Below are 139341 nucleotides of genomic sequence, written 5' to 3'. Positions count from 1 at the left end.
GGGAATCTCCATGTGCGCCTCGGAGCCCCGGATGGAGTGGCTGGCAGATGCCCACACTTAGCTTGGTGAAACTCCAGCTGGCTCCTGGTCCCTGCCCCAAACTGGGTTCTCCACAAGTGACACAATGCCAGCCCCGCCTTTGGGCAGCAGCCAGAAACTTGGTGGGTTTCTGGACCCTTCTCTCTGCTGCAGGTCGGAAGGCAGTGGGGTGGGGGAGCCGGGTGGGAGGATGGGGGTGGGAGGAGGGGGCTTGGCCCCCAGGGGGATGAGCAGCAGGGCCGAGCGCGCTTGCTCACAGGCCGGCCTGCAGAGATGTTCCGGAAATGATGACTCCCCGTCCCCCCAGGCCCTGCTGTCCCACAGCCAATGACACCCATGTGGGACAACATCCCGGCCCAGAGCCCAGGGCAGCCGTCCTGCTCCTGGGGCCAACAGGCCCAGATGAGCCAGGCAGGGGCTCCTCCCTTCGCCAGCTGGATTCCAAAGGCCCGAAGGACCAAGGTCCTGTGCTTGTCAGGCTGGCGTCACTCTGTTAGCAGGGGCTGGGCCACTGGCGCCATCGCTGCATTGTGAAACGCGGAAGGCTGGGATGTTTTCCAAGCCACGCGTTGTTCCCAGGAGAGATGATGCGTTTGTCCCGCGCTGTGGCCCTCTGGGATCTGGAGCCACACAGGAGAATTCAAGGTCAAGCTCTCCCAGCTCGGGGAAACCACTTGAGGTTTTTATAAACGGGTCCCGTCTCTTTGCACAGGAGCTGTGGAGGACAAGGCTCCTGTGCTAAGTGTCTGTGACGCTCCGTGCTAATGAGATCGAGGGCTTCGATTTTCCCTCCGAAGGCACCGTCTCTTCTGACAACCAACTCACCTGCAGGCACCACCAGCTTCGCCCACCTTGATTCCCACACGCACGCAGAGTGTGGGCGCAGGCAGCCCCCGTCACAGCCGACACTCCCCGGCGTGCCCGTGTGCCCTCCCACATCTGCAGCCTGGGGCTCTGGCGTCTGGAGGCCTCAGCCCTTCGCTCCCTCCCGGCCCCCGTCTGGGAGCACCCTTCAACCCTGCTTGAAGGGATGAAGCTTCGCCGGCCGGCGGCACAACCCGGTCTCCACTCAACGTCCCCCGCATCACTGGGCTGGCAGGTTAGGGGCGGCTCAGTCTGCAAACCTGGAAACTCACGTTGCTGCTCCCGGCCACCATGAGCGCCATGAAAACCTTGCGAGGCAGCACAGAGCGTGCACGGAGCTCCCCAAAATGCAGTCGGCCACACAACAGCTCCCCGATCCTCCCCAGAGCCAGCTGTGGCTCCTGACGCTCCCCAGGGAAGGAGACCCTAGAGGCGGCCACGCTATTATCCAACTCTCCATGGGAATTGTCCCGGCCACTGCCAGGCCACCTCCCCGCACACACACACGCACCGAGGGCAGGCATGGACATCGCTGGCGCTGCAGAGAGCTCAGCCAGGGTCCCGTGCCCGGAGTAACTGTAGCACTGGCTCGGAGCTGCGTCTGGCAGGCATTTAAGGCGCATCGACAGGGGCGCTTAGGCAGGAAGGTTTGCAGTAAGTCAGGGCACTGACTAGACGCAGGAGCAGAAGGAATTCTGCAGCTTCCTGTCATTAGACCGCTCGCTCCAGCTTCATCTCCCCGTCTTCAGAGCAAGGCAGGACATGCCGAGGGTGGAAGGCAGCGTGATTAGAGAGGAGAGAGTGCCAAGGAAGGAGGCTGGGAAGGCTGAGAGGGCCGAGGACAGCGGGCTGGGGGCAGCGCCCGCAGGTGAGAGCCGCAGGTGTCCGAGCAGGACCCAAGCCTTCGGCCACGGCGGGCGCCGGAGGACGCGGCTTCAGAGGGCAGGGCTGTGACCCGGAGCGGCCAGGGCCCGCCCGGCTGCAGTGAAGACCTGGAGCCCTCAGAAGGGATGTGTGTGAGAGCATGCGGGGCTCTGAGGGTCCCCCTCATCCGGGGCCCCAGGCAGCCGTTTCCTGCTCGGACCCGGCCCTCTCAGTGTCTCCCCGCCCCTCCTCCATGGCGTGGGCCAGCGGGCTAGCGGAGGTGGTTAACACAGACAGGAGCTGGCCCCGGCCTCATCTTGGCCAAGTCCACAGCCTTTTCCACCCACTTTATCTCATTCACATCCCCCAGGGACACCTGAGTACATTCTGCGGGCGAGAAAACGGAGGCTGGAGAGGGCCTTAAGCTTCCCAAGTGGCAGGGCTAGCAGCCTTTGTTCTGCAGTCCTATCGGGGTATTTCCAACGTCACCAGCGGGCCGTACGCAATTGCCAGCTTACAAAGTAGCCTGCATGGATTTGCTGAATTCTGAGTCCCACTGGCAGCTGCCTCGGCAGGGCCAGACTCCCCCCACCCCTGCCAGGAGCCTGCCATGGGCACGGAGCTGACTTCAATGCCAGCACCAGGTCCGCGTGCACATCCCCACACACCGAGAAAACAAAGCCAGGACTGAAGAGAGAAAATTTGAGGCGACTTAGAGAAAACCGGCCCACACGACAAGTGGCTTTGGAACAACACAGAAGCGAAGACCGGCTGTTTCTCAGGGTGCACTGCCCCCAGGTCCCCTCCGTGTGAGGGGTTTGTCTTCTTGTTTCGTTGTTACCCAGAAATACCATGCCCGATCACCCTTTCTCCAGGACAGCTGCAATTTCCAATTACTGTGCTCTTTCCAATAAAAATGACTGTAAATCTGCGTTCCTTGCCTACTTTTCAAACCTCTTCATGTTCATCAATATTAAAAATCAAAATTAAAAATTTTTCATCAAAATTAAAAATCGGGCTGTGGCATAGCGGTAAAGCCACAGCCTGTGGTGCCGGCAGCCCATATGGGTGCTGGTGTGAGTCCCGGCCGCTCCACTTCCGATCCAGCTCTCTGCTGAGGCCTGGGAAAGTGGTGGAGGATGGCCCAGGTCCTTGGGTCCCTGCACCCCTGTGGGAGACCCAGAAGAAGCTCCTGGCTCCTGGCTTTGGATGGGCACAGCTCCGGCCGTTGCAGCCATCTGGGGAGTGAACCAGCAGATGGAAGACCTCTCTCTCTCTCTCTCTGTAACTCTGACTTTCAAGTAAAAATAAATAAATCTTTTAAAAAATCAGAAGTGGCTGATGATTTGGAGAACACAGAAGCCTTTACGGGAGGGGTGGAATGCGTCTGAACACCCAGTTCAGGCTTCACCCTGCCAAGCGCCCTGTGCCCCTCCCTGGTCCCTGCACACAGCCCCAGCCTCGATGTCCTCCTCCGAAAGCACAGACACTGGGAGCCTGGGGAGAGACGCCTGGAAGGCACCAGTGGTCGGAGCCTCCCTGCACAAGGCACAGGCGTCCAGGAAGAGCCATCGCTGTATCCCTATGGAGGAAGGGCATGAGGCCGAGGGGGTCCAACTCACAGGAGGAGGGCAGCTGAGAGCTGGGGGCTGCGGGGACCCTTGCCTTCCGCCACGCACAGCACCCGCCTGGTGCTCAGTCAATGGCCTTTACAATGAGTCAACGAGCCACAGTCGACACCTGGCCCCGGAGGAACTACAGGCTTGGCCCAGCTGTTGACCTCTGCTGCTCAAGGCCAGGGGCCGTGGTAACCCTTGCATCTCCCCTGCTTGCTACACACGGGAGGCTCTCTGCATGCACCCCTCCGTGCAGAGCCCACCCGAGCCCTCCACTCTCACGCAGACAGGCAGAGCTCATCACAAGCACCTGTGGATACGCACCTGGCTCTGCCCCCAAGGCCCTGGCCCCAGGTATTGGCCATCTGCATGTGACTGGCTTCGGAGAGTCTCCCTGCAGCATTCCAGAACTGAGCACAGCCCATGCCAACACAGGTGTGAACAGGCTTCACCGGTGATAACGAAACCGCAAACTCCAACAGCTGCGTTTTTCCCCAGCTTCATTAATAGTCAAAAAGAGAACCAACGAAGAACTCCCAGCACTAGCGGGAAGTGAGCGTGTTCCGTGCCCTCTGGTGAGGAGGAATGCAGTCTTCCTCGGGCAGACTCACGGGCACTGTCAATCCGGAAAGCTCCTGGCGCTGGCTGCAGCACGGGGGAGAGCCCAGCATCCACGGACGGCAGCCTGCAGCCACCCGCTCTCTGCAGCAAGGAAGACCCCAGCAAACCTGCCAGCCAGGACCAGCGGCCACAGAGTGGACACGGGGGCCAGCTCAGCCCTTCTGGGAATAGAGTCTGCTGGGGGGGGGGGGACCTGGGAAGTGGGCCCCTCACCGGGTCTGTCTACCGCCTCCGAGGAACATCAGCACCTGCGTCTGCACCCAAGCCCTCGCGGCAGCCTGAGCTACGCGGCAGCTCCGTGTCAGGGGATGGGGAACAGAGCGAGCTCCACCAGCGGCAGCGGTGACACCTGCTGCTTTCTAAAGCTCCACGAATAAAGGCTTCAGCCTGGTCTGGCCCCAGCCATTGTGGCCATTTGGGAAATGAACCAGTAGATGGAAGATCTCCTTCTCCCTCTCTCCCTCCCTCTCTTTCTGTAACTCTGCCTTTCAAATAAATAAGTACATTTTTAAAAATTCCCCAGGGGCTGGCGCTGTGGCTCAGTAGATCAATCCTCCACCTGCGGTGCCGGCATTCCATATGGGCGCCAGTTCTAGTCCCGGCTGCTCTGCTTCCAGTCCAGCTCTCTGCTGTGACCTGGGAAAGCAGGGAAGATGGCCCAAATTCTTGGGCCCCTGCCGCCACGGGGGAGACTTGGAAGAAGCTCCTGGCTCCTGGCTTCAGATCGGCTCAGCTCCAGCTGTTGCGACCATTTCGGGAGTGAACCAGTGGATGGAATACCTCTCTCTCTGTCTCTCCCTCCCTCTCACTGTCTGTAATTCTCTCAAATAAATAAATAAAATCTTTTTTAAAAAAATCCCCATCGATGTATCTAGGGATGTGTTTGGTCTACTATGCACATAATTGAAACAAAACGTAGAAATCAGTGAGGCAGACATTGTCCCCATGAGTAGAGTCACTGCCCAAGTCCATCAGCAAGAAACAATCTCATTGTCTCGTTGAAAAATTGAATACTGATACACACAGTGCTTGTTTATTGTGTCACATTAAAGTATCATTTTGCGAGGACGTGAGTAGTTAAAGAAAGCTCAGCCTTACGCTCAACAGTGTTAAGAGGCAGTGAGTGACTGGCAGGAGTTCTCTGGAGGGGAGGGAGAGGTGTGTGCCGAGTGTGCCACTGGCAGGCAGACACAAGGCAGAGACGCATCGGCAATGACACCACCGCCGCACTGGGTAACCACAGACCGCAGTGTCTCCATGGTAAACAAAAACATTGGTTTCCATTTTGGTTCCATGAGAACTGACTTCCTCCCTGCCCCGAGCTGGCTGTGCTGCCAGCCCTGAGCTGGGAGCCCCTCGAGCAGGGCCCAGCCCCAGGGTCAGCGCACCAGGGACCTGCTGGAGCCCACAGCGCACTTGGTGACCATCTGGAGGACACAGCCAGCAAAGCCCCTGCGGCCACTGCTCCCCTGCCCATGTTTTCATTAATATTTTCATGTCAAAGAACCCACCCAGCGGCCGCGTGGGGTTCCCCGGGACCCTCAGCCCTGCAGGAAGCCGGCACAGGGCTTCCACACAGACCACAGCCCCCTCTGCCCAGCCTTGGCCTGGCACCAGACCTTGGTTTTAAGTTACTTCCGCAGGTTCTTCCTTCCCACCAAAGCATACAAGCACAGGGAAGCGCTTCACATACAGGATCAGGGAGAGCCTCCACGACCCTCAGTATCACAGGGAGAACTGCCAGTGGTGATGGCCGAGGGGTGGGATGGCCGGGACAGGGGACAACAGACGAGCAGTCAGGGCTGGTGGGGACCCCGCTCCCTCTGCTCCCCAATGCGTTACCTCTCAGGTGCATAGACAGAAACTCATCCCAAAGAACCTGAGGAGGAAGGTCCCCTGTGTCTGGATTAGATGGGGGCTGGGAGTGAGAAGAGAAGTCGTATGGAACTTGTCAAGCAGTGGTTTTTTAAGATTTCATTCTGGCTGTCTTCTGTAATGGGTAAACCACCAACACAATTTCCTTATCATCTCCTACCGCCTTTCTCAATTTCCCGTCATGTCACTTCTGAAGAGGGGTGACCAGTTGACAGAGTAGTCACAGGGCCCAGATATGGGTGGAATGAGGTCCCTTTAAGGAGCAGGCTGCACACGTATCTTCCCCCGTGGGTGCTGGTACCGGTACCATCTGTGTCCTGTGGCTCTCAGCCACTGCCACGCCAAAGCATGCCTGGGTGCCTGGGAGTCAGTCCTCACCAGGCCCCAGGAAGGCTGCTCTGTGCACCTGCCTGTGGGCACTCCACGTTCAGCCAAACACCACCACCCAGAACTCCCTGCTCAGGGGCAACAGGTTCTGCAATGGGTGGCAAAGGTGGACTCCACAGTGAAAACTCGAGGCTGCCGTTCCACACTCTCCACGCAAGTCACCTTCCCTCAAGACGCAGATTTCTGCTTCTTGATGCTTTTTATTCCAAAAGAAAAGAAACTCCTTTGCCAGCCAGGCAGGCTATCGCCTGAACACAAACTAGCAAAACCACCTCCTGTCCCCAAACACATGCCCACACCCACCTGCCTACATGCACACTCACAGCCTTGCAAAACACACACACGTGCATTCTCAGACGCACGCTCCCACGCACCTGCTCTTGCGTGTGCACACTCACGTGACACCCATGCAAGACCCGTGCATGGCTCACAGTGGAACACACACTCTGTCGCTCATGGACGAGCAGACACCCCTGAGCTCACTCCCTGTGTGCACACACCATTGTAAACGTAACTGTTTCTAGGTAAGAGCAGCCAGACCTCTTCGCCCAGGGAGGCCAGACAAGGACTCACAGAGTAACCGCCTCGGGGCTGTGCCTGCTGGGAGCCCGCCAAGAGCACACTGGCTCCGCTTTACTGGGGGCCGAGGCTAGGACAGAGCAAGGGAGGTGCACACGTCACAGCAAGTCCTACCACACGGCCCAGGCACTGGGTGAGCTCACACTTCAGAGACGGCAGCGAGATCTGAGACAGCCGTCCCCACGGTGAAATGTCTCATGTGAGATTGAGACAGGCATCCCCACGGTGAAATGTCTCATGTGAGGTGTGAGACAGACAGTCATCCCCATGGTAAAATGTCTCATGTAAGATCTGAGACAGCCGTCCCACGGTGAAATGTCTCATGTGAGGTCCGAGACAGTCGTCCCACAGTGAAATGTCTCATCTGAAGAACAGCCGCAGACAAAATGCCCCGGCGGTCAGGCCGGGAAGTGACTACTTGTCCGCCTCCTGCAGCTCCTTCAGCGTGGCCTGGAGGAGCCGGCGAAGCTTCCAGAACACGCTGGGGGCTGCTCTCCCGGAGCTCCGCGTGGGGCCTGCGCATTCCCGCACTGCCTCCCGTAGCTGCAGCTGGCGCTGGAGTGGCACAGCAGAGTCCCTGAGCGTTGTGGAGAACCAATGGCGAAATATCTTGTCACAGATCACCTGAGGGGCAGAGAGCGTGCCGTGAACTCAGGGTGGAGCCGGTTCCTACAAGCTTCCCAGCCCGCACTGGGCTCCTAAACTCATCTCCGCTTTCCAGGGGTCACCTGATTCTGCAGAGTGGAACGTGGGCCACTCAGTACCTCCAACAAAGCACACCCGAGGTGGGGAGAGCGCCCTCCGTGTACGGAGAGGGTCCACTTCCAGCCCCATGGCAGCCGGGGAAGGTTCCTGGGATGCTCGGGGGAGCAGGAGTCACAGGCACAAGCCCTGCACCCCACAGGCCTGAGGCCACCCCAAGATGGGCTCTGCCTCCAGGAGTGGGTCCCGGAAGCAGGGAGAACGTGGCGGGTGGCCCTGAGGTCTCAGGGCTCTTCGGCGAAGAGCAGCCTGCAAATGCGGTTGTGGCACTCACAGCTCCTGGAAATCAGGGTCTGTGTGAGGGGAAAGACTGCAGCACAGGCGCAGTGGGGAAAATTCAGCCACAATCCCCCAGCCTCTCATTCAAATAGGACTCAGAATCCACAGGTGGGCCCGGCGCTGCGGGTAAAGCCGCTGCCTGCAGTGCCGGCCTCCCATATGGGCACTGGTTCAAGTCCCGGCTGCTCCACTTCTGATTCAGCTCTCTGCTATGGCCTGGGAAAGTAGATGATGGCCCAAGTCCTTGGGCCCCTGCACCTGCGTGGGAGACCTGGAGGAAGCTCCTGGCTCCTGGTTTTAGAACAGAACAGCTCCGGTCGTTGTGGCCATCCGGGAGTGAACCAGCGGATGGAAGACCTCTCTGCCTCTCCTTCTCTCTCGTGTAACTCTGCCTTTCAAGTAAATAAATGTTTTTTAGAAATCCACAGGTGCTGCAGATCTCCTGAATCCTCCACTTAGACAAGGTCTCGTTCCCCACGTGTCACTAGACACAGGGGCCCAGCAGCCATCTGCTGCATCAGACGCCACACGGGGCGCCCTGCCCAGGGGCACGTGCAGGGTCCCTTCCCCACTCTGCAGAGGCAATGGCTGCTCTCACAAATGCCGAACACAGAATCCATGTCCACACACAGAGGACGCATGGTGTGCTCAGTCTCTGCCCCTCCCCCTCCAGGAGGCGGCAGCTTTCCCAGCGTCCCACACCACCTCTACGTGTGCTTCCTTTGTCTTTGGTTTTACGCCTTATTTCCAAACGGCAGTTCATGATGTGCACTGCTCTACAGCTGGCCTGGCGGTCAAGACACCTGTGTCCCACGTGCATTCGCCTGGGTTTGATTCCCAGCTCCACTCCCAATCCAGCTTCTCGCTAGTGAGCGCCCTGGGAGGCAGCAGGTGACGTCCCTGCAGCTGGGTCCCTGCCACGCACGTGGGAGACCCAGATTGAGTTCCGAGCTCCTGGTTTCAGCCTGGCCCAGCCCCAACCGTGGCAGGCATTTGGGGAGTGAACCAGCAGATGGATGCTCTCTCACTGTTTGTCAGTCTCTGTCCCTCGGTCTCTGCCTCTCAAACGAATTGAAAACAAAATTAAATAAATCCTCAGGGCTGGCACTACAGGTGCCGGTTTGTGTCCCGGCTGCTCCTCTTCCAATCCTGCTCTCCACTTATGGCCTGGGAAAGCAAGCGCTTGGGCCCCTGCACCCAAGTAGGAGACCCGGAAGAAGCTCCTGGCTTCAGATCGGCCCAGCTCTGGCCTTAGCAGCCATTTGGAGAGTGAACCAGCAGATGGAAGACCTTTCTGTCTGTCTCTTCCTCTCTGTCTGTAACTCCACCTCTCAAATAACTAAAAATCTTTTAAAAGAATAAATAAATCTTCCATCCCACTAACTGCATTATCAGGAGGTCCCGGCAAATCGATTCCTTTAAGGATGTTCCATTTACTTTACTGACTGCATCACCAACGTGTGGATGTGTCATAAATTATTTAACCAGCTCAATTAATGGGAATTGAAGTTGTTTACCAGCTCTTGCTTGTATGAACAGTGCTTCAACAAACATCTTGCATATGTATGATTTTTTTCCACTGGGGCATGAGATTAAATTCCTATAAATGGAATTTCTGGGTCAAACACTATGCATTTTTCATTTTGATAGAGATTCTTAAATTGATCCCATAAAAGCTATAGCCAATTGCACCTGCTTAGCAATGTCCCCAAGGGTGCTTGTTCCCCCATGGCCTCACCAACAAGTGTGCCACAAACCCCGGCATTTTGCCAACAGATTGGTGAAATGGCTGCATTTCTAACTCACTGGAGAGCTAGCTATTTGTGCTTCTTTTCAGTGACTAGCCAAGATCATGTCCTGTGTTGGCCTCTTTGTATTAACTTGGAAATGTTCTTTATGTTGGCTCCCTGGAAGGTGGGCTCAGCGGGAGATTCACACACAAGGGTCTGTTGAGGGCGGTTCTCAGGACTCCATCTGCACCGGATGGCAGAGTTGTACCTCATCAAGGCAAAGGGGCTGGGCTTTGTACCCATCCCTACCCTCCCTGCCCCGAGCCAGCACGAGATGCTGCCCCTGGGACGTGGGAGTAAACTCTGATGGACCCCAGGGAGTCCTAAGAGACACAGGTGGGCCCCAGCAGCTGGGGACAATACCCCTCACACCCCTCAGCCTCCCACCATGAAAGGGGAATTCCAAGTATTATGCAAGTTTTCTCACTTAACTTTAAAATGTTCTCCTATTTTTGTAATTTTATTTTGTTTTTTGCCAATATGAATTTTTTTTTAATGACAGTTAAATGTGTCAGTTGTTCTTCCCATGGCTTCTGAGCTCTGTTCTGTGTTTCCAAAACCCATCCCTATACAGCCTTTTACATGAAGAATGTATTGAAAATTCTCCCAGTCCCTTTCTGGCTCATTTGGGATTCCATTTTTTACATACACGCACACGAGAGACCTCCAGAAAGTTCATGAGCGTCATTATGAAAAAATTATTAATTGAAAATTTTTGTACCAAAATAAATATCTTGGAATTCCATTTCTTCATGCACTTTTATTTTAAATTTTTTTTTAATTTCATTTTTAATTTGAAAGGCAGACGGACACACACACACAGACACAGAAAAAGAGAGAAATCTTCCATTTGTTGGTTCATCCCCTAAATGCCCACAACAGCCAGAGCTGGGTCAGGCTATAGCCAGGAGCCAGGAACTCAATCTACATCTCCCACACGGGTGGCAGGGACCCGAGTACTAGAGCTACCTGCTACCTCCCAGGGTGAACATTAGCAGGAAGCTGGATCAGAAACAAAGAGCTGAGATGTGAACCAGGCACTCTTACGTGGGATGCAGGTGCCCCCAGCAACGTCTTAACCACTGTGCCAAACGCCCACCCTGTCCATGAACTTTCCAAAGTACCCTCATATAATCCAGCTTCCCTCACTGATTTGAAATGCCTCCTTTATCACAATCCAAACATTCATATGTCATTAGGTCATTTCTGAATTCTTTAAAAAATTCTTTCCCATTGATTTGTCAACTAATTTATGCAAGGCAGGAGTTTTCTGTTGTTTAAGGGTTTTGTTTGTTTGTTTGTTTTTTTACAGTAAAATTTTAAGTTAGAATAGTAGCAGCTTGGGGCTGGCACTGTGGCGTAGAAGGTTAAGCCTCAGCCTGCAGTGTCAGCATCCCATATGGGCACTGGTTCAAGTCCTGGCTGCTCCACTTCCAATCCAGCTCTCTGCTACTGCACCTGGGAAAGCAGCAGAAGACAGCCTAAGTGTTTAGGCCCCAGTGCCCATGTGGGAGACCCAGAAGAAGCTCCTGGCTCCTGGCTTCAGCCTGGCTCAGTCCTGGCTGTTGCTGCCATCTGGGGAATGAACCAGTGGATGGAAGATCTCGCCTCCCTCTCTCTTTCTCTCTCTCTCTCACTCTCTCTCTCTCTCTCTCCTCTCTGCATGCCAACCTTTCAAATAAGTAAATAAATCTTTAAAAAAAAAAAAAAAGTAGGGGCCGGCGCTGTAGTGTAGTGGGTAAAGCTGCCGCCTGCAGTGCCAGCATCCCTATGGGCGCCAGTTCGAGTCCCAGCTGCTCCACTGCTGATCCAGCTCTCTGCTATGGCCTGGGAAGGCAGTAGAAGATTGTCCAAGTCCTTGGGCCCCTGCATCCTCGTGGAAGATCCAGAGGAAGCTCCTGGCTCCTGGCTTTGGATCGGCCCAGCTCTGGCCATTGCAGCCAACTGGGGAGTGAACCAGAGGATGGAAGACCTCTCTCTCTCTCTCTCTCTCTCTCTCTCTGCCTCACCTTCTCTCTCTGTGTAACTCTGACTTTCAAATAAATAAATAAATCATTTTTTAGAAAAGTAGAAGCTTTACAAAATGTAAAAAAGACAGAGAAAATAAAAACTATCTCAATCATCATCCAAATACAACCGCTTTGGACATTTTGGTATCTATCATAAACTGCTTAACAGTAGTGTGATCACATTGAAAACACTGACTTAAAACCTGTATCTTATTTCACTTAAGTTTTTGTATTTTCTCACATCCTAAAGCCTAGTTTAACTTCTAGGACTCTGTTCAAAGAGGGTCATGAGAAGAGTGTACAACTGGAACCCCTAGGCTAGGGAGGAGACTGCCAGACAGCCACAGCCCTCCAGGGAGACATCACTTATGACCACATGCCCCACACAGACCCTTACCTGGTTCCCCAAAGCCTCACTGAGAATGAGCAGCATCTTAACATTGATTCCCCATTGGTGACTGAAATTCACAGTCATCAGATTTTAATTTGCCCATGTGCAGTAAGATTAAATAACTCCCCAAGTTCTTTGGCCATTTGGATTTTGTTATTTATGTATTTGGAACCTGGTTTTTCTGTTTTCTTGCTAGTTTTGTGTTGCTCTTGCCTCTTTTTAAAAATTAACCAATTTGATTTATTTGAAAGGCAGAGAGACAGAAAGAGATCTCCCATTCATGGGTTCACTCCCCAAATGCCCACAAGGGCCAGGGCTGGGCTATGCCAACGCCAGGAACCATCAGCTGCTGCCTCTCGGGGTGTGCATTAGCTGAAGCGGGGCCAGCAGTGGAGCAGACGGGACTGGAACCGGGCACTTTGATAGGGACAGGGGCCTCGCAAGGAGCAGTGTAACCAGGGAGCTGAATGCCTGCCCCTCTTCCAGCCTCGTAACGAATGCGTAGCAGCCCTGCCCACAGTGAGGACGGAAGCCTTAGGCCCTCGCCGTGCTGCACAGGGCAGGCGTCCGTGTTCTCATTTGGTGGAGGGGAGCACGAGGCGGTGGGTGCTCAGGTGGAAATCACCTGCTCCACAGCGCCAGGAGAACGACTCCCTGAGACCCCGCCAAGGCCACACCACCACCGCTCCCTCACCAGAACACTGTGGTTCTGGTCCTCGGCCCGGAGGTTTGTGTGTGCTCTCGGGTGGTAGAACCAGGCCTTCCGTTCAGCCTGGCGAGGACCACCAGGCAAACAACACTGTCTGGTCCCCAAAATCAGCCTCCACCGTGGGACGCCGCAGCACCCAGCTGTTCTCCCCCGGCTGAGTCTGATCCGATTTCACTGCAGGCCTGCACTGGGCCGCATGGGCCTCCCTGCATTGAGCACTCAGGCAAGGCGGGCTGCAGGGAGTGGGGGCTGGAGAGAATTTACAGGGAGGGAAGTGAGAGGCAACAGCACGCGGCAGGTGAAGTGAACCCGCACTCTGCCTGTGTCCCTGGGGCAGCCTCAGACGCCTTCCTGGTCACAACCAGCATTGTGGGCCCTGGTCCACCCTCAGCCACCTGAGAGCCTCAGGGGAGGTCGGAGCTGCGTTCTGCCAGAGGAGGAGAGCTCCTTCCCTACTGATGGGACATTCAGCCCTGGGTTTGGGGTCCCCCACCTCTAGACCCCATTTGAGTGCCTGAACCCAGCACGGATTGTGCCTATTGCTGCTCTCTTGGACTGCACTTGCTTCTCTAAGAACCACCCAGCCCCGCCCGGCTGCACTGAGGACTCCGTCCAGCCTCTCTGGTGTGGTCAGTTGTTCAGCGATGCTTTGAATGCCTTTTAGTCCTGTCCTTGACAGGTGGTCTCTGGGTTCTCAGTGTGTGTGTGTGTGTGTGTGTACAGAGAGAGAGGGGAGGAGAAAGAGATTCTGTAGATGCAGACACTACTCCAGAGAAAACAACTGTCCACACCCCCCACAGAAGTCCAGCACCAGGGCTTTTCTGGGGCTCCACCCACTAGACCCTTGGGTCACCTGATCAACACCCCTGGGCAAGGCGACAAAGAGAACCCGCCAGTCCCGACACCTACGGTGCCCTTACTGCACACACCCAGCCCAGCCCAGAGGGCTTGCAGAGGGGACTTCAGTCCTGCTAAGGGGTCTACAGGACTGAGGACAGAGGCCCCCAGAGGAGAGATCCACAGCCACCCCCCCAGAGGGAGAGATCCACAGTCACCCCCCCCAGAGGGAGAGATCCACAGCCATCCCTGCCCCAGAGGGAGAGATCCACAGCACCCCCCCAGAGGAGAGATCCACAGCCACCCCCCCACAGAGGGAGAGATCCACAGCCACCCCCCCCAGAGGGAGAGATCCACAGCCACCCCCCCCCGAGGGAGAGATCCACAGCCACCCCCCCAGAGGGAGAGATCCACAGCCACCCCCCCAGAGGAGAGATCCACAGCCACCCCCCCAGAGGAGAGATCCACAGCCACCCCCCCCAGAGGGAGAGATCCACAGCCACCCCCCTCAGAGGGAGAGATCCACAGTCACCCCCCCCAGAGGGAGAGATCCACAGCCAACCCCCCCCCAGAGGGAGAGATCCACAGCCACCCCCCCAGGAGGGAGAGATCCACAGCCACCCCCCCCAGAGGGAGAGATCCACGGCACCCCCCCAGAGGAGAGATCCACAGCCACCCCCCCCAGAGGGAGAGATCCACAGCCACCCCCCCCCGAGGGAGAGATCCACAGCCACCCCCCCAGAGGAGAGATCCACAGCCACCCCCCCAGAGGAGAGATCCACAGCCACCCCCCCCAGAGGGAGAGATCCACAGCCACCCCCCCAGAGGAGAGATCCACAGCCACCCCCCCCAGAGGGAGAGATCCACAGCCACCCCCCCAGAGGAGAGATCCACAGCCACCCCCCCAGAGGGAGAGATCCACAGCCAACCCCCCCCCAGAGGGAGAGATCCACAGCCACCCCCCCCAGAGGGAGAGATCCACAGCCACCCCCCCCAGAGGAGAGATCCACAGCCACCCCCCCCAGAGGGAGAGATCCACAGCCACCCCCCCCAGAGGAGAGATCCACAGCCACCCCTCCCAGAGGGAGAGATCCACAGCCACCCCCCCAGAGGAGAGATCCACAGCCACCCCCCCAGAGGAGAGATCCACAGACACCCCCCCCCAGAGGGAGAGATCCACAGTCACCCCCCCCAGAGGGAGAGATCCACAGACACCCCCCCAGAGGGAGAGATCCACAGCCACTCCCCCCCACAGAGGGAGAGATCCACAGCCACCCCCCCAGAGGAGAGATCCACAGACACCCCCCCCCAGAGGGAGAGATCCACAGTCACCCCCCCCAGAGGGAGAGATCCACAGACACCCCCCAAGAGGGAGAGATCCACAGCCACTCCCCCCCACAGAGGGAGAGATCCACAGCCACCCCCCCCCAGAGGAGAGATCCACAGCCACCCCCCCAGGAGGGAGAGATCCACAGCCACCCCCCCCAGAGGGAGAGATCCACAGCCACCCCCCCAGAGGGAGAGATCCACAGCCACCCCCCCACCGAGGGAGAGATCCACAGCCACCCCCCCAGGAGGGAGAGATCCACAGCCACCCCCCCAGAGGGAGAGATCCACAGCCAACCCCCCCCAGAGGGAGAGATCCACAGCCAACCCCCCCCAGAGGGAGAGATCCACAGCCACCCCCCCCAGGAGGGAGAGATCCACAGCCACCCCCCAGAGGGAGAGATCCACAGCCACCCCCCGGAGGGAGAGATCCACAGCCACCCCCCCACACAGGGAGAGATCCACAGCCACCCCCCCAGGAGGGAGAGATCCACAGCCACCCCCCCAGAGGGAGAGATCCACAGCCACCCCCCCAGGAGGGAGAGATCCACAGCCACCCCCCCAGAGGGAGAGATCCACAGCCACCCCCCCCCAGAGGGAGAGATCCACAGCCACCCCCCCAGAGGGAGAGATCCACAGCCACCCCCCCAGGAGGGAGAGATCCACACCCCCCCACACCCCCCCAGGAGGGAGAGATCCACAGCCACCCCCCCACACAGGGAGAGATCCACAGCCACCCCCCCCAGAGGGAGAGATCCCACAGCCACCCCCCCAGAGGGAGAGATCCACAGCCACCCCCCCAGAGGGAGAGATCCACAGCCACCCCCCCCAGAGGGAGAGATCCACAGACACCCCCCCCAGGAGGGAGAGATCCACAGCCACCCCCCCACAGAGGAGAGATCCACAGCCACCCCCCCCAGAGGGAGAGATCCACAGCCACCCCCCCCAGAGGAGAGATCCACAGCCACCCCCCCCAGAGGGAGAGATCCACAGCCACCCCCCCAGAGGAGAGATCCACAGCCACCCCCCCAGAGGAGAGATCCACAGACACCCCCCCCCAGAGGGAGAGATCCACAGTCACCCCCCCCAGAGGGAGAGATCCACAGACACCCCCCCAGAGGGAGAGATCCACAGCCACTCCCCCCCACAGAGGGAGAGATCCACAGCCACCCCCCCAGAGGAGAGATCCACAGACACCCCCCCCCAGAGGGAGAGATCCACAGTCACCCCCCCCAGAGGGAGAGATCCACAGACACCCCCCAAGAGGGAGAGATCCACAGCCACTCCCCCCCACAGAGGGAGAGATCCACAGCCACCCCCCCCAGAGGAGAGATCCACAGCCACCCCCCCAGGAGGGAGAGATCCACAGCCACCCCCCCCCAGAGGGAGAGATCCACAGCCACCCCCCCCAGAGGGAGAGATCCACAGCCACCCCCCCAGGAGGGAGAGATCCACAGACACCCCCCCACAGAGGAGAGATCCACAGCCACCCCCCCCCAGAGGGAGAGATCCACAGCCACCCCCCCAGAGGGAGAGATCCACAGCCACCCCCCCCCAGGAGGGAGAGATCCACACCCCCCACACACCCCCCCCAGGAGGGAGAGATCCACAGCCACCCCCCCACCGAGGGAGAGATCCACAGCCACCCCCCCAGGAGGGAGAGATCCACAGCCACCCCCCCCCAGGAGGGAGAGATCCACAGCCACCCCCCCAGAGGAGAGATCCACAGCCACCCCCCCAGAGGAGAGATCCACACCCCCCTCCCAGGAGGGAGAGATCCACAGCCACCCCCGGTCCCAAGCCCGGCTGCCACTTACTTGTAGGTTGCTATTGACCCGGTGTGCTCCACACTTGTTCACTTGCAGATCACACTTTGAAAAACAGTCAAAGAAATTACAGTCTTCATCGCCAGTGCAATTTTGTTCAAGGATTTCCTTCATTTTAGGTTCAAAAAAGGCCATGTCCACATCTATAGCCACCACCTGTAATCAAAGCCGCACACAGCCGTCAAAACGACACCTGCGGGCTAGGCACGGGGAGCCTGCTGGGCGGCTCCTGTTCCCACGGCTGAGGGTGCTTCTGTCCACACCCGGTGGCCCCAGAGCCCGGCAGATGGAGCAGGAGAGCCCAGGCCAGGCCCGGGGGACCTGCTTCAGGGGTCCTCTCTCTTACACAGACACAACACGTTGTGTGTCACTGATCACGTCACAAGACTTTAAATGCAAAAGGAACCCCTCCATCACTACACAAAGCCCAGGATCTGGAACTCTAACCACCATTATCACTTTTCACCCTGTCTCATTTTGTCAGCTTTAGAAGACTCCCTGGAGCGTCCTAAAGACACATTTCCCCTGGGTCGCTGTGTCCCTTTGGTCCCTGACCCCCAAGGGTCGGTTCTGTGAAGCCGTGAGATGAAGAACACGTGTCCCCGAGGGTGTGAGGACTAAACGGAAGTGAATTGAGCAGAGCTCTGCTGGGGTTATGGCGGCCGTAAGCTGGCGCTCTGGGCATGGCCCGTCTGTGGCCGAGGCTGCCGGCTCAGACAAGAGGTGGGCAATGGCAGGGCCACTTCTCAGATCAGGATGGACATGGAGGGTCCCTGACGCTGCAGGACCAACAGCTAGCCCCACCGGCAGCAGGAGCACCTGGTGACCCCTGGAGCTTCAGGCGGATCTTCCTGGCTTCAAACCAAAGAGACTTTGAAATCAGAAAAAAGAATGACTTCAAAATGACGTGCATTTCCCTCCGCCACCTGGATCCGACAAAAAAAAGATGAGCTCAAACCTGAGCCAGAAACCTGGAGCCCACCCAAACAGAGCGTGTGATAGCTTGGAGGTAGGAAACAGCTGCCTGCAGGCCTGCTGGGGCTGACGGAGCTGGGGCATTGCACAAGCCCTCACAGGCCAGCGTCCAAACAGCAGCTCTCCCATGCCCTTCGGGAGTGTCTCAAGCCAGTGTCCGTCTGCTCACCAATTCCAGGCCCCGGCTTGGGTTTTGGTTCCTGTTTTTCATTCAGGATTGATGCTGGAGGCCATAAAATTTCTCAGGGATTATTTAGTAAAACAGAGAAGGGAGGGGGATAATTTACTCTAAAATATGTGCAGAGTAATGAATATGAAGAACATAAAACCTTTATTTATGGGACTCTGTCCAATTACTGATCCAAGCACAGCAAACAGATTTATCAATCTTTCCTATCTCATTATTCAGCCAAAATAAATAGCCAATTTCATTACTGACCCTGGTTAATACACTAAAATTGAACAAGGGTAACAATGCTATTGTCTTCCTAACTTACTGCAACTACAAGGCCTATCTTTCTACAGTTCATGCCAAACTCCCCAGCCTTCCCTGGGCTCCAAGCCAGGATTTCAGCCCCTTGCAATTTCTCTCTTCCATCTCTGATAGTTTCCCTCTCATTGCCTGGGGAGAACCAGGTTTGTGTTTTAATTTTTAGTATGTGGCCTAACATGAACTGTGGCTCTTGCAGGCCTAACCATCCAACTCCAGTAAGGGCAGTGACACAACAAACGGTAGGACCTGCAAGAATCGTAAACGTCTTCCTGCAAGGAATGACCTCGCTCACGTCATCTCATCGCCCCCCACCAGCGTCAGAGCAGGACGACCAACGAGCACTGTTCCGTTCTCCCTGGGACGGCTCCACTCCCCGTGCCGTCCTCCCACTGCGCGCTCTAGCACCGGAGATCAGCAGGCGTGCCAGGGGAGCACTTGCTGCTGTCACCAGGTAGCCTCCCGCTGTCGTGGTTCCCCAGATGTCCACCTGCCACCCCTGGAGAACTCAGACCCAGTGGCAGATACGGGACGCAGGAGGGACATAGCCTCACTGCCCGCGCTGGCCCAGGTCCGCTTGCTCTTCAATTACCCCCCAGAGGCCACACAGCTTCTTAGAAGGAAGCAGAACAGCCCTCGGAGGAGAGTCCTGGCGTGCCGGGCCTCGGCCTCCTGCCACAGGCTCCTCTCAGCCCAGCGCCCCCCCCCCCCACCCCGGGAGACGTGAGATGCTTCTGCTCCTTGCGTTCCTTCCTGACCCCCAGCGAGGAAGAGGCTGGCAGAGAGGAGGGAGCTGGGGCCACAGGCACAGGACTTTGCTTTCTGATGCCGGGTCCCTGAGAGCCAGCCCTACCCTGGCCCCAGACCCAGACTCTGTCCTCCACCCTACAAATCCACCGCCTGGGGCCACCTACCGTGAGGTCCCTCCTGATGGCAAAGTTCTCGGGCTTGATGTCGCAGAGGTGCAGGCGGTGGGAGAAGTCGTGGTCGAAATGGCCCACCATGTCCAGGAAGCTGAGTGCGATGCGGCTGACCGCTTGGGCCCGGGCCCGGGCCTGCTTCTGCTCCAGAGGGAAGAGCGCCTGGTGCCGGGGGCTGCCTGCAGCCAGGTGCTCCACGGCGTAGAAGTGGCCGCAGGAGCCCAGCACGGGCGGCACGTGGCGGCTCAGGCCCTGCAGCAGGCTCAGGTACACGTACTCCTCCTGCTGTAGCAGGGCCCACGCGCTGGCCACCTGCCGCCGCCAGCCCACACCCCGCCAGCCTGGCCACAGTGGCCCCAGGCTGCCGCTGGGCAGCTCCAGGCCCAGGGCGTGCCTGACCTCGCCAGCCACCATCAGAAGGAGCTCGGCCTCGCCCGGGCGGCCCTGGGGCCCCTCCTCCAGCAGGCTGAGGGGCGGGAAGCTGGTGAACGCCTCCCTCTCGGACTTGAGGACCACGGGCCGGCCACGCCACTCGGCCTGCAGCACCTTCTTGCCGCGCTCGTAGTACAGGCAGCGCTGGTACCGCAGCGTCCCCACCTCACACAGGTCCTGGCACAGGTCTCCCGCCAGCCAGCCGCCCCGGTAGTCCTGGCACTGGGACAAAAGGAACGCACGGTCACAACATGGAAAAGGCAGAGGCCGTTCTAGTCCCCGAGAAATTCTGTGACAGTCCTAGGAGGCCTGGCGAGGCCCCAGATCCGGGTCAGGACACCCGGAGCGGAGCTGGTGGTCCCCGGAAAACCTGGGTCAGAGGAAAGAGCGGCAGCCCCAGCTCTGGCTGCACCTGAGCACGGCCCGGGGGGGGGCTGCTCACCCCCTGCAGGAACTGTCGAGTCGGCTGGGCCTGGGATCCTCACCTGCCCCCGGTGCCCGCAGCAGTAATGACCCCTCCTGTAAGACATGGCCTGCTGTGGGACGGCCCACGCGGCCAGCAGGCTCCGGGGCCATCTTCCCAGGAGCAGGCAAGACTCAGAAGAGGCCTCGTGGCTGTTGGACTAGTAGGGGATGCTGGAACATTCTGGAAGGGGAGGTGGGTCGGTGCTGGGCAGTGGCGAGGAGGGCCACTGAGGAGCCCCAGATGGGGACAGGTTGGAGGGGTGTTTCTCCTGGGCTCCCATGACCACCACTTCCCTATTGCAGACCTCATCCTGCAGAGTGAGGTGAGACGGAGGGTTCCACGTCTGGGTTCTGTTGCTATTTTTTTTTTTAACTTTTCCAGGAAATAGAAACCTCCAGACCCATTTTTCCTGGAGACTGAGCGTATTTTCTAATTCCACCCGTTTCCCCTACATGCTCAGCCTTCCTCCCACATGGGCAAGCGCAGGCTCGTCTCCCTCCCAGAGCTCCCGGTTTCTTATCGAATCACAAGACAAAAACAACACACGTGCTTCCACCCTGCTCCGTTTGTGAAGTGCGCTGCGTGGCCAGCCGTCCTGCTGTGCAGCACGGGACCAAGCACCAGAAAGCCTGAATTCCGCCCCGGCGAGGCTACAGAATCCCGATGTCACCCAACCGCTCTGGGCCTCGAATTCCTTCCCTGTGTCACCTCTGCCCTGCCCGTTGCGTGGGGATTGTCTCAACCACACGCAAACATCCTCAAAGCGTACAAATCGTAGATGAGCGCCAGGTTAGACTCGCCCAGTCCCACGCCCTGCCTCACGTTTGAGCAGCTTTATTAGTCCACGCAGGTCACAGGCAGCTCCGGAACGTGGAGAAATAGTCCCCCAGTGCCCAGACATAAACAACTCGGAAATGACAAAAACTCTGCACCACAGGTTTTTGGCCTCGCTGGTGATAAGCCCCGACTTCGCAGTCTGTGTGTTCGTGACTTGGTCTTTGAGTACCGCTAGGGCCCACATGCAGCTGTGACACATAAGTGCCATAAAATTGTTACATCCAAATAGCTTCTTCTAAGAACACATCCCGCCCCCAGAAGCGAGATAAGGGACTGTGGGTCCAACACTGCAGGCCAACCGTTCCGGGTACTTATGAAGAAGACGTTCCCAGTGCTCCAGGGAAGCACTGGATTTTCAGAGCGGTTTCAGGCAGGAGCTTACAGCAGCCTGGAAGTTCAAAGCCTCGCTCCAGCGGGGACCCCTCTGACTTCCTCCGGGGAGGGATGACGGGGTGGTCTCCTGCCAGCCACGCATTTTGAATCTCTGGATGCCATACTGGAGGGGCTGATTTGAAAGGAGCCAAGCACGATCATGAAGCGGAGAGGCAGGAGCCTGATCCTGGAGCTAGCGGGCACACCCTCTGCAGGGGCTGGCTTTTGTCCTTGGAAGAGCCATGCCCACAGGAAGCTGTGTTAGGACACACACAACTGTGTCAACACAGTTGACTTGTACGTGCTGTATCCTCCCTGGAATTCAGTCTGTGATTTTAATGCAGTGGCATTCTTCAGCTTTAACTCCAGCACCGCTCTGCGGCCTGGCGTCATGAGCGAGTATGAGAAGTACCGGGACCGCTCATGTCAATCACTCCTCGCTGTGAGTGCTTCCATATCACTGCTTGTAGGAAAACAGCGGATTGCCCCCCAACCCCAGGCCTGCCCAGACAGTCTTTGAGGGGAGGGAGCATGATGGACAGATAGCAAGGAGATGACTGGGGACTGAGAGATGTGAATGAGAGAGACAGGGCGGGCCTTTCATTATAGTTGTGTGGTCTGTCTCCCCTACTTTACTTGGTATTTACAGAGTTTACATCTCTATGATAGACCTAGTAAGAAAAAATGCAACACATTTTTTCTTGATTTCCTTTTAAATAAAAACAATCCTGTGCGCTCTCTAAAATGGCTTGACTGAATTCCACAAATGCTGTTCTAGCGTTACCGCATTCGTAACGCAGTCCAAAGTGCTTCTGCGTGAAGTGCAGGAGAGAGTTGAAGAAGCAAAGAAAGTGGGTATCAGAGCCCAGCACAGCGGGGAGCGACCCCTGACCCAGGGAGCCTGGATGCTGCAGTGCTGAGGAGAACCGGCGGGGGCACCCAGTGCTGGCCACAGGTGAGAGAGGAGCCCCAGGGAGAAGACACTGCAGGCGGGCCGCAGCTCCAGGGCCCAACCGGGACTCAGCACTGGTTCCTTTTCCCCGTGATCTGGGCGATGAAGCAGCTATCAGCTAAGACTGCACAGACCCTCGCTCTCCCAACTGAACTGTGGCCTCATTGCCATAAGCCACGAGAGGCACCCAAGAGCCAGGAAGCCAGCTTCACCCACCAGGATCGAACGACCAGTGTCCTGCGTCAGCCCTTCTTGCTGCCCACAGATGAACAGCGCCAGCTCTTCAAGGCTCACCCAGTCACATGCAAGCAGTAAAGGCCACATCCCCGACTGCCCCGGGCTCAGTCCGCAGAGCACAGGTGACTGCAGAGCTTGGCAGAGCTCCGGGGCAGACAGGGCTAGCCTCTGGGCTCTGCCCCTCACCATCTGTGCCCCTTGTTTCCACGTCCATAAAATGAGGACAGTGGCTTTGTGTCACAGGGACTTGGGAAGTCCAACAAGGTCCCAGATGCACAGTGCCCAGCCCAGCGCCTGGCCAAAGCTGGTTCCCTCCCACGCTGGTTATGCGCCTGGAGCAGGCGCATCTGAGCCCAACATCAGCAGATGAAATGGGGACTCAGCCCACCAGCCAACCACAGAGGGTGACCTGTGCAAAGGCCCGGTTTTGAAGGAGCACTGAGTCAGAGAATCGGAGAGTGTTCTCTGAAAAGTGAAAGTACACACAAGAGTAGCAATCAAGCAAGCAAGCAAGAGTAGCTTGCCATTTCAAGTAGGCCACATGGTGCAGCGGTTAAGACACACACTTTAGATGCCCACATCCGTACCAGAGTGCCAAGTTCAAGTCCCGGCTACTCTGCTTAGCATACAGCCTCCTGCACGTGCACACCCTGGAGGGCAGCAGGGGAAGGCTCAAAATCCAGATTGAGTTCTGGGCTTATGGCTTCAGCCCGGCCCAGCCCTGCTTGTATCAGGCATTTGGGGAGTGAACCAGCAGAGGGAAGATCTTGCTCCATCTGTCTCTCTGCCTGTCAAATAAAATAAACACAAATTTTAAAAACCAACACCATTTCCCCATGCCCGCCTCTGGAGGACAGGCTTCCTACGCTGTGGGGGTCCGATCGGCCAAGCAGGCATTCTCATCCCCACCCCCAGCTCCCACCACCTGGTGGCCGGGAGAGCCCGTGGGCTCTGCCAAAACTGCCGAGCACCAACAAACACAGTCGCATCTGTGCGATTCGCCCTTATGGATTTGGAAGGCAATTGCAGGCAGGGGGTGGGAGACAGCTGAACAATGGGATAATTGTCGAGTTTGGCATCCAGCCTAGGAGTTTTTGAGGAAACACTGATTTGGGCCGTTTTCCTGAAGATCAGCACATTGTCTGAGAAGTGTGTCAGGCACAGCTCACTGCTTCCTGACACGCCAGAATCAGAAAGGCAAGGAGTAGGGGGCGGTGGTCAAGACCCCAATCCAGCCTTACCAACACCCATAGGTGAGCCCTTAGGTTGAAAACCTGACTCTTCAGGACCCCAGCTCCCTTGCTTGCCCTGGGAGATAAGCGACCTGGATGCCAAGGACACACTGAAAGGCAGGCACTGTGCAGGTACAGTCAGGACAGCACCGGGCTCGGTCAACATCCTTTATGATGCAGTGTTGGGGCATCTCAGCCCCTGCTCCTCTTATGTAGGCTGTGAAATTTACCCACTGGGGCTGCTTACCACTGCTAGAGAAAGTTTACATGTCTGTGCCTGCTAAGTACAGAGGGAGGCTTAATCCAGCCATTTAAAAAGTGAATTGAATGTACAAATTGCAAGTTTAAAAGCTAATTTGAAACTTTCATCATGTCAGAGATGTGGAGTTATTTTATTAGCAGCATGTCCTGTTGAGGAGCTTTTTTTTTAACATAGTAAGAGTGGTTTACTTCCGCTCACTGTTTAGATCAGTACAATTCTGTCCCAAAATGTGCGTGCAAATGAAATCGATGGGTATTCGACTTAAGACTAAGCTGGAAAAAGAGTAAAAACTTCACTGCAGTTAACTCTGGTGTATTTTTAATTTTTTTGAAGTTTTATTTACTTTTTATGTGAAGGCAGGGAGAGCGAGTGCGTGAGCTTCTTCCATCCATTGGTTCACTCCCCAGATGCCCCAAAGCTCCATCTGGGTCTTCCAATGAGCCATCACCTGCTGCCTCCCAGGATGCGCATTAGCGGGAGGCTGGATCAGAAGCAGAGTCTGGACTCCAACCCAGGCGCTCCTATGTGGGACACAGGCATCCCCGCTGGTGTCTGAATCCCTGTGCCAAGTGCCCCTCCATGTTATTAAATTCACGGTCAAGTCTATGCTTCTCGTGGATGTGTGACTATAGGAACAATGGCACATTCCCATCACACCCTTCCCAGCTCCACAGCGGCTTGGCTTCGGCTTCGAGTGCTGCTTAGCGTCCCTCCAGTTTGATCACGGTTTTCAAGCAAAAACAAAACCTGCCGACTCCAGCAGGGAAAACCGTGGAAAGCATCCCAGGGGGCCATGCCACAGGGCTGGTTTCCTTCTGTGTGTTCCCTTGTGTATTTAAGGACGTTGACTCCCACAGTGTTTCGCAACACTGTATCTCACGATGGAATTCCTTTTCAAGACAGCCACACTATGCACTGCAGAATCTCAGCTCAACAGCTGCTCCACTGTGCAACCCCCCTCAACATCACCAAGGTGGCTGAAGCACCCTGGGAAAGAGCCGTGCCCTGCTCGGAAATCTTCCTGGGAGTAGACTCTGGAAGCTGTGTCCCTTTGGGGCCATGACAAAGAAAAACCAGCCTGCCCTACTAAAAGCAAATCCCTAATATAGGCAACCATATCAAACGCCATGAAGACCTAACTGGCCAGAAGGCAGTGACGCCTTCTGGTAAGACAGGCAGTGGGAAAACGGGATGCTGTGCAAGACGCAAGCGCACCGCGTGGTTACTCAGGGTTCTCACCGCTGGAGAAGCCACTTACGGTCATGTGGCCTCTACCATCAAACTGCACAGGGTCCCATGCTGGCTCCTCAACATCTTAACCATGCAAATTGCTTTCCCTCCCTGGGACTCGGTATTGCCATCTGCAAAATGGGGCTACTAAAAGCCAATACCTCATAGGAGCTGTTGGAAATCATACCCGACCAACCCAAGAGGGCATCCAAATGATGGGAATTCCCAAGCTGCTTCCCAGCCTGGCTGAGCCTCCCGGCAGCTCACAGGGAAGCCATGCTGCCACGCCCACCAGAGGGCACTTATTTCTCTGTCCCAGTGGGTGCTGAAGGGCACTGGCAAAGGGGAGTGGAGCCAGCGACTAGAAATTCCTGAAGCCCAAGATCCGGGCTCCCTTCTTGCAGAAGCACTCCTGCTGGCTCTTGCAGGGGCTGCCGTCCAAGGAGCGTGCTTGGCTGTCTCAGGAGGTGGGGTGGGGGCTTGCGGTCCAGCCCCTAAGTGTTGTCATCTGGCTGCTTTGTCCTACAGGTGGGTCTCAAGCCGGCAATGCCGCCTGCTGTGGGGGGCCTGGGAGCCCCCGCAGGCATGCGGTGGTGAGGAACTCGCCACAATGGCTCCCGCTCTGCCAAAGGAGCCTCGCTCTGGCTGGGCTGGCAGGGCTGCCACTTCTGCGCGCCGGCATTCGGAGTGAAAGCTAATGAGCGTCTGGAGGCCACTCAGAAAAATAACGACCCACTTTACTACCCAGGATAAAAGCCAGGCAGAATGAAAAGTGCCGGGGAGCCAAGAGACAGAGGCTCGATTCAGCTCAAGTCTGCGGAAGCCACAGTGCCAGCCCTGCTTGGCAGCCTGGCGGGGCAGCCCGGGCCGCCGAGGCTGGGGCTGGATTTAAAGACTGTCCTGGATAAAAGCTGACCCTCACAGCAAACTCAGAAAGAAGCCAGGGGGAGGGACGGGGCAGGCATACGGGGAGAGAGCCGCAGGGCCCCCGTGAGGATTAGCAAACTCAAACAGGACAGATCCCTCGCCTGAGCTCCCAGACTCCTGGGAGACGAACAGGCACCTGCACTGTTCCTCGGACAGGAAAGGGTGAGGGCCCCCAGAGGCCGAGCCAGTCTCTCCAGCGCTGGCTCTCGCTAGCGATTCCCCGGCACTGCCACCGAAGATGCATGGCGGAAGCCTCTAAACAGAATTGGTTTTAATTTATGACCTGGACTGCCGGGAAAGTTATGACGAGCAATTACTTGAATTATCTCAGGCTATTTAATTTCCATTAGGTCCTTCCCCACTAAACCAAAGAAAAATAAAAGAAAAATGGCATTCGGTTCTTATTTTCACCTCCAAGATGACCAGAGCAGGTTTGTACATAGGTACTGCATTCAATCAGACTATCCGCTTTTGCTTACCGTAATTTGTCAACCAGCCGCGAACACACTGCAAATCCAAATGCAAAAAAATCAAAGCGCAAGGGATTGATGGGAGAAGCAAGGGGCTCTTGCCAGTTACAACGGATGGAGCTGCGGTGTCACAGTGGGGTGGGGGTGGCGCGGGGGAGGAACTTCCCGCCCACACAGGGGCAATTCAGCCGCACCTGTCGGATTCACCGGCGGGACACACCTTGTCCAGCTTGTGCGTTTGGCTACCATTTCTTCCTCACTATCATTAAGTTTTCCAGTCTCACTTTTCAACGGTCATTGCCTTTGAATATCTTTCTGCTCCGCTGACTTGAAAATCCGCAGTGCCAAGAAGCCCGCGGATGCGCGGGATTCCTGGAGACGCGTAGCAAACAGATCCCTTTCAGGCCACAGGCCTGGCTGGTCCGTTTCAGGACATCTTCCACCAGGACCTTTGCCCTTCTTGGATTTCCCCCTAGGAATTCCGGCCGGCCTGTGCTCAGGCCTCCCACGCACCGAGCCGCATGGCCACGGAGCAGACTGGGGAGAAGGGGCCGCGGACCGCAGAGCCCCGCGTCTCTCTCACCACTTCTACCTGCCCGGCCCAGCCTGGGAGCTGCTCCCACGAGCTCCTGGCCTCCAGGTTGTCGGGGACCCGGGCCGGGGCTCGCAGGGCTCCGCCGACCGCGCGCGCTCCACCTCGGTTCCCACAGATCGCGGAGTCTCGGCTTTGGGGCGCAGAAGGGCGGGGGGCTTGTAGCGTCTGCCTCGGGCTGGGCGGGATGGGGTGACCCGGCGGCCCCCGGGGTGCAGTCGCTGGACAGCGGCCGGGCGAAAGCGCGCGGGTCGGCTGGAGAGACAGGGGCGTGGTCCCCGCTGGCCGCCAAGCACTGGACGCCGGCGCCCGAGACCCCGATCCGACCTCAAACTTTTGCAGGAGCGCAAGCTCCGGGGTGGCGGGGGACGGTCGGGCAGGAAGACCGCCTTGGGACAAAGGACTGGTTTGGGCAACAAGGGGAGAGAAGCCCGTCGCGCGCGCACAGAGGACTCCCCCGCCGACACCCGTTAGGGAGATCTGGCCGTGCGCCTCCTGCACTCCACGCGCGCGTCGAGACCCCTCCCCCGGTGGCTACCCTCGCCGCCTGGGTCCTGGGTGCGTTCCGGGGACCCAGGGAGCGCGCGCGACCCCTCCCGGGGGCGCAGCGCGGGGCTGAGTGGCGCCGGGACCTACCAGCGCGGCCAAGATGCGCCGGCTCTTCTCGTCCGTGCAGCGCTCGGAAAGGACGCCCGGGTGCGCGCGGAGCAGCAGCGCGGCCGCCAGCACCCAGCCCGCGGTCCACGCGGCGAAGGCGAGGAGCGCGCCCGGCCCGCACCGCCCGCACCGCCCGGCCCGGCCCCGCGCGCCCGCCGCCAGCGCCATGGCCAGCCCGGCCCGCACCCCGCGCCCCGCGCTGGTTTGCGGCTCCGCTGCTCGGCCCCGCGCGGCGGGGAGGGGGCGCCTGGGAGGGGCACCGTGAGCGGAGGGCGAGGCTCTGCGGCTGGTCCCCGGAGCGCGGCCGGCTCCCGGGGGGGACGTCCGGCGGCGACGCCCCGCGCACCCCATCGCCCCGGCCACCCTTTCCACTTTTTTTTTTTTTTTTTTTTTTTTTGCGCTTTTCCTGCGAGAAGATCCCCTGCCCACTTGCGCGGAACCCGAGTGGATGCAGCCCCTGCGCTCGCCTGGACTCTGGCTCCTCTGCGTGCCTCATCCGTCGCCGGACGAGAGCCCCTGGCTCTCTGCTGTACTGGACGCCCCCTCCCCATATCCCGTTAGACCCCTGTTGGCGGCTCTCCGGGCCGCTTCTGTGCCTATCCGCTGGACCCCGCCCTCCTGAGTCTGCCCGCGGGCACCCCTGGTTCCTCGCGGTGTCGCTCTCCGCGTAGCCAGGGCCGCACCGGGCCGAGGTCCATCCGAGCGGAAGGCAGGAGGGAGCCCTTCCCCGGGACCGGGAAGCTCGCGGGGGCAGCTGAGCCCTGACTGAGCCCGGCCCCTCCACCCTGGGGAGTCGGCGGGGCTGCGGTGCGCGGCGGCTCCCGCGTTCTCTCCACCAAAGCCTGTTCGGCCCCATTCATCTCGCCCGGACCGCCCTCCCGCCTGCCCTGTGCCATAATTTCCCAGGATCCACTCCCTGGCTGGGGGGTCACAGGGGTTACCCTGGCCTGGACCACGCGTTCTGCGGTTGTCTGGCAGGAGCTGGCTTCACTCAGCCTGGGCCGTCTGCAGCCCGTGGGTGTCTTTGTCTTAGCGCCCAGGGCCACTGAGGAGGATGGGCGCACAAGAGCTCAGCCCAAGGTGCACTCTGGGTCCCCCACGAACATTTGCATATTCTCGAGAACCTCAAACCCTAGGGTCCCGGGATCGCCTGCTGCTGTCCAGGGACCTGTGAGCACAGGAGGACCCTGCTGAAGTTTTCATTTTCCCAAGATTTACTTGGGATGGGGTGGGTTGGGGGGGCTAGTCCTTCAACTAGGAAAGGGGGTGCGCTAAAAACGTGTGACAGCTTAGTCTTTATTACCTAGGAATAAAAATCACAGGAAGGAAAAGCAGAACTAGAAATCAAGATGAGCAATAGTAAGATTTGCACATTGTTTTATTTTTGTGAGTTTTAAAAATGCATCATTAAGCGCACTTCTTTGGTCATTTTATAAAGGAAAGGATACAGAAGAAAAGTCAATTATGATCCCACATAAGCTATGGATGCAGAAGTTATGCTGTCCTGTTGAGTGGTCTGTGCTAAGCCAAATGGGGCTCAAGTTCACCAGACCTCAGTTCACCAAACCCTTTTCTGGGGATACCGTCTGACCAGAAGGGACAGCTTTAGTAGTTGCCTGTCCAAAGACGACTTTATTATAAAGTATTCACATGAAGGTGCCTTGTAGACTAAATGTAGCTCGATCCTAAAGCTATTTCCCCTTATAGCAGCAACATTAATTAATTAGTAATAAAATTTGAAACTTTGACTTAAGTCGCAAGGAAAAGTCAGTTTGATGTCTCTCCCGGGAGTCCTGCTTGTTACACGTTGTTACCAACGGCAGAATATGAAGATTTTGCATATAGGCAAAAAGAAAAAGACTGGAAGAAAAAGATTCTGTAGTTTTCTGAGTAATGGAGACAAATAGATTTACAAGCGCCGATCCTATGCCTTTCTGTGTGCTCATAGAAATACGGGTCTTTCTAAAAGAACCAGAGAACACTGGCACCTTACGACGGCAGAGCACCTGGCACATCTACACACGCCAGCTCAGGCAGCCCCACCAGCACCGCAGCGGGGCAAGTCGAGCACAGCAGCGAGAAGGAAAGCTGACCTAAACACCTCCCTTTTCAGTTCCTTGCCTGAGAGCAGATCCCAAGCCCCCGCTCCACGGGAACTTCCCAACCCCCTGCAATCGTCCTCGGCCGGCTCAGCCTCACCTCAGCTGTACCCGCACAAACCAGCTCAGCCCGCCTAACTCCTGCCCACTCAACAACCCTCCGCTGCCTTACCTATGCAAGCCCCAGTCTATAAGAGACCCGGGCTCACCACTGTGCGCTCTCTCTCCCTGCCAGGCCCCTGGCTGTTGAGTTTGTGGCTGTGTCTCCTCTTTGTCCCATTTCCTATCCCCTAGCAGGTGCTGCAGAGCCCCAGGACAGATTCCAGAAACCGTTCCCCTCACCCATTGTCGCCCCTCGGCTCCTACGGCTTGTAGGCAATCGTGGGAGAACCTGCTCCCAAAAGACCTTGCTACTCTCCCTCCACCTGCTCCGGGCTTTTTACCGACCTGCCTGATGCCAAGGGCTCTGGCACCTTCTGGGTGGAGACTGTGGCTCCTCCCCTGGCCCTTGTCTTTCCTCCCTCTCTCCAGCAACCTGGGGGTGAGGACAGCGAGTAAGCTGTGACCCTCTGGCTCTCAGAGGTGCCCTTAGTCCCTGGGGCAGACCCCCAGCCACACTCCCCCAGTCTCTCCCCCTCTGTTCCCTCTTTTTAATTCTCCCTCTTCTTCTCCAACCAACCTCATTAAATGCACCCGTGCCTTCTCATCTTTCTGCTCTCATATGGACTTCAGCCAGAGACCTCCTGCTGGCTCTCTCACGTGCCACACCAGACTTGATTTCTAAACCCACGGAGTGGTAAGAAGTCGGCCTCCATCTCTCCAAGGCGCCCTCCCCTTGGAGGGTCTGGAGTAGCGGCTGTTCCCTCGCCTTTTCATCCCTTGGACGGATGAAAAGAAGGTCTTGCAGGAACTTGTCCCACATCCTGGGCTAGGGACCCCTGTCCTGAACGTTGGGCTTCTCTCTGCTCTGGGAGCAGATTCTGGGTGCGGTTGACTGCCCCCCAGGGATACCCTGGAGCAAGGTGAGGGCCCAACCTTGACCTTATTTTTTCTTTTCCTTTCTTTCTTTTTTTGTAAGATTTATTTATTTTGAAAGAATTACAGAGAAAAAGAGGAACAGAGAGGGAGAGAGATCTTCCATCCACTGGTTCACTCCCGAAATGGCCACAATGGCCAGGGCTAGGCCAGATTGAAACCAGGAGCTTCCTTTGGGTCTCTCACATGGGTGCAGGGGCCCAAGCACTTGGGCCATCATTTGCTGCTTTCTCAGGCCACTACAGGGAAGTGGATCCCAAGAGGAGCAGCTGGGACTTGAGTTAGTACCTATATGGGATGCCGGTGCCACAGGCAGTGGCCTAACCCACTACGTCACAGCACTGGCTCCAACCCTGGCCTTATTCTGCGTACTCCACGGGTTCTGAAATTTCTCCATTTCTTCCCAACCTACCCCTGGGCTATCTCCTAAAAAACCTGTGGGCCTTGGGCCTGAAAGGGGAGGTAAGACCAAAACACTTTCTTTTCTTCTGCACTACATCTTGGCCTCAGTATAAATTGGATAATGATTCCCAGTGGCCAGAACCTGGGACTTTCACTTTGCACATTGTCCATGACCCTCACAACTTTACACAGAGAAACGGCCAATGGGCAGAGGTCCCTTGTGCCAGGCCTTTCTCCTCCAGACTCTCCCTTCCCTTTGTAGTCAAGTCCTCCTTGTGGAGGGAGGGGGCCTGAAACCCTCGGCCCCATTGTCGTGGGGAGCAACTCGGACTAGACTAAGTTACTGGAATTAAGACTTATTCTATGCATCTGCTCTCCCACAATATGGCGCTGGGGAGGAGTAAACAGCTTCTATGCAGCTGCCTCTCGCCAACTTGAGTGATGACCTGCAGGAGCTGATCCTGCTCCTAGTTGGAGGAGAGCAGCGTACTCGGCGTGTGGGTAGCAGAGTTGGGATTGGCGGAGGAGGACTATAAAGGAGGAGAGAGACGGCATGCACCAGGAACATCTAAAGGGAACACCTGAGCAGCCCCCGAGAGAGCCGGCCGGCGGTGTGCCGCTCCCCCGCGGAAGTGGGGAAAGTGGCAGGGGGAACCGCCCTTCCACGGAGGTGGAAGGGACGGTAGCCAACCCGGGAAGGACCAGTAGCCAACCCGGGAAGGGCCAAGCAGACAAAAGAGCGCAGGGTCCTGTGTCGTTCCTCCACGAAGAGGGGGAGCGACAATTGTCTCCTTTCTCTGTGATCCTGACCTGGCTGTTCCCATGGAGAAAGACCCTTGCCTTGCTCACCACATCCCCTCTGCCAGCAGGATGAACCTCCACCATATCAACTTCCAGGCCCTCTGGAGCCTCCATGTGGGGCTCCCCTGGCTCCCTCCCCTCCTCTGAATCGCTCCCGAGGCCAACAGCCCCAGCCAGCCCCCCTTTCATGGGAGGCAGCTGGAGTAGGTTTCATTGCCTGCGGGCCTCTATCCTGCTCTGTCCTCCACGCTAACTCTGGGGGAGCGGGAGCGCCTTTGGCACGCTGTCCAGCAGCACGTAGATGGGTGGCACCCGGGGCTACCCCTGCCTGGATCGGACCTACCAACCTGAGACCACATGATTCCCTGCTTGTCGCTGGCTATGGATAAAAATCGCCATCAGCAGGCCAACTACGAGGAGCTTCATGAAATCACGGGAGAAAACTCTGCACTTGTTATGTCCCATCTCACAGAGGTAGTGGAGAAACATGCCAACAGGGACCCCAGCTCCTGAGACGTTGTTCTTACGTCTCCAGCGCATATCCAGACTGGCCTCAGACATCTGGCATAAACGAAACCTGGCGGACAGTCCACAAACCCCCAGAAGGACCTCAGGAATGCAGCTTTTCGTGTCTTGAATGATAAGGACCAGGACCTAAAGCTTGAATTAAAATTAAAGTATGGGAAGCTTGCCTCTGTAATGCACCAGACCCCAGCCCTTGGAGCCTGTTTGCCATGCGGCGGTATTGGGCATTGGGCCAAGGCTTGCCTCAGCTGGAGGCCTCCCACCCAACCGTGTCCCAGCTGCAGACATCAGGTCACTGTCAGATGCCCTGCCCCGCCCCGAGACAGCCCTCTGTTCCGCCAGCTCTGAAACAGGACATCTCATCTCTGTTAAACGTAACAGAATGAGGAGGCCCAGGTTCCACAGCCCCCGTTGTGGACGGGTCCACGGACCCAAGGCTGACAGAGACAGTGTCTGGCCAGCGCATCTCTTTCTGGGTGGATGCTGGAGCTAGCATATCTGTTTTTTGCTTTTGTTTGTTTTTGACAGGCAGAGTTAGACAGTGAGAGAGAGAGAGACAGGGAAAAAGTCTTACTTTTCCGTTGGTTCACCCCCATAAGTGGCTGCTGGGCCAGCGCGTTGCAGCCGGCGCGCTGCACCGATCCGAAGCCAAGAGCCAGGTGCTTCCTCCTGTCTCCCATGCGGGTGCAGGGCCCAAGCACTTGGGCCACCCTCCACTGCACTCCCGGGCCACAGCAGAGAGCTGGACTGGAAGAGGAGCAACCGGGACAGAATCCAGAGCCCCAACCAGGACTAGAACCCAGGGTGCCAGCGCCGCAGGTGGAGGATTAGCCTAGTGAGCCGGGGTGTTGGCGCGTATCTGTTTTAAGTGAATATTGTGGCCCACGCCTTCCTTTCTCTGTCTCAGCTGTTGGCATGCAGGACCTCACAGAGACAGCAAACTTCCCCCACCAAAACGCTACCTGCCTGTCATCAGGGTTTCTCCTTGTCTGTTCATCGAAGGTCACCCAACACCTCTTCATGTTGGATCTGTGCACATTCCTCCCTGGAGGGCTGGCAAGTCTTTCCCACCCCCAAGCACCACAAGGGAGCAGCAGGAGTTGGGACAGAAGTAGCCAGAATGGCAATCTTGGCAGACAAAGCAAACATAAATGAAGACATATCTTGCTCGCTCAAAGAAAGCGCGCGTGGGCGGGCACCACCACTGTCTCACTGCAGGACCAGGGAGATTCCTTGGCGGCAGTGGTCCTTCAAAGCCGCTGAGGTTAGACCTCCTCCCCGCGAAAAAGGAGGACTCTGCCTGTTTCCAGAGGAAGAGTGCTGCTTTCACACCAACAAGTCAGCGCAGTAAGAGGAGGGATGGAACACACAAAAATGCGCTAAGGAAATCCATTCCATCATTTTGGCCGTGGCCGTCTTGTCCGCTGCGGTTGATGTCTCTCCTGCTCCTTGCATCCTCATAATCACAGTACTTCTATTCCTACTAAGTGAGTGCTGGATCCCGAGCCACCACATCACAGGACTGCTCCTCTCCAATCGACCTGACCCGAGCCACCACATCACAGGACTGCTCCTCTCCAATCAACCTGACCCAAGGAGCAGAGCCACCAGCCCTCCTCAGCAGGAAGTAGCTTGGGAAAATACACGGCGCCCCTTCCTCCCGTCTCTACTCGGAGTCAGGACTGAAGGAGCGAGAATGACCCAGAGCTTCCTCATCCCTTCTCAGCTCCTTGCCTGCGTGACGGAGAGCGGATCCCCGCCCCCGCTCCACTTCCCATCCCCCTGCAGTCTTCCCCAAGCAGCTCAGCTTTGCCTCTGCAGTAGCCTGCGCCCACCAAAGAAGCCCACGCAGACAAGCTCAGCCCACGCACGAGCCTCAGCTGCCTTGACCATGCAAGCCCCCAGTCTGTAAGAGACCTGGGCTCTCCGCCTCCTGCTCTCTGCCCTCGCCGGTGGTGGGCCCCTCTCAGGTTTATCCCTAATAAACCTCTCCTGGCTGCTGGGTTTGTGATCTGTCTCCTCTATCCTCTTTCCTATACCCCAGCAAATACTGTTAGCTAACGTTTGGCAGGGAAGGACGAGGCGTCTTTTATGTGATCTGGCAGTGGGCATGACCGGGTTAGAGGCCCATTCCGCTGCTTGTCGGCTCCGTGTTCTAACCTCTGCACGTGTGCTAAGCTGCGCACTCCGGAAGTGAGCTGTAAGAGGTCCTGCATTGCCACGGCTGCACTGACCGGCTTCACCACTCATCTGCAGGAGCTATGCTGGAACACGCTTGGGTGTGCCGCGACCTCGTTCACCCCCCAGCAACAGAGAAGACCACATACACATGCAGTGGGAACGTAAGTGCCACGGTGTGGAGGGAGAGGCTGCCCCACATCCTGCACTTCAGCAAAGGGACAGCGTGGGCATGTAGGTTGACTTTCCCAGCACTTGACTTGCTTTCTGCTTAAGGGAGAGCAACCCTGCTTTTCAGATGAGATCCTGTTTGGGGAGGAAGGAGGTGGTATTTTACAGTCTGGGCCAAGCCTGGGTGGGGCAGTCTCAGCTGTAGAGCCCTTGGGAGTCCTTGCAAGCACAGGGGAGACCCAAGAAGGGAGGGGAAGGAGCTCAGGGTGGCAGCAAGGGAAGCTGGGGCCTAGCCCCGTCTACTTCCTCCTCTCACTAGCCCTATGCAGTAGCTAAGGGCAACGAGGACTTCAAGGAACGGGCAAGGCTTCGGGTCTTCAGTTTAACACAGCAGCCGCCCTGGGAGCAACCGAAACCTGTGCAGTAAGGATTGGTTATTCGTCCTCGTCAATGGGAAGATGGTGCAGGCATCAAACCCCGACGTGAACCGTGTGTTGACGGGGAAGGACACCACACAGCCCGCCCTTTCTCCTGCCCACCCCCACCCCCGACACACGCACCCAGGTTTCCTCTCACACAGGTGCCCCTGTGGTTTGTCCCCACCTGCAGCACCCGGGGTGGGCTGGGGAGACTGCCTGCTGTGGACGGCTTCGAGGGCAGGCCAGCAGAGCCAGGGAGGCTGGAAGCTCCGGCTTCAGCGGAGCTGTTGGGAAAGAACAAGAAGCCTGGTTGGGCGGAGGCTGCCAGGCTCTGAGGAAGCCGTCGCCAGGGCAGAGTGTGCGGGAGCAGGCCCCACCCCGAGGCAGGGGGAGCAGACAGGTGGGAGTCCCCGGGCGGGGGCCTGAATTTCCTTGGCCCCTTTGTAAGTTCCCTTTGTGTTTAAGCCACAGAGGGCTGGGTTTCTGTCAGTTACAATGGAAAGAGTGGAGCAGTGCACAGATGTTCCCGACCTCACTTAGTGCAGAGCAGCTTCCAGAGTGCTCCGTGATTCAGCTTACCTGGGTTCCTAAGCGAGCCGTGTGGGTGTGCACGCGAGAACTTCATCCCCGAGTGGGAGGATTGCGAGCATGGCTGTTTGGTTTCTCTTTGCTGGTGTCGGTTTTCTATTGTCATTTAAGACACCCATGCAAACCCAGCGCTGTCACTGAAGGAGATTGAAAGAGGACCCTCAGACCCCGGCTGGGGCCTGGGGCAGCCAGCCTGCAGTCCCGCCGTGGGAGCCGGGCGCAGAGGGGCCGGCCCACCTCCGCCCACCACTCTCGCCCACCGAGGGTTATACTGCCTCCTCTGCTGGGCCCCCAGCCTTGTTCATTTTTCCTGTTCATGGTGCCTGCCCTGGGAGGAGTGCACGCATGCGCGCGTCATTCGTCCAGGAGCGCTGCTCTTGCTGTGAACGTGTAGGAAAGGTGAGGGAAGCAGGCCTCGGCCCTGCCTGGCAAGGAGACCATGGGGACGGATCTGCTGCCGCCGGGGACCCCACGCGCAAGGGCCCGGGCCCTCTGCTCCCTTCTGCCACCCAGGCCCCCGGGGTGCTGTCCCAGGCAGCTCCGGCCCACTGCTGCTGCATAGCACATGCTGGCCCGAGGCCTTGCACCCCAGGTGCACCACGGATGCCGAAAGGCTGGTTGGCACCACGGCGGTGGGTGGAGCGAGCGGAGGCCCGGGATTACGTGAGCTTTCTTCTCTGCTGACGCCTTCTGTTCTTGTCATCTTCCAGAGGCCAGAGAAAGTCCCTCAGCCGCTGGCCCAGGTGCCAGGGACGACGGCTCTGGCTTGCCAAGCCCTGCCTATGAAATGAGGGAACACAATTCCCCCAGCCTTGGGCCTCTTTTCCAAGGGCAGGAGGACCCCCTGGAGCCTAGAGCCCTGACACCTTGGCTTTTTGGAACACTGGGTTGTAGCCATCATTAGTCTTAACTTGATTGGGTTATAATTTCTATCCCATAAAGTTTCCTGCTCTAGGTACCCAATTCAGCGAGTCTCCGTAAACTCACAGAGTGGGGGAACCATCACGATTACCAGGGTTTGGGACGTTTCCATCACTCCAGGAAAATGCCTCTTGCCTTGTGCTCCGCCTCTCTGCTCCCTCGCCCGGCTCCAGGCAGCCACAACCTGCCAGCACGTGTTTGGTTCTGTCCTGGACACGTCACATAGACAGAATCAGATAGCACCAGGTGTCTTCTGCAGCTGGCTTCTTCCCTCACTTGAATGTTTAGAAGGCTCATCCGTGTTGTGACATGGGTCACTACTCCACATTCAGATTACAACAGCATCCGTTGTACGCTTGTATCTTGTATATTCATCAGTCAGTTGAAGGAGACTGCATTGCTTCTACTTCCTGACTATTGTACATCGTGCCACTATGAACATTTAGTGTGTACATGTCTTTACAGGGACGTGTGTTTTTATTTGTTGTGAATTCCTAGGAGTAGGATTGCTTAGTCTTGTGGAAAATCCATGTTTAACTTTTTCAGAAACTGCCAGACTGTTTTCCAGAGTGGTGGCACCATTTTACATTGCCACGAACAATGTCTAAAGATTCCAGCTTCTCCATAGCCTCCCCGACACCCACGATGCTGACTGTTGCCATTGCAGCGGGCCTAAGGCGCGACTTCATTTTAAACTGGTTTTACATTTCATTTCCCTGTGAATAGTGAACATTTTTCTTCTCCACGGCCAGCAGCGGCCCTACAATTACATGACCCTTCTTTCATTGTCCTGCTTCAATCATGGAACCACGTTTTAGGGATGCCAGCCCAGGCTCTCTCTGCTTTGTGGCTCTGCCTCGCTTGACGGGGTGGCGGGAGCCTGTAAGGAAGTCTCCACGTGGTCAAGAAGCCGTCAGTGGAGTGGCCTTTCTCGATGCTCCCTGCGACACCCACAAGCCCGGGGGTCTCAGAGGGCCTGCAGCACTGTCAGCGTCCCAGGAGTTGAAAACCGGCACTTGGCGTTACTTCCTGTGCCGCCGAGAAACAGCACATCCAGAACCACTGGCTGGAGTCCGTGCTGATCTTTTTTGCTGACGCCTCTGTTCTCACTGAGGTTGACCAGAAATCTTTGCACACAATGAGTCACTTGTTCCTTGTGGGACTCGGCCGGGTGTGCAAGGCTCTGGGGTTTCCTAACCATCCACAGTTGCACTGCATCTGGGGGGACTGAATGTTTGGAAACTTACGACCATTCCTCTGCCTCTCACATTTCCATTTTCACTGAGGACACCGTCGCTCGCTGGGGTTTCCCACCAGCGCTCGGCGAGTCGGAGCAGCCACACGGACGCCTCGGCGCTCACAGACAAGGCCCCGACTTCACGTGAGCACATGTGAGAGTCCTGGCGAGCCCGTTCTGCTCATGCGAAAGCACCGCATGGGAAAAACTGTTTCACTCTCTCGGGCCCTGAACCTCTTCCACGAGCGTCCTTAGGAAAAAGTGGCATTTGTCTCTTGGCAGACGCCACGCAGCTCTTGACAGAGAGCAGTGCTCCGCTACAAAACGTGCCTGGAAGAGTCCGTGGCCTCAGCTGCTCACCCGACGGGAAACTGGGACCAGCAGAAGGGAGAGGGCCCCAGGGTGTCCAAACCCAAAAGCCTAAATGCTGTGCTGTGGCTGCCTTACCAAACCCATCATAGAGACACTGACAGCTCTGCAAGTAGGCTCTCTGTAGCTAAGGGCTAGGTGGTTGTGGAACGCCAGCGGATGAGACGCCAGAGTCAGATGGCCGCCATGTCCCTCACCCCTAGTAATCTTGGCTGTCCGAGCATTGTGGAAAGATGGTGATGACTCTGTTGGTACAAACAGTGTTTCATGGAAGAGTTTGTGCCACTGGCCTCTGCTCTCCATAAGAGGTCTCATGGCCTTTGTACCCTCAAACAGACCCCTCCTGGGAGCCCACAAATCTACCAGTGATGATTTGTAAACCATACACCGCAGGCAAGCCTTGGGCCTCCCCCTCTCTTTCATACCCAAACTGGAATTTTTTTAATAGATTTTTTTGAGTACTTTTGGCTTCACAGCAAAACTGAGAGGAAGGTAGCGAGATTTTCCACCCTCTCCCTGCCGCCTCACAGGCACACCTCCCTCCCGCACCAGAGTGTGCAGTGGTTACACTTGATGAGCCCGTGTTGACAACTCACAGCTGAATCCACAGTGCATATGGGGTTCACTCTGGGTGTCACGCACGCTCTGGGTTTGGGCTGGTGTGCATGACACGCAGCCACCATGGCAGAGTCAGGCAGAGAGGAGTTCGCTGCCCTCAAAATCCCAGGTCTCCAACCATTCACCCCTCGCCCCCATAACTGTGGGGAGCAACCCGGACTGGACTGAGTTACTGGAATTAAGACTTATTCTATGCATCTGCTCTCCCACAATATGGCGCTGGGAGAGGAGGCAACAGCTTCTACCCAGCTGCCTCTCACCAACTTGACAAGCTGCAGGACCTGCTCCTGATTGGAGGAGAGCAGCGTACTCGGCGTGTGGGTAGCAGAGTTAGGATTGGCGGAGGAGGACTATAAAGGAGGAGAGATGGCATGCACCAGGAACATCTAAGAGGAACATCTGAGGGAACACCTGTGCAGCCCCCGAGAGAGCCGGCCGGCGGTGTGCCGCTCCCCCGCGGAAGTGGGGAATGTGGCAGGGGGAACCGCCCTTCCACGGAGGTGAAGGGACAGTAGCCAACCCGGGAAGAACCAGCAGTAAACCCGGGGAGGGCCGAGCAGACAGAAGAACAGCGCAGGGTCCTGTGTCGTTCCTCCATGAAGAGGGGGAGTGACATAATGGTGCCGTGACTCGGATATGAAGCCTAGGCAGGGTTTAGTGTCGTTCCTCCGTGAAGAGGGGGAGCGACACATAACAATACTCACGGAAGGTTCCGTGTGTCTTTTAATGGCTCCCCAGCTCATGTCTTTCCTCACTGGCTAACGTTCCATCGTCTCGATAGCTGCTAGCTTCTTTATCCATTCAAGGACATCTTGGTTGCTTCAGAACGTTGGCAGTTTGTTTGCAGCGTTCTGTGTGGACCTAAGTTTGCAGCTCATGCGGGAGCACCATTGCTGGGTTGCATGTGAGATTCCCTGTAGGTCTGCAAGGAAAGGCCACGCTCTCTTCCAAAGTGGCTGTGGCGTTTGGCATTCCCAGCAGCAGTGAATGAGAGCTCCATGGCTGCACACTCTCACCAGCACTTGTGGTTGTCAGTGTCCTGGACTTTGGCCGTGCTAACAGGTGTGGGACGCTGCCTCACTGTTTCTAACTTGCAGTTCCCAGACGACACATGAGCTCGAGTGGATTTTCTCTGGGCATTGCTGGCACACAGTGAGGGCACAGGACAGAAGAACGCGCATCGTGCTTGCTGTTAATACCTAAGATAACTTGGTTCTGGATACTTTGTGAAAGATGACACATAGTCAACCTGGGAGAACTAAGTTGTTACACTTCCTGCGTTGCTTTATAGCTAGAATGACCTCAGTGCTGACCTAGCTATGGAGAACACCGTCACCACTCCGGGCCATGCAGGGTTTTCCCTGGCCCTCTTGGGCCTCCCCTCTACTACCAAGTCCTGTCCAGGCCACCATGATGATGTTTCTTCCTATCCCCAAAGCTGCCACCTGTCAACTCCTGTGGAGTTGCTGCATACCCAGCCACCACGCCCAGGCTGGCTCTGCTGGCCTCGCCTCTGGCAAGCTGTGAGTTCCTTTCACTGCCCTGTGAACCACTCCCAGCCAGGGCCATTCCCGCCCTCTGCTCTCCCAGTACCAACGCCCCCTGCTACCGTCTGCCCTTCCTTCACACCCATCTCCAAGACCCCTCCTTGAGGTCTCACAACTCCTCTCCTCTCTCTGCCCAGCTGTTTTTAACACCTCTATGTGGTGCTTCCCTGGGAGTGTGTGAGACAGGTCTGCATCTCCCACGAGGCTGGTGACTTCTGAAGGGCAAGCGCGGGTCTCACTCGTCTTGCACCTGTCAGCCGCCTGCCTGCTGCTCGGCACGGATCCTCAGACATCACGGGGAAGCTGTTCTTACTCCCCAACCTCGAGATCTGGGTCCGGGAAGGGCATTCAGAAGAAGGCTTTACCCTACAGACAGTAAACTTGTGGAAGACGGCACCCCAACACAGACGACAGACGGACACAGAGCAGCTTCGATCAAACTGGTAAAGGAATTTGCAATCTCAGTGGTTCTCTGTTACTTTTGCTGCGAACATAACACACACCCAGGGCTGGCGCTGTGGCATAGCGGGTAAAGCCAACACCTGCAGTGCTGGCATCCCATATGGGCGCTGATTCGAGTCCCAGATGCTCCATTTCCAATCCAGCTCTCTGCTGTGGCCTGGGAAAGCAGTAGAAGATGGCCCAAGTCCTTGGACCCCTCCACCGGCGTGGGAGACCCAAAGGAAGCTCCTGGCTCCTGGCTTCAGATCGGCGCAGCTGCAGCCGTTGCAGCCATCTGGGGAGTGAACCAGCGGATGGATGACCTCTCTCTCTCTCTCTCTCTCTCTTTGTAAGTCTGCCTTTCAAGTGAATAAATAAATCTTAAAAAAACACACACACACACACACACACACACAACATGGACAGAGAAACCTCTGCATTCCTCTAACGGCCTCCTGTTCATATCCTGCCACCCGTTACAATTCCTAACCACACAGTCTCTTTTTTTATTTTTTTATTTTTTTTAATTTATTTATTTGACAGATAGAGTTAGACAGTGAGAGAGAGAGAGAGAGAGAGAGAGAGAGAGAGAGACAGAGACAGAGAGAAAGGTCTTTCTTCTGTTGGTTCACTCCCCAAATGGCCGCAACGGCCGGAGCTACGCCGATCCGAAGCCAGGGGCCAGGTGCTTCCTCCTGGTCTCCCATGCGGGTGCAGGGCCCAAGCACTTGGGCCATCCTCCACTGCCTTCCCAGGCCACAGCAGAGAGCTGGACTGGAAGAGGAGCAACCGGGACTAGAACCCGGCGCCCATATGGGATGCTGGTGCCGCAGGCAGAAGGTTAGCCAAGTGAGCCACGGCACCAGCCCCAACACAGTCTCTTATAAAAGGCAGGAGAGATGACATCTTCTAGATAATTCTGGCACTGAGCAAAGGAGAAAAAGCACCAGTAAAGGATAAATTGTGAAAGAGGCTCATAAATAGATTAATGATACGCTGCATTGTCTTTTTCATTATTAATTTTAATAACACAATTGCCTGAAAAATATTGTAATTCCCCATTATAAAACATGGTTTTCCTTATTGTGGTAAAACAGACATAACATACAATTTACCATTTTATCATTTTGAAGGGAGCATTCACGCTCTGTGCAGCCATCGCCACCATCCACCTCCAGAAAGCCCACATCGCCTCAAACTGCAGCTCTGCCCACTAAACACCACCTCACCCCTTCCCCTCCCTTACCCCGGGAGCCCCTTTCTACTCCATCGCTGTGGACTTGACTTCTCCAGGAGCTGCCTGCAATTGATAGCATGTGTCCTTGTGCAATGGTTTGTCTCACTTAGCCAGTGTGCTAAAGGTTCGTCTCTGTGTCATAATTCCCACCCATTTTTAAGGCTGAATACTATTCCACCAAGTGTACCTACCACATCTGCTTCTCCACTCCTCGGCTAGTGCACGTCTTGGCTGCTCCCCCTGTTTGCCTCTTGTGAGCAGTGCCACAGTGGGCACTGATGTCCAAATATCTGCTTTTGATTCTCTGCTGGGAAAAGTGCTTTGACTCAAGGAGAATATCAATGACGAGAGAGCTTTCAAAGTGCGGTCACCTTTGGGAAATCAGAAAACTGATTCGCTGTAAAGCATGGGTGTGGTTGTTTGGATTGCAACTAATGTGTAATGGTTTTGTTGCCAAACAACTCCCCAGACTAGTTGGAGGCAGAACCCCCAAACCAGTGTCCACTCACTCTGCAGAAAGCAACTCACGTACCTGGGGGTGGAAGGCAGTCGGTGTTATTGCAAAGCACAGAGCACAGAGCCAGGCAGCTATGGCTCGGGGTCCCCGAGGAGTTAAGGGTGAAGGCTCTGGGGCTGAGACGTGCGATCAGCTCATGTCCAGGGGTGCTCCTGACCTCCCACTGATCGGTCAGTGATGCCACACCCTGTAGGGAACTTATGATGGCCAGGTGGGCTTCAGTTGGTCAAGGTCAGGGGAGAGAAGGGAGTCAAGTAAGTGGGTGTTACCTTTGGTCCCAGACCTGGAAGTCTCCTAAACAAAGCCCTCCGGACAACACTGGCTTCCAAGGTTCTTATCTATTGGAGAAGCAAGTGACTCCTTGAGTCCGGTGATGAGCACCCTGTCGGGCCAGCTGCATCATTCCCCCAAGTCAGTGAATTCCTTTTGATACAGGACAGGCAAGGACACCTTGGGCTAAGGGAGACAGACAAGAGGCCAGGTCCTGCCTTTACGTTGTAGGAGTTCGGTCTCAGTCATGGCTTTTGACAAAGACACAAAGCTGCATTCTACATGCTTGCCAAGGTACCTGGTTACTCAGGAAGAAAACCCTACACAATTCCAGTCGACGCAGCAGTGGGGCAGCTCTGGCCAAGTGAAGTTGCCTTGCCCCTGCACAGACCAATGAACACGCTGCTATCTAGCTCCCTCCCCGCGTCCGGGGTCTCCCTTTGCAGCCTCACTCTTCCTTCTATCCTGCCACGGTTCCCCTCTTTCACTCCTCCTGCCAAACGCATTATCCTTGTTCCTTTGCAGGTCCCAGTCTTAGTGGGACTCCTGCTAGGCTGCCCACAAGCCTTGCGTGCCCCTTCACGTCAGTGCATTGTAAATTCCAGAGGTGTCGGCTCTGTTTGCTTGGGCTGGGAGGCTGCCTGCATTTCCTGCTGCTCAGCCACTGTGCTGGTGTGGATGTGAGGAACAGGGCGGGGCAGGCAGTTCCCCGCCTCCAGCGGCTCTTTGTATCAGAGGGTGAGCCTCTCCCTGACATGTTGAAATGGCTTGTCTCATCATGATACAATCAGAAGCAGATTTTTTTTTTTAATAACATCTAGTATTTTCCATACTCCTAGCTCCTGACATTTTTGGCAATTTCACAGCTTAGTTGCAAGTTCACAGCTTAGTGCTAAACAGCAGCCTCTTTCCTAGGGAGTTTAACATTAGAATGTTAGTGTCCACTCACAGTCTCTCCTCTCTGACACAAGCCAGCCTCAGACCAGAACATCCGCACCGAGGGAGGCGGGAATTGTGATCTATCGCCTACTTGTCAATCTCCCGCCTGCCTATTTCCTCCTCCCAACCCTGCGTCTTTAACTGTTTTGGGACCTCCAGGACAGAGTTGTTTAGAAGGAACCGCAGTAGTGGTAGGCATCCTTGTCTTGTTCCTGCTTCCTGTAACTAAATCCAGTATTTCATTTTTACAGTTGAAGCACAGGTACAACAGATATTGGGAGATTTGAAGACCCCGTCATGAGGGTCTTGCCTACTCTTTTATTCCAAAGTGCTTGATAATCATCAACTGTACAATTTCTAACCGATCTTAGCTTCTGTGTGCTTTTTAAGATGTTTATTTGAAAGGCAGAAAGACACAGACACACAGAGAGAGCTCCCACCCTCTGGTTCACTTCCCAAATGCCCACAGCCAACAGCCAGGAATTCACCAGGTCTTTCTTGTGAGTGGCAGGGGGCCAAGCCCCTGAGTGATGCCAGGAGCCGGAGCCAGGAATCAAACCTAGGACTCTGATACGGAATGAGGGCAACCTAATCAGTGTCTTCAGTGCCAGGCACAGTGCCCTCCCCATAGTTTTCTTTTAAAATCAGCAAACATAGGACTGACTTGTGTGTGTGTGCTATGAACTAGGACACCAGTATTAATCTGTATAACCCCATCATAATCAGCATGTAGAATAGTTCTGCCACTCGAATACCTCCTTGTGCTACTGTTGACCACAGTCTTGACCCAGCCCTACACCTGCTGCATCCCTAAGTTTTGGCATGTTGTGCATTTGCTGTAGTGCATCTCAGAGTATTTTCTAATTATTGTGCCCATTGATTATCAGACGCTTATTAATTATCCTGGAGACAGCAAGCAGGTCAGGAGTGCAGGCCGGAGCTGGGGATACAGATGTCGGGAGTCATCGTCACAAAGGAGCCATTTACAGCCACGAGCGTGGATGCAGTGGGGGGAGTGAGAGTAAGCAGAAACAGCAGTCCCAGGCCTGTGCTGTGGCCACGCACACAGAGCCCGAGGGCTGGAGGATAAACCGGTGAGTGGGATGAGCAGGTCGGGCGAGTCCTGGGAGGCAAAGAGGAAAGAGCTGGTTCAGGAGGGAAGGAGCCATACGGCTGTTGAGTGTCGGTGTTACAGCACCTGCAGCTGTAACTCTGGGAGGAGCGGCGTGGGCGAGCAGTGGAGGAGGACAGGCAGAAACGGGCGGTATGGACAGCGTCGGCCGTGAGGGATGATTCTCGTAAGTAGTGCAAGAGAAATTGGGCCGCAGATGGAGGCCGGGAGCTTGGGTGAGAGACATGCTTGCCTTCGGATGGGCCCGCTCCAGGGCGGAGGGGACCTGATGACGAAGCTGCTGGAACAGAGAAGCAGCGGCAGAGCAAGGCCCCTCACCACCCCCTGCTCTGTAAGCACCGTGGGAAACGGATGAGACAGCAGCCTCTCGGCCGACCTTGTCGGAACCTGGCGCTTAACACGGGCTCGCAGCAGTCCTGGGAGCACCGACAGCTGAGCGTCAGTCAGTACGGACCCCGACCTGTTCTCCACTCCCCAGCCCTGACACCTGGGCTTGGCAGCCGAGGAGGGAACCGAGAGGGTTTGGAGCGTCACAGAAAATTCCAGCCCCGGAGCAAGCTCACCTTTGACCTGGAGCTCCGTGGAAACGCACCATTTTGTCTTTATTTGATCCAGCTTTGTCTGACCCGGCGCACAGCTGTGTGAGTAGCTCTACTCCCCCCTCCCCAGAATGGTTTTTCTAAAATAATTAACAGCGATTGCTTAATATTGCATCCGCCAGATGCAGCGATGACAGTTGACACTAACAAGATGCCAAACAAAGAAGTTTAAAGGAAAAAACAATAGTGAGTGGGGTGCCTGAAAGGGGCTTTGAAGGCCCCACGGCATGTGTGAGGCTGAGTGCAGGCTGGGCTGTCAGCTCGGGCTGATGCCGAGGCCCTGTCGAGCTGCAGGTAAAGGGAAACTCAGGGTCGGGGGCACCCTGCAAAGCTGTGCCCTAACAGACCACCCATGATCAAGAATGAGCCCAAGAAATCCATTAAATAAAGAGCAACAAAACTAAACAGATAAAACAATAGAACTTGGAGTGGGAAGAGGAATTGCATTTCCAGATTTGCCGTGTTACAGTATTTAAAATGTTCATCTTTCGGGAAAAAAAATAAAAAGACAAGACAGGTAAAGAAACAGAAAGCGTGGTCCATGCACAGGGAGACAACAGCAATCCTAGAATTGTCTGAGGAAGTCCAGGTGTTGAACTTATTGGACAAAGACTTTAACTTTGCTGCTCTAAATATGTTAAAAATTAAAAAAAAAACTTAAGGAAACTATTTGTAATGAATTAAAGTGGAGCCATTGTCGTGGTGCAGCAGGTTAAGCCACTGCATGCAATGCGAGTACTGGTTCGAGTCCTAGCTGCTCTGCTTTCAACCCAGCTCCCCACTCATGTGCCTGGGAAAGCAGCAGAGGACGGCCCCAGTGCCTGGGCCCCTGCACCCACATGGCAGACCTGGATGGAATTCCAGCTCCTAGCTTCTGCCTGGCCCAGCTCAGGCCATTGTGGCCATTTGAGGAGTGAACCAACCTCTTTCTGGCTCTTCCTTTTTATCACTCTGCCTTTCAAATAAATAAATACAGAGAGGCACCAAGGAAATTAAAATGACATACCGAAACACGCATTTAACACAACAGAAGGCAGCAATGAAGATGTAAGGGAAAGAAACGCCCTAACATACGTAGAAAATAAGTGGCAAATGGCAGATGTAAACCCTAACTAACTTAATGGCAATTACATTAAATGTGAATGTGCCAACCACTTCAACAAAAAGCAGAGATTGGCAGAATGAGTAAGTAAATATGACCCAACTATACACACTATCTACAAGAGATATATTTTAGATTTAAAGGTTAAAAAAAATAAAAGGATAGAAAAAAGTATCCCATGCAAATAGTACACAAAAGAAAGATAGAAAGGCAAAACTATATGAGACGAAATACATTTTATAATTAGGTTGTTCATAGAGACAAAGAAAAATATAATGTCAAGATATAAATCTGCTGAAAGACGTAACAACTGTAAAACATATGCACCTAACAACACAGCCCTGAAACGCCTGGAGCAAAAATGGACAGAACTGGAGGGGAGAGACAAGGTGGTAACCGTGGAGGCCTCAGTTCTCCACTTTCCATGAAGGTCTGATATTGCCTAATTCCCTCTGCATTCCTACCCGACTCACTGAACGACAAGCGACACCCAGGCTCAAGTCCTTGGTGTCACCCTTTGCTGCCGGCGCTCACTCCCCGCCCTCACCAGATCCCATTGGCATGCATTCACCACGCGGACCGGTCACCACACCATCACCACCCAGTCTGCCCACGGCTCCACCCGTAGTGCCAAACCATGCCCCAGCCCTGGCCCTTTCTGCAGTTCCTCCAAAGGCCAGGCGCCCTCCTGCTCAAAATGCTCCCGCACCCTCCACCCAACGTGCTGCAAAGCTGGAGCCCTGGCGGCCCCCGACGTGATCTGCCCTTGGGAGTGTCTCTGACCCATCTTCTCATTGTTCGCTGGGTTTGCCTGGTGCAGGCACGTGGCTGCCCCTTGCCCAGAATGCCTGTTCCCCAGGCATCTTCGGGCACCACTGCCTCACCTCCTCCAGTCTTTCCTGAAAGTCTCCTTACTCTCTGTCCCCAGTTGATTTTTGTTCTCTCTAGAATCTGTCTGTATCTCGTGTTGTCGGACAGCACCCCCTCCCCAGACTGCAGCTCCATGAGTGCAGGTCCACTCCCATTGTTCACGCCCTACTCTGCCGGAGCTAATCCAGGTAGAGCCCTCTCCGGGTGATCCAGTCTGGTTCCCCTCCCTGGGCTCCACGTCAGGCCCACAGGAGCCCTGGACACAGCTCATGGCCCTCCTGATCTCTTCCTCTCTGTTCCCCAGGGCCTCCAGCGTCCACAGCCAGGGAGCTGCAGGCCTCTCACGTATGTCAGACTCATGTCGGGAGACAGCCGCCATGCTCAAGTAGCTCAAGGGTCTCCAGGCACCTCCTCTCCGCCCGAGATGAGAGCAGAGCGAGCAGCCAGCAGCCCGACAACGTTCTCCCAAGGGCTTCACCCCTGCTGTGCTCACGCTGTGTCCCCCCGGAGTCACGAGGCAGAACCTGGAGCCACGACCCGGCCGGGAGGGCAGAGCCCTTGCAGGTTGGGTCAGTGCCCTCACAAGGGCGGCCCAAGGGGCTTGTTAACCTCCCACTGCGTGCACAGCTTCCAGTCCACACTCGCAGACGACCCAAGAGTCCCTCGCAGTGACCTGTCACCGTACAAAACCAGACAGCGCCGAACAGAGGAAGGAAAGGAGGGAGCAATGGGAAAGAAAGGCTGACCACTTTCTGGTAATGTAGGCCAAGCAGAAGCAAAACCCATTTGCAAGCAAAACCCCACTGTGTGGGAACAAGAGGCCCCAAGTGGTCATAGCGGGTACTGCAGGGTGGGCCTTGGACGGCGACGTGCTGGTCTCCCAGGAGGCTTTCCAATACCGTGTCCACATAGTGGAAGGCTGGACAATGGCCCCCAGCCCTAAAAACTGTCCATGCCCTAACCTCCAGACTGGCAGAGGTGATTAACAGGATCTGGAGGTGGGGTGTTACCCTGGATTTTCAGGGAAGGCCCACTGTCATCACATGGGTCCTTGCAAGAGGGAGGGGAAGGAGCGAAGTCAGAAAAGAAAGGAAAAAAAAAAAAAAAAAAGACGTGATGGAGCCAGAGGCTGGTGGTGCTCTCTGAAGATGGCAAAGGAGCCAGCAGGTCAGGGAACTTGGGCAGCCGGAAGAAGCCGGAAGAAGCAAGGAAGTAGAAGCTTCCGGAAGCCTCCATGGGAATCTGCCTGGCTGCCATCTTGCTTTTGGACTTCTGACCCCCAGGCCTGCAGGAGAGTGAGGTGTGCTCTTTGAAGGCACTCAGTTGGTGCGGATTTGTCACAGTAGCCACAGGAAGCCGCACACAGGTCTTTCACTTGCCTCCAGGCCCCCCCCCCCGAGTAGACGGGTGTACAGTTAAGATGCTCCCTCAGGCAGGTGCAAAATGCGCGTGGATTTTCTGTTGTCCCCTACGAATCCCAGCAGACTTAGAGGGAAGCTACAGTCTTCCAACTGAGCTGAAGTCCTGTCGTGGGCCAATTCAGGATGCGTTCCTCCCATCCATGAAACCAAGTGCCGCCTCCTTTCTCTCCCTTTTAGAGCCATGCGCAGGCTAATGATTGAGTTGGGGGTGGAGAACTGTTTACAGTTTCAAAACCTGCACAGTAAACCACGGCCACACGACCTCTCTGCATTCGGTTCTTGATGTTCACCAGGCCAGAAACAAAACTCTGCTCAGTGTTCCCAGCAGTATTCCACAACCACACCCCGTCTTCTCAGTAAGATCTGTAGGGGCCAGTGTTGTGCTGCAGATAAAGCCACCACATGACACCAGCATCCCCTATGGGTGCTGGTTCGAGTCTCGTAGTTCCACTTCTGATCCAGCTCCCTGCTAATGGCCTGGGAAAGCAGCAGAAGATGGCCCAAGTGCCTGGGCCCCTGCACCCATGTGGGTGACCTGGAAGCAATTCCAGGCTCCTGGCTTTGGCCTGGCCCAGGCCTGACCATTACATCCATTTAGGGAGTGAACCAGTAGATGGACGATCTGTCTTCCCCTCTCTCTCTGTAAGTCTGCCTTTCAAAAAAGCACATCTTCTGTTGTACTAAGAGAATGATTTTTATTAAGATTTATTTATTTATTTATTTATTTGAAAGGGAGAGAGAGAGACAGAGAGAGAGAGAGAGAGAGAGGTCTTCCATTCACTGGTTCAGTCCCCAAATGGCTGCAATGGCCAGAGCTGAGCTGAGCTGAAGCCAGGAACCAGGAGCTTCTTCTAGGTCTCCCACATGGGTGTAGGGGCCCAAGGACTTGGGCCATCTTCTACTGCTTTCCCAGGCCATAGCAGGGAGCTGGATAGGAAGTGGAGCAGCCGGGTCTCAAACCAGCAGCCATATGGGGTGCAGGCACTGCAGGCAGTGGCTTTACCTCCTACACCACAGTGTGACCCCTAAGGGAATAATTTAATCTACTAAGCTGAAACAGGTCACATGGTCTTCACAACCAGCTTCTGTCTCTCAATTCCGGAGGCTTTCAGCCCAGGAGCAGGGTGCCACGAGGAGCAGGGTGCCATGGGGGCAGGGTGCCATGAGGGGCGGTGCCACGAGGAGCAGGTGCCACGAGGAGCAGGTACCACGAGGAGCAGGGCCACGAGGAGCAGGGCCACGAAGAGCAGGTACCACGAGGAGCAAGTACCATGAGGAGCAGGGCCATGAGGAGCAGGGCCATGAGGAGCAGGTACCACGAGGAGCAGGGCCACGAGGAGCAGGTACCACGAGGAGCAGGGCCACGAGCATGGCTCTGGTGCAGCCTCCCCTCCTGGCCCACAGAAGGCTGCCTCCTCCTTCTCCTCACAAGGTGGAGAGAGAGCTCCAGGTTCGTCATCCTCCTAGGACCTCATCACCTCTCCAACTTGCTAATCCCATCCCCTTAGGGTTAGGATTCTGGCTTGATTTAAAGCTGATCTGGCTCCACACTCAGGCAAATCTGTCAACCCCAACACCGGGACTCAGCACCCTGCAGCTGTCTCTGGGACATGGCTGAGCCATGGAAACCACGTTTGCTCTCCCGAGAGTAGGGGCCCTTAGGAAGGGCGTCTGCAAAGAAGCTGGGGCTTTCTGTCCACTGGGGAAAGAGTGACGGAGGGGCACTGGGCTCCTGGCGCAGCGAGACACTCCTGGCAGTGAGACCGGCACGCCTCTCCTCCACCACACCTTCGCTGGGGTCTGCTTGGAAGATCTGTGGGGGAGATCTGCCTTCTTCCGGAACAGGGGTCAGGGAGCACTTGGAGGTGGGGTGGGCAGGAGCAGGTGCAGCACAGGGCAGAGGCGGAGGCGGCTGAGCGAGGGCCACACCCAGCAGACCCAGCCCAGTGCAAAGCGTGGCTCTGCTGCCTCCGTGTGGCCCTGGGCAGGGGCAGCGGCAGCCCTCCTGCCTGGGCCCAGGTCAGTGGCGCCCCGGCAGCCGGGGCTAGTGAGTTTTGGGAGCTCCCAGCCCACTGGGGAGGTTGGTGTTCCTGGGGGCAGGAGCTGGGGGAGGTTCCTGAGTCACCCACTGGAGATGCTGAGGAGTAGCGGGATCCGCGCCACGAGAAGGGGTGCGCAGAGAGGAAAATCTAGCTCAGTCGTCACGGTCGGCTGAGGCCAGGAATGGGACAGTCTGGAAGTCTGTGTCCTCCTCGTGCTGAAATCGGTAGGCGTCAGCTTTTCATTCCAGTAATGAAGAACCCGAGGCAACCCGCTATATAAGGAAACGGCCTCTATTATCTCACGTTTGGGAGGTTCGAGTCCAACAGCGGGGATGGCCGTGGAGGCAGAGGAAGGGGCACACGGCGAGCCAGGGAGCAGCGCGGGACCGGGCCACCCAGGCTGTCCCAGCAACGCTCCCCCGGGGCAGCCCCTAGGGACCTGGGCATCTCCTGTGAGACCCTCTCCTAACAGCAGCCCCAGGAAGCAAACTCACGTACACAGATGGCGTTGCAAAAACAGGCCTCACTTACCTGCTGAGGCCGGAATTTTCCACACGGCCTCTCCCCAGTTAAAGGGAAGACCTAACGGCGGACAAGGCTGGGGGAGGTCTTCAACTGACGTCGCTTAGGCTAACCACGAATTACGCCGAGCCACGTACCGTGGGAAAACCCGATGCGGACCCTGGGGTGCCCCATGTGTGACGGCACACAGGAAGCTCAGACACAGAACGGTTCCCTGTGCCTGTGGGGACTTTGCCATGCATGAAGAAACCCAGGTTCTCGGCCCACGCTGGCTTGAGGGGCACACGTGCACGGCCCAGGTCTCGGGCGAGTGCCTGGCCTTCTCCGGGCTTCGGGTAGATTGCAACCTCGCAAACCACACAGGACTTTGAGTGTCTGCAGGAGATGAGACGGCTTTGGTTTCCCGCTGCCTATCAGGGGTCCTGAAGCTATTTATATCCTGAAACAGGGGAGGGCATTCCTTGCCTCTCACATGAAAAACAAACTGTGGAAACAGCTTCAAACCACCCAGAAAAAAGCTCACAAATGATGCATTTTTAAAAACCCCCAAATATACTTCTCTCTTCTCAAATAAGAAAATGAAAGGTACTGGGAAGTCAGTCAATGAAAAAAGGAAATCGAAGCCCTCATCTCCTAACTGTCCCTACTCACAGGGGAGCGAACCGCTCTGGCTCAGAACCAGTGGAGACGTGGAGACGGCAGAACACGAAGTACAACTTGGCAGGGTTGCTTCGGCGGAAACCCACTGAAAGTTGCCGGCTAAGCGGTGTAATTTTTGGTGAGCACACATAATTCTATTATGTTTTTATTCCCTGATTCCAAATCTTCTGGAAGCCGCAAGAAACAGTGTGTTTGCAATTAAACACCATATGTTTCCTTTTGACGTAATCGATGCAGTATGAGAGCGGGGAAGCAGGCTTCAACATAAAAAGGTTTCTTTCTTGGTTAATTAATGAACATAATTCTTGAGTATTTGGATAATTTTATTAATTTATTTTTAAATATTTATTTTTATTTGAAAGGCAGAGTTACAGAGAGGCAGAAAGAGAGAGGTCTTTCATCTGCTGGTTCACTCCCCTAGATGGCCACACCAGTTGGAACTGGGCCGATCAGCAGCCAGGAGCCAGGAGCTTCTTCTGGGTCTCTGGAGTGGTCACGGGGGCCCAAGGACTTGGGCCATCCTCCGAAGCTTTCTTGGGCACATTAGCAGGGAGCTGGATTGGAAGTGGAGCAGCTGGGACTCGAACTGGAGCCCACATGGGATGCCGGTACTGCAGGTGGCGGCTTTACCTGCTATGCCACAGTGCCAGCCCCTGGATAGCTTTAAATATAAGTGAGAAATAAATGATGGCGCCAGTGCCGCGGCTCACTAGGCGAATCCTTCGCCTTGCGGCACCAGCACACCGGGTTCTAGTCCTGGTCAGGGCGCCAGATTCTGTCCCGGTTGCCTCTCTTCCAGGCCAGCCCTCTGCTGTGGCCAGGGAAGGCAGTGGAGGATGGCCCAAGTCCTTGGGCCCTGCACCCCATGGGAGACCAGGAGAAGCACCTGGCTCCTGCCATTGGATCAGCGCGGTGCGCCAGCCACAGCGCACCAGCTGCGGTGGCCATTGGAGGGTGAACCAACGGCAAAAGGAAGACCTTTCTCTCTGTCTTTCTCTCTCTCACTGTCCACTCTGCCTGTCAAAAAAATTAAAAAAAATAAAATAAAAAAAATAGAAATAAATGATGGCACTCTCTGGTTTTTCTTCCCAGATTTATTTATTTATTTATTTGAAAGGCAGAGTTACAGAGAGAGAGAGGGAGAGACAGAGATCTTCCATCAGCGGGTCACATCCCCAGATGGCCTTAACACCCAGGGCTGCGCCAGGCTAAAGCAGGCTGGGAACTCCATCCAGGTCTCCCACGTGCGTGGCAGGGGCCCAAGTGCTTAGCCATCTCCCCAGGTGCATTAGCAAGGCACTGGATCGGAAGTGAAGCAGCCAGGCCTTGAAATGGCACTCACATGAGATGCAAAAAAATGTTTTAAAGATTATTTTATTTACTTTGAGAGTCAGGGTTAGAGAGGGAGAAGCAGAGATCTTCCATCTGCTGGCTCACTCCCCAGATGGCTACAACTGCCAGCACCAGGGCAGGCCAAATCCAGGAGCCAGAAGCATCGTCTGGGTCTCCCACAGGGGTGGCAGGGACCATCTGCTGCTGCTTTTTCCAGGCCACTGGTGGGGAGCTGGACTGGAAGTGGAGCAGCCGGGACTCCCACATCCCAGATGGGATGCCAGCGTCACCATCCGCAGTTTTACCCAACCCACCACAACACCGGCCCCACAAGGATGGTGTTCTTGCGGCACCAAGAGGTGCTATGAACCCAGAAGGCCCACCCCCAAGCTCACAGATGAGTCTTCCTATCTAGCATTGCTGGGAGTGAACTTCCAAGCTCCGTTCGCAAATCTCACAGTAGCACGGAAAACCACAATAGACATGACTGATGGCAGTGCGGAGCCCGTCCCCGTTACTCAGGCTGTTGCTACAAAAGGCCTAACTAAATAGGAAGCCAAGGGAGCCCAGAGAGGAAAGCCGACGCCCAGGCCCTCCTCCCTGATCCCTGGCCCACCCCGCCGCTGGCTGTGCCTGTGGGGTCTCCGGGGAGCTCTAGAATTTCCTTCTAGGTGACGGCCCCTGGCGGCTGGAGTTCTCTCCTCACACGTTCACACCCCTCCCGGAGCGACGAGTGAAAAAATATAAGTGAACAATTTTCCCTTTTAAATACAGAGAATGACAGACTGAAGAGCTGTGCCTAGAAATGCAGACGGGAATTAAAGTGCATTTTGGAAATTCTGCCAAAACTAACCTTTATGTGTGTTAAGAGCCATACTTAAAAAAAAAAAAAAAAAAAAAAAAAAAAAAAAAAAGGATAAAAATCCGCGAGTCCAGTTGTCTGTCTGCATTTTGGTAAACTTCCAGGCGATAGGCGATACTCTCGCGGCTACAGACCTCTCTCGCCCACCCCTACCCCAGCCTCAGCCCAGTGCTGTGTCTGGGCTGAACAGACATACATAGAAAGGTAGCAAGATGGAGACAGGACAATGCATACAGCGTCGACAGTTCCGGGAGGATGGATGAAGCCGCAAACCCGTCTGAGAACCGTTAAACACGACCGGCTTGGAACCGGTGCTTGTAGACTCTCTGCAGTTTCCCCGCGTCAGTTAATGCGCGAAACCTGCGGGTGGGCGTGGTGGTGCAGCAGGGTAAGTGGCTGCTGGGGCCGCCGCGTATCATCGGAGCGCCTGGCCTGAGTCCTGGCTACTCCTTGCGTCTGGCCCAGCTCCCTGCTAATGGGCATCCTGGGAACGTGACAGATGATGACTCCAGCACTTGGGTTCCTGCCACCCCCGGGGAGACCCAGCTGGAGTTCCAGGCTCCTGGGCGTGGCCTGGTTTAGCCCTGTCTGCTGTGGGCATTTAGGGAGGGAGCAAGTACATGGAAGGTCTCTCTTTCTCTCGGTCACTCTGACTTTTAAATGATTAAAAAATTAAAAAAAAAAAAAAACTTCTTAAAAATACAAAAACCCTGAAGGGAAGTTGCTACAACTTGGACAAAAATCTAAAGTTTTAATTCAAGGATGCCTGAAAACATGAAACATTTTGGAGGCGACTGACAGAGCTGTCACACACCCAGCTGGCTGGGCACCACACTGCCAAACCCGTGAGAAATTTGGTCTTTGACCCGAGGACTCTGCAGCATATGGGTAACACGAATTTGGGTCTCAAGCCTTTACTGCCTATATACGCATGTGCAGACACACAGAGCTTTTTATATGCACTTTCTGTATGCATGTATATACCTGGTATATACGTACAGTTTTACTTGCAAGTACAAGAAGGGTCAGGGAAGGAAGCATTTTAACTCCTCGTCCAGTCACTGCAGCCGTCCACCTGCTAGAGGGCATCTGAAGCAAGACAGGAGGGAGCCACTGTGCACCCATTCGCTTGTTCATTCACTGTCCACCTTCTGTTGTTTGCTTGCTTGTTAGAAAGGCAGAGCGACAGAAAGACGGAGAGAGATCTTCTGTCTCCTGGTTCACTCCCCCAGACACCTGCAATAGCTGAGCCTGGGCCAGGCCAAAGCCAGGAGTCAGGAGCTCCATCCAGGTCTGCCATGTGGCAGCAGGAACCCAAGTACTTGAGCCATCACCTGCTGCCTCCCAGGGTGTGCATCAGCAGGAAGCTGGATTGGAAGCAGAGGCAGGACAGGATCCAGGAACTCCACTGTGAGAAGAGGGTTCCCCAAGCGGCAGCCGCACCCCCTGCAGCCCAGCGCTGGCCCCATGTCCACGTTCTTACAAGCCAGGCACCAAGCTAGTTCAGTACTTGGACAGAAGCCTGATGTTAGAGCTGCGTTACCTTGCCACAGCCACAATTTCCAGAACATTCTTCCAAGAGTGTCATACTGTGAAGGTCTGTGTGCTCCTCTAAGACATTAGCAATATGTGTCTCTAAAAAGCCAAATGTGAAAAGAGAAAATATGGTGTTAAACTGATAATAAGGCGCCAATTCAGACATATGGCAGCCAAACTAGCTCCAGTAAAAAAAAAATACACAGCTAAAAATAACTGTGGTAAGACAGAGAACACACTGTCCCGGAAACTCAGGCATGACAACACAAGACAAAAGGCCAGGGCTATGTAAACCGTAGCACAATGGTATTTGCTGTAACTCCACAGTGCTTCTTATTGACCTTTGTAAGAAGTCTGTGAAGAGTGAAGACAGCGATTTCTTACATCTCGACGCCCTTTCAAGCTCTTTGAACTTGAAAATCAAGTTCTTTGGACTTCAAAATAGTCAAGGTAGATATCACAGAACTAGAGGAACTTACAGAAGATTTCATGAGGTCATTAAATTGACTTTTTAAAAGATTTATTTATTTATTACAAAGGCAGAGTTAGAGGCAGGGAGAGAGACAGAGAGACTATCTTCCATCTGCTGGTTCACTCCTCAAACGGCCTAATAGCCAGGGCTGGGCCAGTCCAAAGCCAGGAGCCAGGAGCCTCTTCCAGGTCTCCCACATGGGTGCAGGGACCCAAGCGCTTGGGCCAACTTCTACTGCTTTCCCAGAGGCATTAGCAGGGATTGGAAGTGGGGCAGCCGGGACTAGAACTGGCGCCCACAGGGGATGTCAGCAATGCAGGTGGCAGCTTTTCCCGCTACACCATAGCACTGACCTCTAAACTGACCTTCTTTCATGTACTTAGAGTTAAGCCATCATATTAATTGCCCCAAACCAAAAAGTAAGACATGCCTATGAAAAAAGTTAAACTGGGATTGTTGTTGCTACTGCCACTGTTGATATTTAGATGGGAGAGGGGAAGCAGATGGTAGAATAATTGGAGTCTTCTTCACGTTAGTCTTCTTGGGGATTTTTGGTGTGGGTTTTTTTTTTTTTTTCCATTTTATTTGAAAGGCAGAGAGACCAAAAAAAGATCTCCGTCCACTGTTCACTTCCCATATGCTCACAATGGCAGGGGCTGGGCCAGGCCAAAGTCAACAGCCTGGACCCCGTCTAGGTCTTCTACACGTGTGGCAGGGACTCAAGTAGTTGAGCCCTCACTGGCCGCTTCCCAAGATCAGAAGTGGAGTCGCCAGGACGCCAACCAAGCTTTCTCTCATGGGATGCCGGTGTCCCTGGTCGTCACTCAACCATCGAGTCAAACACTTACCCAACATAATACATTTTGAAAGAAGTGCTGTTTCATATTATTAATGAAATCAAACCTCTCTCTCTCTCTCTCTCCCGCCCTCTCTCCCTCATTCTCTGTTACAGCAGCGCATTTGTCCTGTGTGCAGTGACAGTACCTGCCACTCCTGAGGACAGGGCTCAGGTTGGGAAGGTGAGCAGTTACACACCTTTCGTGACAGGTGCGTCCAAAGTTTAAATTGTCTACAAAGTATATCACGTCCGAGGAGTTATAGACTATAGGGTACTTAGGTTGGTTGTTTTAAAAGCAGGGCCTGTTCTTCATAAAAATAAATGTTGGTTTGTAACTGGTCTATTTCTGGCTTCTGTACCTGTTTGCTTGATAACGGCCAAGGCCACCAGACTATGGCTCCTCCTGCCTTCTCCCGGCTGCAGCCACAGGCTAACACAGGTGCGCCAAGGTCAGCGGTGCCATGCCTGACCCCGACAGGGAACAATTGAGTAGCTACATTTTTCAAAGAAAAAAAAAGTTAAAAAAAAAAAAAAACTGGCTGATTGACTAACCACTTCTCACTTCTGTATGCCTGCTTTCTGCTTGCACAAGCCCACACCCGTGATTAAATGACTGATCAAAAGAGGTTTTGCCTTTAAAAATACCCCGTCACTGGGGCTGGCACCATGGCTCACTTGGTTGGTCCTCTGCCTTCGGCGTCGGCATCCCATATGGGTGCTGGGTTCTAGTCCTGGTTGCTCCTCTTCCAGCCCAGCTCTCTGCTGTGGCCTGGGAAGGCAATGGAGGATGTCCCAGGTGCTTGGGCCCCTGCACCCGTGTGGGAGATCAGGAGGAAGCACTGGCTTCAGATCAGCGCAGTGCACTGGCCGTGGCAGCCATTTGGGGAGTGAACCAACGGAAGGAAGACCTTTCTCTCTGTCTCTCTCTCTCTCTCACTGTCTAACTCTACCTGTCAAAAAAAAAATTTTTTTTAAATACCCCCATCACTGCACCTTGGGCTGTCTTCTCTGACCTTGCTCTGTGAGAGGGCAGTCACCAGCTGCTAGGACTCCTGTGTTTTTGATCTGTGTGCCCACAACACTTCAAGGGCATAACTGCCACACAGGACACGAGCGATGCAGCAGCCCAGTGAATCAGTTCATGAATCGTAGCTCAGAGACCAGATCTGTCAGACAACCAGAGACACCAAAGCAAACAAAAAGCACACATGGCCTTAGAGTGTGTGTGCACTCACGTTAGGCTTCCGGGTGAGTATCTACTTTCCTGATCATCTCAGTGCCATGACTCTTGGCCTGAGAGCCATGCTGAAGATTACAGGGCAGAGAATTCAAGCTTCGGAAGTCGACATTTGAAAAATCCTTGACCCAGTGTATTCAAGGCGAGACAGGTTTATCCCTAGAATCTTAGTAAGTTTGGCCCCATGGGTGTATCTTCAGGAGAAAGGCTATTTGAAATGCGAAGTAAACTAACGTTGACTGACGATTCTCTTGGCACTCAGTAATTCCTGATATTCAAACTACCATTTGGACACAAAACGCAGCCTCGCATACAGGATAAGCGAACTCCGCTAGGAAAGCACTTCTTTTCCCGCTCCCGGAAGTCTCCCCAGCTCCGTGTGAGGGTGAGGGTGAGGGTGGAGGTGGGTCTGGAGCAGGGACCCCACCGAAGGGCCAGGAGCCTGCACTTCACCCCGGAGCACCACCATCGTGGAGGAGCCACAGTCCATGGGCAGACAGAGGCCCAAGCCTCAGCATGGCTGTGAGAACAAAGGGCTGGGGGAGACCACCCCAGCAGTGACCCCCGCCAGGCTCATACCAGCATTCTGTTGTTACAGAACAAACCGCCGGCAGCTGAAAGCAACAGTCGCTCCACCTCCTGCTCTCTGCAGCGTTGGCCACGCGTCCGCTCAGGGCCTCACAGGTATCTGAGGGACCTGCAGCAGGGTGTGTCCTCATCTGCAGGCTTGGCTCGGGAGGACCTGCTTCCAAGCCTATCCACGTGCTTGGCATGACTCACGTGATGGAGGCCCTCGGCCTGCAGATGCCATGAGCCTGCGCCTGCCACGTGGCCTCTCCACAATACGGCAGAACAGCCGCTGCGGCCGCATGCCTCTCTGATGTCCCCCACGTCTGACCTCTAGACCCTTCCAAAGAACTCCCCTGAGTAGGTCGGCCCCTCACCACTCACACGCTCAAGGGCGGGTGCAGAAATCAGGATTCTGTCCACCATGGGAGCAACAGGAGTGAGCAAAGCCGTGAGTGTGGCTTTGGACATACTGGTGCCAGTGAGGTCCTGCAGGTCACAAAACACAGGCATGTGGGGCTGCAGACTCAGATCAGCCAACGCACCAGGGATGAACCCAGGGCCGGGGATACCCAACCGACTACTGTGGACTGGCACAGAATGGACCTGCGGCTCCAGCTCCTCCACGGCCCCTCCTGCTCGGCCTCCTTCCTCATGCCACCCTGCTGGGCGCTGATTCCCTGCAGAAGTTACCACATTCTCCCCCGTACCTGGGCTCTGAGACACAGTGTGCTCTCCCGAGCGGCCTCTGTGCCAGGGCCCTCTGCCCTTAAGAGTGCTGGGTGCTCCCACTGTGTGTGTGTGAAGCGTGGTTTAATGGAATTCACTGATCCTGCAGGCTCTGTCTCAAGCTGCAGCAACTGGAAACACGATCTAACATCCTGTGGGCAGATGTACAATCAACAGTAACTTCTACAGTCCTCAAGTTCTCAGAATAAGGTCACAGCATTTTTTTCTCATTTTAGTCAGCTTTTTGTTACCACAATGAAATACCTGAGCCGATGGACTTTACGAGGAGAGCAGGTTTATTTTGGCTTATGGTTCTGGAGGTTCATAGTCCAAGACTGGGCCAGACTCAATTGGTGTGGCCTCCGGTAATGGTGTTCTTACTGGTGCCAAGCATCACGGGAATGTGCCCGTGTCTGTGTCTGTCTGTGTCCGTGTCTGTAACTGTGCTGTGTCTGTCTGTGCTGTGTCTGTCCGTGTGTCTCATCGCAAAGCCATCAGGATTTCATCACAAACCAACTGATCCAATCTAATCACTCTCATCTCACTGGCTCAGGTCTTCACCCTCAGCAACGTTAACGTCTGAAGGAGTCCGGAGGCCAGGCCACTGCGTTTCCCGGGTTCCCAGCCCCTGCTCACCTATGCATTTACCTGTTTCCCGGGTTCCCAGCCCCTGCTCACCTATGCATTTACCTGTTCTTCTCAACGCCCGTGCTCCGCAGCTCCCGCAGAGAAGCAGAGACACCCAGCTCCCGATGCTGAAGGCGTGTCCGCAGAGGAGAGGTGGGTGTGCAGGGCCACCTGCTGGAGGTTCAGGGCTGCACACACTGGGGCTCGAATGCTAGCTCACTTACTTAACCAAGGCACTGCTGAGGCCGGGGTCTTCAGCTTGAAAAACGACTTTCTAAAGGGCGCCCAGAGAGCCACCAGGACATGGATTCCCAACGGCCAGATCCACAGGAGCCCTGCCCTAGAGCGGCCAGGCCTGGGCGCGGCAGAGCGGGGAGCCGGCCTGTGTTCCCACCAGGCCTCTCTGCTTACGAATCCTGCCCACTGTGACCAGCAGGTAACTGCACCTTCTCTGGGCCAGGCGCTGTTCTAAGCTGTGTATGGTGAGCAGCCCTTTCAAGGCCTAGCCTGTTACAAAGGGACAACCCCAAGTGCCACACTGTATTCTTGGATGACACCCCCCGCCCCAGTCAAGGACACAGGGCACATTTTGCATTTCCAGAACCAGGCTCTAGAATGTTCTACCTTCCACCAACATTTTTCAAGTAAAAGGGTTCTACCTTAAGGGTGAATTTATTATTTTCTTAATATTTACTCAGATTCACAGGAGAAGCCTCTTCACTAATTCTTGCAAACCACGATGAAATATTGTTAACGCATTCGTCTCACTTGGGCCCAAGCCTCCTCCCGGCTCTTGTCAACACAACCCTTGCTCGTTTCATCCCCACCACGTACCCATCGCATTTTGATAAACTGTAGCGGGCTATGGATTCTACGCTACATCACTTCCTTCTGCTGTGGTTCTCACCGAACCCTGTCTCACTCCAGCAAGCCTTTCACATATGGATACCTGAACCACTTTGTTCAAAGCCCAGTTGATAGCATGGAAGGTTGTATCGCCAATAAACTTTGCCTCCTAACATCTAAGAGTTCTTTACCCGAATGTGTAATACACTCAAATGCAAAGAACGACCGCTTGGAGAGGCAGAGACGAGCAGAGCGAGGTCACTCCGCAACGCCCACCTCCTCCGGGCTGGGCTCACAAGCACCAGCGAGAAACCCTGAGCCCCCCGGGGAATCCGACGGCCTCGGACCCAGGCCCTGGAGGGGGCTGGGCAGCTCCCCGGCGCCACCTTGACCCTCAGGCCTGGGATCGCACCGGCTTGGAACCAGCAAACTTGTATTAAAAAACAAGTCATCACGCGGGGCAGCGCCACGTCAGCGGGCCGCGGAGCGACAGCGACCGCCCCCAGGGTGGGCCCAGGATCGCACACCCCACGCCACGAGCCGGACCTCGCCGGACCTCGCCGGACCTCGCCGGACCTCGCCGGACCTCGCCGGACCTCGCCGGACCTCGCCGGACCTCGCCGGACCTCGCCGGACGGGTACACCCGCGGCCACACGCCTCCTCACGCACGCACGCACGCACGCACGTCCCTCCCTGTGCCTCTCGACGCGGAGGGGCGGGGCGACGTCGGTCCTCACGGCGAAACCGGGGATTGGTGGACGGGAGGGTGACGTCGGCCCTCCAGGCGAGGCGGGGCGTCGGTGGGCGGGGCGGGCCCAGGGGCGTGGCCGGGGACACGTGGTACGGAAGCCGCGCCGCGCCTGCCGCCGGTAAGCGGACCTTCTTCGCGGAGCCTTCCCGCTGCCTCTTTGTCCCGGTGGGCGGCCCGAGTCGGGGAGCGGGCCGGGCTGCGAGGGCCCCGGCCAGGCGACGGGCTCGCGCCTCGTTCCTGTGCGGCCGGCCTGCTGTCGGCCTCGGCAGGCCGGAACTGTGGAGGCCGCGCTGTTCCTGGGGCAGGGGGCCGCCCCGGAAGTCCCTGGGGCGAGGCGGCCCCTCGGCAGGGACCCCTACCTCCGTCTCGGTCCCCCGGGTCGTCGCGATGACCTGGACAGCCCCGGGTTCAGGCCTGCGCGACTCCTGGGGGCGGGGTCTGGAGCGGGGCGCCCCGAGGCGAGGTGGGGTTGCGGGGAGCCTGCAGGGCGGGCCTGCCGACAACTCCAGGCTCCCTGCACCCAGGAGTGCCCCCTGCACCAGCGTGTAGGCCCGGAGGCTGGAGCCCCTGAGGGGAGACCCGGATCCCTGGCCGGCTTGCTGATGCGGGCAGGTCTCGCATTGCATCGGCCTCAGTCTCTGTATCTGTGAAATGGGCGACGGCACTCGGTCCGCCTGCGCTGTCGTCCTGGAGTCCCTGGGCCTCGCAGCCAGGGCCCCCAGCCTGCGCTCGCTGCCCAGGTTGGTTTCTGGAGAGCCGTCCTGGTGCACGGGACCTGCCTGGGGCCTGTGTGGGAGGAGGGGAGAGGACAGATCGGTTCACAGTATGTTTGGGGTGGATTTCTAGGAAGACAGGTGGGAAGCCCCACCCGCGTTCTGGTGGCTTTTACATAGACTGAAGCCGTGATTCGTTATCTACTGTATACCTTGAGCTGATGAGGAACAGCATTGGGATTCCCAGCGCTGAGAGAACCCGGGAGCTTTAAAGAGGGAGGCGTGGGCTAAGATTTGCTTCTTTGCAGCCCAGCATTTTGCTGTCAGCTCCACCAGGGAAGAGGACAGTGGGTCCATCTGACTTTGGTGCTGGGGTCGGGGGTGAAACACGGAGAGCGGGCTGCCTGACCCCGGGCCCAGTGGCTGGAGTCAGCGTTGGGAGGACCCGGGCCCAGTGGCTGGAGTCAGCGTTGGGAGGAGCGGCTGCCTCTTCCCCCGCCCGCCCGGCGGCTGCCTGGGTAGCGGAACAGGCCGGCCTTTGTTCTGTCTCCTGCGGTAGAAAGCGCACTTGCACTTTGGATCATTGTATCGTTGAGTGCCTTCAGCTGCAAGGCCGTGGGTTAATTTGACTACAGAGAACTTACTGGTAGTAAGAATGTGTCTCATGGATGTGGGATTTGTGGTACTTTACAAACCCAAGTGAGAAGCCCCAACAGCAGCGTTTCATCCTGCAAACAGGTCGCTTGCATGTGTGCGTTTCATGCAAACAGGTAGCGTGTGTGTGTGTGTGTGCGTGTGTGTGTGCGTACATTTTTGCTGACTGATGGATGAGAGTGTGACGTGTTGGCAGCTGTAAGATGTCTGCAACATCAGCAGTGGACTCTGCTTTTTCCAGCGCCTCCACTGAGTCACGTGAGTGGGCGGGGAGGTGTGCAGGCATGTCCTGCCCTGCTGCTGGCGTTCGAAGGGGGGCAAGAGGGCACTAGGAGCTTAGTCGTCGGAGCTCCTGCCCACACAGAATTCACACGACTTCATGACTGTGCGCGCAGCTGGGGAAGCTTCCTGGGCCTGCCAGGCGGCTGCCAGGCTTGGGGAAAATCACCTGTCCATTTAGAGCTCTCTCTGGGGTCCCACACAAAGAACAGAAAGCTCTTTAGCGGCGGTGTGTCCGTGCGTGGCATTCACCCGGCACCCACGCGGGCGGCCCTGCAGCTGTGGCTGCGATGCACCCGGGGTCCCAGCCGCGCTGCTGCGTCACTAGCCCAGACCTGCCACCACCGTGAGTCTCACCCCTAACGGGACTCCAGACCGTCAGCCGAAGAAAGGGACTGAGCCGGCTTTGAACGTCTCAGCCCCAGAATTACGTTTTCGCTTCGAATTCCTTTCGATTCTTAAGAACATGGCTTCTTCTCCCCCGTACTGTCAGGTGCTGCAGAAGCTGCTAGGTGTCCGGCATGGAAAACCAGTGTAGGAGGTGTGTCCCGCAGGCTGCGGGTCAGCGGCCGCTCCCGTCTTGTGTTCCTGCAGGACAGCATAGGCAGCATCCAGCCCTCGGGCACACCTGGTCCGGCCCTGCCGAGGCAGCCCCCGGCGGGCTGGAAACGCAGCAGACCCGTAGCGGCCGGTTTTTGAGTCGATAATGTTGTGTGGCCTGTGAACGATGTTGTGAATATCCAAATGGCCCCTTGGCAAAAAGAAGAGTCCCCTACCCCCTTGCCCCCCCCCCCCCGGCCGCACATTTGGCACGCTGCCCTCAGCCTGTGCTGTTGGAGGACCAAGAGCACCCACTTCAGAGCTCGTAGCCTTCCATGGGCTGTGTTGGCTGTGTTGCGGGCTTGTGGCTGAAGACACGAGGTGTGCCGAGGTGACTGTCTTCTCTGGGGCAGTAGGAAGTGGAAGGTTCCCTGTGAATAAATCGGCGCTACTGGGCACTTCCTCCTGGGCTTTGCAGCCGGCTCGCCCGCCTCCCCCACCCCCCTGCCGCTGCCTGCCTGCCTCTGCCTGCAGTTTTGTGGAGTTTCCTTCGGGGGGAAGCGGGGTAGTTCCATCCAAGCCTAGCTTTGTCGCTGAAGCCCCAGTCACTTCCCGGAATGTCCTGTGATGAGGGCGTAGCCATGCGGGCTGGAGGGCGGAGCCCTGCTGCACTGCTCCCAGCCCCGGAGCGCCTGCCAGGCCAGTTGCCACCAGTCTTTACCTGAAGGCAGGACTGACCGGTTGCTCTTCCTTCCAGGAATCTCCGAGGTGTGCCGTGCGGCTGAAGGATGTCGGCCCTCAAGACCCTGTTCCAGTACATTGATGACAACCAGGAGCGCTACATCCAGGTAAAAGGAGCTGTAAGACTGGGCTCAGAGGAATCACACTGTTCAAGTCCAGGGTTTGAGAACGCCACCCAGGAATCCCTTCTTATTACACTGACTTTCACGTTTGATTTTCGCCAGGAAGTGTGAGTATATGCTTCCAGTACAGCAAAACTAATGTGAGAGTCTTGTTTAATCTCCACTCTGTTTAGCATATCGTGAGGCGGTCACGTTTTATATTACTCTGCTTTGTGACATTAACTTAAAAAATCATGTTATGGAGTTATTCTTGGTGCACACATTTCAGATGCGATTTTTAGAATTCTTACTCTAAAAATTATAGTTTGGGAAACTTGAACATTGTCAAGATGATAAATAGGCTAACTTGGGCTGTGTAACAATGTTGAGAATTTTCTGTGCCTTCAGTCGTAACTTTGTTAGATTCAGATTCTAGCTTGTCTTTTAACAGTTTACTTTACTGCATTCTTAATGGTTAAAAAAACATAGTCTGGTGCCGGCGCCGCAGCTCACTAGGCTAATCCTCCACCTGCAGCGCCAGCACCCCGGGTTCTAGTCCCGGTTGGGGCACCGGATTCTGTCCCGGTTGCTCCTCTTCCAGTCCAGCTCTCTGCTGTGGCCAGGGAGTGCAGTGGAGGATGGCCCGGGTCCTTGGGCCCTGCACCTGCGTGGGAGACCAGGGGAAGCACCTGGCTCCTGGCTTCGGATCGACACAACGTGCCGGCCGTAGTGGTCACTTGGGGAGTGAACCAACGGAAAAAGGAAGACCTTTCTCTCTGTCTCTCTCTCTCTCTCTCACTGTCTAACTCAAAAAAAAAAAAAAAATACAGTCTGCTGTTTTTCTGTTAGGCTCTAGTTCTGAATACAGAATCAGTGCAGTTTTAAAATCTTAAGCAAAAAGCCAAGGAGAAGGGTCTGTTTCTCCAAAATGTTCAACACGGGCAGGTCAGCGTGGCGTGCCTGGAACACGGCAGAATTACTATGCGTACCTTTCTCCCCTAAGGAGCACCGCTTCAAAAACCCCCTTGTGCTTGCTGTCCACAACAGAAACTCGCAAAATGGGTGGCCATCCAGAGCGTGTCGGCGTGGCCGGAGAAGCGAGGGGAGATCAGCAGGATGATGGAAGTGGCCGCGGCCGACATCCAGCAGCTGGGCGGCTCAGTGGAGCTGGTGAACATCGGAAAGCAAAAGGTGAGGCGTCAGCATCTCGGCTCAGAAACGGGGAAGGGCCTGATTCAGCCGTGGCGGCTTGTGAGGACGGGGCAAAGGTTCTGTGATACTCAGCGTTTTCCTGCAGTGAGAACTGAGTTAATGGAAAAGCCATTCTCAGCGAGGAGTGGAGATCCTCTTGCAGAAATCAGGGAGTGCAAATGAGGAAGTTGCACTTTACCCACACGGATGTAACCATCCCATGAGCCGCCAGCCAGCCAGCCAGCCAGCCAGCACTGTGCCCCAGGCTTCGCGGTGGGGTGGGAGAGCTGTACGCAAGGGAGCTGGGCGCGGCTGCATTGTAACGCAGGCCTCTGATGGATGAGAATGGCTTGTCCTCTTTGTCTTCTCAGTGAGCATTCTCTGGTCACTACTCCAGGAATTTAATTTCGGATGATTTCAGCCCCGTGTTAATCGTATGTTTCATGCTGTTTATTTTCAGAGTTTACAGTCCCCTTAAGGGCAGAGTGTGGCAAGTCTAGGTTGACCTTGGTTCTTCTGCTTGGTGATTAGGGGTCAGACTGAAGTCTCAGGCCTGGAAGTTGGTTGTGAATGTTCATTCAGTCTGATCCCCAGCCTGGTGGGCTGGTGTCCTGTGGGAGCCTCAGTGGCTCATGGGAAAGCCAGCATTGCAAGCCAGTGCACCTGACTCCTCATCCAGTATTTTTGGTTGAGAGTTTCTAACGGGGACCGGAAGACCTCACCCCGGCTCGGAAAGTGCCGTGGAGGTTTTGGCGGTGAGGTGCGACGTGGTCTGTCTTCCCGTACGTGTGTCTAAGGACGGCTCCATTGCTCGGGAAGGGAGGCTGACGTGAGGCAGGAGTGGAGGCGGGGTGGGAGCTGCCCGCGGTGCGTGCAGAGGCCTGGCGGGACTCCTAACGCAGTGCACCTTAGGGCAGATTTCCCTGTGGCCCCAGCAGCCACAGGGAAATGCGGGAGTATTTCAGAGGAGCCTGTCGGGTGCACATCTCAATAGAGAAGCCCCCGTCATTTAGAATCCTCTCCCTGCTCAGCTTGGGACGCAGAGGCCGTGTGTCCTGTGTGACCAGGGAGTTCTGAGGGGTGAGTCTGTGCCCCTGGTGGCCACAGGCTGCCTTTCTGAGGACCAGTGCGCCGGCCCAGCCCATGTGCAGTTGCCGTGGGTGAGCCGTGTGGCCTGCAGGTGCTGCCCGCTGCGAGCTGTGGGGTTGGAAGAGTTACTTGGGGTTTACTCAGAAGACAGATCCTGCGTTCTTCCAGCTTCCAGCCGCTGCCCAGCCGCTCGGCGTGCTTGTGCGTGGGCGGTCCCAGCTGCTGTCCAGGTCACCTGATGCTCATTTTACCTCCTGTGTGTAACTGGCCAGTGTGGCTGTCCTGCCACTTTGGTTTGTGTGTTATGTTACTTCCATAGGCAGTGTTTTCTAGTAGCTAGACGTGTGTGTGTGTGGTGTGTGTGTCTGTGTGTGTGGTGTGTGTGTATGTCTGTGGTGTGTGAGTGTGTGTGTGTGTGTGTGTGGTGTCTAGTTGGAACAAGCCCTTCCTCCTTTGGCTAAAACAGAAGTCCGAAGCCTTTGCCTGCCTCTGCCGCCTGCGGTGACGCTTCCTAATGGTCAGCAAACGTTTGCCTTTTGGAAGAGGACTGGGGGAGGAGGTACTCGGACGTGGGGTTTGTGCACAGCCTGAGTGGCCAGGGTTTCAGCAGAGGTGGAGGCTCAGAGCTGATGTGGAACTGGGAGAAGGCCTAGGAGGCATTTGCCTTCACATCCCGAGACTCAGGGAAGCGCCGTGGCGGGTCGTTTCCGTTTTCTGCAGGGGCAGGAAGACTGACAGGAAGACAGGCCTTGGGCGCAGGGCTCGGGGCGGGGGGGGGGGGGGGTGCCAGCCAGCACCACTTGAGTCATGTGCTTAAGTGAAAGATGCTTCCTTCTGTCCTGCTGTGCAGCCCTTTCTGTAGTCTGCACACAAAATGTAAAAAAATGCATCTCCTGGCTTAAGATTGGCTAGCTGCCAACCCTCGTTTTAAAAAATCACAAATCCGGCCGGCGCCGCAGCTCACTAGGCTAATCCTCCACCTTGCGGTGCCGGCACACCGGGTTCTAGTCCCGGTCGGGGCGCCGGAGTCTGTCCCGGTTGCCCCTCTTCCAGGCCAGCTCTCTGCTGTGGCCCGGGAGTGCAGTGGAGGATGGCCCAAGTGCTTGGGCCCTGCACCCCATGGGAGACCAGGAGAAGCACCTGGCTCCTGCCATTGGATCAGCGCAGTGCGCCGGCCACGGCGGCCATTGGAGGATAAACCAACGGCAAAGGAAGACCTTTCTCTCTGTCTCTCTCTCTCACTGTCCACTCTGCCTGTCAAAAAAAAAAAAAAAATCACAAATCCAGTTGCATCCTAAACTCAGCCTGGATAATGTTTTGTTTTGTGAAAGAAAAAAATCAGCCCTTGCAAATGTACCAGCTGCCAGAAGTTGGTGGGCGTGGTTCGTGATGAGGACGGCCGAGGAGGCTCGGGGCTGTAGGAACGGTGCCGGGTGCCGGGTGCCGGGTGCCCCGATCCTGACAAGCTGCTCTGATTGCCACCCCCCCCCCCCCCGCACTCAGCTCCCTGACGGCTCCGAGATACCGCTGCCGCCCATCCTCCTTGGCAAGCTGGGCTCGGACCCCCAGAAGAAGACGGTGTGTATCTACGGGCACCTGGACGTGCAGCCCGCGGCGCTGGAGGACGGCTGGGACAGCGAGCCCTTCACCCTGGTGGAGCGGGACGGTGAGGCCTCCGCGTGCCCCTTCTGCTTTGGGCGTCGCTGGCAGTCTCTTGGGTTCCCCGTGCAGGACAGGTGACCTGTAACACAGTTCAGCAGCTGGCTTCTGGACGTTTCGTGGGCCTCGGTTGCTGACACTTGGGGAAGCCCTCCCTTCCTCGTGCCGGTGAGTCCGTTGTGGCCTTGACTCTGCGGGGCCGCTGGCCTGAATGGAGGCTGTCCAGCCCCTCAGCCCCAGTGCTGCCCCACCCTGGCCGTGGGGGCGCCTTGGTCACTTCACCGGCAGCTTGGGCTGTCCTCTCTGCACATCCCGTCTCGGCACAGAGGCCTCTGCTTTCATGTCTGTGAACAGCTTGCCCGGGTGCAGGCGCCCGCCCCTGCGCCTGGCCCTCTGGGCGGGGTCTCAGACTCCTTCCCTGGACCTCCTTCGCGTGAACCCCTGCCGGGGTCTTCAGGGCCTTCCTGGCTTCCCGGGAGTTGTGATCCTTCCTGGGCAAAACTGAACGCTGTTTCCTCTCCAACAGTGGCCTGTGTGAGACGCACTCCCCACCCTGGCCCTCCTCCCAGTGAACTCGCCGGCCTGTAGTTAACATACAGTTGGCTTCCGGGTACACCCGGGCTCTCCCCGGGCTCTCCCCTGCCACATCCGCTCCATCTGTCTGGAACTGGGTGCCTGCTCTTCACACACGGTGGGCAACAGCACCACCCGCCCCCAGCCTGGTCTCCCTGCCCCTGCCCGGGCCCTCTCTCCCATGGCTCTCCCCCACTGAAGCCCTTCCCGTCCTTTTGAGTGGCTGTGCCCTGCCACTCCGCCTCCTGCCGCGGTCCTCACGCATCAGCACCCCACGCCGATCCTGCACCAGCTCTGCAGAACCCTCTGGGCAGACTCAGGACAGCCCGAGGCCCCTGCCCACTTGCTCCGCCTTCCCCTCCTTGCTTTCCCACCCGAGCCCAACCACTTAGACCCTGGGCAGCCCCAGGAGTCCACGCTACTCCATGCCACAGCTGAGGACCTGAGCCGCCGGGAGCACCTGCGGTTACGTGAGCAGTGGTCACCATGGCCGTGTCTTCCATGGCCTCCCTCTGAGACCCGCTCTGGCCAGTCCTCCCTCCTCCCTCTGCAGACTCTGGTCAGTGAAGCTAGAATGGGGCCTCCCTGCGGACATCCCACCCACGCTGCCCTGGAGCGGGAGCTCAGCGTGCTTCTCCCTGCCTCTCATGCCCCTCTGAGCCCTCACAGTGCCGGCTTCTGGTTCTCCAGCGGTTGTCACGGAGCAAGGACTGTGTCTTAGGAGAGCTTCTGTGGACAGCTGGGTTTAGCTTGCACAAGGACGTTCCCACGGTAGTGATGACTGTAAGCCTCACACTACCTTGGGGCAGGGAAACTCAGGCCGAAACTGCCAGGCCTTCAGGACAGTCCAGGGCAAGCAAGTCAGAGGGCTGGCTGGGACAGACCCAGGGCGGCTGGAGCGTGGCCGAGCCCTGAGCCCCCGCGGCCTGGGCTCCTCACGGGCTGCATTGAGCCGCTCTGCCCTCTCCCTGGTCTGCGAGACCGTGCCCTGGTGGTGTGGCAGGCGGAGCACGGGCCTCAGCTGTTGACGGTGGTCCATCTGGAGCAGGTGTAGGGGGACGAATACTGGGACAGATGACAGGGATTAGAAATGGTACCACAACTCAAGAAAGAGAAACCAAGAACTCAAGAGTGACAGTGCAAGTTCTGTTCTTTATCAAGTTAGACATAAGAACTGGGGTGTTGTGCAGTTTGTGTCCCTGAGTGTGGCGGGCTCCGGCCTTCCTGCTTCCAGCTGCTGTGGTAGACTAATGAACCAGCCACCTGGCCTGACTTCCTGGGATTGAGTTCTGAGTTCCCCAGTGAGGCCGGCAGCGTTCACAGGACCCAGCGTTCCGGTGAGCACAGTGACTGCTCCGGAGGTTCTCAGGGCAGCGCCGCATAGAGAGTCGGGCTGCTGCAAGAGAAAGCCTCACCCAGGAGCCCTGGGGTCCTGCTCATGGCATCAGATGGCCGTCTGAGATAAGCGCCTTCTGGTTGTGGGATAGTCCCAACTTGATGAATTTGTCGGTTGCTCTTGCAGGCAAGTTGTATGGGAGAGGCTCCACGGACGACAAGGGACCTGTGGCCGGCTGGATGAATGCCCTGGAGGCCTATCAGAAGACAAATCAGGTAGGCCCCGCGGGCGCTCCGCCCATCTGCGCAGTACTGAGACAGGCTGTCCGTTCACTCGGGGGGGGGGGGGGGGGGGGGGGGGGGGGGAGCAGCGCCCGCTTATCAGCACCACTGACTCAGGTTGAAGAGAAACCGTAAAAGTGTGATTGCTTTACACATGCTCAAAGGTTGTAGTATCGATGTTCAGCAAGATTCTTGCCAACAGGCGAGACGAGAACTTCAGCCGCTGACTGCACCCGCAGGCACTCTGTGTGTCTTCCCTCCTACACATGGGTTCTATTTTTTAAAATGTGTTTTCTTAACTAAGAAATACCTGTTTAGTGTTCAAAGTTAGTAAAAATACAGAAAAGTAGGGAGGAAAAAATACCCTAATGCATTGTTGTTGACTGAGATTTTGATGTTTTTTAACCTAATTGTGATCATGCTGTGTAGTGAGTTTTCAAATCTTGCTTTTATATTGTATCGTGATAAAAAGAAAGTAAACGTTGGACAAAGCATGGAATGTGAGATCTGAAGAGCCTCAGAGCCTCTGTCCACGTGGTCCTCTTGCACAAGAAGGAAGTGACTCCCAGAACCCATGGCCACGGCCTGACCACTGCTGGCCCTGCGTGCTGGGTGCTAGAGCTAGGAAGCCCCGCCCCTTCAGGGCCCTGTGGAGCCCTCAGCGCAGGGCAAGGGGTGCTGGGGGACAGGGCAGACTCTCAGAGCGCGCCACAGCCTGACGCCTGTTCCACGGGGCGGGTCCCGGGGCAGGAGAGGACAGGGAGTGCACGTAGTGATGAGCAGTGCTGTCTGGACAGCTGCAAGCCAGGACTCGTGGGACTCGAGTCCCACTTGGCTCTGCCGTCCTCTCGGGTGGCCTCTGGTCTGGGGGTCCCCCAGCTTGCTGTGCAACTCACTTTCTCATCGTGATGGGGCGACCTGCCTCACCCCACAGAGCTGGGGAGCCCATGGGAACCACACAGTGACCATATCTCAGGGGTGCGTTACCCTTGGGCCTCTGGCCAGGGCTGTGGTGGCTGTCGTAGGCAGTGCTGCTGGTGCCATGGGGCCTGCTCGGAGGAGGAAGGAGCTCACTCGCTCTTCCTCCAGTCAGCAGAGGCCGGGGCTCTTCCTTGTGGCCTTGATTTTAGAGGGAGCAGCTGGACGCTCGGACGCTGTTTGTCTGGGAGCTGGTAGAGACCCCTGAGTGGGGCATCGCAGGCATGCTGCCGAGAGCCATGCCTCCCAGCCTGGCCTGCGTGGCCCGGGCATCCGCGGTCCAGTGCTCGTGAGCGCGGTCCCCGTGGGTACAAGCAGCAGCCTGGGGCTGGGCTGGAGGAGGCTGGGTGTGTAGAACCTTCCCTTTCAAGGCGCTGGGCTGTCCTGCCTGTTGCTTCTGACGGACCGCACAGAAGACTGACTGCCTCCTCTTCGTGCCCCCGTCTCCTAGGATATCCCTGTCAACGTCCGCTTCTGCCTCGAAGGCATGGAGGAGTCTGGCTCCGAAGGCCTGGACGAGCTGATTTTTGCCCAGAAGGACAAGTTTTTTAGAGACGTGGACTACGTCTGCATCTCTGACAACTACTGGCTGGGCAAGAAGAAGCCGTGCATCACCTACGGGCTCCGGGGCATCTGCTACTTCTTCATCGAGGTACAGCGCGGGGCTGCCCAGCCCCGTTTCCCGGCCGCCGACTCCCGCGTCTCCCTGATCCGTACCCTGCCATGGGCAGGTGCCAGGACGCCCGTCACGTGAAGGGGGAGCTCGGAGTGGGCTCAGGGCCCTGACGCTAGGCGTGGCGTGGGAGGCCTAGGGCAGTGCCACCTCCTGCCGTCGGGAGTCACTTTCATGGCAGCACCGCCGGCGCTGTGGCACTGTTACTTGTTCTGCTGCCTTGGGGCAGCGGAGTGGAGGTTATGTGCTGGTCCCTCTTAGAAGACTGAGACGTGTACAAAATGTTCTAGAGGTACTTGTAAAAATCTAGACGTGCCAGCTTTAGCACGTCAGCTAAAGGGAACGAGACGCACCACTCGATGAAGGGAAGCGCAGAGGACCAGCGTGGGAAGGGCCACCCGTGGCAGCAGTCCCCGTCCACCCGTGGGCAGCAGTCCCCGTCCACCCATGGCAGCAGTCCCCGTCCACCCGTGGGCAGCAGTCCCTGTCCACCCGTGGGCAGCGAGTCCCTGTCCACCCGTGGGCAGCAGTCCCTGTCCACCTGTGGGCAGCGAGTCCCTGTCCACCCGTGGGCAGCAATCCCCGTCCACCTGCGGCAGCAGTCCCTGTCCACCCGTGGGCAGCGAGTCCCCATCCACCCGTGGGCAGCAGTCCCCGTCCACCCATGGCAGCAGTCCCCGTCCACCCATGGCAGCAGTCCCCGTCCGCCCGTGGGCAGCAGTCCCCGTCCACCCGTGGCAGCAGTCCCCGTCCACCGTGGGCAGCAGTCCCCGTCCACCCGTGGCAGCAGTCCCCGTCCACCCCGTGGGCAGCAGTCCCCGTCCACCCGTGGGCAGCAGTCCCCGTCCACCCGTGGCAGCAGTTCCCGTCCACCCGTGGGCAGCAGTCCCTGTCCACCCCGTGGGCAGCAGTCCCTGTCCACCCGTGGGCAGCATAGCCAGGAGTATTTTGTGCTGCCTGAGTTGTAATTTGGAAAGTGCCCGAATTTGCTCCTTCAGGGAGCAGATTTTGACTTGGAAAACTGTCACAGCTTGTGCGTGTGCCTTGAGCTGTCTTGTGGTGGAGACGAGCTCCCACTAAGGCCCGCCCCAGCTTACGTGGCCTTTGTTCCGTGCAGGTGGAGTGCAGTGACAGAGACCTGCATTCTGGGGTGTACGGCGGCTCGGTGCACGAGGCCATGACGGATCTCATCGCACTGATGGGTGAGCGCGGGGCTGGCGGTCAGGCCTGTGTCACTCGGGGCAGAGTGCACTGGGCAGTTTCCAGGCTGTGTTATCAGTGTGTGGGCTCGTCAGGAACCTTCAGGAACCAACTTCCATCTGTTTCTTAACCGGCCCACCCCCCTCCTCCCACCCCTGTCCCCTTAAAGAGACCCCGTGCCTCACTTCTGCTCTGCTGGCCTCTGCTCTGTGCGGAGCACTGCTGTGCCTTGTCACCACCCGCTGAACCCTGCCTTGCCTCCAGCACCCACTCGGACACGCCCGGGTCCTGTCCTTCCCGTGGACGCCACCTTTAGCTCTTGGCATGCGCTGCCTGGTCTGACCGTGTTACACTGGCCACGTGGAGGGCCCTGTTTGGACAGCTCTTTCAGAGCAAGAGCCACGTCTCTGTCTTCCGGGCACCCTCCTGGCGTGAGGCGGTCGGAGCTGCCGATTCCCTGCACGATTCTGTGGGCTGCCGGGTGCCCTCCCAGCGACGGCTGTGCAGGCGAGGGCTGGTGTCTCCGGGCTCTGTCTTCTCTGGCCACTCCGTTCCCCTCTCAGCCTGCGGAGCAGCTCATCTCCCGTGGAATGTGCACTCGGAAAGAAACGCGGGGGGAGGTGGGTGAGAGCCAGCGGCCCGGTCTGGGCCTGGTCTGGGCCTGGTCTGGGCCTGGTCTGGGCCTGGTCTGGGCCTGAGGACGGGTCGCTCTCCCGCCTGGCCCTCGCCTGCACCTGCGGAGCGGGAACACTGCCGCTCCGCTCTCCCCTTGGGCCCTCTGGTCGTCGCTTGACTTGCTCACTGCGCCTGAGGGGGCCGGCGGCCTTCCGCGGGACCCTGCCCACTGCTCGTGCCCTCCTGCTTCGGCGCGGCCAGGAGGCGCAGGCCGCAGGGCTCTGCTGAGACAGCCGGCGTCGGTGCTGCTGCACACCGACTGTTCCGCCCGCTGTCGTCTTCACAGGCTCCCTCGTAGACAAGAGGGGGAAAATCCTCATCCCTGGCATCAACGAGGCCGTGGCCCCGGTGACCAGCGAGGAGCAGCAGCTGTATGACCACATTGACTTCGACCTGGACGAGTTCGCCAGGGACGTGGGCGCAGAGACGCTCCTGCACGGCTGCAAGGTGCTGGCCGGGTCTGCCCCCCCGTCAGGCTCGTCGCGTGTCCTGTGCCCAGAGGCCCCTCGTGGGAGACAGCTGGGCTACCCAGTACACCGTACCAGGCGGCACTGACTTCCAGAGAGCAGGACGGGAGGGGTCAGGCTCTGTGAAGTGTCCACAGCTGACTCCAGGAGACCCAGCTCTCCTGCTGGCGGGTGCCGTCCTCCTGGGGCCAGGGGTTGTTTAACTCATACGTGACAGAGCCACGTGCGGAGTGGGAACTGCACAGGATGTCTGCTTAACCATCAGGGGACCTCATGTGGTGCCTTACATGGTTCAGCGCTGGGCTTGTGAGGCTGTGGGTGCAGGTCCAGCAGCACCGCTGTAGCCAGCATTTTTGAGTCTAGCGCCAGGCCTTGCACTGTGCAGGCCCTGGGGATACACAAGGAATAAGGCCTACTGGACTCTTGGGTTCTGTCTCCCAGAGACAGACTTCAGGAGGGCACACGGGGCTGGTGCTGAGGGCCGTGGGCCTGCTGCGGGGCTGGTGGCAGGGCCTGGAGAGAGTTGTCGGGGAGCTGAGGCCAGGGTGAGCTGTTGGACACTCACAGGTGCATCTGGCTGTTTGGGGACTGAAGGCAGGGCCGGGGGAGGGGAGGAGGCTGGCACCGAGCCTGACGTGCTGAGTGGCCTGCTGGGAGCTCGTGTGTCATCCGAGCCAACAGTGGGCCCAGCCACTGCAGCATTCCCCACCACACGGCTCTCACGACTCTCACATCCGGGCGGCCAGTGAGGCTGCGGCAGGTGTGGCCCTGACTGGAGGGGGCGGGACCGGGTCAGGGCAGACAGACAGGACAAAGGGGCCAGAACTCAGGGGTGGGAAGACACAGCCGGTCAGCTGATGCTGAGGACCGGGGGACCAGGCACACAGGAGGAAGGGGTGCCAGGGTCATGTTTGCTGCCGGGCAGGGTACTGTAGGGCCTTGACTGGTCCTGCAGAGGTCACGGAGCTCTTAGCTTGACAGACAAGACGTCTGCAGAAGGCCAGGGCGTGTTGAAAGCATGGGACGCTCAATCTGCTTCCTGTCTGTCCCCTTGATCAGGGAGGGTGGTGTCTGTCTGCGGTCCCGGGGCCACGCCAGGATGCAGTGGTCACCCTGGCTCTCCTCTCCCAGGAAAGATGAGCCCCACATTCCGGGCCGAGGGCCCGGGGAGCATACACAGATGGTTTGTGTGTGTCCCCTCTTCCTCCTGCCCACGTCGCCCCAGATGTTGTAGGCATTCATGACTAGCCCCGGGGCTTTCCCAGTTCCGTCTGTCAAATCTGAGCTGTCCAGGCCATAGCGAGGGGCGCCGAAGGGCCACACTGGGCTGTGGAAACCCTCAGAGTCGCCTCTGGGCTGGGCTCTGTGGTGGGTGCTGAGCAGCCCTGCCTGGGCGGGGTCGGGACCCCAGGCCCGGCCCTGTCTGGGGCGGCTGACTGCCAGACTGCAGCCTGGTCGCCCTGACCCTCGCCTGTCTCACAGAAAGACATCCTCATGCACCGCTGGCGGTACCCGTCCCTCTCCCTGCACGGCATCGAGGGCGCCTTCTCCGGCTCCGGGGCCAAGACCGTGATCCCCAGGAAGGTGATCGGCAAGTTCTCCATCAGACTCGTGCCGGACATGACTCCCGAGGCTGTCAGCGAGCAGGCATGTGGGGCGCAGGGCGGGGCCGGGGGTGCTGGGCACGGACTGGGGCGACAGACGGCTCTTCCTAGGGCAGAAACCCAGACCCCACGTGTCCCTGTTGCTTGGCCCTCGCCAGCTCGGTAACTGCGAGAATCAGCAACACGGACGCCCCAGAGAGGCCATATGCACAGGCCTGAGTGCTCTTTGTTCCTGCTGAGGCGCCCAGATCTGACCTCTGACCCCACCTAGGGACTCCGGACCCCTGTGTCTGGAGAGTCCAGGGGGCAGCCTGTCCGTGGAGGCAGGTGGGTGGCGGTTCTAGGAGCTGCTGGTCAGCCAAGCTCACCCAGGAGGGCATCATGGAGGGCGGGCTGGGGCTTCCTGCTTGCACTGGGACAGCTCTGTCGTGAGGTGGTGTGCCTGGCTGGCTCCCGGCTCCGCCTTGTACCCGCGTGGTGCGTGGCTGTGCTGGTTTGGCGGCTCTGGCTGCACCATCCAGGCAACTGAAGCGGCAGACGGTGTTGCTCAGAGCTCGTGGAGGCAGGAAGGTCCGGGCTCTGGGAGCCGCAGGTGCTGTGTGCCGGGCACGCTCTCCCCAGCCTGTGTGTGGGGCCTGGGGCCTGCTGACCTCCTATGAGGACACCAGTCGTCTGCCACCAGGATCCCACCCTAAGACCCCGTTAACCGTGGTACATCTGTGGAGGCCCTGTCTCCAAGGACAGTCAGGCTTAGAGCTTTTGTATGATTTGGAGGTACACACATTTCCAGCCATGACGTAAAGCAAGTTAGGGAGCAGTTTAAATAATACATTGATTGGAATATCTACATACAAGGTGAATTACTAAATGCTAAAACATTGCCTTTTACCTTAAAGTGACTGGATATTGTTTCCTCACAAAAAGCCCCCTTGTCATGGTTGTGCAGATCCAAGTTTGGCACTAAAAATTGCGATGCATGGAAGACACAGAGTAGACCTGCTGTAGACTCCTTGTGGGCCCACTGAAGCAGACTGTACGTGCTGTAGGCTGGCTGTGGACCTGGTGTGGGCCCGTTGTGGCAGACCTGCTGTAGCCTCGCCGTAGACCTGTTGCTTTGTAGACACATTGAACACCTGCTGTGGCAGATTGGTGCATTGCCAGCATTGGAGCAGGTGTGAAGCTAACGAAACGTGTGTGTCTTCTGTCTGTGCTGCAGGTCACAAGCTACTTGACTACGAAGTTTGCTGAACTGCACAGCCCCAACAAGTTCAAAGTGTACATGGGCCACGGTGGGAAGCCCTGGGTATCCGACTTCAACCACCCTCATTATATGGCTGGGCGGAGAGCTCTGAAAACAGGTTGGATGCTCCCTGGGGACGAACGCGCACCCTGTCCTGTCGTGGGCATCAGCAGTGCTCAGGGCGGGCAGGGATGTGGGACGGGGCAGGGCTGCGGTCCCAGCGCCTCGCAGAGTCTGACTCGGTGTTGCTGAGCGGGGGCTCCATGAAGGACCCCCGCCCTGAGGCCCCAGCATTCACCATTTCTTTTACTCCACTTTCCCCAGTTTTTGGTGTTGAACCAGACTTGACCAGGGAAGGCGGCAGTATTCCTGTGACCTTGACCTTTCAGGAGGCCACTGGCAAGAACGTCATGCTGTTGCCTGTGGGGTCAGCAGATGACGGGGCCCACTCCCAGAATGAAAAGCTGAACAGGTGAGGCCGGTTGCTCGGGCACCGCTTCCTCCTCCGTGCCTCCCTGGGCACGGCTGCTGAGAGAGGCTGGTGGGGAGCAGCGGTTCCACCCTGTTGCCATCTGCAGGTGGTGGCGGTGGGGCTGGCGGGGGTGGCACTGGTGAAGTGAGCTCCACGTTCATTGCTGGGCACAGAACCCTGTGCCCTTCTATTTCAAAATATTGCAGTGTTGCTAACAGCTACACAAGCTGCCTGTGTCCCTTCCTGAGTCAGGCCCAGTTGGGGTTCCTGTAACTCACAGGGGTGGAGGCAGCCCCGAGGTAGTGGCAGCAAGGAGAGACCCAGGCAGGCAGGGGCCCACGGGCAGAGCCGGAGGGCACATCTGGCCCCTGGAATTGCTGGCAGCAGGAAGTGAGAACCCATCTGGGAGTGACCAGGAACACCAGGCAGGACTGGGACTGTGGAGGGGTTTGGAGAGACACAGGCCTGATTGCCAGGCTCCAAGGCCTGGCCTTCAGAACAGACAACAGGAGCAGCCCAAGGTCAAGGTCAGGCATTTACTCAGGGCGTTGGGTGTGACACCTTAGCTTCTCTTAGACCCAGACCAGGATTGGCTGGGGGACGGGGACACTCAGGCTGACCTGGTGGCCAAGTTCTAAAGGCCGGCAGGGCTCGGGACCACCCCGAAGAGAGTGCAGAGCGTGCTGGGGAGGAGCCACAGTAGGCCTAGGTCGACGCTGCCCGACGCCAGCCAATGCCATGATGTGTTCTTTTCCATTAGGCACAACTACATAGAAGGGACCAAGATGCTGGCTGCATACCTGTACGAGGTGTCTCAGCTGAAGAACTGAGAGGCCGCAGAGTTGCGTGTCCAGCCAGGAGTAGTCAGCCCTCTGCCCTCGCCCGCGCTGACCTCCTGGGGCAGTGGAAGCTCCCCCGCCCCTACTTCAGTCTTCCAGATCACACGCAGACTGCCCAGCGCCAGTGTCCGGGTGGAGGCCGCTGTACCGGCAGTGGGAAACCTGTGTTCCTGGGGCTCGGCCGTGGCCCTGATGCCCCGCCTGGTTCCCACAGGTGGTCAGGGTGACTTGACCTCGTGAGATCGCCAGGGTCCAAAGTCAAGGCTCCCCAGTGGGAGGCACTGCTGTCGGGAAATTGAGAGAGACCAAGCAAGGACCCCGCCTCCTGCCTCAGTTTCCACTTGGAATGTTCAGAGGGGGAACGAGGAGAAAAGCTGGGGGGCATCTTACGGCGCGGGGCCCCTGTCCAGTCCCTCGCTGGGGCTGGCCTGTCCTCTCCCAAGACCTGCTGAGTCTCTTCTCTGTCCTGGTCCCTCGCACCCGTGCCTACCTGGAAGGGCTCTGTCATCTCAGTCTGTGCTGCTAAATAAAAAGCAGGAACGAAGCCTCTCCAAGAATCGCCGTCCAGCTTGCTCCTGGCGCGCCCTTGCCTGTGCGTGTGGTGAGGGTGGCCGTCAGGGCGCAGAGAGCAAGACCCTGTCCTCCCAGCCTCGCCTCCCTCCCTCATCTGCATGCGTGACGGGGACACGCTCGTCACCCCCTGAGGGCCCAGAGGGGTCTCCTTGCTGCTAGGCCAGAGGTCCAGCTGGTGTAAAGAACACAGCACCCAGCAGGCTCAGCTTCTGTCGGGGAGAGGAAGCAGAGCGCTTGGAGAAGCGCTGTGTGGGGGGCTGGCGTGGGGAAAACACGATGAACAGGGAGTTGTGCGTGGTGGCAGGGCGCGAGGTGGGACCAGAATCAGCCTGGCCTCTCCAGACGCCTGTGGCCGCCAGGGTGGAGCAGCTGGGACCTGCAGGGTAGACGGCCATCCGCGGTCTTGTTGACGGTGGGTGAGGAGGAGCAGCGCTCCCGTGAGGGATTCCCACTGACCCGCAGGGAGGGGACAGGGGAGGTGGGACCCATGGTTGCTACCCGCCCAGGTGGGTGGGCCAGAGTTTGAGAAACAGGGTGACTGTCGCCTGGGAGAACTCCCCTGGTTACTGATCCGCGAGGGGAAGTGGTCATTCCACAGTGGGTGGCTGGCAGGCCCACCTGGACGTGAGCCAGGGCACACCAGCATCGTGTGCCCTGGTGCCTCGAGGACACACCTTCCGGCACCCTTGGATAAACCAGACCGATGAGCCGGGAATGAACCCTAGTTGGTGTCTGTATCAGTTTTGGTCACGGTGCTGTGCCTGTGTAGGTGTCCGCTGGGTGAAGTACGTCCCGGGGCTCCGCCGGTTTGGCGCCTTTCTGTGTGCCTAGGATTATTTCAAAGGAGACCCTAGACGCTCGGGTTTTCTGAGTTTGCGCCTTCCCTGCCTGCTGAGTTCCCAGCGTTTTGTTGCCCTGCTCGTTAGCCTGTCCAGCACAGGGGCTGCTTGTGTGCTTGGGTCGCACGACCTCGTCACAGGCCACGGCAGAACGTTGCCATCACCTCCAGGAGAAAGCTCGCGGCGCTGGCGCTCTCTGCCCTCACTGTGCCCCTCACTGCCCCAGTACACAGCCACGTCTGCTGACTCGTGCCTCGTTCTTGACCTCACAGGGGATGAGCTGAGCGGGAGGAACGTTTAACTTCTCCCTGAGACGGGGAGTCGGGTTCATTCCGGTCTTGCTACTTGCTGGAGTCTAGGTCAGAGACTTCCACTGCAAATGTCGAGGATCCCCAAGCAACGGTGCTGGTGAGGATGTAGGCCAGGGCGTCCACGCAAGGCGCGTTTATGCTCTTGTCCTTTATGTCACCGTCCACGTGGGTACCCTGCGCCTGTGTGGCTTCTCTGTCTTGGGGGCCTGGGCCCCTCCTGCCCCTCACAGCATCTCACGTGCGTGGTCTCCGCACCAGCTCTGGCCCGAGCAGCCGGTGGGAAAGGGGGAGGAGACAGCACATGACCTCCTTCCCTGGCGAGGTGCAGGGCCCAAGCCAGAATTTGCTTCCTCCGTTTCTTCATTTGCATCTCATTGTTTGGAAAGCAGTGATAGGGCCACTGCAAACTGCTTGACAGGCAGGGAAACGGCCTAGGGAAAAGCCCTGGGACCCAGGAGAGAGCACAGTTAATGGGGCAGTAGGGGGCCTCCCCGAGCTGGAAGTCAGCTTTAGGTTCCCCTCTGAATGCCACTCAGGAGGTCCCCAAGGTCATGGAAAGGGCACATTGTGAAACACTCTACATGGACTTTAGGTGTTTTACACCAAAATGAACATTTTTGGGGGCTAGCATTGTAGCACAGCAGGCTGAGCCACGTTTGCATTGCCGGCATCCCATATCGGATGGCTGGTTCAAGTCCTGGCCCCCTGCTTACTCTCCTGAGAAAGCAGAGGAAGATCCCAGGACTCGGGCTCTGCCACCTCAGTGGGAGACCTAGATGGGATTCTTAGCTACTGGCTTTGACCAAAGCCATCACGGCTATTTGGAGAGTGAGTCACTGGATGAAAGATTCTCTCTCTGTGTCTCTCACTCCACCTGTCAAATCTTTTCTTCTTAAAGAAATATCTCTTAACTCCATTTTTTTCATAAACTTTTTGAAGCCCCCTCATGCTATGATGTCTCTAGCAAGGAAAACAGAAAAAAGCTTGAAGACAGGAAAGGCATCCAAATTGGAAGTAAAGTCATCTCTGTGCAGATAATGTGATTGTGTGTACAGAAAATGCAGGGGTTGGCGCTGTGACACAGGTTAAGCTGCTGGTGCTGGTGCCAGCATCCCACATGGGCACCGGTTCGAGTCCCAGGTGCCCCATTTCCCATCCAGCTCCCTGCTAATGCACCTGGGAAAGCAGCAGAAGATGGCCCAGGCACTTGGTCCTCTGCACCCACGTGGGACACCCAGAAGGAGCTCCTGGCTCCTGGCTTCTGATTGGCTCAGCTCTGGCCATTTTGGCCATATGATGGAAGATTTCTCTTTAACTCTGCCTTTCAAATAAATAAGTCTTTATAAAGAAAATGTGGAAGATTCCACCAAATCGTCTTAGAATTAATAAATTCATTTAAAAAGATGCAAAATCACCCCCAAAAATGTTACATTCCTATACACTAAAAATGAACCATTGAAGAGTGAAATTAAAATGATCCCATTTACAACAGCATCAAAGAGAATAAAATCCTTACAAATAAATGTAGGGACTGGCCCTGGGGCTCAGTGGGTTAAAGTCCCAGCCTGTAGCACAGGCATCCCATATGGGCACCAGTTGTAGTCCCGGCTGCTCCACTCCTGATCCAGCTCCCTGCTAATGCACCTGGGAAAGCAGTAGAAGATGGGCCAAGTGCTTGGGCCCCTGCACCCATATGGGAGATCCAGAAGGAGCTCCTGGCTTCGAATCGGCCCAGCCCCAGCCGTTGCAGCCATTTAGGGAGTGAACAAGTGGATGGAAGACCTCTGTCTCTACCTCTCTCTCTAACTGTCTTTCAAATAAATAAAAGTAAATATTTTTGAGAGGAATAAATTTAGTCCAGAGTGTGAAAGCTCTGTACAGTGAACAGAGAAGAGGCTCTTCAATAAACGACGTTGGGAAAGCTGGACACACACCAGGAATGGAACTGGACTCTGATCTCACGCCACGTATGAAGTCAACTCAAAATGGGTTAACGACTCAAATGTACGATCTAAAACTGCAAGTCTCCCAGAAGAAGACGTAGGGGCAAGCTGCTCGGCACATCTGGGTGACAGTCTCTGGGATGTGACACCAAAACCCAGGCCACAAAAGCTTCAATAAACAACCGAGACTACACAAGTTAAAAACCTGCTGAGCAAAGGGAACAAAAAAATGAAAAGGCAACCTATGAAATAGTAGAGAATATTTGCCAATTATGTAACTGATGAGGGGTTCACATTGTAACTGTCTAAGCAACTCACGGAACTGCACAGCAAAAATACACAAGTACCAACTGAGAAACGGGCAAAGAACCTGAATAGGTGTTTTCCCTGAGAAGACACAGGAATGGCCGATAAGTAGGTAGAAGTAGGTCAGCGTCTTTAGTATCAGGGAAATGCAAATTAAAACCACAGTAATGCATCACCTCATGTCTGTTAGGACGATAATCAAAAATAAAAAGATCTGACAGCTTCCTCTCCCCTTCCTCTGAGAGCGCCGCGCAGCCAAGGGCTTCTTTCCCACGGCTCTGTCTCCTCCGCCCAGCGTGGAGACGGAACTTGGAAAGGATCCGGGAGGGCAGTGGGCAGCAAGGTAGCAAGGGATAACCGGGAGGAGCATCTGTCAGAATGGATAGGACAGAATCCGAGAGACACAGCCCGGCCACTCAGACTGGGAAAGCAAGGGGATGTGTTTGACGGACAGGCCACGCGGGGTGGGGGCTCAGGAAAGGCTGAGAGCTGAGCGCACAGCCGGTGCTCAGCCTGGGGTTTATAAGGGAATGGGGGCCGGTTCTGCTCTCTTCTCCTCCCCGCCCCCTTCTCCAGGACAGACGGTTTTCTGAGTGCCAAGCAGGTGGAACTGCTCCCCAGGGTTCACTGCTCAGTGCTGTCAGACTGGGGAGCCCACCTGGCAGAGGGGCTTCCCCAGGGCTCCTGCCTTGGGGGAAGGCGGCGAGGTTTTACCACGCAGTGTTTTTAGGCCAGATAACCCATTTGGTGCTGAGAAGAGAGGACTGTCCTGGAGAGCTCTCCTTGGGGGAAGGCTGGGACACCTGTCTGGGCAGGACGTTGTCAGGGCTGCTTCTGAGCCCCTGCGGATGCTTGGTTTCCTTTAAGGGCCTCTCACACACTAACTTCCTGCTAACACCCTGACCCCTAGTGGAGCCACCCCACCCCGCTGCGCTCACCTGAGGGTACAGTGGCTGGCCAGGTCCCAGGACATCTGCTGGTGGCCTCGCAGCTGGGGTGCGGGCATCCATCCCCACCAGACCTCCGCCCTCCTTCCTCCCTCTACACGGCGCCCCCAGGCTGGCCGGCGTGGGGAGTGTGGCAGGATGGGGGCCCCAGGCCCAGGCTCACAGCCCTGGCAGGGACTCAGCACCGTGGGGGACTCCTGTTCCTCCAAGGCCAGGGGCGAGGGGGGCCGGGCCCTGTGGCCACTGCCTCCGGCCTCATTCCAGACTCCTCAGCTAAAGGCCTGGCCAGGAGCCTGCTGTCTCCAGTTCTCACCTGGGGTCTTGAAGGCCGCAGTGGGGAGAACTGAATCCCATCCCAGCTCATATGTTGAGGTCTGAACGCCAAGACTTCAGCGTGACCTTGCGTGGGCGCTAGGGCGTCCTGGAGGAGGGTGGCCCTGGTGACCCCTGTCCCTGTAAGAAGGAGGAACAGGACACCGACAAACACACACACAGGCAGAGTCACGGGCAGAGATGGGGCGGTGCCTACGCAGGCAGGGACCCGGACAGAGTGGCAGCTGCCGGAAGCCGGGAAGAGAAGCTTTGGAGGGAGCCAGCGCTGCCGACACCTCCAAGGCCGCCAGAGCCGTCAGGGAAGAAGTGGCCGCCGCGTAAGCCTCGTGTCCTGCCAGCGCCTCAGAAAACACCTGGGGAGCGCGGCCTGCACCCGGCGCTGGCCTCTGGTGACATCAGATGACTTTGGGGCCACTGCCTCGGCCTCTGTCTGCACACACGACACGCATTGTTCCTTCCGGGATGCACATGGCACTCAATGGGTGTCTTTGAAGCATCATTGTTTTCCAGCGTGAATGGGTCCACTATGCCAGCCTGGTCTTCCTTCCGGGGCATGGGGTGGCTCAGGGCACAGAGAGATATTAATGTGACTGCTCAGGGCTCACATTCCTTGGAGCTCCAGCGAGTGCCAGACACCTCGTCACTGCAGCCCAATGGACCCTAAACTCGGGAGAATGGTGAGTAGTAGCCCCCGTGCTCAGAGCCCAGCGGATCTGTGAGCCACACTTGCTTCTACTGGAGAGGGCAGGTGCCACCCTGGGCTGCCAGGCGCTCAGAAAGGCCCACGAGCCACTGCGGCTTACAGATGTCCCAGCCCGAGGACGCGGTGTTGGGAGTTACGTCATCACTCATGCTTTGGGCTGGTCCTCTGCTCTTAAAAACAATCAGTGATTTTCTAGTAGCTTCTCTGGAGTGTTTTCGTCAGTTCAGCCTCCATCCTGCGTCTCTAACGGGACAGGGAGGATCCCAGAAGGAGCTGTGTGGAGAGCAGAGGCCTGAGTTCAGCCCGGGCACCGCCGTGCGGCTTTCTCGTCTGAACTCGGAGCAGATCCCTCCAAGCCCCCTCTCCGTGAGGTTTCTGAGGCTCTGTCCGGTCCCAAGGCTTCCATGCGGGGAAGTTAGCAGGGGGCGCATTTGGCTGTGATGTTTTGGGTTTCGTTGGTCCCCAGACAACTTGGAAAGAACAATTCATGGATTTCTGTCGCAAATACACACACAGAATTGTCAGAATCTAGTGTACGACTGATATAGAGAAGACTCCACAGAGAGGCATCGAAGCACATTTAGCCAGAGGCAAAGGTGGAAGCCACGAGAAACCACGGGCACCCAGCTGGCGGGAGCCAGGCCCGGGGTTTAGGTTGCTGTGCAGAACGGCCCCTCCGTGGGAAGAAGGCTTCCAGAAAGATGAGGCTGCCGCCGGCCACCCCACCTTCTGCGGCTAACTCAGCATCGTTGCCTTGCCCCAGTGCAGGAGAGGCGAGGGGTCAAGCTCTACTCACGGGACCTTGCAGCCAGGAGAGGCCACACTTCCCTCTCAGGTGACACCAGCTCCCAGGGCGGCTCCCTGGCTGCAGCCCCACAGGCCGGGGCGAGGCACAGCCTGGCCCAGCAGAGAGGGAGCGCGCTGTCGGCCTCACAGCTGGGATGGGGTCTGCACACACTGCCTGCGCGCACGCATCTACGCGCTTTCTGCGTGCCGTGGCGTGCAGAAGGCAGCTGCTGGGTACGTGATGGCCTCTGGGGTATGAGCTGAGGCAGCTAGGAGGGAGCTACAGCATAATGACACTCTCCCCACGGCTTAGTTTTCCTGCCCACACACACAAAATTCTTATTAAAAAAAAAAAAAAAAAAAAACGTGGAGCGGAACTTCTAGCTGCTGACTACAAAGGGACGGTACAACATAGAGGAAGGTGTGGAGAAGTCAGCATCCAGGTATGGTTTGCCACCTTTCTCACTGCACTCTGAACCCAGTTTTCTTTTCCCATGCCGCATTACATGAGTCCCACCACCCCCATCCCGCTCCCGTCTCACAGTGTTCATCTGCTTGTCAGTAGACCCACACTCCGGTGGTCGCCACCTTTTAACTCTTACGAGTGGACGCTGCTCCTCCTGGGTCTCCCACGTAGTGGGCGGGGCCCAAGTACTTGGGCCATCTTCCGCTGCTTTCCCAGGAGGATTCGTAAGGGACTGGGTCGAAAGTGGAGCAACCGGGACTCGAACCAGCACCCATTTGGGATGCCGGTACCTGCGCCTTCACCTGCTGCTGTGCCCCAGCGCCAGCCCCAGGTAGAAGCTACTTTGACCGTTGTTGCAGACTAGAGTTTTGTCGCTAGGTCACATGGTGACTCCATGCCTGTTTTTGAGAAACCTCGGGGCTTCTTCCCTGGCAACTGCACGTCATGTTCCCGCCCGCCGCATCCGAGCTTGCTGTTGCTCGTTGCTCCACCTCCTCACCACACCTGTCACCGTGCACCTGCTGTATCAGAGTCGTCCCAGCAGCGTGACGTTTCACCTCCCTGTGGCTTGGTTTTCATCTGCCTGATGGCCGATGACGCTGAGCGTCTTCTCATGTACTTTTTGGCTAAGGACTCTACATTTTGAACAAAACCCTCCACCCCACCTCTCACCCAAAGGATTCTGACGTTGCATTTTAGAACACTTTGAAGTTCAAGTAGGAGAGTTCCTCTGGACTTTTCTCAGCTCCTGAGTGAGCCTCTTGCTCCAGGATCCTGAACCTAAGCCCAATTCTTAGGCTGTTATCCAGGGCTCAGCTTGTTTCTAATCAATCACTCTTATCGATTTGCACAAGATAGGATCTCTCTGCCCCCGCACCCCCAAGCATCATCTTAAATGCTGAGGCCGGCGCTGCGGCTCACTAGGCTAATCCTCCGCCTAGCAGCGCCGGCACACCGGGTTCTAGTCCCGGTTGGGGCGCCGGATTCTGTCCCGGTTGCCCCTCTTCCAGGCCAGCTCTCTGCTGTGGCCAGGGAGTGCAGTGGAGGATGGCCCAGGTGCTTGGGCCCTGCACCCCATGGGAGACCAGGAAAAGCACCTGGCTCCTGCCATTGGATCAGCGCGGTGCGCAGGCCGCAGCGCGCCGGCCGGGGCGGCCACTGGAGAGTGAACCAACGGCAAAGGAAGACCTTTCTCTCTGTCTCTCTCTCTCACTGTCCACTCTGCCTGTCAAAAAAAAAAAAAATGGCAGGAACTTATAAAAAAAAAAATGCTGAGCAAGGCAGAGCTAATGCCCAGAAAGTGCATGGACACTGGTGGCAAACCCTCTCTTCCAGAAGGAGGCAGGCAGTTGGTGCTGTCACAGAGGGGCCTCCCTCACCCAGCAGCGATGTCTGACTAGGATACCCACCCTGTCTGTCTGCACCTGCGCTGCATTCTTTGTGCTCCTAGACTCCAGCTTTCCCCCGAGGGCTGCAGGCTTTTCCCAGCTGACTCGCTGGCGAGCCCCTCCCTGCAACACCAGCGCACAGCGGTATGGGAGGCAGGCTCCCCAAGTTGCCGCAAGCCCGGCTCCCAGGTGCTTTCTCCTCTCCTGCGTGGGAGGTGTCTGCTCCTTCCTTGTCAGCCCTGCTCACGGGCAGCCAGGGAGCAGCTCCACCTGTGGAGTTCTCTAGCCAATCCCACATCAGTCCAGATACGGAGACCTGAGTGCCTCCACCGGCTCCTGACCTGTGAGTGGCGCCTGCAGGTGCGGTGGCCAGGTTCAGGTTGGCCCAGGGCAATGCCTGCCCTGCTGCTGCTCCCTCATCTTGATGGGAAGTTTGAGACAGGCACAAGAGTAGGCAGATGAGCACAGCGAGCCCCGTGTGACAACCAGGTCCGGTGACGAGCGGGCTTTGGCCCATCTTGCTTTGGCAGGAAGCTGTGCCGCTCTCCCCGGCAGACTCCAGGCGTCACAGCTGCCATCTGCAGATGGCTCAGTGCTTGTCTGGAAGAAGGGTGCATGTGTGTGCCTCCCAACAGTACCACAGGCACACTGTACATCAGCAGTCACTCCTGTGCATCCACAATGCACAAGCTGCCACCTTAAAGATGCTTTTTTTTTTTTTTTTTGACAGGCAGAGTGGACAGTGAGAGAGAGAGAGACAGAGAGAAAGGTCTTCCTTTGCCGTTGGTTCACCCTCCAATGGCCACCGCGGCCGGCGCACCACGCTGATCCGAAGGCAGGAGCCAGGTGCTTCTCCTGGTCTCCCATGGGGTGCAGGGCCCAAGCACTTGGGCCATCCTCCACTGCACTCCCTGGCCACAGCAGAGAGCTGGACTGGAAGAGGGGCAACCAGGACAGAATCCGGCGCCCCAACCTGGACTAGAACCCAGTGTGCCGGCGCCGCAAGGCGGAGGATTAGCCTATTGAGCCACGGCACCGGCCCTAAAGATGCTTTTCACAGTTAGTCTTTGGACGCAGGATCCAGATAAAGTCTATAGCTGGCATCTGTTTGGTTTGTCTCCTGGACCAGTTCATCCTAGATCCTCCCTCTCTTGCTCTTCATTTATTAAAGGAGACGGGTCATTTCCCTTAGAACAATCCGCAAGTGTTTGATAGTAACTGTTAATGTGTTAAAGTCTTTGCTTTGATAGTATGTACCTTTGAGTGCAAATTATTCTCACATTTCAAATAAGCAAATGTTAATAAGTGTGCATTATTTATCCTTCCTTCCTCTAGTCCTATTATCAACCACACTTTGTAACACTCAGAGGATGTTACTTTTAATATCATAAATGCAGTCTTTTTTTGAACAGTGCATCATATTTTAGCAAAGAATAGCAGCAGGTGCTTCAGCTGTTCTACACCTGCCCAGTGGAAATGCCTGCGCTCAGCCCTGCTGTGTGATGGGCCCCTGAGTGCCTGGCTTGATGCCGGCCTCAGCCTGGCCCCAACGTGATGATGTGTGCAGGAGGGAGTGAGGCCTCTGTCCTGGGAACTCGGGTGAGACTGGAGAAGGCATTGGGAGGTAGAGGTGTGGTGAGGAATGCGGGGTGGGGGGACCCACTCAGCCTCACCCTGTGACCCTGAGCCGCTTCTTAACCCCTCTGATGCCTCAGTTTACTCCTTTGAGAAACAGGGCAACAGCATCATGTGTCTCACAGGCCTGTGAGGTCCCTTGGGAAAATCCCACCCTTCACTGGTGGTGTCGCTGCTAACACAAATGCAGAGGGGGCCTTGCTGCGGCCGACAGGACCTGCACCTGCGGACACATCCTGGGATGTGCAAAATCCCTGGTTCTCCAGTGTTGTCTGCAGTCTGAGGGGTGTGGCTTCTGGTGAAGCCATGGGATTTCCAGCATCTGAGGGCCGCTCTAGCCCCAGGAGGCCCTGGGAGTCCTTGATCTCTGCACCTCCTGCGCTGGGTCACACCGGAAACTTGCGATTCCACAGGCAGGAGGGACAGCAGGGCTGAGGGGTCCCCTCACTTCCAGGAGGCTCAGCCTGCACCGCTGGCCCTCTCTGGCACGGCGGGGAAGAAAGAGGAGGACGTGCAGAAGCGGGGTTCAGCCACAACAGGTGCCCCAGGCCACTAGGACAGACCCTAGGGGGGCACTGAGGACGCACACGCAGGGGCCCTGTGCCGCCCACCAGACAGAAGCTGCCTGTTGTGCCACTCAGCTGGCTGGAGGCACACGTGGGACACACATGGATCCCGGGCACCCAGAGTGCTGTCAGGGGCCACTGAGGTTGGGCTGGGGCAGGGAGCCGGCTCCCAGACAGGTTGCAGGAATAGAGGGGGTGTTCAGCCCCCACCTTCAGGGTGCCTGCTTCCACCTGAACCACGGCAGAGCCAGGACCAGCTGTTGTGCGTCTGTTTTCACCATGTCGGGGCATATGGGGAAATGCCGGAGCCGGCACTTGAACCTCAGCTCCTCCTAGCCCATGCCAGCCCTGCACCACGCGGTAGGTAGGTGACCCATCGCGTGGGCCATGGCCTTCTGTCCCAGAGCACACAATGGCCCAGTGTCCGGCATCTCAATGGCCCTTTCACGGTGCAATGCTCCCCTCCAGAAGTGCCTTGCGGGGACAGAGATGGCTTTCACGGCACACAGGGGCCTCCACAGGGGCAGCCGGCAGCGCAGCAGGTTGGGGACGCTGTCCTCTGTCAACCCCCGAAGGAATTCAGAGCACCTGGAGGACACGGGTGTGTGGGGGAAGGGAGAGGGCTGTAGGAGAGGTTCCCAGGGGAGGAGCCCTCCAAGGCTGGCTGAGGAGGGAGCGGCTGTGCCCCTGCCTGCCCCTGCTGACAGTGCAGGCACTGGGTCTCAGCCCTGGTGTCAGGGCCACAGCCCTCGGTCGTTCTCAGCCCTGACCTTGGAGGCTGTGGCCTTCACCTGACCCTGCTCCAAGGAGCCTGGTGCGGGGCCAGGTTGCAGGGTTGTGGACTCTGGATGTGACATTGTTTTAGGGGGTGTCCCATGAAGATCCAGTCAGGGTTCACTCTTTTTTTTAAGATCTATTTTGTTAATTTGAAAGCCAGAGTGAGAGTGAGGCAAAGTCAGAGATTTTCCATCTGCTGGTTTACACCCCAAATAGCTGCAATGGCCGGGGCTGGGCCAAGCCAAAGCCAGGAGCTTGGAACTCCATCCTGGTCTCCCAGTGGGAGGCAGGGATCCAAGCCCTTGGGCCATCATCCGCTGCCTTCCCAGGTGCATTAGCAGGGAACTGGATCAGAAGCAGAGCAGCTGGGACTTGATTGGGTGCTCTAATGCCATGAGGAAGCCCCCAACCACCCCAGATGAAGCCACTGCATGCACTTTTACGTTTTAGTGAAAAAGACATTGGCTTTAAAACGTAGTAGCCTTCCCCTCTGACCAGGAGTGGTGAGCTGGGGCCAGGCTGTAGCGTTGCTGCGTGGTGACTCCAAACTAAGCCACAGCATCGAGGAATGAGATCTGCAGAGCCCAGGGCGACAGCCCGAGGCAGCCAGCACTGCTGCCTGCAGCCTCCAGGCGACACACCCAGTTCTCCATGGGATGCTGCCTCTAATTGAAGACCTGGACCCAGACTGGGCACTTGTGAACAGCAGGTGGAAGCAACCCAGCCTTTCTGGGCATGCCTAATTACAGAGAAGTTGGAGAAGGGAGAGGCAGAAGAACTGTCATTCAACAGGAGCCTGTGAGATAAAGTTCCGAAATATATAAGACATTAAGCAAAGTAGCCCACAAAATTCCTTAGCAGGTAGATTATTGAATGTCACTAAAATGCAGCAGCAGAGTATGGTTAAAGTGGATGCAAATGAAAAATGTTTAAAATCTGCAGGGGATGAAAGGCTGATGCTCCTAATAATGAACAAGAAGTTACAAAACACACGCAGGCGCGTAGAACCAGGAACAGATGGACACGGGAAACAACCCATTAGGACCCCTGTAGATGAAAACCATCACGGAAATAGCTCCATGGGCAGCCTCAGTCTACGCTGTACAGAGAGAACCAGCCTGGGAAGCCAGCTCAGAGAACTCACCCAGGAAGCAGGGTGGAGAGCTTGAAAAGACAGCACTGAAGGGTGTGGGGAGCAACCCGGACTGGACTGAGTTACTGGAATTAAGACTTATTCTATGCATCTGCTCTCCCACAATATGGCGCTGGGAGAGAAGAAAACAACTTCTACGCAGCTGCCTCTTGCCAACTTGAGTGATGACCTCCAGGAGCTGATCCTGCTCCTGATTGGAGGAGAGCAGCGTACTCGGCGTGTGGGCAGCCGAGTTGGGATTGGCGGAGGAGGACTATAAAGGAGGAGAGAGACGGCATGCACCAGGAACATCTAAGAGGAACATCTGAGGGAACACCTGTGCAGCCCCCGAGAGAGCCGGCCGGCGGTGTGCCGCTCCCCCGCGGAAGTGGGGAAAGTGGCAGGGGGAACCGCTCTTCCACGGAGGTGGAAGGGTCGGTAGCCAACCCGGGAAGAACCAGCAGCAAACCCGGGGAGGGCCGAGCAGACGAAAGAACAGCGCAGGGTCCTGTGTCGTTCCTCCACGAAGACGGGGAACGACATAATGGTGCCGTGACTCTGATATGAAGCCTAGGCAGGGTTTAGTGTCGTTCCTCCATGAAGAGGGGGAGCGACAGAAGGGCTCAGGGGTGTGGAAGGCAGACACAGAGAGAGAGACCGCAGTGTGGCAGGCGTTCCGGAACCACAGGGACAGGGTGGAGAACTTGTCTCAGAAGAGAGAATGATCGAGATCTTGCAGAATTAAAACCCACACGAGCGAGTCTTCCATTTGACCATGGGTGCTGAGGATCGGGCAGGGCCAACCAGAAAGGCACCTCGTGACACACACATCAGGGATAGGGACACTCTTAGTTCCCTGGGGAGGAAGCAGAGCAGCCCAGCTCTGCGTGGTGGAGGTCAACGGCACCTGGAACCTGGAGCCAAGGCTGCGGGAGATACGGACTTTGTTGGCACAGGGGAGCTTGAAGGTTGGATGCCTTTGGTGAGCGAGAGAAGCGACAGGACGCTAGGCAGCCATCGATAGGCCCCACTGTAGGTTCCCAGGAAGCTGCAGGCGCTCAAGACACTAAGAGGAAAAAGCCCCTCTTGCCGATGTACGTTTTTCAGCCGGACAGTTTTATCAGTGGGCGAGTCTTGCACGCCCTCCACAACGCTGCAATAGCAGTCGCTACATTGTGGAGCCGCGGGTTAAGCCACCTCTTGTGACACTGGCACCCCATGTTGGAGCGCTGGTTCAAGTCCCAGCTGCTCTGCTTTTGTTCCTGCTCCCCACTAATGCACCTGAGAAGACAGCATAGCATCTCCCAAGTGCGTGGACCCCTGCCACCCATGTGGGAGACCAGGATGGAGCTCCAGGCTGCTGGCTTCATCCTGGTCCAGTCCTGGCTGTTGCAGCCATTTGAGGAGTAAACCAGTGGATAGAAGATCTCTTTGTCTCTCTCTGTGACTCTACCTTTCAAATAAACAAATCTTCTTTTTAAAGTAGTGGTTACATTAGTGAAAATCAACTATTGTGTCCTTCAAGGTTAGGCATTGAATTATCCGGTAACTGTGGGCGGGGGGCTTCCCCCACGACAGGCAGTGCTTGGGCGGTGGGGACAAGGGAGACACTGTCGTGGTCCTCACATGATCAGGCAGATGGCTGTCTATTGAATGAGTGAGAGAATAGCACATGGTGCTTAAAAATACAAAGCAGGTGCATGCTCCAGAGATTCTAAAGACCGCCTGGAGCTTTAGGACCGGACCGTGGTTGCCCATGGCGCCTCTGCAGACTCTTTAGCGGTGATGTGGTCGTACTGGGTTGGACGAGGCGCCGTGCAAACACTGGTGTCCTAAGAAGAGAAACTCGAGGGAGACGCCCAAGTGCAGATGGAGGAGGGAGGAGAGTGGAGCAGCCACAGGCCAGGGCACAGCGGGAACAGCCAGGCACCGCCGGAAGCATCCCACCCCAGAGCTTCTAGGGCAGCAAGGACCTGCCCACACCCAGAGACTCAGGGCTCCGCCTGTGGGCACGACTTTTGCTGTCTGGTCCTGTGTCGAGACTGCCACAGGAAGCCAACAGGAGGACTCAGGAGGGTCCCAGATTTCCACTTGCTGAGGTTTCACAGCCCGAAGGCAGCCTCAGAGTCCCTTCCAGGAGGTGGCCACCCTGGGGTCCATCCCTCCTTCTGTCCCTTGGGCCTGGCTTCCCAACCATCAAGGGCAGCTCAAGCCCCAGGTCTTGAAGTCACAGCAATTCTGCAGCGAGCCTGAGGGCTTATGGTCTAAGTAATGGTAGGTTTCTAGAAAAAGCCTGGCCTTTGGCACTGTGTGCATTCCAGAGCCTCACCCTGACCCGTGGCTCCCCCTCCCCGCTCCGTCCTCCTCCCAAGCCCCCTTCTCTGCCCTCAGTCTGGGTCTCTCCTGGTTCCAGTGCCCACCGGCGGCGCCCTGCCCTCCGTCCTCCTCCGTCTCCCTGCTTCTTGATCTCATCTGCTGTCCCCCGAGCTTGTCCAGCCTCCCCTGGACGTATATCAGGTATTTCCCACAAAAATGACTCACATGAGATTCCAGGGTGGGGGGACAGCAGTGGCTGTGGTCTAGCCACGCCTGAGATGTCAAGTTCAGTGTCAGGCACCTATCACTGATGGCTTGGAGTCACAGCTGTCACCCCCAAAACCAGAGGCCACACCTGTCCTCGGCACCAGCCACACCCAGCTTTACCTGGTGACACTACTGTCACCTGTGTGGTGTATCTCAGTTATCAGTTAGTTGAGGTTAGAGTCCTCCAGTGGGGGAGGGCGGGGAGCCAGGAATCTCTTGTTACTTGATTCACTCTCTTTTATGGAGGCTCAGGGTGGATATCTGTGCTACAATCTGCTGTTATGTTTCCAGATGGTGGAAGGTTCCGGAAGTGGTGTAAAGCCGGGCTGTCCCTCTGGCTGATGTTTGGCGAGACCTTGGTCCCTGGCCAGACCAGAGGGCACAAGGATCTGATGGTGACATTGTTCTTGCGGGAGCCCGGCATCACATGCCGACAATGCCAAGCTTCTCCGCCCCGGCCGGCAGCAAGGCCCCTTCCACAGTGGGAGCGCCAGGGGCCACCAGGCTATTGGACTGGCTGTCTTCTGCCCAGGATGGAATTCCATGCACAGAGTCGCGGCCGGGGCAAGTGCCGGGTGCCACACTGCTGTCCCCTGTGCAGAGCCAGCTGGTGAGGGCTACAGCCTGGGTCCTCGCCAGCTCCCTGGTCACGCTGACACCACCCGTGAGTGGTAGTCACCGTCCCATTCCAATCCCATAGTTTCATAAACCAACTGAATGCAAAATAAAAAGTCCAAATGTCAATTTGATGGGTCAGTTGCAAAAAAGCAGCCTCCAAGAGCCCGCAGTGCCACTTTCCTCCTCTCCGCTGACTCCCTTCAGCTCTGCCCAGCGTCCAGTACCAGCTGTAGGGCCTAGCAAACCGCGGGTCCCTGGCCGGCATCTCCGGCACTTGCACGTGGCACACTCGCTTCACCTTCGGCTCTGGGAACGGGTCTAAGCCAACCCTGGCCTCAGCTGAAGCGCCCTGGGGTCAAGCTTGCTGGTCAGACACCACTGGAAGGTGCTGGAGAAATCTCTCACTCTCGGGACTTTCTGGGGAGCTTTGCTAGGGTCCTGCCAGGCTGCTGGCTGGAGGAAGCCCCGCCCCGTCTGCCGCCAGGGGCAGGGCCCAGCTCCTGCTCCTGCAGGAGGCTTTGGCCCCGCTCCCACCCGCAGGGGATCAGCAGAAACCAGAAAAGCCTGTTGTTTCTTAATCCTGTCGTGGTAAGATGGACGGCACAGAGCAGCCTCTGTGACCAGCACGGAGGACTCTGCATGACTTGGTGAGTGGAATTCCTGGCATCCGCGCTGACCCCAGCTCTAAAGCTGCTTCCTGGGTACCCAGTTCCCACTCCTGGCAGACTGGGGGGCGAGGGACAGGGGGCTTTCATTTTCTGGTCTTTATCCTACCTGATGTCAAAGGCAACGGTGCAGTGGGAGGCAGGGGAGGGGTTGGCCCCAGCCTCCTTGGGTGACGCCCGCTGATCTCCGGGCAGGACGTGGCAGTGCCCTTGGAGCTCAAGGCCAGCACAGGAACACGTGGAAGCGCCCTCTCCAGCTGCGGGCTAGAGCTGGGTGGGGTGGGCAGCCAGGGCAGCAGTGCTGGGGAGGAGAAGGAAAAGTCAAAACACCGCAACTTCAGCACGCTCGCCAGGGCAGTGCACACACACACGGAGCTTCTGTACTGCCATGCGTTCCGTGAACGCCAGGGCAGGGGACTGGCAGTGTTACACCTGCAAGACGGGGCGGAGCCTCCGCTGGCTGGCAGGGTCTAAATGCCACAGCAGAAGAGACCAGCCCGAGGCCTGTGCGCACAGCACAGACACACCATGTGAGGACAGGCATGGGGGAGCGGGCTGTGGCACCATGAGCCCCAGGACCCAAGCTGCACTGGGCAGAGCTCCATGTGGGACCCAGGGTGGCCCTGGCGTGGAACACGCAGGCGTGGGAACAGCGCTGTGGGTGGCCACCGGCAGGGAGCCCAGGGTTCAAGGTAGTTCTCCGCTGCACCTGACACAATGCTCAGAGACCACGCTGTTGCGAGAAACCTGGTGAGACAGTCAGAGTTTGTGTCCTGGTGTCGATGTTGACTTACAACGGTGTGTAAAAGAAGTGAAGTTTTCTTTAAGTAAGAAGAAGAGAAGCTCCGAACAACATGATCAGAGGGGATGGTAGAGGACCAAGCCACCAGGTCTCGCAGCCTGGGGGCATTTGTTTGTGGTTAGCTTGGTATCTCCACAGGGCAAATGCAGTGGTTACACATTAGCTGCCGTAAGGGCGGCCTTTTCCGACTTGTCTCTGCTGAACCCAAACCTTGCTCTCTGTTGGAAAATATTTGTTAAGATGGGCTTCCATCCTGTTTGGTTTAGTGTGTCCACACGGGGAAGGGGCTGCGAGATGCAGCCAGTCTGGCTGCGTCTAGCCCCGGGCTCCCTCAACACCAGCGGCTTGGGGCGAGGCCACTGCTCGAGGGCCTGCTTCCACAGAGGGTGCGGCCCCTCCAAGCTCCCCTCTGTGGATCCCGGGGGGCAGCCTCCCCCTCTCACCCACAAACAAGGGTGCAGCCAAACAGGGCCACAGTGTGTTCCCGTCCCTGGAAATCCTGCCGACGTCCTGGGTCTCCGAGTCCTGGCGCTGTCTGCCTGGGAATCAGAGTCCCCTGGGCCTCTCTGAGGTCCAGCTCTTGCCTTTCAAACCCATATCCAAAAGTTCCCTGATAAACGTTTGCTCAGTTACTTTTCTTTCCTCGTCTCCAAGTTATCTGACCAGGTTTTTGATTTTCCATTAGAAAAACAACACACGTGTTTCTTGACTCGTTGCAATGAGCACGTGCTACTTCCTACAGACAACACGCCGCTGGGGGCACCTGCACCCATATCAGAGTGCCTGGGTCTGAGTCCCAGCTCTGCTTCTGAGCCAGCTTCCTGCTCATGTGCGCCCTGGGAGGCAGTGGGTTCCTGCCACCCACTTGGGAGACCTGGATTGAGTTCCTGGCTCCTGGCTCTGGCCTGGCCCAGCCCTGGCTTCTGCAGGCATCTGGGGAGTGAACCAGCAGATGGAAGAGTTCACTCTCTCTGTTGCTCGCCCTTCCAATAAATGAATAAAACTTAGGGAAAATATCCAGCAAAGGGATGAGGAGGGGGAAGGGGCCTTTCAAGATGTGAGAGGTCCTAGCCCGATGCCTGGCACATGGCACTGCCCCCAAGTCTTAGCCCCAGCACCACAGAGGGGAGGCCACAGCCCAGGCAGCGGCCGCATAGAGGGCGGAGCTTCATGTTCAAGGCCTGGTCCAGAGTTGGGGTCAAGGCCGAGGTTCTCCCAGGCTCTGCTAAGATGAGTAGGAGAATGCCGGCGCCATGGCTCACTAGGCTAATCCTCCGCCTGCGGTGCCGGCACACCAGGTTCTAGGCCAGATTCTGTCCCGGTTGCCCCTCTTCCAGTCCAGCTCTCTGCTGTGGCCCGGGAGTGCAGTGGAGGGTGGCCCAGGTTCTTGGGCCCTGCACCTGCATGGGAGACCAGGAGGAAGCACCTGGCTCCTGGCTTCAGATTGGCGCAGTGCGCCGGCTGCAACACGCCTGCCATAACAGCCACTTGTGGGGGTGAACCAACGGCAAAAGGAAGACCTTTCTCTCTCTCTCTCTGTCTAACTCTGCCTGTCAAAAAATTTAAAAAAAAAGATGAATATGAGAGAAGATGCTTTCTCCCCTCTGCCTCCAGTCAGTGTGACCAAGACCCCTGTCAGGCTGAACACACCAGAAGGGCACAGGTCCCTTTCCCCACCATCCAGGGATGCTATACTTTGGGCATGGTTGGGGCGTGGCTTTAGCATGTTCTCCAAGATCACGCATGTCGGGAGCACAGCCCCCAGCATGGCCATTGGAGGGGTGGGACCACTGAGAGGTGGGGCTCAGGGGACCCTTTTGTGTTAACAGAAATGGCCAGTGACTCCCCCAAAAGGGCAGCTGCTCACCGCCGGGGCTGACAGCCCAGGGCCAACCTCGTTCCCGTGGGCACACGGCTTTATCTGTAGCACCCCGGCCCCTCTGCCCAGGCTGTTGCTGCGGGCTGATGGTCAGCCTCCCCGCCTCCCTGCCCTCCCCTGCATGATTGCACAACCAACTCCCTCCACCTGTGTGTGCCTCACGGCTCTCCCAGGGACACCCAGCCCAGCCCTCTGGGCAGAACCCAGGCCCCGCCGTCCTCTCCTGCCGCAGGACCCACTGAAACGCTGCCATGAAGGTTGGATTTATTGTTTTTAAACTCTTTATTTATTTACTTAATTTATTTTTATTTAAAAGGCAGAGAGAGAGAGAGAGAGAGAGAGAGAGGAGATCTCCCTCCCACTGGTTCACTCCCCAGATGCCAGCACCAGCTGAGGCTGGGCTGGGTCAAAGCTGGGAGCTGGGGACGCCTATGTGCGTGGCAGGGACCCAGACACTGAGCCCTCACCTGCTGTCTGCCAGGCTGCGCATCAGCAGGAAGCTGGAGTCAGAAGAGGAGCCGGCACTCGAACCCAGGCACCCCGGCCGAGACTGGGGCGTCCCGGGCAGTGTCTTACCCACAGCACCTCCCTAGTGAGTCATCTTTCCTGTGCCTGGGGCCCCACTCGGGTGCCGGGAGGGCACTTAAGGGCAGGAGTCAGGCCCTGCGTGGCGGGGGCTGGGGAGCTGCAGCGTGGACGTCCACAGGGACCCTCCGGGATCTCAGGCTCCGGTGTTGCTGGGAACTCCTCGGGGATCTTGGTTTGTAACCTTTTCCATCTTGCGAGATGCTGGGGTGTGCAGGAAGCAGAGGCGCAGGCCAGCAGGCACCTGTGGCTTTGCAAAGACCTGCAGCCCTTCTGGAGAAGTTAGCGCTCCTGTGTGTGGCTTCTGTGGCCCTGTTTGGTTTCTGCTTCTCTCCCTGTGTCTTCCTTTTCTCCTTCTTCAAGTTTCCTTGTCTAGTTTTTGTAGGGGAAGGAGCACCAAATAACTTTTTTGAACAAACTGAATGAAAAATAAGTCCAAATGTCCATTTCGATGGGTCAGTTTGGGGGGGTGGGGACCAGCCTGCAGGGTCTCCAAGGGCCTGCACTGCCCCTCCTGCTCACCCTGGAGCTCTTCTTGCTGACCCTGGAAGGCCACAGGCCCCCTCCCCACCTCCTTTCTTTGCCTCCTGCTCTGGGCTCTGAGCCACAGAGCTCGCCCATCCCACCACCTTCTACCTCCTTCTCAGGACGGCCGCAAAGACTGCTCCTGAGCGCCATCTACTGGCTACGTTCTTCGCCTCCTACTGCTGCGCTTCCTTCTTACACATTCCTGGCCCTGGGTCGCGGCAGGCGCATTGTCAGATGGTTGTACGATGTTTGCTGCTGTGCGTGCACACGCCTCGCAGCTCGCTCACCTCCGTGTGCAGCTCAGCGCTCCCCAGTGTGTTCACAGAGCTGCACCACCAGTTTTAGAGCACTGTCCCCGCCCAAGAAGAAGCCCCGCACCCCCAAGCAGCCACTCTCTGGTTCCCCTGGAGACCAGCACTGTGCGGCTGCCTGCCTCTTGCATTCGCCCCCTCTGGACTTTGACACGAAGGGAGTCGCATGCGGCAAGGCCCCCTGTGTCTGGCTGGCTTCCCCGAGCACCTGCGTCCAGGGTTCTCACACACTGCGGCCTGTGTCAGGGCGTCCTTCCTTTTATGGCCAAGTGATGTTTCATTACCAGCTAGGACCCCGTTCAACGGCTGATGGACGTTTCTGCCTTTTGGGCACCATGAATAACGCTGTCCTGAGCACCACACTCAGTGTGCGCGAACGTGTGTGTGCGCGTGTGTGTGTGTGGACCCTGTTATTCTCTGGAGGATCCGGCCAGGAGCAGAACTGCTGGACAAGCCCGCAACTCTTGAATCAGGTGAGGAGCTGCCGTGCGGCCTCCCAGAGGGGCCGCACCTGTCACGTCCCCAGCCATGGAGGAAGGCCCCAAATCCTCCTCAACGCTTGTCTTCTGGCTTTCTGATTCTGGCCATCCTAGCAGGTGTCAAGAGGGGTCTCACCGAGCTTGGTGGTAACGCTGTGAGCATCTTTCTGTGTGCGTATCTGCCATCTGTGCATCTTCTCGGGAGAATGCACAAGTCCTTTGTCCATTTAAGCCCTGGGTTAGCTGTCCCTTTGTCACTGAATTGCCGTAGTTCATATCTGGGACACAGCTCCTTGATCAGATGTATGGTTTGCATTTCCCCCAATTCTGTGAGTTGTTTTTTTTTTTTTTTCTACTTTCCCCATGATGCCCCTTGCAGCATAACTTTAGTTTTTGAAGAAGTACGATTTGCTTCTAGTTACCTGTGGTCTCGTCTCATCTAAGAAACCATTGACTGCGCCAGCACTGTGCGGATTCACACTCGTGTTTTCTTCTAAGAGTTTTATGTGTTAACTCTTGGATGCGTTTTGAGTTCACTTTCGTGTGGGGTGTGAGGAACGGCCGGAGTGCATCCTTGGCACGCGGATATCCAGGTGTGCCTGCACCATCCGTTGACAAGGCTCTCCCGTTTGGATTTTATCTTGGAACCCTTGTTGAAAAACCAACTGGCTATACCCTTGCGGCTTTATTGCTAGACTTGCAGTTCCATCTGACTGACACCCAGGTGCATCCTTAGCTGGTACCACATTGTCCTCCGTGGCCATTCCTAAAGTGGATAGATGTTCTGGATCGCAGAATTGAGAGAGAGAGAGAGAGAGAGAGAGAGAGAGAGAGAGAGAAAGAAAGAAGGAAACTTCCAAAGCCCGAAACTTCTGCCTGAGTGCCAGCCCCTGCCCACATGGCACTGCCCCTTCCCCATCAGCGTCCGGCACAGTTTCCCTGCAGACGGCGCCTGTCTCACTCCAGGAGGCTGCACAGGCGTGCCCCGCGGCTCGGGTGCTGCTCCGTTGGCCGTGGTGGGCCCGTGCTGCTGAGAGCCACACTCGTGTCTGTTGCAGATTGGTTGGGTCCTTGGCAAAGGCGAGGCCAGGCCCTGGTGCTGGTGAGGACGGGGAAGTGGCTTACTCAGAGGGCTTCCCTGGGATCGGATGGGGCTGGACTTGGCGGTGGCCCTCCCCGCTTGTAGCTGAAGGTCTGTGTCCCCCTCTGGTTCTGCAGTGACCGTCACGTCTTCATCTGGGGCCCCTTCTCTGCGCTGCTCTCTGCCTGCCTGTCCGCAGGAAGTGGGGCTCTCTGTGGTCTCAGTTTCCAGGGCCCCTCCTTTGTGGCTCTCTGAGGTGCTCTGATGGGAAGAGCTGCAGGGAGGAACCCCACAGTGCATTTCAGGCGCACCTTACAAATTACGCTCCCTCCTGCCTGCGGTGGGTCATCCCACCTGGGGGTCCTCGTGTTTGTTTTCACCTCCCAGTCTCTCCCTCTGATCTCCAATGCCGGGCAGGTGGCCTGCATTGAAAGGCACGCGTGGTCCCTGTCATGAAAACAACCAACTTTGGGGCCCACAGAGCAGGGATCACACTCGCAGCTCCGCAGCCCTCTGTGCTTGGCTTGGCCGAAGCCGGGCGGCTGCGGCAGGGGACGGCCGCGGCAGGGGACGGCCTTTCTGGAGGTGTCTGGAAGAGCACAGGTTCAAAGTCTGGAATCCGGCTGAAGCCGTCTGTCACCCGTTCCCAGGCCTCGGCCCTGCTGGCGCTGCTGCTACTGCTGGACGGGGGCATGCTCTCCTCGCCCGCGCCGCCCCCCGGCCCCCTGGAGAAGATCGGCCAGTACATCGACCTCCACCAGGATGAGTTTGTCCAGGTAGGAGCGGCTGCACTGCCCCGGGAGCTGGGCGAGATGCCTGCTTGCTGGGGGAGGTGGACTTTTTTGCCTGACAACTTAATCCCCTTACAAATTTGATTCCGTAGGGAATTAGAGGTCAGTACTCATTAGGCCTGTGTGAGATCACTGCCCCAGGCCTGCCACTACACGGGACCTTGCGGAGCGTCCCCAGCTCATGGGATCCCGCAGTGTCCACCTGGGACGGCAGCTCTGATCAAGCTGTACTTAACGCCCCAGGTCCTGGCCCCCTGCTGTTCTTCTGCACCCGCCCCGCTCCTCCTGCTTCAGACTCCTTCCCTGTGGTCCCCACCCCCAGCTGGCCCCAGCTGGCCGGCCACACCTGCGCAGTTGCTCAAGTGAGGTCCGGGCAGAGCTGAGGGGCCAGAGTCTCTGAGAAGCCGGCGTTGTATGCACGGCAGCCTGGGTGGAACATGACCTTTATCTCTACCCTCACGGCCCTCTACTCCCAGAGTGTGGGAGGAAGGGGAGCTGGAGGCCGGCATGGGAGAGGGGAGAGCGAGGGCTGGCTGTAGCTCCAGTCCCGCTGGGCAGCTCCCAGCTCTGCTTTCCACCCTTCTATGGGCCACACACCCCCCACCCCATGCTGCGGCGTTGTTGCTTTTGCTCACCAGCCTGTGAGCTCCCTGGGGCCTCACTGGACTTTGGGCCCTGGGCCCCCAAACCATCTGGCGCGTGGTCGGCACTAGGTATATGTTAATGGAATCAACGCACCACTTGCAGGGCTATTCTTGTGCAAACAATTAGATAGGTGCAAAGATGAGCGTCCAGGCCAGGTTCCAAAGTTTAAGCTGTGTGCAGCCCCCCACCCCCACCCCACTGGAGAGCTGACGTGACACGGGGGCCTTCTGGGGTGGGATTTCCAGAACAGGCTGCAGCCACGAGGCCGGGAAAGGCTGGGGGTGGGGTTGGGTGCTGGTTTGGGCCTCTTCCTGCCCCTTCCTCTGTACCTAAATCCGTTCAATTCAGGGAGAACCCAGTCGCATGGGCTCTACAAATTCTACTTTAAGAATTGTGACGTGCAAAATTCTCTAAATTACAATACAAATGAAAGTACTGTATCCAGGATAGAGAGAGCCCCAGAAAAGAAGCTAGGAAGTGGAGTTCGAGAGGAGTTGTCCAAAATACGGGCATCTCTTCAGGAAAGTGACAACTGTACCGGTCCCAGCCCCGGGCTGTGACTGTGCATGGGTCGTCGCCATGCCCCTGCAGGTAGGCAGCTCAGTCCTCTGCACAGAAGGGACACCTCGCAGACCAACAGGTGCAGCCAGGGGGTGGCGGCGAATTGTAAATACAGAGCGTGGCCAGGAGGAGCCAGCAGAGGCCGCTGCGGGGATAACTGCTGTGAGCCAGGGTGGCCCAGAGGCGTCAGGGGCACTGGAGGGAAGTCAGGTGTCCCCGGGGAAGGCCGCTGCCCTGATGGGGCGGGGAGGGGACCAGCTCTTGGCTCCTAGGAACTAGAAACTGCAGAGAGGAACTTGCCTGGGTTTGCAAGCCTGCTGGACCCCCTGGGGCACCTGCTCCATCTCATGGCCCTGGCCTCTGGTTCGCGACCAAACCCCAGTGCACAGCCAGTTACTCCCGCAGGACCCCATCTGCACTCGTGTAGCCTCACCGAGGGTCCTGGGCCCCCTCAGGCTAATCCTGCATTGCCTCTCTGCACAGACACTCAGGGAGTGGGTGGCCGTGGAGAGCGATTCTGTCCAACCCGTGCCTCGTCTCCGGCAAGAGCTGCTGCGGATGATGGCCATGGCTGCCGAGAAGCTCCAGCGCCTGGGAGCCAGCGTGGACTCCGTGGACCTGGGTTCTCAGCAGGTGCTGTCGGTCTCCCTCCTGCCCCAAAACGGCTGCTTTTGTGGGCATCAGCCACGTCTTCCCAGGATGGTGACAAGAGGGGGCTTTCCCTGACCAGCAATCAATACCCCCCTCAATCGCGACTAAACCTGCCCCCCTTGTGGGCCTATCAGGACTCCCAAGGTTGGGAGCCAGTGGAGGAGGCAGGAAGGACAGCTGATTTTGGAAAGCACCCCTCTCCCCACTCCCCCAACCTCCTTGTACTATTTGCTTTTTTTGCAGGGATTGCTCAAATTTCTCCCAAATTCCCCTTTCCCATCAATGTCTCTGCTTCTTTCTCAAAGGCCCCGTGTACAGCTCTGCATTATTTTATTTTAAAAAATCGATTTATTTTATTTGCAATGCAGAGAGAGAGAGAGAGAGAGATTGTCCATGTACCATGCATGGGGTTCATTCCTCCATGGCTGCATCAGCCAGGTTGTGGCCCAGGAGCCTGGAACTCCATCTGGATCTCCCACATGGGTACTTGGACCATCAGTGCCTGCTTTTCCAGGCCATTAGCAGGGAGCTGGATCGGAAGTGCAGCAGCCAAGATTCGAACTGGTGCTCATATGGGATGGCGCATTGCAGGCATTGGCTAACCTGTTGTGCTACCGCGTCAGCCCGTGCACTGCATTCTGTCATCAGAACCTTGTGCTGTGGCTTCGGCCAGCCCCAGAAGTATCTGCCCCCCATTTTAATGCAGCTGAGATCTGAGTTCTTGTTGAAGAGCACGTCCAAGTACCCTTTGAGGGCGAGCTCACGGAAGGGCTGCACTGCCCATTATGTTTTATGTTTAATCAGCGTTTTAGAGATGCAAAAACACAGGATGAGCTCTGCGGAGACAGGGACCGGCCCCCCGGTGCCAGGCCTGAGTTTTCTGCACGTGTCATAGAGGACACATTAAAACAGCACGACTGTTTTCCTCTGCAGCTGCCTGGTGGACAGAGTCTTCCTCTACCGCCCATCCTACTGGCCGAGCTGGGCAACGACCCGAGGAAACCCACTGTGTGCTTCTACGGCCACCTGGACGTGCAGCCCGCGAAGCAGGGCGACGGGTGGCTGGCAGACCCGTACACGCTGACGGAGGTGGACGGTCAGTGACCCTCAAGCCCAGGGATGCTGGATGAAGACTCTCGGCCGGGCCCCTGACCTCAGCCTGCTCCAACCTGTCGCTAGCAAGAAGCAGAAAGGCTGTTCCCGGGGCTGCCACGCAGCTCTTTCATTTCCGGGGCAAATGATGAACTTTGTGCCCCTGGATGGGGGAGGGGGGGCGGGTCTCAGGTTCTCAGGAAATTGGTCATCTACTCACACGTTTGTCTTCTTTTTTTAAAACTGGAGAACAAACGTATTTTAAAATAGTTATTTATTTGAAAGGCAGAGAGACAGACACGGATCCTCCATCCGATGGCTCACTCCTCAGCCATCTGCAATGGTCAGGGCTGGGCCAGGCTGGAGCCGGGAACTCCATCCCGGCCTCCTATGTGGGTGGCAGGGACCCCCTACTACTTGAGCCATCACCTGTAGCGCTTGAATCCAGGCCCTCAGATGTGGATGTGGGTCTCCCAACTGGTATCTTAACCACTAGGCCAGGCACCTGCCCTGTATTTTTGTCTTAGTTAGAATTCGTATTTTATAAAGAATAGAGTAAGGAAGGTTAATAGACGTACCCACATATCTTTTCCCATTCGTCTGCTGATTGTAGACTCTCACAGCCGCTGATATTCCACAGCACATCCTCGGGTCTCTTCAGTGAACTTGGATAAAATAGTCGTCGACCACAAGGCCAAGGGGGATCTCTGTGCGTTCCAAGTTAGCTTATTTTATCTGACCTACTCGTGACCATCCCAGTCGTGCGAAGAAATCCCACCTGGCGATTCAGAGCCACATGGTGTCTGGAACATCAGAACACACTGTTACACCAGGACCCATGAAACAGCGCTTGCTCCTGGCTCACTCAGCAGAGGCAGCCACACTTCCTGAAAATTCTTCCTTTGCGTTTACAGGAAAACTCTATGGCCGGGGAGCCACAGACAACAAAGGCCCTGTCTTGGCTTGGATCAATGCTGTGAGCACCTTCGGCGCCGTGGAGCAAGTAGGTGGCTGTTTGGGATGGAGGGCGGGGGACATGCTGGTGACAGAGGATGCCTGCAGGCTTGCGGTAGCTTTCGGCGGTCCTTGGAGGAGTGTGCCCCCGTGACATCCACCTGCAGACGAGAGCTTACCCAGGGCAGCCTGCTAGTGACAGCAACCACGCTCTGAGGACATGTTAAAACACAAAACCCAACCCAAACATGACAACCTTGTGGCTGAGCTACTGTTTGCTCTGACTTGTCATTTAAAAAAAAAAAAAAAAAATCTTTGTCCTTGTCATCTTCCCTTTTTTTTATCACTAGCACAGACACACAAACTCCTAAACCTGAGTTGGCTACTTGATAAGGTACTGAGATATAGATAACTGCTGCAACACAGCCTTTTTTTTTTTATTTTTTTAAAAATGTATTTATTTGTGGGCTGGTGCCGCGGCTCACTAGGCTAATCCTCCACCTGCGGCGCCGGCACACCAGGTTCTAGTCCCGGTCGGGGCAGCGGATTCTGTCCCAGTTGCCCCTCTTCCACGCCAGCTCTCTGCTGTGGCCCGGAGTGCAGTGGAGGATGGCCCAAGTGCTTGAGCCCTGCACCCGCATGGGAGACCAGGAGAAGCACCTGGCTCCTGGCTTCGGATCAGCGCGGTGTGCCGGCCACAGGGCGCCGGCCGCAGTGGCCATTGGAGGGTGAACCAACAGCAAAGGAAGACCTTTCTCTCTGTCTCTCTCTGCTCTCTCACTGTCCACTCTGCCTGTCAAAAGAAAAAAGAGAATGTATTTATTTGAGAAGCAGAGTTAGAGAAGTTGGGGGGCGGGGTGAGATAGAAATCTTCTATGCACTGGTTCACTACCCAGATGGCTGCAATGGCCAGAACTGGGCCAGGTCAAAACTCAGGGCAGGAGCCCCACCCAGGACTCCCATGTGGGTGGCAGGGGCCCAAGTACTCGGCCATCTCTGCTGCTTTCCTCACGGGGAGCAGGATCTGAAGCAGAGCAGCCAGGACTCAGTCTGGTGCCCCAAGATGGGATATTGTCATCGCAGTCAGAGGTTTAATCCCTGCACCGTGAAGCCCACCCTACTGGACAGGCTACGCCCTGGGGGCTCTTCCTTTGGGTGCCTGGGGGCTTCTACCAGGTGTGCTGTGCAGTTGCCTCAACTGTTATGCAATGGAGGACCTTCCTGGGCCCAGGTTTGCATTTTTAACCACCTGAGGCCAGGTTCCCTAACCAGTCTTCTACCAGCCAATGTGCTTCAACCCCTGATGGTGGAATCCAGCTGCGTGGCCGCGGGGCTCAGACTCTGCACTGTGGAAATGGCTGCCTGGATGTGGGTGCCATGCGGAAGGCTGGCGACCCGTGTTGCCCAGACATGGCGCTTCTTGCTCCCACGGGAGCTCGAGGGGGACCTGGCCTTGGAGCCCAGCCCCTCTCATTCCCCTCAGGGCCCTGGAACCTGCTGCTGAGGAGGACTGGCTCCAAGGTCAGGGACACCTGTGAGGGGCTGGGAAGGGCATGAGGGAGGGAGGGCAGTCGCCACCACCCCACTCCCAAGGGCTCCCCCGGTAGCTCCCCTCTAGCTGCGGCCTGGACGCGGCAGTGGAGGAAACACAGAGCACTTACCGTGTGCCAGACCCGGCGAGAGGCCCGGGACTGACGTGCAGGCACCAGCAGCCCTGGCCTTGGTGATGCTCACCCTGCCCCCTCACTCACTCTGGGCTTCTTAGCACCTTCCCCTTCCGCTGAGCGCACGTTGCGGAGGTGCCTCCTTTTAGAACAGGAAGTCTGCCAGCAGCAATTTTTAAATCCCAGGACTGAGATTTTAATCAAATATGCAGAAGCAGCTGATATTAACACTGTTCAGTGTGGCCCTCTGGCGTCAGCGAGGCTTTGTGCTGGCTCCGAGTGGCGGCAACACACAGGAAAGAGAGCTGTTTCCTGATCTGACCCTACAAAGTATCAGCACCCAGGGTGCACCGAGGAGTCTGTGAAACTAACCTTAAAACTACACGGCCTTAAAGAAAAAGTCCTGTCCAGCATGTCTACCTCTTCTCATTAGCAAGGCTTTAATTCAATCAAGTGCTTTGAACACTGGCTATTTAAGAAGGAAACAGGGCCCATTTGTTGGGCTCATGGGCTAAAAGCAAAGTGGGGCTGCATCACCCAGCAAGCCCCCTGCTGACCTGGGCAGAGGCTTGGGGAGCAGAAAAGCCTTTCTGAGACAAAACAGGTTTGGGACCGGGTTTCAGCTGGGGGGAGACGAGAGTGGGAGTCGGTCTCTGGGTGCCACCGCCACGGGTACACACAACACCACGTGGGGCGGCCCCAGGCTGGCCCGAGGCTTCCAGGGTCCATCTTTGGGGGTGCCCCTCCCTGGTCCCTCCATGGGTGCGGCCCTGGACGTTGGCAGTGTCCTTCCCTGGAGACAGTTTCGTCCGATGCCAGGGGGCGGCCTCTCGGGGGGTTATTTTCCACTGAGACACAAGCAGATGAGGAGGGAGTTAACTACTCCTGACTTAACTCCCTTATCTCACGGAGAAAGGCAAGCTGGAGAAATCAGGGTGCGTTCCTGGCTGGGTCCTGCTGACCACTGCAAACCTGTCTTCTTATCCACGATGCTCACTTAGCTGAACAAGCTCTGAGCATTTGCTATGGCCTGGGCTTCCCACCTGCCCACACATACTCCTTCCACGCTTCCCCCCTCTCTCTCCTCTCTTCCCTCTCCTCTCTCTCCTCTCTCCTCTCTCCTCTCTCCTGTCCCCCCCCCCCCCATTCCTTTGGGGTAAGTAATACTTATAAGAAAGAGCCTAAATAAATTCTGAAATCTGCCTTGCTTTTCAGATTTCAATCCCGCCGCGCCTCGTTTTCTGACCTGTGAGCTGGCAGGGCTCATTTCTGCCTCACAGACTTGTTGAGAAGTTCAAGCAAAGAAAGAAAGATCCACGAGGCCCTCTGGTGGCACCAGGCCCCTCCTGAGGGTCAGGATCTCGCTCGCTCCCTCTCTCCTGGCCTTGTCCACAGAGAACTGGAACCATGTCACTTCACTGTGTTGTTCTCCTAGGAGGCAGGATGAGTGTTAATGCCCACATGTCACAGAGAGGTAGCTGCTGATGGTGACCGGGCACACCCTGGGTGTGAAGAAGCAGCGTGGACTCTACACAGGCCAGGGTCCTGGCCCAGTCCTCCTCCAATGGCTTGATTTGTGAATTGTATTGATTTACTCATTTTTATTTGAGAGGCCAGGGGACACAGAACAAGGCAGATTGAGAGAGCTTCCATCTGATGGTTCACTCTTTTTTTTTGACAGGCAGAGTGGACAGTGAGAGAGAGAGACAGACAGAAAGAAAGGTCTTCCTTTGCTGTCGGTTCACCCTCCAGTGGCCCCCGTGACCGGCACGCTGCGGCCGGCGCACCGCGCTGATCTGATGGCAGGAGCCAGGTACTTATCCTGGTCTCCCATGGGGTGCAGGGCCCAAGCACTTGGGCCATCCTCCACTGCACTCCCTGGCCACAGCAGAGAGCTAGACTGGAAGAGGAGAAACCAGGACAGAATCCGGCGCCCCAACCGGGACTAGAACCCAGTGTGCCGGCGCCGCAAGGCGGAGGATTAGCCTAGTGAGCCGCGGCACCGGCCCTGGTTCACTCATCAAAGGTCCTCAACAGGTAGGGCTAGGCCAGGTCAAAGACAGGAACTCAACCCAGGTGTCCCATGTGGGTGGCAGGGACCCAACAGCTTGAGCCAGCACCTGCTGTCTCCCAGTGTCTGCATTAGAGGGAGGCTGTAGTCAGCAGTGGAGCCAGGACTGGAACTCGGGCACTTCCGCTAGGAATGTAGGCATTCCCTCCACTAGGCCAAAAGCCCACCCCAACTTTGTGCTTTATTAAATATGATTTGGCAGAAAACCCTTAGAAATGCCAATGCAAAAAAAAAAAAATTCCAACGGCTCTCAGCAGTTGTTGGAAGTTAAATGTTAACGAAGAACTTGCAGTGATCAAGATCTCAGAAATTTAACTCAGCTTTCTGAGATGCACAAAAACGCCAGCGGTCTGTTTGAACAAATCATTTTCCCAGAATGCCCTCCTCCAACTGCACCGGGGAAGGTCACTCGTCTTCCAGCACGTAATCCTCTACCCAGCTTGCATGTGTTAATCCGCGCAGAGTCAATCCCACTCTTAGAGCTGATTAGCATGTTTGTACTGTGTCGTTTATCTGCATATAATTACTTCCACGGGGATTTCTCCCACTCCTCTGCTCAGGAAAACACTCTGACCTCTCTTCTGAATGTGGCTCTCCAAGATATGAAGTTAGGAATTATAAAGGCACAAAAAGATCAAAACCAAATGGCAGACAAAACACATTGTAAAAATTTTAAAGGAGCTGTGCCATGCTCTAATATTAACTAGAGAAAAACTCAAGCTCCATTTACTGCAAGATCAAAGCCTTTGAATAAGTTAAAAGGCAGATTGAAATCATCGCTGAAAAATAACAGATACTTGAAATAAAAGTGATCCGGAGGCTTAGCAGTCTTTCAAAGGAAAAAGTCCTCATTTATCATGCTCAGAATTATGAGAACAGAAAAGGGATTTGTAGCCGAGTAACCTTTCTTGAAAAATGCCTTTTGGAGAGAAGGAGGAAATGTTCTTTCTGCAGCAGCAGAGACAGCACCTTGGTGCAGCTGCTGCTTTTTCCTGAGGAATTCCTGCCCCAAATTCTTCCGCGTGGCGTCGAGTTGCTGGGCTGTGCTGGCGAACACACAGTGGGCATCCCCGAGGCCTTTATCATCTTGGTTAAAGCAGAGCTGCTGGCAAGGTAGAAAATGCAAGCGTTGAATGTTCCTGGGGATTTCGGTGCTTGGCCGGACCCACGGCCCCGACTCCGCAAAGCCGAGTGGGCAGGGGTGCCGCGTGTCTCCTCCTGCTGCAGGACCTGCCCGTGAATGTCAAATTCGTCCTTGAAGGCATGGAGGAGGCGGGCTCTGTGGGCCTGGAGGAGCTGGTTCGCAGAGAGAAGGAGCGCTTCTTCGCGGGCGTGGACTACATCCTGATTTCTGATAACCTGTGGCTCAGCCGGAAGAAGCCTGCACTCACCTACGGCACGCGAGGAAACAGCTACTTCCTGGTGGAGGTATTCGGAGATGGCTCTGGGGGCTGGGAACAGGATGAGGGGAAGCTCTTCTGAGACCCAGCCTGTACCCGGGACTGCAGCCCGGGGTCCCCGTTCTCGGGGCAGCCCGGGTTCATGAGGCCTCCAGCACTTGGGGCCGTGTGCCTGTGTGCACCCCTCTCAGGAGAGCGTCAGAGGCGCTTTGACTTGGAACCAGGGCTGTGGAACTTGGAGGCCACAGGAGCAGCCCACGGGAGGTGGGGCCACCACCTGGCCAGGGGCTGCGAGTGCCAACGTCACAGATGCAACTGCCAACGTCAAGGGCAAAGAGAAGGCCACTGTCGTCGCCCAGGCTCCTGCGAGGGGCAGCCTGGTGCAGGCCCTGGACCCTGAACTGGTGCTTGAGTGGGCACCCTGAAGGCCCCTGCAGGCGGCTGTGACGGCCACACAGTCACTTTCCTTTGCTTTCTGTCCCCCTTCCCCCCAACACACAGGTGACTTGGCATAGTACTCAGCGTTTAAGATCAGAAAGTTCCCTGTGTAAATAATTAGCTGGGTAAATAATTAGCTATTTACCCACTTCGGTTTATTTTCTCACTTCACAGTGTCTGCAGACCCCATCCAATCCCCGGGGAATTGTGAGGTCTGAATGCTATGGCCAGGAAGAAAACACACATTATTATGCCTGGGGCTACTGGATCCAGGCTCTGAGCTCCAGGAGTTGTGTGGCTACGAGCCAGAGAGCCACAGGGAGAAGATGAGCAAGTGAGGGGGAGAGAGGAAACAGGGCGTCCTGTAGAACCCTCTGTCAAGGCACCTGGCCATGAGAAGCAGGCACGTGGTAGAATAGCGGCAGTGACTGAGGCGGGGGAGACCTGAGAGTCAAGGGTATGCGGGAGAACGAAGGTGCTTAGGGGCTGGGAGTGGAGGCGACCCTGAGCCAAGGGAAGGCATCAGCCTCTTCTATGGGGGTCGGGTGCAGCGCTGCTGTTTTGCTGTGCTGGCCTCTGTGTGTTACTGTTGTGCAGGGGGGAGGTTCCCCTGCAGAGAAGCAACGGCTTGAAGTGGCCGCTGTGGCAACGCGTCAAGAGGCAACGCTTGAAGAGGCGTCAAGCGGCGGTGAGGCCCCGTCTGAACAGATGGGTCACTTTCTGCAGCTGTGCTCAGTAGTCAGAGACAGAAGTGGCCCATGTGAGTGGGGCCGACCCGGGGTTGAGGTTGACTGTGGAGGGTGTGATGGAGAAAGGAGGGACGAGCCAGCCGAGAGAGATCAAAGTGATGAGAGGCGGCTTTTTGGTCGTGTCGGGGAGGACGGTAGGTTGGAGAATGGTGGAAAGGTTGAGAAACTAGATGCTTTGATGAGGACCAGGAACAGGTGGTATGGAAGGGGCACGAGAGAAGAGAGACGATCGGAAGGGGGATTTCAGTTAAGATTTCGGAGGTGAGACGTGTAAACCCTGAGAGTGCTTTAGCTAGTATTATTGCCTAATAGGATAACGGCCTGGACTAAAGTGATTACATGGACGTTTCAGCTGGCGGTATAAAGTCAGATGGGAGCAGGCCACGGCGGGCTGGGCAGAAATGTCAGACGGACGAGCACTGAAGACAGAAATCAAAACCACACACACAGCCCGTGTGGAATTGCTAACCATGTACGGTGTGAACAGAAGTCAAGCGGGTGGGCAGTCATTGTAGCAGGAGCTTCTGAATTCCAGAGACCGGAAGCATCCCCAGCAGAATGGCCCGTAAGCCACCAGAAAGCTTAGGGCCGGCGTTTAGGTAACAGGTCAGCCCCACAGGGACAAACATTTAAGGGCACGGAGCTAGGAAACGACGCCACTTGAGTTCCTGAAGACCTGAGTAGACAGGAACTTGAGCTGCAGAGGCGAGAGAAGGAAAGAAGTCGCCGGAGGAGCGACATCAGGGGACTGTGCGGATGGCAGGAGGACAACAGGGGAAGGACCAGGAGGAGGGCTCTTTGCGGTGTGGGGTGGAACGGTACAGCACCAACAGTTTGGCCAAGGTGGGCTGGCGGTCTGGGCTGGAACTGTGTTTGTGGACAGGTGAGGCATGGAGGGGCATCGGGAGATCCAGGAGACGGTGGGACGTGCAGAGGTGGGGTGACGAGGGACAGGAGCCAAGGCCAGGTCTGCAGTCACCGCCTGGGTCCTGAGAGCGCCCGCTGCATGAGAAGCTGTTGCTGGAGGAACCAGTAAGTCCTCTCCTCTCCTCTCTTCACCCGTTTTTCAGGTGAAGTGCAGAACCCAGGATTTTCACTCGGGAACCTTCGGCGGTATCCTCCACGAGCCCTTGGCCGACCTGGTTGCTCTTCTTGGTAATCCTTTAGTTCATTTCACTTTTTTAAGCATCAAGGCGACTAGTGAAAAACAGTTCTTTTATTTGTTTTTCTTTTCTGAGAGGTAGAAAGTGACTGAGCGAGAACTCCCCTCCACTAGTTCTCTCCCCAGATTCCCACTGCTCTGAGCCCGCAGCCCAGAGCTCTGTCCAGGTCTCCCACTGGGGTAGCAGGAACCTCATTCCTTGAGCCATCACCACTGCCTCCTAGGGTCTGCAGTAGCAGGAAGCTGGAGTCAGAGGCCGGGGCCAGGGATTGAACCCAGGCACTCTGAGCTGGGACAAGGGCATGCTAACCACCAGAAAGTGCCCACCCCTATAGTACAGTTCCATTTCACTCCTGTGTCTCTCTCTTCCTTTGGTATCTGAAATGGCTCAGAAGCAGAGGGAAGCACAAGAAAAATGGGTTCAATTTCCCATCCCCTAGGCTTAGAGTTAAGTCCATGTTATTTCTCTCTGTGGACAGAGACTCTGCTTGGAACCACACTCCCTTCCCTTTATTGCATGTTGTGGCACACCGGCCCTCCTCAAGGAAAAGAGGCCAGAGACCAAAGTGTGCAGAGGTCTGAGAGGCCGTCCCTGACTCTCTCACTGCAACTTCTAGAATGGGGTGGGCGGGCAGTCATGGTAATCCAAGCCCCTGAACCACAAGCTCAGGTACAGAGACCCGGCATGACAGTTCTGAATGAAGTTAACAGTGATGACCAGTGGGAAAGGCGTAAGTGATGTCCAGGCCAAGAGCCTCTCATAGCTCTTTGTAGATGGAGCCCCATGGCAGCTGGGCCTGAAGCTGCCAGGGTCTGTGGCTCTGGGAGAGAGGGAGTAGGTCTGTCTTGGCTCTGCCATAGGCCACCTGCACGGTGCTCGGTGAGTTAATTATGCTCTCTGGTCCTGGGTTTCCTCCTTGGTAAACAGAGGACAACTGCATGTCTACTTGCTGAGTGTGGTTTTGGATCCAGTGAGAAGAACATGTGGGTGACTCCCCCTCGTGGCTGCAGCATAGAGTGTCCATCTGTGGCCAGTGAAGCACAGGTTGTCCATCAGTGGTCGGTGGACTCAGGGTGCCCATGCTGGTCAGTGGAGCACAGGGTGTCCATCTGTGGCCAGTGGATAATAGGGTATCCATCTGTGGCCAGTGGACTCAGGGTGTCTATCCATGGCCAATGGACCATAGGGTACCCATCGATGGCCAGTGGAACAGGGTATCCATGGTGGTCAGTGGACCATAGGGTGTCCATAGTGGTCAGGGAGAGCACAGGGTGCCCATGGTGGTCAGGGGAGTACAGGGTTCCATCAGGGGTCAGTGGACGCAGGGTATCCATCTGTGGCTACTGGAGCACAGGGTGTCCACTGATGGCCAGTGGAGCACAAGGTATCCATCTGTGGTCACGGGAGCACAGAGTGTCCATCAGTGGTCAGTGGACTCAGGGTGCCCATGGTGGTCATTGGAGCACAGGTTGTTCATCCGTGGCCAGTGGACCACAGGGTGTCCACATATGGCAGTGGGACAGGGTCTTCACAGCCTGAGAGAGGAGCTGTTGCCTTGCCAAGGACTCCAGCGCGGCTGTCAGATACGCCAGTGCCCCTTGGCTTCATTTGTCGAGATTGCTGTGGTTCTGTGTGGCACGGAGACACCCGAGTTCTCCAGGTGTGCCCAGCACCAAACCACTGCCCTCACCTCCTGTGGGCTGCCAGGAGTGTGTGACAGGAAGACCACATTTTTCCTGGAAAGCCAAGATGCCCAGGCTTGCTCTTCCTGGTAGCTCTTCTCCTAGTCAGGGCTGCCCAGGGCAGATTCCCTGGGAAGAAAACAAAAACATGATCTTCAGGGGTCTCCTGGCAGGAGCTTGTCCAGGGTCCTCGCAGGTGCACTTGCTTTTATATTCATAATGGATACTTTTTTTTTAAAAAAAGACTTGCTTATTTATTTGAGAAACAGAGAGGTCTTCCATCCACTGGTTCACTCCCCAAGTGGCCACAACGGTCAGAGCTGGACTGATCTGAAGCCAGGAGCTTCTTCCAGGTCTCCCACACAGGTGCAGGGGCCCAAGCACTTGGGAGCTGGATTGGAAGTGGAGCAGCTGGGACTTGAACTGGCGCCCATATGGGATGTCGGTGCTGCAGACTGTCACTCCCCCTCTTCATGGAGGAACGACACTAAACCCTGCCTAGGCTTCATATCCAAGTCACGGCACCATTATGTCGTTCCCCCTCTTCGCGGAGGAACGACACAGGACCCTGCGCTGTTCTTTCGTCTGCTCGGCCCTCCCCGGGTTTTCTGCTGGTTCTTCCCGGGTTGGCTGCTGTCCCTTCCACCTCCGTGGAAGGGCGGTTCCCCCTGCCACATTCCCCACTTCCGCGGGGGAGCGGCACACCGCCGGCCGGCTCTCTCGGGGGCTGCACAGGTGTTCCTTCGGATGTTCCCCTTAGATGTTCCTGGTGCATGCCATCTCTCTCCTCTTTTATAGTCCTCCTCCGCCAATCCCAACTCGGCTGCCCACACGCCGAGTACGCTGCTCTCCTCCAATCAGGAGCAGGTCCCACAGTTTATTGGTTGAACTGGAGGCAGCTGTATAGAAGTTCTTACTCCCTTCTCAGCGCCATATTGTGGGAGAGCAGATGCATAGAATAAGTCTTAATTCCAGTAACTTAGTCTAGTCCGAGTTGCTCCCAGTTGCTCCCCACACAGACGGAGGCTTAACCTACTGTGCCACAGCGCCGGCCCCGACTGATGCTCTTTTAACAGAAGGCGTTCAGATACTATGTAAGCGCCAGACTTCACAATCCTTTGATCTGCCCCTTCTGACACATGTAGCTCCTTTATGCAAATCTTCGTGTGCCCCTCCTGGGTGAATTATAAGATGCACCCCTCTGGCTTGGAGGTCCTGGCTGGTCCTGTCAGCCTGAGGGACCAAGCTGCCGGTCTCTGCCAAGTCGTTATCAGCATCTTCTGCTGTAGAGCTTCATCCTTTCTTCCCAGCCCCACGTTCAGTAATGGGATCTCTGCAACCCCACCATCGATCCATGGCTCTGTCTACCTGTGCATCCAGGATCTATTTGTTCATCTTCCACCTTCTCGTTGTCCTAAACTATAATTCCTGGATGATACTTCCCACGCTGGACACTTTCAGAGGACGAGCTCTTTCCCTTTCACAGGTTGGAACAGTTTTCACAGGAACCCTGTGAAACCTCTGTGGTTTGTGTCTCCCTCTCTCTCTGTAACTCTGCTTTTCTCCTGTTGACCTGCCCTGTACCTTCACGCCGAGTCTTTGCAGCTGGACCATGAGCAGGGTCTGTTCCAGGAGCATTGTTGCAGCTCTGTCCTTACACAGAAGGTTGCCGGAACAAGTTCACGGCTCTATGCTCCAGGGTGGACTTGGTGTTGGTATTATTGATGGTGTTTTATGCTTTCAATTTCGGTGAGGATGAGGGAGGCAGACAAATTCAATGACAGCCAGTCCTAGTCCTTCAGCACCAGCTGTTCTGATGTTGGTTTTATTTGTTGTTTACTTGAGACACAACAAAGAGAAAAACAGTGATAGAGACAGATCAACAGACAGGCAGAGAGAGAGAGCTTCTATTCACTGGTTCACTCCCCAGATGCCTGCCGTGGCTGGGGCTGGGTGAGGCCAGAGCCAGGAGTCAGGAACTTGCTTCAGGTCTGCCATGCGGGTAGCAGGGGCCCTGGTTCTTGAACCTCCTCCACTGCCTCCCAGGGTGTGCATGGCTGGAAGTTGGAGTCAGGAACTGGAGGCCAGCATCAAACCCAGGGCTTCTTGTGGGCTTCTTACCTCCCGGGCTTAACGCTTGCTTCCATTTTTCAACTTGAATCTGACACTTATTTAAAGCACAGTGTAGGTCACTGGGCTAAATGAGGGGAGGGCTGTCCCTCGGGATTTGTGCAAAATGATCTGCAACCCGGCGCCTGCAATGCAGCAACACAAGGGGTGGAAGTCGGGGGGGGGGGTACGTGGGGACCAGGACCGTAGCAGTGGAACGGATAGTTGAACAGAGGGCAGTGCTGGCTCCCCCAAGTCTGCCGCCTCTCCTCCCTCCAGCCTCATGCTGTGCCTCCTGAGCTCACCCTGCAAGTGTGGGGAGCTGTCACACAGCACACTGCTCCATCCCGTTTCCTGGCTGGAACTGGGTAGCGCAGAGCCGGGCCACCTGCTGATCTGCTCACGTGGCACTGCACTTGTTGCCTTTTTTCTTGGCTGTCTTCACACGCCAGCACTGACCTGCTGTCTAGAACGTGGCGGGGCCCAGTAACCTCATGTCGGCTGCATCAATGGTTTGGAGTCTTCACCCATGCTTTGCACTTGTTGACGTGGGGTGAAAGTGTAGTGTGACACAATAATTTTCTGCCACTGATATTGTCAAAATATAATACTGAGAATATAGATCATCTGTTTATGAAGTATCTTTACTTGAGTAAAAAGTTCCAGCTGTGTTGAGGATCAAGTTATCTTTCCTTCAGACAATTTTGTGTCATTCGTATCCATTATTACACAGCTGTATACATACATATATATACACATATGTATATGTACATTTTTGATAAGTGTTTTCTCCAGGGTGTGAGCAGTGCTTACTGAATCTGGACACCTGCCTCCTCTGCAGATGCCCACGGATGACGTCTTCCATCCCCGCTGGCCGCTGTGGTGTCTCATAAGGCAGAGCAGTGTGTATGCTTATGAACTATTCAGCGGTCATGATCTATCCCTCACAGGCTAGGCCCCAAGGGCGTGAGCCTCTGATGCAAAATGAGTATTTGCCTGTACGTTACGATTATGGTTTGTGTATGTGTGTGTGCCGAGAGAGAGATCAAGGAGGCACGCTGGAACTGTCCAGTGTCTCAGACATGTATGTGCCATGGTTTTAGTATGACCTGACCCCTGGACCCGAGCAGGACCTTACACCCCGAAGTCGTAAGTCAGCGGTACCAAGTCGGTGGAAACTTAAGCCAATGCCGGCGTTGAGGAGGTGGGCCTGCTGGGGGGTTTCCCTTTGCTGGAGGGGGCCCTCCGGAGGGTGCTTCCAGGCAGGCTGATTGCAGTAGCCTCTGCTGGCCCAGCCACCGTCCCTGCTGTTAGCCGCAGCATCTGTCACCCTCACAAAGGCCAAGCCGATGGGGGCCACCTGCACTTGGACTTGATCCTTCAGAACGCTGAGCCAAGATAAACCTTCCTTTGAAAGTGGCTTGCCCCAGGTCTTCCGTTGTGGTAGTTGTAAGCTGACTAGTACAGTAATATGTGTAGGCCTTCATATATAATGTGTATGTACATATATTTTTAAATGTTTTAATAATGAACATGTATTACCTGGGAACTCAGGATAAAATTAAACTAAAAAAATGAACTTTGTGTGTGATGCAAAGTTGAGAAGTTGAGCGTGGGTGAGTCCCACTGAGGAATGCCTGTGGGGTGCAGACTCCTGTGTTTTCTGTCCGACCGTTGGCCCGCTGAGCCATACAGTGGGTCTGCTTGCAGCCCAGCCTGCCTGGTGACCAGCACCCCCCTCTGACGGTCACAATGAGGTGCACCCTGTGGCCGCCGTGGGGAACAGGGATGGTCAGGCAGGGGAGCCATCCTTGGCCCAGCTCCGGGTCCTGCTTCAGCCACTGACGTATCCACGTGGCCTGTTTTCTGTGTGTGTCGCAGGGAGCCTGGTAGACTCCTCTGGCCACATCCTCATCCCTGGAATCTACGACTCCGTGGCTCCGCTTACAGAAGATGAGAAAGACACGTACAAAGCCGTCGATCTGGATCTCGAAGAATATCGCAACAGCAGCCAGGTGGAGAAGTTCCTGTTCGAGACCAAGGTACGGCCACAAATGCATGGAAAATCTGAAAAGAGTGACGGTAAAGAATCGTGTTAGCCCACTGTCCAGTGTACTGTCTGGAGCCTGAAGCAGACGTTCCTAGGCGGGTTTTGATGTTCATGGCCACTCTCCTGTGTGCTTCACTGGGCACTGGTTTCAGACCCAACCGAGAGCGCTCACTCACTCCCTGGCCAGCCTTCCCACCATAGTCTCTGAACACCCACGCCTGCCAGCAGGTGCAGAGTTTACAGACTGAGAAGTGCTGGAGGTTAGTCCCGGCTCCATGACCGCTAACTGTTCATTTTCCCAGGCAAATACAAGAATCTGTGGGGCCGGGTGGACTAAGGAAACAAAGAGCCGACAGGATTTGTTACCGGAGAATTCAGATTTTTCTCCTCTTTTTCTCTTTCTCATTCTCCTCCTTTGTAAATGCTTCCCTGGTCAGGTGTTTGGCAGTGGTGGTGGGTTCTGGATGAGCTGCCACACTGAGAGGAAGTGACAGAGCGGAGTGTGATGGTGTCTGTCTCTGCCCTCAGACTGGCTCACTGATGGCCACGATGAGAAAGACACCTGGACAGATGTCCGCCTTGATGCCTGGGGAGCATTTCTGAAAGGGCCGCTCTGCCACCGTTAACCACACGGCACAGCACTCCCGCAAAGAAGGGAACCGGCCAGCGGGGTGGTTCTGGCACGCCAAGGCAGGGGGGTGAGCAGCCCGGGAGCCTGTGGGAGCAGCCCACTCTGTCATCGGAACAGACGTCCCTGGGTCACCAGCGCAGGCGTATCTTATCTGTGTCACTAGTGCAGCCATGTCCAAGGAAGGTGATAATTAGCTTTTCACGCTCTTTGTCCTGAAGTGCAGGAGCTGGTGATAGGACCAACGCCACCTAAATGAGTTTTAATTAAACATTCTTTGGGTAATTTTCCAACCAGGAGGAAATCCTAATGCACCTGTGGAGGTACCCAAGTCTTTCTATTCACGGGATCGAGGGTGCGTTTGATGAGCCTGGAGCTAAAACAGTCATTCCTGGCCGAGTTGTAGGAAAATTTTCAATCCGCTTGGTTCCTCACATGAATGTGTCCGTGGTGGAAAAACAGGTAACAAACGCCCGTGGGTGTTCTGCCTGGCGGCGCCATTCCGAGTCTCCTGTCACTGTTTCATGAGCAGTTTGGTCGTTCGCTATCGCTTGTACAGTAAGAAAAGAACCGGGACAGATGTCAGGAAACCAGCTTCATTTTTGGGCAGTAATGATGTCTTTCCTCAGTTGTGTGCGATTACGTAGTTGGATCCATAACCATTTGGTGTTGGATGATGGGAAATTTTTAAAAATTAGATGGTGGCTCTGAAAGCCAGAGGGAGGGGGCAAGTGCCTGCACGTGCGTGGAGGCAGGGGGTCTCAGGGCCTGACCGTTTTCATAATGTCTGCAGTCAACGCTTTGAATGAAAATGTCATGCGTCCAAATTACCACCCTGGCACCTCTACCTTGAATAGTTTAATAGGAAGGAAACTGTTGAGTGAATGAGGTAAAGGACTATCTCATCCCAGCCTGCAGTGAGCACCAGTCTGCTGTCCTCCTTGGCAGTCCTGGGAGCACCGTGTTCTGTCTCCCTGCTCCCCACCCGCCTCTCCCTGGGAGGCGTTGCCCCTTCTCACAGCTCATCAATTCCACCAGGGCAGGGCTCTCTGTCTTGTTCACAGCGAGGTCCCCAGCACTCAGTGCCCTGCACACGACAGCATTCAGGCAAAAACGTGCTCAAGGACCAAGCGGAAGAAATACCCGAGAGGACGAGGAGTCCACAGCAGCCGTTGGGAGGGAGCAAAGTAGAGAGAAGGGTCCCGAAACGCGTCTCCCTCCGTTCAGCTTGGAACTGCTCCCCTGTTTTGGAAATCTCCCAAGTGCCTAGAGTTCCCCCAGAGACTCATCGTGGCACAGATAAGTCAAAAAAAAAAAAAAAAAAAAAAAGGCTGTCCCAGTGGAGCAAAGCTGTGCTTTTTGACCTTCTGGGATTTTCAGCAGACACGACTCAAACACTCTGTGCTAAGAAAGGGGCTGGCGCAGGGCTGGGCCTTGGAGGGTGGTCCAAGGAGGGAGCAAGAGCAGGCGTTTCTCCTGCCCGGTGGAGCCTGGCTCTGGTCCTCCTCAGCGTGTCGGGTCCATCAAGCTGACTGACAAGTCAAGTCAAGCCAAGGTCAATCACAATGCAGCCCCGTCAGGTCAGGTCGGGATTCCAGGCAGGTCCTTTGTGAAGGAAGATATTCGCTGTGTGAGACGGTGACGGCAGCTCCCTCTTACTATTTAAAACGTCCCCTTTCAGGTGAAGCGGCATCTTGAAGACGTGTTCTCCAAAAGAAACAGTCCCAACCACATGACTGTTTCCATGGTGGTAGGACTACAGCCGTGGCTGGCAAATACAGACGATAACCAGTATCTTGCAGCAAAGAGAGCAATCAGAACAGGTGGGGCCTTCAGATACATCGATTTTCTGGCTTATAATGGCACCAAATGGAAGCTTTCTCTCTCTTTCTCTCTCTAAATCTTTTTAAAATAAATAAATAAGTCCTTAATAAAAAAAATTGAGAAGTAGTAGAGGAGCAGGGACTAGAACTGACGCTCTGATATAAGATGCCAGCGTTGCAAGTGGTGGCTTAACCCCCTGTGCTGTGCCCCTGGCCCCACCCCTGAGACTTCTTGGCCAAGGCTCCATCCTCCCATGGGTTGGAGTCGCTAATTTGTACTTTGTGCTCTTGCAAGCCCACAGCCAGGCTGCCTGGCTGATGCTAATACCAAGTGGTCCTAGGGAGACACAGCTCAGTCAGGCCACTGGAAATTTCCACAGAAAGACCTCCTGCTATAAAATTACGAATCACATGAGAAGCTCCATTCGGTCCTGAGTCTAACACCAGTGAGCTTTCGTGATGCCAGAAGGCGGCGCTGCCCAATCTGGGATTTCCATGGGGATGCCTATTTGAATTCCGTGTGCTTGCGAGTGTTGGGCCGAATCAAATGATGGACAGGACTGGATGCGTGTGCTTGGGTGTTTCCAGCTCTTGGCCTTCAGCAAAGGACCACCTGCCAACAACAAATGGGGGCTCCCAGAAGCACAGAGGCAGTTCCGGGGTGTTTCCGAAAGCTAGGTGGGATGACACTGACCTCAGTGTTATATTCCAGAGGGAGCCGAGGCCAGCTGCCAGTGAGGGCAGAGCACGGGGCGGCATCCAGCCTCCTTAAAGCACTGTCTTTGTGGGTTTTCCATGCCGGGGCACAGACACAAACAGCCAGAGAATCAACCCGAGACTTAGAGCTGTGCTTCTCTGTGTCATCACTCCAAGCGCTCCCAGTCGTAGCGAGCATTTTACCAGGAAAGTGTGGGAGTGAGAAAAAGAGGAAGATGGCTTAGGAATGCAAACGTGAGGCCAGCTGAGGCTGGCCAGCATCGCGAGGTCTGTAATGCACGGGACACCTTGGGGTCTCCTGGGTGCTAGGCCAGTTCTGCTGACGAGGGCCAGCGGCTTCTCCACTCACACATCTTGCTTATGATTAAGGAAGAGGCAACGCAGTCTGCTTTGCTTCTCTGTTTTATTTTTCATTTCCATTCCCTCATGGGCAGCTGCCCACTAAGCTGGGATGTTTTCCCTCATGTCCTTCAAGAACTCAGGATGGCTGTCGGAACTACGAGGGTCTTCAAGAAGTTCATGGGCAGTGAGCTTTGATGAGGAAGCTGTGGATGGTTTGAAGAAAGATTCAAAAGTTTTTTGTGGCAAGATAAATTTATCCTTTAATTCCATTTTCCCTGAATACTTTGAAGTAACCTATTTTTCCTGGGAAACCTTGAAAGTTGGGAGAAATTTTTCGGTGATATTGTATATAGCTTTTGATTTGTATTTCTGTTACCAAATAACCCTGCAAAGTCTCACTTCTGTAATATTTAATTCATGAAGAAACTACAAAATAGACACATCATTTGTGTCTTGTCACCAACTCACGACTTTTCCAATCATGAGAAGACATTGAAAAAACCAAGTTGAGTTTTTTTATTTATTTATTTTTTTAACAAAACAACTGATCAGAACTCGTCAGAAAGTGCAAGGTCACAAAAGACAATGAAATATTGAGATAAGAAAAGACTAAAGAAAAGCAATGATAAAGATGCAATTTGGGATTCTGGATCGGTTCCTGGAATAGAAAAAAGGGAAATGTTGGTAAAATTTAAATAAAGTTTTGACTGTAGTTAATAATATTGTAGCATTGTTAATTTTTGATTTTAAATATTTATTTATTTGAAAGAGCTAAAGAGAGAGTGGGAGAGAAAGAGATCTTCCATTTGTTGGTTTATTCCTCAGATGACCACAAAGGCCAGGGTTGGGCCAGGCTGCAGCCAGGAGGCAGGAGCTTCATCTGGTTCCCCAACATGGGTGCAGGAACCCAAACATTTGGGCCCTTCTGCTGCTTTTTCCAGGCCATTATCAGGGAATTGGGTCAGAAGTGGAGCCATCAGGCTTCAAACCAGTGCCGTTATGGGATGCCAATATTGTAAATGGCAGCTTAACTCTCTATACCACAATGCCAGCCCCAGTTTCTGATTTTTAAAGAGTTATGTATTTGAACCACAGACTGACAGAGATCTTTCATCTGCTAGGTCACTCCCCAAATGGCCACAGTGGCTGTGGCTGGGCCAGACTGAAGCCAGGAGCCCAGAACTCCATCCAGATCTGCCACGTGCGTGGCATGGACCCAAGTGCTTGGGCCATCTTCCACTGCTTTCCCCGACGCTTCAGTAGGGAGCTGGATTGGAGGCAGAGCAGATGGGACTGAAACTGGTATTCTGATATGGGATGCTGGCAGTTTAACCTGCCATGCCATAGTGCAGGCCCCAATTTCCAATTCTTGATCATCATGGTGACATGAGATGTTAGCATTAAGGACATTAGAGTAAGGGATACAATGGAACTCAGTACTATTTTTCAGTTTTTTGAAATTTTAAACTTTTCTAAAATTACTTTAAAACAGAATTTTTCTTTTAAAATGTTTTTTAAAAGTTGATAATTGTAAAGAAGGCACCCAGAGTTTTCTTCTTGACTTATTGTCTATATTAGGATGTAAGCTGCATGACATCAAAGAACAAACGTACCCTAAGCACCAAATCTGAAAGTAAAAGAAGAAGGAAGAGAAAATAGAAAAAGCAAATACCATAGTTGAGGGGTTGGTTACTGGAGGCAGTGTTGTCATTATTCTGTTCAAATGTCTTCTCACCTTTCAGTGTTTGGAAGAGAGCCAGATATGATCCGCGACGGATCAAGCATTCCAATTGCCAAAATATTCCAGGATACTCTTCAGAAGAGCGTGCTGATGCTTCCGCTCGGAGCCGTCGATGACGGAGAGCACTCCCAGAATGAGAAGATCAACAGGTGAGCTGCTTCCTGTGCGGGCCGCTCCCTCACGGCACACGCTGAGGTTCTCCGTACCGCCCACTGGGGCACTCAGACACCTGTTTCTCACCTCTGGAGGTGGGGAGGTCCAAGATCATTGTGCTGGCTGGTTCAGCCCCTGGGGAGGGCTCTCTGCCCAACTGTGCGATGGCTGCCCTCTCTCCACCATGTTAGGAAACAGGGAGAGGTGCAGAGAGGGAGAGGGCGTGTGCTTGGGGTCTCTTCCTCTAGCCCCAGGGCCTGCTCCTGTGGCCTCATCTGACCTCTCGCATCTCCTGCAAATGCAGTCATGTCAGAGGTTACAACGTCAACAGGTGGGATTTGGAGTGCACAGTGTTTGGTCTCTAACAAGGAGTTTTAGGAATGTTTGGTGGGCACACTGTTGGCAGATCATACAAATCTCCCAGGCCTCCCAGTCTAGTGAGAAACAAAGACACGTTTGGCCGCGATGTGGGTCGTGTCAAGGGTCAGGAAAATGGATTTAGATTTGAGTCCTGGACTCATTCCCACTTCCTAGTAATCCACCACTTTCACGTGCAGCTACCAAGTGGCTTTCTCAGGAGTACGTCAATACCACACATGGAGGCCGGCGCTGCAGCTCACTAGGCTAATCCTCCACCTGTGGGGCCGGCACACCTGGTTCTAGTCCCAGTTGGGGCGCCGGATTCTGTCCCGGTTGCTCCTCATCCAGGCCAGCCCTCTGCTATCACCTGGGAGTGCAGTGGAGGATGGCCCAAGTCCTTGGGCCCTGCACCCGCATGGGAGACCAGGAGAAGCACCTGGCTCCTGGCTTCGGATCAGCACGATGCGCCCGCCGTAGTGGCCATTGAGGGGTGAACCAACGGAAAAGGAAGGCCTTTGTCTCTCTCTCTCTCACTGTTTAACTCTGCCTGTCAAAAAAAAAAAAAAAAAAAAGTAAATACTACACATGGAATTTATGCTATGAAATCTTTCTGTCAGTCTTTCCCGCCTTCATCGGATGGAGGTTGTAACAGAGGTCTCTTTGTTTTTCCTTTCGTTAGGTGGAATTACATAGAGGGATCCAAGCTGTTTGCTGCCTTTTTCCTGGAGATGGCTAAGCTGCACTGATCGTGATGGAGCCTCCCAGCTGGATCTGTCCCACGGACAGGTCCCTTCTCCACACCCATGGACAGGGACAGAATCTAAATATCCAGAGGATTTCGGCCCAGTAAACTATGTTTGTTTTTCCTGCCATATGAAATGTCTGGGGCCATTTGAACCAACGATAAAGAATATTAAAGATTGAGACACTGGACATGGTGTGAAGTCTGTCCCCCATTGCATACCCTCACAAAGTCACAGCTGCCTTTAATAAGATGATTCCCCAAGTCCTGTGCAGTGGCCAGGACAGGACTCACTCTGCTCTTCAAGCCGGAGTAGGACAGTTCCTCAGTGGTTGGACTCTTTGCAATTTGGTTGGCACAATGACTCGTCTGCTCCCCAGGTCCTGAGGTGCTCCTGGCTAGTCACCACTCCATCCCACTCAGCACTCGCTCCCCAAGGCTTTGCTGCGCTCTCCCTTCATCTTATTAATAGCGGTGCTGGGCTCCACCACCAGCACTGGTGATTTCCCTCTGGACTCCTTTTTCAGAGTTACTAAAGCCTGGTACTAGATTCACCTCTTGCCTCTCCATCATTTATTTTTTCCCTGCTTCTTGAAGAGTTCTGAAGCTCAAATGATCCATATTCATGTCCTTAAGCCATTTGGGATTCCTTGTGCAAGGATGAGTATTTTTTAAATAAATTCCAAGATCCTTTACATTTCCTGTGATCAATGTCACTTTGTTAGCCTCTGCCTGCTGTTCGTTCTTCCCATCCCATTGGTAAAGACTCTCTCTCTGGCATCTGTGCCCTCGTAAATCCACTGTAGCAGAATCAATCTTGATAGAGTTTCTCTCACCCCATTGGAACTTTACTCACTGACTACATCTAAATTGCTCAAAGCTTTTAATAGCGTGTGTTTTAGATAGAGAACGAATCAACCTTGACACCAGTAACACAGTCTAAATTTAAAGCCATCAGCTAATGCTGCATTCATTAATCATTTTAGTTAACCATCTTGTTTGGCTTGATTGGGTTTGATGGTCTAAATAAACAGAAATAAAACCAGAATGTAATTTTTCTACAGATGAGTATATGTAAATAATTCAACTCAATCTTTACAAATTCTTTATTTAAATCACGTTAATGGAAAAGAATTTAAGAGTTTAATAAGAATGTTTCTCTTACAACTCCAAATAAAAACAAAGCATTAACACATTTGCCTTCAACTTTTTTTTTTTTTCCATATCTCTGTTGGTTCTTAAAATGTCAGTTTGAAAACGTGTGGCATCACATTTCTAATGACTATACCGTGTGGTCAGTGCTCACAATAGTGGACCCCCACTGAGCAATCAGCCTGAGGGGTGGGTGGGGGGCATTCATGAAGGCTTCTATTTACCCGTTATTTTGAAAGCTGGAGACTTTAAACCAGGGTGTGACTGCTAATGCTGGCCATCATCAGACCGCCGTGGAACATCAACAGGTGTGTGGTTTTTGTGCTGTTAAGCACAATGAGCGCTCATGGGTTATGCTGGGTTTTTGGCATTTTCATTGAACCCACCTGATTTATTTGATATTGTTCCTGGAGATCAACAGTGCAAAAGATTTCTGATGCCAATTTATATATTTTAAAGGGTTCATATTAGTCAGTTAAGGAAAGTTCATTATAAACTAATTGTAACCATTTCTGAACAACGTAGTGTCAGTTTTATGAAGTCACTAAACAATAAGACGTACTCACTGATCTTCACTCCTGCTGAGTCTCTCAGGCCAGCAGTGTCTTGGTTAATTATTCAGCTGCCACCAAGAGGGAAGGGAAGGAAGAGAATAGTTACTGAGGTTGTTAAGCCTTGGAGATTCAACCTGGAATGCCAGAGTTCAGAGTCCACGTCTCTGCCACCCAGAGTCAGGACGGGTGTCCCCAGCTCATTCCCCCAGTTTTCTACCCCATGCTGAGCCATGTGGTTACTGATTCTGCCATGACTCAGGAGCTGGAAGGAAGTACTGATATCAGAAAATGGGGTGCCATACCATATCACCATGTGCTTATTAATAAATCCCCAATATTAATAAGCCTGTGTGGGTTCTTGCCTAATATTCAGAGAAGAATTCTGAATACCGGCATAAATGAACAAGGCAGCATGGTACATTTTAAGCTTTTTATTCAGTGAGAAAGATGCACAGGAGAGTGAGGGCCCTATCTATAGGAGAGGGAAATCTGGGTCATACCTAGTACCGGGAGCCAGCCACGTGGAGGACCATGCGGACCAGAAAACCTGGGGCAGGTAGCCCAAAGGCCACACGGCCTGGAGGCACAGGGGCAGCAAGTGCCCACACTGGCAAAAAGCCAAAGAAAAGAAAAAGGGCCAGGCACACTGTGTCCTGGCTTTTAATCCACTTCCAAAGGGGAGTGGTTAATTAACCTGATTGGCTGATGGGCACACAGGTGTGGCCAGGTAGGGGCATGAGGTCACACAGAGGTGTGGTCTTCCAGCTCACAAATCTGATCAGTTTTATCCTGTACGCCTGCCTACATCAGTACCTCCCAATGTTGTCTCATTCAGAGGGGTGAGAGAAATTTCCCCAGTGACAGGCAAGGTCAAGCCATCAGCCATAAGGAGGCAGGGAAGTTGAGTGAAAGAGAAATTCAAATATTTTCTTTAAAAAATTTACTAAAGAAATAGATGTATGTGCACACAAATGGTGGCCCAGAATTCTTGGAGGTCTATTCACACATCAATCAGGACAGGACTTCATGGCACTGAAGGAAGGCAATGAATGGGTTTCATTCGTAGATGTAGCACCTTCAAACTCATACAACTATTGTGATGAGGTGCAGAGATTGTATTAAATGGATTCGGAAGGTGCTTTTGTGCAAAACAGTGAGGGCTAGAAATGTGTTTTGGTTTTATGCTGTATTTGTAAAATTGAACGTGCTGGCCTGGGACCCTTGCCTGGGTGTTTGCCCGAGAGTGTGGGTGCCCTGGTGGGTGACACTGCCTCTCTATCCTTGCCGCTGGGAGAATGCACTGACAGATGGAGGACTTGTCTCGGGCTTCTCCTCACTGCTCGTGCTCCTGCCCGGCGTGTCCATCACTCCTGTGGGCGACTCCCAGCCCAGCCAGTCCTCTGAAACACGACGCGTCCAAGTAGCACCCTCTGACTTGCTTCACCTCTGGGGCTCTGTGCTTTGGTAAATGGAACACTGGCCAGTTGATAGCAGAGCCCTGAATCTTTGACATTTCCCTCTCTTTCAAATGTCGTTCAATAGCAGGATCAGTGGACCACCACTTCCTTTCCTCTCCACTGTCACCTCCCATGGTTCATAAACCAAAACTTCTATGCCTTGTGTCCGGTCTCTTGCTTACAGGGGAGTTCCTCTCTGCTGTACCTGTCATACGGCAGCTTGCAGGTCCCTCCTATCCCAGCTTCAAATCCTGGGAGCGGCCTTGTGGTCTCAGGAAAAAGTCTGCATTAGCAGATGGCCTACAGTCCGCTCTCTGATTTACCGGCTTCACTCTGCCTTCTTGGTGCACCCCAACAACCCCACATTCTCAGCCACCGAGAGCTGGCTGCCTCCTTGGATTATTGGCCCCCTCCTGGAATACTCTCAGGAACCCCACGTCTGGTTAAATCCCCCCCAGTTATTCTTCAGATATCAGCTGAGTTGTAATTTTCAGGGAAACCCTTTTCTGATTCCCCCTGGGTACTTGAGCGTCCCTATTACATACACTACCTGAGTCCCCATAGTTGTTGTTGTTTTTTTTTAAGATTTATTTATTTATTTGAAAGTCAGAGTTACACAGAGAGAGAAGGAGAGGCAAAGAGAAGAGAGAGGTCTTCCATCTGCTGGTTCACTCCCCAATTGGCTGCAATGGCTGGAGCCGTGCTGATCCGAGGCCAGGAGCCAGGAGCTTCTTCCGGTCTCCCACGCGGGTGCAGGAGCTCAAGGACTCAGGCCATCCTCACTGCTTTCCCAGGCCATAGCAGAGAGCTGGATTGGAAGTGGAACAGCCCCTGTGGGGTGCCAGCACTGCAGGCTGCAGCTTACCGGCTACACCACAATGCTAGCCCCCCCCCACCATAGTTCTTTTGTAACATTTATTATCATTGCAATTAAGCACATCTTTGCGCAAATGGAACCCTGTGTGTTCCCCTACTAGTCTGCAAGATTCTTGGAAGTGGAGACTGACTGGTTTACTGTGGGCTCTTCAAAGTTCTAGGCATATAGTGTGTGAATGAAGATCTCAGCACTCGTGTGGTTCATCCACATGCTGCTACACAGTCATACTTTTCATGCATCTGTCTCTCCCCCACTCAGGTTTTTTTTTTTTTTTTTTTTTTTTTTTTTTTTTTTTTTTTTTTTTGACAGGCAGAGTTAGGTAGTGAGAGACAGAGTGAGAGAGTTATAGAGTTAGACAGTGAGAGAGGTCTTCCTTCCGTTGGGTCACTCCCCTAATGGCCGCCACAGCCGGGGCTGCGCTGATCCGAAGCCAGGAGCCGCGTGCTCCTGGTCTCCCATGCGGGTGCAGGGACCCAAGCACTTGGGCCATCCTCCACTGCCCTCCCGGGCCACAGCAGAGAGCTGGACTGGAAGAGGAGCAAGTGGGACAGAACCGGCGTCCCGACCGGGACTAGAACCTGGGGTGCCGGTGCTGCAGGCGGAGGATTAGCCTAATGAGCCACGGTGCCGGCCCCACTCAGTTTTAAGCTCTACAACACCAGAGACCGTTTTCAACTAGTCCCTGTACTTTCAGAATCCAGCAGTGTCCTGCCTACTGATTGCTAAAAATCTTCCCCCTTATTCTGCCCCAGCAATTCTGGGGGTGTCCTGAGCCAGGCCTGCTCTACCCTTCTTTATGCTCCATTTCACCAGGTTGAAACCTTCGTAGGAGCGGCTGGTTCTGGGAGGAAGCAGCAACAGCAAGTTCCGCTGAAATGTCCACGGCTGGCTGATGACCCTGCTAAGGCAAGACTGTGTCTTCACAGGGCCATGCCTCCATGCAGAGACCACAACACAGCTGCTGAGAGCCTGCAGACGCTGTATCCCTGCTTGATGTGGCCTGCACAGTGTCCTCAATGACACTGAGTAGGATGACAACAAAACCGCAGACTTCTCTCTCACACACAGAAACACGGGGGCCCCTCTTGAGCAATCAGAGGACTGGGGAACGCTGATCCGCTGTTCCTGCTGGGAGACAACAAGGCAAGCTGAGTCTACGCCCTTTTGGCAGGAAGCACAGTGCCTGATCCACAAGATTTGTTCAACAAATGTTTTAGAAGAAGTAGACAAAGAAAGAAGCTCACAAAAGAAAATAAATGCTATTCTCTCTGACTTCTCACTTCTAGTGGTAGCTAGAACTCTGTTTTGTAATGGGGCCACATGCATTTTAAATACCATCTATTTTAGAAGATAAGACACTATTTTAAGTGTTTAGGATTTATTCTGAAAAAATTTTAAAAGGAGGGGAGAGGGAGGGGCCAGCACTGTGGCATAGTGGGTAAAGCCACCGCCTGCAGTGCTGGCATCCCATATGAGTGCCGGTTCGAGTCCTGGCTGCTCCACTTCCAATCCAGCTCTCTGCTATGGCCTGGGAAGACAGTGGAAGATGGCCCAAGTCCTTGGGCCCCTGCACCCACGTGGGAAGATCCAGAGGAAGCTTCTGGCTTTGGATCAGCACAGCTCCGGCCATTGTGGCCAGTTGGGGAGTGGACCACAGATGGAGGACCTCTCTCTGCTTCTCCTTCTCTCTCTGTGTAACTCTTTCAAATAAATAAGAAATATTAAAAACAAAAATGGTGGGCAGAGAGAGAGAGAGTGAGCGAGCAAGAGAGAGAGAGATAATGCTCGCAGCCAGTGGTTTGCTCCCTGAATAGCTGTAATGGCTGGGACTGTGCCAGAGACAGAATCAAGAACTCAGTGGGTAGCAGGCTCTCATCACTTGAGCCATCACCTGCAGCCTCTCAGGGTCTCCACTGGGAGGAGCTAGAGCTCGGGCTAGAACCCAGGTTCTCCAACAGGGGACACGATGCCCTACATGTTGTTTTCAGTGTATTCCATATTATCTGTTATTTCAAATGCTGTTTTTCAACTCTAATTGATTATTAATTGAAAATGTAATGGCCAGTGAATTAAAATAGCATTTGAGGGCTCTATTGTATAAGACAAAACAAAATACTTGTTTGTATTTTACTTTAACTTCTCTGTTAATGTATCTATGCTTAGATCCAGCAAATTATGGTATCTATCGGTGACATCCTCGCCTTTCATAACAAGATGTAAAACTTAAATCTGTGCCCAATATTTGCACCTATCCTTTTTGTTTTCTACTAACCAACTCCATAGTGTCTACACTCTGCAGAGCACTTGATACACAAGAAAGATAATCTCCCTCCTTACTGTGCTGAAAGGATTTTCCTTCTTTAGGAAGGAAGAGGCTGGGTTGGTTCTGTTCCATACTCTTCCGGCTAAAGACTCAATCTACTGAGGAGCTACAGAGACAGAAATCCAGGAAATGTTCAGACAACAAAATGCTGCATTCTTTTTCCAATATGATGTGGAGGAGAAGTATAATGACTGTAACTTCTTAACAGTTATGATAAGCAAATACATGCTTCTGTGCTATTTTTAATTTGGGAAGACTTTTATTTAAAACCATTACTCTAGTATAAATCCTTACTTGGGATGAAAAAGAGTGTCAGAGAAGTTATGCCTTTTACTATAATAGAAAATATGAAGTTTTAAATCATCTCACCTCCCACATCGAAATTCACCAAAACAGCTCAGAAGGAGCATAGATTTAAAATTCTAGAGAGAGTGGTTAAGTGCTCATGCATATTGTCAGTAGGCATTTGAATGCAATTACAAAAAATATTAACTTAAAGAAAATTAGAACTTGGAATATTGTTAAAGTAAACTCATCATCAAAAATGGCTAGTTCCCCAAAATGATCAATGCCTCCTTTCAAATTTTAAATAATTTTAATGAAGTAAGGGAGGCCACCTCCAGTTTACGTAAAAGCTCACTTGCAGAGCCAGATGGCAGAGCAGAGGCACACATGGGGTTTAAAAGCCAGGTGGTGGCCACAGGGAAGCATCAAGCTCTGCACCCCTGCCCAAGTGCCAGGTGACCTCTGAGCTACTATGGGGCAGATTCAGTTCTTCCAGCCACAGCCAAAGGAGACTTGAACGACTGCTTATGTCAGGAGAGAAGTACAAAGCGTGAGTATAGCCAAAATCCACCCGTTCAGAAAATGCCAGTGCTCATCAGAGGAGTACAACAGAACCCAGTACTCTCTGCGTTGTATTTCTCAAAGGTTTAGGATACAATCTAAAACGTACTAGAGATTTCAGAAATATGAAAACATGAGTTATAATCAAAAAGAAAAGGAAATCAATGGAGAGCAACCCCAAGATGATCCAGATGTTTGAATCAGAAGACACAATTTCAAAGCAGCCTTTAAACTATGTTCAAAGATATAAAGGAAAATATACATGTAATAAATAAATATGAGACCTCGGGGCTGGCGCTGTGGAGTAGCAGGTAAAGCCCGGTCTACAGTGCCGGCATCCCATATGGGCTCTGGTTCAAGTCCTGGCTGCTCCACTTCTGATCCAGCTCTCTGCTATGGCCTGGGAAAGCAGTGGAAGATGGCCCAGGTCCTTGGGCCCCTGCACCCACATGGGAGACCAGGAAGAAGCTCCTGGCTCCTGGCTTCGGATCAGCACAGCTCTGGCCGTTGCAGCCAATTGGGGAGTGAACCAGAGGATGGAAGACCTCTCTCTCTCTCTGCTTCTCCTCTTTGTGTAACTCTGACTTTCAAATAAATAAATAAATAATTTTTTTTTTAAATATGAAACCTCATCATAGAAACAGTATAAGAAAAAGCTAAATAGAATATTGAGAACTTAAAAAAAGTAACATCTGGAATAAAGATATCACTAGATGGTTTTAATAGAAGAGTGGAGATGACAGAAGAATAAGGAGGCAAGGAAAACAAGGTAATAGAATTTATTCAGTCTAAAGATCAGAGAGGAAAAAAAGTTAAAAAGGACACAGCTGAAGTGATATTATTTGGTGGGTAGTATCAAAAGACATAACATGAGAGAGGATGGGAAGAAAAATATTTGGAGAAATAGTGGTCATAAATTTTCTAAACTTAGTGAAGACATACACTGATATTTACAGATTTTAAAAGCTCAGAAAGCCCAGGCAGGATAAGTATGAAGATAATCACATCTAGTCATACCGTAAACTGCTGAAAATAATTTTTTTAAAGATCTATTTATTTGAAAGTCAAAGCTACAGAGAAGGAGAGACAGAGAGAGATCTTCCATCTGCTGGCTCACTCCCCAGATGGCCACAATGACCAGGCCTGGCCCAGGGCGCAGCTAGGAGCCAGGAGCTTCATGTGGGTCTTCTGAGTAGATGGCAGGAACCCAAACCCTTGGATGGTCCTCTGCTGCTTTTCCCAGGCCATTAGCAAGGACTTGCACTGGTGGTACAGGTGGTGACTTTACCTGCTATGCCACACACTGGCCCTCAAAAGAATAATTCTTTAAAGTACACGGAGAAAAATGGCCAGTGACTTACAGGGAAACATAAAATGGAGCAAAAATGTGAGTGATTGCTGCTTGCTAATCAGAAGTAAATATGCCTTTTAGTCCATTCTATCATCTCCTCCTTTTAGATGGAATGTCCAGTCATTTTTATTGTAATTATTGATAGAATTGAATTAAGGCCCCTCATTTAACTCTTTTTTCCTCTTTTTTAGTGAACATCCAACAATGTTGTGATGGACTTGTAGAGGGAATTAAGAATAAACACTTTTTGTTATAAATCACTAAGATTTGTGGTATTTATTAGGTTTTCCTGACAGATATATTCATAAAGTGGCTACACTCCTTTCTTCAAGTTACAATACTTTCAATTCTCTGATAACTAAACTTTGAATTTTTCTCTTAGAAACTTTAGCAAATGAGCTCTTTAAACATATACTTTATACAGTTCTCAAGTACAAATACTTTAATTCATTCTCTTGAAGAAAATGCCACTTTGAATTTTTCTCTTGTAAACTTTAGCAAATTAACCAGCTATTTAAACATACTTTATATGGTTGTCTTACAAGGGACTTACATTTGGGCATCAAAGCTGAACTCTGTTAGCCTTTTTCAGTATGAGTAGACTCAAATGCACCATTTCTCAACTGTTTGAATCCTAGATGGTCTCTGTGTGTTCTAGAACCCTGGCTTGAGACGGAGGGATGGTAGAGGGTGAAGTTTTGGTGCCTTGCCTGTGAAGGCTCCTGGCTGGAACCACACAGAGGCTACGCGGGGTGAGAGTGGTGGGCCGTCAAAGGGAAATCACTGGCAGGTTCACCCCACACAGAGAGCATCAGCGAATGTTCCGAGGTTCGTTTTTTTAAAACCTGCAAAATGGAAGTATCTCTACCTAGAGTGGTAATGTGAATTGGTATAATCTATAAGGCTTATTGCAGAATACCTGGTGTTTAACAGTGGATATATTTTAATTTTTCATATATTCTTTTAATTTTTCCATCTGCTATTGTTAAGAGTTTACTATTCATTATTCAATAGAAGATCATGTGTACTTTGATAAAGTTGTAAATCTATTGAGTACTTTATTTTCTCAACTGTGCTGGGGTATATATATTTCTTTTAACTTAAGAAATTTGGAAATCTGCTCTGTTGTTTTTCCTTCATGACTTCCTGGGAAGGCACCTGTGGAAGATTTTGTCACAACGTTCCTGTTATCATTTAGATCACTTCACCATACAAGTAAAACAGAAACTAATTTCAACCTACATAGACCATGGCAAGCAAACCTTTATTCTGGCTAATGTAAGTAGAAGTCCCAGGCGGGGCCAGCTTCCAGTGACGTAGGCAACTGTGTCACCACAGTTCTGCATTGTCCAGATCAAGCACAGTTGAAATGATGGAGAGGGCCTGCGCCGTGTCTCACTTGGTTAATCCTCCGCCTTGTGGCGCCAGCATCCCATATGGGCTCTGGGTTCTAGACCCGGTTGCCCTTCTTCCAGTCCAGCTCTCTGCTGTGGCCCGGGAAGGCAGTGGAGGATGGCCCAAATGCTTGGGCCCTGCACCCATATGGGAGACCAGGAGGAAGCACCTGGCTCCTGGCTTCGGATCAGAGCAGATCCGGCCGTGGCGGCCATTTGGGGAGTGAACCAATGGAAGGAAGACCTTTCTGTCTCTCTCTCATTGTCTATAACTCTACCTGTCAAATAAAAAAAATCTTAAAAAAAGATAGGAGGAGAGAAGGCTGGCTCTGAATTCTACCCACAGTCAGGAAAGGAGACTTTGATCAAATGGAACCTCTCAGTTGGAAATGAGATCAAATGACTTCCTCATGGTCACATAGCATGGGGTGGTCTTTTTTTTTTTAGCAAATAGTAACCTCGGAATTAACGTCCCTGCTCCAAGAGGAAGGTGTTGACTGACAGAGATACAACCCCCAAGACCCAGGCAATGCCTAATCCCTAACGGGAATTGAGCTGCCCACGGGGGTCAAGAAGGCAATCAGCCTTGTTCCAGACTAACGCTGCTGGCTAGTCCCCGAACGGAGGCTGCGAGCCCTTAATTTCCAGAATCGTCTGACTTTCCTTAGGTAGCAGGCACCCGGTAAGTGTTGACCGAGGCGCTAAGTGCAACACTGGCACGCTGGCCTCCGCTGTGAGGAGGCTGTCTTCCCCACTTTTAAGGCGGAGTGGCGAGAGCGGGGCAGAGGCAGGGATCTTGCAGGCCTGGCCCCTCCTCAGAGGGCGGCAACAGCCAGGAGGCAGGCGTCGGGCTGCTCGGGGGCTCCGGGCAGGTGCAGGGGCCCAGCACGTGGCCATCGCGCTGCCTCCCCGGCCATCAGCAGGGAGCTGGGTCGGAAGTGGAGCAGCGGGAGGCCGACCCGCCACCCTGCGACCAGGGTCAGCAGAGTGGAAGAGGCTGCCTGGAGTTTCAACCGCTCTTGCTGGCTGTGTGGCCTTGGCACAGTGACCCTGTGAAGGGCAGTTTCCCGGTGTGGGTGGGGGTGAGGATGCGTGTGGATTGCCACGAAAAGTCAGGTGCGGGGGTCATGGCCTCAGTGCGTCCCGGCTTGAGCTGAACTGTGCTGGGATGGGCCCTGGGCCATGATTTGGTCTGCAGAGCCCATCAGCGAGCTGAATACAAATCTGAGTTGGTGCACCTGGCCCCTCAGCAAGGCCTCTGTCCAGTGGTGCGCCAGGTGGGAGCCCGCCCCTGCCCGCAGCCGGCGCAGCCCCTCGGGTTGGGGTCTTCCGCGCCGGGCTCTGGGGCTCAACACTTGGGGGCTCCTGGACCGACCTGGGTGAGGGGCGCCATGGGCTGGGGCTGCTGAATACTGCAGTCCAGCCTTGTTTTCCTCCCAACAATCCCTCGCACTGTGCCGTTAACGTTCGTTAAAAAAAAAAAAAAATTCCCACACCCGGGGTATCACGACCACGCGGGGCGTTTTCAACTTTTATTGCCACACCGCTCGGCTCCTCCGCCTCCTCGCTGCTGCCGGCATCCAGCTCCTGGCTCCCCGCGGCCTCAGATTCCAGGAGCTCGGGTTTTGTTTCGGTCTTTCGAGATCTTTGTTTCTCCTAACGCGGAGTAGCACACACGCCCCGCACTCCTGAAACACCTCGTTCACTTGGAGCCCCAGGAACCACACCGGCCATGGCGGGCAGCACCCCACGGGCCTGAGCCTGGGGGTCCTTGGCCCAGGGCGGCCGGAGGTGGAGGAAGGCAGCAGGAAGGAGGCGGGATCGGCTCGGGAGGAACCCCCCGGACGTCCCCGGCGGCCCTCCTCGGCCGACACCGCCCACCTACGAGCCTGACCCGCGTCCTCCCTTTTAATATTGACTCCTCCGGTTTTCCGTTTTCCTTCTCCTGGGGAGGGGTGGGACTTCCTGTTTCCTCCCCAAATGACTTCCGGCAGGAGCTGACGAGCTAAAAATAAGACAGCGTCGGCCGCTCGGGGCAAGAAGAACGAACTCGACTTGAGTTCTGCGGAACCAGCTTCAAGTTTCTGCTTTTCGGTCGTGGTGTCCGGGGTTCCATCCGCAACGGAGCGGTCCTCGGAGCCGCCGGAAGTCGCTCAAAGGAGAGACAGGAAGTCCCACCCCTTCCTCCCAAAGGGAAGACGGTGAGCCGGAGGAGTCAGTCAGAGGGGCGAGCAGGAGCGATTCCGTCGGCAAACAGGTAAGTTATTCTCTGGCGGGGCGGGGGGTCTGGAGGCGGGGACCGTCCAGCGTCAGCGCAGGGCCTGGGGGCGGTGGCTTGAGGGCCCGGGGCCTGGCGGCCGGGCGCCCCGAGCCCGGTCAGGGCCCTTCGCTCTTTCTCCTCCCCCCTCCCCCCGCCTCCGCCCCTCCCTGCTCGCCTTTCCCTCCCGACGCCCGCCCAGACCCACGCCCGGACACCGCGGCCGCCGCCTCGCGCCCGCCGCCCGCCGCCCCGCGCCCTCGGCCCCGTCCTCCTGCGCCCTCCGCGCGCAGCCCTGCCGGCCCGGGTGGTGGCCCCGATGGGAGAAGCCAGTGCCGCTCGGCCCGCAGGGCGTCAGCCGCGGTTCCCAGCGGTGGCTGCCCCAGGCCGCCAGCCCGTTCTCGGCTCAGCCCTCGGCGTCCCGGCCGCCTTCCGTTAGGGCCGCCGGCGTGGGCGGGCGCTTCGGAGCCCCAGGCCCAGGGCAGTCGCCGCGGCTGCTCGCCCGTCTCCCAGCGCGAGGCCGCGGCCGGTGGAGGCGCACGGGTGGCCCTGGCGCTCTGTGGGTCACGTTGGGTTTTGGGGGGCGGCGGGCTGGCGTCCGTGGACGCGTGGACGTCGCCTCTGTAGGCAGTTGAGTCGGGGTGGTGAGCCGAGTGGCGGCCTCACCGGAGGCTGGCGGCGTCGGGTGATGCGCTCGCTGGAGTCAGTTCACTGCGGCGCCGTCGGAGCACCCAGCACAGACGCGGGTGACCGCGGACTGCCTGCCCCGCAGCGCCCC

At 55.5% G+C, this 139341-nt stretch overlaps 4 protein-coding genes across 13 annotated transcripts in view; 3 read left to right on the top strand and 1 right to left on the bottom strand.

The window, feature by feature from the left end:
* Positions 1–5010: 5010 nt before the first annotated feature.
* DIPK1C (divergent protein kinase domain 1C) lies at positions 5011–28182 on the bottom strand. The gene is made up of 4 exons (XM_051851096.2): positions 27805–28182; positions 19154–19813; positions 16766–16930; positions 5011–7469 (listed from the first exon to the last, which is right to left on the bottom strand). Exons 1-4 carry the CDS (start codon positions 28174–28176, stop codon positions 7260–7262), a joined length of 1407 nt encoding a protein of 468 aa, XP_051707056.2. The 5' UTR covers positions 28177–28182; the 3' UTR covers positions 5011–7259.
* A 34112-nt stretch (positions 28183–62294) lies between these two features.
* Positions 62295–80144, top strand: CNDP2 (carnosine dipeptidase 2). 5 transcript variants are annotated; one of them, XM_008261467.4, is made up of 12 exons: positions 62295–62403; positions 65229–65319; positions 66361–66504; positions 69097–69259; positions 71348–71436; positions 72872–73072; positions 74211–74295; positions 75255–75415; positions 76918–77082; positions 78256–78397; positions 78604–78751; positions 79512–80144. In XM_008261467.4, the coding sequence occupies exons 2-12, from the start codon at positions 65260–65262 to the stop codon at positions 79579–79581; spliced, it is 1428 nt and encodes a 475-aa protein (XP_008259689.2). In that variant the 5' UTR covers positions 62295–62403; positions 65229–65259; the 3' UTR covers positions 79582–80144. The 5 variants fall into 5 exon arrangements, with proteins under 5 accessions (XP_008259689.2, XP_069905964.1, XP_008259690.2 ...); XM_070049863.1 differs by lacking the exon at positions 62295–62403 and adding an exon at positions 62408–62450; XM_008261468.4 differs by lacking the exon at positions 62295–62403 and adding an exon at positions 62439–63025.
* Positions 80145–85364: 5220 nt separating this feature from the next.
* Positions 85365–127547, top strand: CNDP1 (carnosine dipeptidase 1). Of its 4 annotated transcripts, none has more exons than XM_008261469.4 (12): positions 85365–85519; positions 102477–102602; positions 104307–104456; positions 105408–105570; positions 106481–106569; positions 111483–111683; positions 113913–113997; positions 119678–119838; positions 120772–120936; positions 122156–122297; positions 125099–125246; positions 126290–127547. In XM_008261469.4, the coding sequence occupies exons 1-12, from the start codon at positions 85496–85498 to the stop codon at positions 126354–126356; spliced, it is 1521 nt and encodes a 506-aa protein (XP_008259691.2). In that variant the 5' UTR covers positions 85365–85495; the 3' UTR covers positions 126357–127547. The 4 variants fall into 4 exon arrangements, with proteins under 4 accessions (XP_008259691.2, XP_069906151.1, XP_008259692.2 ...); XM_008261470.4 differs by lacking the exon at positions 85365–85519 and adding an exon at positions 96004–96143; XM_017344234.3 differs by lacking the exon at positions 85365–85519 and adding an exon at positions 98976–99099.
* Positions 127548–137810: 10263 nt separating this feature from the next.
* Positions 137811–139341, top strand: part of ZNF407 (zinc finger protein 407) — a 454851-nt gene continuing 453320 nt past the window's right edge. For all 3 annotated transcript variants that reach the window (XR_011379296.1, XM_008261471.4, XM_051851879.2), the window contains exon 1: positions 137811–138563. The gene's annotated coding sequence lies outside the window, so the exon portion shown is untranslated. The remainder of the gene's footprint in view (positions 138564–139341) is intronic.

Source organism: Oryctolagus cuniculus, chromosome 10, assembly GCF_964237555.1.
Source record: "Oryctolagus cuniculus chromosome 10, mOryCun1.1, whole genome shotgun sequence".
NCBI classification, from domain to species: Eukaryota; Metazoa; Chordata; class Mammalia; order Lagomorpha; family Leporidae; genus Oryctolagus; species Oryctolagus cuniculus.
Note: the sequence above shows the minus strand (reverse complement) of the source record. Positions and strands in the feature narration are given on the sequence as shown.

Bases quoted from the DNA above. Each gene is read 5' to 3' on its own strand.
- CNDP1 (XM_008261469.4), top strand. From the start codon at position 85,496: ATGGACCCTAAACTCGGGAGAATG. The intron at 102,603-104,306 runs GTAGGAGCGGCT...CTCTCTGCACAG, and splicing joins ACCAGGATGAGTTTGTCCAG to ACACTCAGGGAGTGGGTGGC. The intron at 122,298-125,098 runs GTGGGGCCTTCA...CTCACCTTTCAG, and splicing joins AAAGAGAGCAATCAGAACAG to TGTTTGGAAGAGAGCCAGAT.
- CNDP2 (XM_008261467.4), top strand. From the start codon at position 65,260: ATGTCGGCCCTCAAGACCCTGTTCCAGTACATTGATGACAACCAGGAG. The intron at 65,320-66,360 runs GTAAAAGGAGCT...TGTCCACAACAG, and splicing joins ACCAGGAGCGCTACATCCAG to AAACTCGCAAAATGGGTGGC. The intron at 78,752-79,511 runs GTGAGGCCGGTT...CTTTTCCATTAG, and splicing joins CAGAATGAAAAGCTGAACAG to GCACAACTACATAGAAGGGA.
- DIPK1C (XM_051851096.2), bottom strand. From the start codon at position 28,176: ATGGGGTGCGCGGGGCGTCGCCGCCGGACGTCCCCCCCGGGAGCCGGC. The intron at 19,814-27,804 runs GTAGGTCCCGGC...CTTTTGTCCCAG, and splicing joins GGCGCATCTTGGCCGCGCTG to TGCCAGGACTACCGGGGCGG. The intron at 16,931-19,153 runs GTAGGTGGCCCC...CTTTGATTACAG, and splicing joins CCATCAGGAGGGACCTCACG to GTGGTGGCTATAGATGTGGA.